The sequence below is a fragment of the Trichoplusia ni genome, chromosome 4 (assembly GCF_003590095.1).
Source record: "Trichoplusia ni isolate ovarian cell line Hi5 chromosome 4, tn1, whole genome shotgun sequence".
Lineage (NCBI taxonomy): Eukaryota > Metazoa > Arthropoda > Insecta > Lepidoptera > Noctuidae > Trichoplusia > Trichoplusia ni.
This window is the reverse complement of record NC_039481.1, coordinates 5,001,628-5,109,769: the sequence shown is the minus strand read 5'-3', so window position 1 is coordinate 5,109,769 and position 108,142 is coordinate 5,001,628. Positions and strand designations below refer to the sequence as shown.

General features: G+C 34.9%; 5 protein-coding genes, 1 long non-coding RNA gene and 1 pseudogene across 12 annotated transcripts; 3 read left to right on the top strand and 4 right to left on the bottom strand.

The window, feature by feature from the left end:
- Positions 1–285: 285 nt before the first annotated feature.
- Positions 286–2,336, bottom strand: LOC113492672 (annotated as a pseudogene).
- A 1,642-nt stretch (positions 2,337–3,978) lies between these two features.
- On the bottom strand, positions 3,979–9,995 carry LOC113492670 (very-long-chain (3R)-3-hydroxyacyl-CoA dehydratase hpo-8-like). The gene is made up of 4 exons (XM_026870267.1): positions 9,677–9,995; positions 9,040–9,157; positions 4,726–4,955; positions 3,979–4,594 (listed from the first exon to the last, which is right to left on the bottom strand). The coding sequence occupies exons 1-4, from the start codon at positions 9,769–9,771 to the stop codon at positions 4,246–4,248; spliced, it is 792 nt and encodes a 263-aa protein (XP_026726068.1). The 5' UTR covers positions 9,772–9,995; the 3' UTR covers positions 3,979–4,245.
- A 630-nt stretch (positions 9,996–10,625) lies between these two features.
- LOC113492671 (60S ribosomal protein L30) lies at positions 10,626–12,544 on the top strand. Its single transcript, XM_026870268.1, has 4 exons — positions 10,626–10,696; positions 10,810–10,857; positions 11,258–11,403; positions 12,338–12,544. The coding sequence occupies exons 2-4, from the start codon at positions 10,837–10,839 to the stop codon at positions 12,510–12,512; spliced, it is 342 nt and encodes a 113-aa protein (XP_026726069.1). The 5' UTR covers positions 10,626–10,696; positions 10,810–10,836; the 3' UTR covers positions 12,513–12,544.
- A 9,631-nt stretch (positions 12,545–22,175) lies between these two features.
- On the top strand, positions 22,176–23,452 carry LOC113492669. Its single transcript, XR_003400516.1, has 2 exons — positions 22,176–22,310; positions 23,317–23,452. It is a non-coding gene; the product is annotated as an uncharacterized LOC113492669 (long non-coding RNA).
- LOC113492668 (glycine-rich cell wall structural protein 1.8-like) lies at positions 23,453–30,116 on the bottom strand. 2 transcript variants are annotated; one of them, XR_003400515.1, is made up of 10 exons: positions 29,808–30,116; positions 29,479–29,678; positions 29,228–29,347; positions 28,774–28,978; positions 28,575–28,682; positions 28,312–28,383; positions 27,863–27,997; positions 27,617–27,762; positions 23,964–24,069; positions 23,453–23,528 (listed from the first exon to the last, which is right to left on the bottom strand). XR_003400515.1 is itself a non-coding variant. In XM_026870264.1 (9 exons), exons 1-9 carry the CDS (start codon positions 29,906–29,908, stop codon positions 26,314–26,316), a joined length of 1,098 nt encoding a protein of 365 aa, XP_026726065.1. In that variant the 5' UTR covers positions 29,909–30,115; the 3' UTR covers positions 25,869–26,313. The 2 variants fall into 2 exon arrangements, 1 of the variants encoding a protein (XP_026726065.1); XM_026870264.1 differs by lacking the exons at positions 23,453–23,528; positions 23,964–24,069 and adding an exon at positions 25,869–26,324 and having other exon boundaries at positions 29,808–30,115.
- Positions 30,117–32,948: 2,832 nt separating this feature from the next.
- Positions 32,949–44,871, bottom strand: LOC113492667 (serine/threonine-protein kinase mig-15). Of its 4 annotated transcripts, none has more exons than XM_026870260.1 (22): positions 44,578–44,871; positions 44,317–44,382; positions 43,031–43,238; positions 42,752–42,928; positions 42,350–42,581; positions 42,127–42,255; positions 41,808–42,041; positions 41,656–41,726; positions 41,488–41,572; positions 41,121–41,247; positions 40,815–40,835; positions 40,629–40,725; positions 40,407–40,536; positions 40,102–40,228; positions 38,632–39,573; positions 37,455–37,577; positions 35,609–36,002; positions 35,312–35,532; positions 35,040–35,230; positions 34,352–34,478; positions 34,131–34,265; positions 32,949–34,065 (listed from the first exon to the last, which is right to left on the bottom strand). In XM_026870260.1, the coding sequence occupies exons 1-22, from the start codon at positions 44,641–44,643 to the stop codon at positions 33,805–33,807; spliced, it is 4,164 nt and encodes a 1,387-aa protein (XP_026726061.1). In that variant the 5' UTR covers positions 44,644–44,871; the 3' UTR covers positions 32,949–33,804. The 4 variants fall into 4 exon arrangements, with proteins under 4 accessions (XP_026726061.1, XP_026726062.1, XP_026726063.1 ...); XM_026870261.1 differs by having other exon boundaries at positions 32,949–34,053; XM_026870262.1 differs by having other exon boundaries at positions 35,609–35,819.
- Positions 44,872–49,453: 4,582 nt separating this feature from the next.
- Positions 49,454–106,516, top strand: LOC113492666 (transcriptional activator/repressor GIS1). 3 transcript variants are annotated; one of them, XM_026870257.1, is made up of 3 exons: positions 49,454–50,275; positions 75,186–75,220; positions 102,314–106,516. In XM_026870257.1, exon 3 carries the CDS (start codon positions 102,747–102,749, stop codon positions 104,442–104,444), a length of 1,698 nt encoding a protein of 565 aa, XP_026726058.1. In that variant the 5' UTR covers positions 49,454–50,275; positions 75,186–75,220; positions 102,314–102,746; the 3' UTR covers positions 104,445–106,516. The 3 variants fall into 3 exon arrangements, with proteins under 3 accessions (XP_026726058.1, XP_026726059.1, XP_026726060.1); XM_026870258.1 differs by lacking the exons at positions 49,454–50,275; positions 75,186–75,220 and adding an exon at positions 84,037–84,092; XM_026870259.1 differs by lacking the exons at positions 49,454–50,275; positions 75,186–75,220 and adding an exon at positions 84,044–84,104.
- The last annotated feature ends 1,626 nt before the right edge of the window (positions 106,517–108,142 follow it).

Genomic DNA, 108,142 nt, shown 5'->3' with positions numbered 1-108,142 from the left:
GAAGTTACAAAAGTGATAAAACGTTTTGTTTTTATTATCAACACAAATAAAAAAAGATACCCGTACAGTTTTGCGCTGGAGTAGTGGCAGCCTTAGATGTAAGTAGGTAAGTACTTGACAATAGCAAGTTTGAGATCATAATAAGTATGATGACCTCTTTTGCTGGACACAACCTATTAAATTGGCGGGCGGGCAATGACCCTCAATTATAAAAATTCTCATTTCAAATGTCTCAGACATCACTATCACTTACTATTCATATTATTAAGCAATTATAATAAGTAACTAACCAATGTCGGTAAGCCTGAACTGCTGCAGTTGGATTTCGTCGTTGTTGAAGTCTAGCAGCAGATCACGATGACCACGAAACGGTGAGCGAGGCAATGATACCACCGGTGGGTCCCAAATTCATGACTTTCACCAAGTACTTGTAAATGAACTGAAAAAGACAAGGAAAAAATCTGTAAGCATTTCTTTTTTGTTTAAGTGGTTGTTATCCTTTCCACACGCTTTAAAAATGACTTTCAATCCTAAAATTTAGTTAGCGAAAGAAATTTAAACCACACAAAATTTACGGAAATTTAAGTTATACTATAATCTTTCTCTATCAATCGTGCAAGTCGTAGACACTAGAAATAGTGAGAACTTATAAATTCATACCTGAAGGTTAGTGAACTGCAGCTGCACACGCACACGCAGCATCTTAGCGAAGTAGTGGACATCCTGGTTACCGGAGCGAGAGACGTTCACCAGACCAGTCATGTAACCATCGTGGATCTTCAGCCAAGCGCTGTATGTGATCAACAGGGGCCTCTGAAAGTATCATCACGAAGTATTAAGAGCTGTTTAATTTAATAGGTAGGTTGAGGTGTTGAGAGTAAACGTTAAAACTTTTATTATTGGCTTAGGTTATTTTTCTTTAGATACTGTAAAATCTTTATACATATGTCTAGTTAGATAAAATCGACGTGACGTCAAGACACCTCAATACCTAATCGGCAACCCTGGTTTTGCCTCTGTACCAGTACTAATTAATAAGCAAGAAAATTAAACAAAGGAAAATTACTTCTAAAAGGATTAGACGATTTTGTACGCTACTACAATCGTGATAAGAGTGATTAGATTACTATTATAATGTAATTATTATTTAAAACAAATCTGTTTTTGTTTTTCAAATTATCGTTTTATCAGATGAAACAGATCAAGACACAGATGTATTGAAATACTTCATGATATCAGGGAACATTCAGATACTGTAATAGTAGACAGTATTTTTGTTTATCTCTAAGTGATGTAGAAATCTTTTGAAAGATTTTTAGATTTTAGAAAGATTTTGGTAACAACACCCTCCTAAGCCATTCTACGCGACGTTTTTTATTGTGTAAGTTCTTTGCGTACCTATTTGTAGATATCGTTTGAAATATTACATGAGCGTGAAAATACCAAACACGAATAGCACATTCACGATCACAATTTAATTCAGTCCAAATCGAAAGTCCAGTGTAGGTATACGTATCCGTATCTACTTACAACTTCGAAACCTTCGACGACATCAGGCAGATCCATGGGTCCAACCATGCTTCTGGATGAAGGGCACAATCATTTCAATAGTATTGTCCACATATTCGTTGACCGTGGCTGATTGACCAAGGTCACCCCAATTTTTGCTGAAACAAGAGGTTATCCATGACTATGTGCCTATTGGCCTACTTAAACTTTGATCCTATTCAGATTTATTCGAATCTATAACAGATAGGACGTCACTACTTCATTTACCTACATGATGTGACTAAATTTTTCTAGATAATCCAAACACCTTCACCTACCATCAAGAATGCGTTAGAATTATTTGAGTACAACTTAATTAAATAGACAATGGATGACCCAAAACAGGCCTGGCGAGTGATATCTAAGTGGTAAAGAATATTGGTGGTAGTTACTTTCCTCAGTAATGAGAAAAGTAGTGTCCTACTACCAAGAAGAATAACAAAGAAAAAAACAGATGCCTGATTCATTATATGTTGATTATTATTTGGACGGTCAAAGTGTTTGTATTTTACACAGAAATTGGTACTTAGGGATTGCTAATGCCGTGTGACGGAATTAGGTAGATAGGTTCCTACACCTATTGTGTGAGCATTTAAATAAATAAAAAATACATTTTACAACAAGAAGTTTAGTGATACCAGGTAACAAAAGCCTATGAAGGGCCAGAAAAATAAAGTAACTTATGCTTACCTTTGCTCCAACAAACGCGATGTTGGAACAGACTTAACATTGATAGAGTTAGCTTCTGCCGCCACCACCAAGAAGCTAACAACAAAGCTGTATATTTCTTATCCATATTGACGACACGACTTATTAGCTGTGATTTCAGCAGTAATCTGAATTCGTTTAATATAATTAAGACTATTGGCACCCTTGGTTGCAGATATGAATAGTCCCAAAATGCTTTATCATGCGCTTATTACAAATCAATGCCGATTAAAGAGCCGATATGGATCATAATTGATGAGTTTCACGCAAATAATCTGTTTATGTCGATATTATCAATAACATCGGCCAATCTATTAAGTTTTTGTCATATCGTACATAGATGAAGGTGGAATTTTACTAGGTATTTAATAAGTAAGTATTTTAATTACTTACAATTCGTACGGCATTTGCTTGTATTGTAAATAAAATATGCTTGTCCGTTTATATCAAAGTAATAACTGGTACAATCCATATCTTGATCAGTTATTTGCACTAGTAACTGACCTCCTCAACCCGGACACCTGACTCCACGATATCCCTTAGACTGTGTTACTGACGGACCTAACCTCGAACATTTGATGATCCAAGGGTGATAGCTCACTCAGATGGTCGCTTTTTACACTGAACACAAAGCATCATCATGCCAAAGATAGCAGCAGTTGAGCAACATAATTAAAAAAAATGCTCCAGAGACAGGAGATTCCGGATCAAGAGCCTAAGCAACGAGACAACAATGAGAGGAGGAGGAGTAGGTAGGTAAATGTATTCATCTTTATCATCTTTATTTTTAGCCTGGAATCTTTATTTTTCATACTGCTCTGTCTTTGCCCTTTTTTTTATCGTGTATATCCAAGATATGCATTTCTGTTAACCTTGATAAAAGTCGTCACCATAAATATTTTGCAAGTGGCAACTCTCAAATAATCACATAATTTGTCTAAAGATTCAAAGTTATTACTTTCATAATCGTATTCATATTTATATTCTTCATTCGTAATCGTACCTAGTCATATTCCTGCCTTTAGTTAGGTAGGATATCTTTAATATCTATTCATGACAAAGCTTATTCTAATAACCCGATTGAGACAATCTGTCTGAATGTTTCTTTAAGTCCATTGGACCGACGAAACTTCGGTTTTCTTAACAAGCCAAGATCAGCGGAGATCACATTTCCCGTATGTCCATTTATACGCAAACGAACACAGTAGGTATACATAAGTCCGGTGAGATTATGTATATTTAAAATAAGGTACTTCAAATTATTTAAAACCTGAATAATCCATTCCAGGGACAGGCGCCGATCCAGCCTTCAAAAAAGGTTGTGAGCACAGCAGAAAATAAGGCCACACAGGACGGATTTTGAATTTACTCATGAACAATCATGACCCTTGAGGAGTAACTATTTAGTAATCTGTGCTTGTGGTTTTTCTGTGTATCAGGACTTTGACATTAGGGATGGAATACTTATCGATATACTATCTATTGAACTCGTCGAATTTTAAAATGTGACGTCAGAAGTAAATTCGTGTTTTGCCCACCGTGCCTACGACGGTGGATCTGCGCCTGCCCAGGGACCTACTTTTCAGTATCGGTGTACAGGACAAACAAAATACTGGTTGTTCTTGCAGGAGTCAAACCGCGAAGTGACTGACCGCGAAGTGACTGACCGCGAAGTATATATATTTACATCCGTAATGACAGTATAAAAATAAAACAAAGGAATAGGAAATTAATTAAAATATATTTATTTCTATGTCATTGCCCATAACCCATACAACCAAGAATAAATTAATTAACAATGAACCAACCCACAGTTACAACTATTATAATGTACTTAATGTTAAACACCAAACCATTTACAATAATGTATGCAAAGTATTCGATCGCAGTGCGACAGTGAGTATTATACTGCTTATTGATGAACATGATGTGACCCTTGCGTGGTAACAATAAGCAAAATAATTTTATTCATGATTACCATTAAAGTTCTTAACGCACCAATACTCTAAATGCTGTAATTGTAGAGATTCTATAACATTTATAACTCATCAATGTGATAAGTGAGGTAGATATATATTCATAATTATTTGGTTTCTTTGCATCCTTGCCGAGCATTTTCCTTCTCTGCGCCAACATATGGCCGTATAGGAACGGAAAGATGGGGATGTACAAGAACATGTAGAACACGAGGAAGTAATAGTAGTTGAATGCTACATTCCACGCGTTCGGCATAGAAATCGTAAATAATTGCTTCTCTGCGATCTCATCGAGAGAGTGGTACATGCACAACAACTCGCCGGTTATTCCGATCGGGTACAGTATCAAGAACGTGGAATATCTGAAACAGTGAACAAAAATAAAATTAAAACTAACATCACGGAGTTAGATAATTAAACCGACATTAAAGTTTCTTAATACGTTACGGTAGTTACTTCATTATAAATTCTCATAACATAAAAAAATGATCACCTGAAAAACAGCAGTGTTTGCGGAACAGCGTTAATTAAATTAAGTGTGTAATAAGCATATCTTATTATTTCAGTGATGGACCAAGCCAAAATGCACAGTGGAAGACCCGGACTAATTGTTGCCGAGTGTGTAGCTAACAGACATCCACATACTAGGAACACACGAGAGTACACTTGTGGCAATACTACCATCACTCCTGAAGGTACCAGGCCTATTACGGCGTGTATAACCTGTAAAGAAATAAATATTTATAAACCTTTAACTTCTATACACAGTTGGCTCTAAGATCAGTTAACGGCCCTTATTATTTTGATTCCTTCCCCAGATGATATCTAACCAAAGCGATAAGAGATGAGCTAAAAAAATGAGCGCCGTGAGAGTTTGAAACCAGTTAGTTTTGTCAACGAAAGAAGAAATCCTGTCGTTACAAAAGTTATATCTTGATTTGCTGGGAGGAATTCGGCCAAGTTTAAAGTCAGTGTCCCTTAGGGACTCGAGTCGTCCCACTTGCACACTCGCGGTATTAAATTCTACCCAAAATCTCCGGCTTGATCCATTTCCAATTTTGCATCGAAAGTAAGCGAATAGAGTGAAAGAACTAATCCTATTGGTTTATCCAATAACATCGTCTTTTCCTTAAGGCTGGGCCTTTACTCTAACTAATTCGATCAATGCATTATTTCTATATTCTAATTAGGTAAGACATTTTATATCTCTTCCACCTTCGTAACTGGCTATAGCGTATGATACCTACTTACTACGAGCACAGTCATAATACATCGATAACGTCCATCATAAACAAGAATTATCTATCAGAAAAATAGATCCGTACTATATTATAAATACCTTGTAGTAGTCACGTATACAATTGCGATTTTATTTAGATAAAGTAATTAAACGATCGTAGATCGTACGTAAAATCTTGTTTCAAAATACGATCGCATTTATTTTGTGTTTATGAGTGCTGATACCGTTTTTGCGCTCAGCAATCGACGCAACCGGCAAAGGAGGTTGTAAAATATACTATTTTGTTTTCTTTTTATGCTTAAATACCTATAAAAATTACGCGCTAGCTAAGCCGAGCCGATTTTAGCAACGTTATAATGTGTTGAAATAAAAATATAGCATTTTATATTGTGGTCGCTGTATAACATTTTAAGCAGCCGACTAAGTGAACTCGTGAACGTGTGCGCTCTAGGGTTAACATATGCACATATTATTCTTGGATATGAGTTTATTTGCCTGCCGCGTATGTATATGTATGCCTATATGTCGATTACGAGCCTATTCATTTAGATATATTAAGTGACGTCCACATACGTCTCAATAGGGGACTCAAGTAACGATATTCATCAGATCTACCTGTTTTATTACCGATACCCTTACACATTATTTTCATCTACTAACTCAAACAAGTTTCCAGTAAATGTGTTAGCACTTTAATAAAGTAAATAAATGACGCAGGTACTGTTATATCATTACGGATATTGCGGCACAAATATGATTTAATAAAAGAGAAGTGGCTGGTTCTTGTATTTTCCATCTTAATAATTACTAGCTGTTGCCCGCGACTTCGTCTGCGTGGTTAGAATAGTTATGACTTTTTCTTCGCTCCTATTGGTCGCAGCGTGATGATATATAGCCTAAAACCTTCCTCGATGAATGGTCTATTCAACACAAAAATATTTTTTCAATTTGAACCAGTGTTCCTGAGATTAGCGCGTTCAAACAAACAAACAAACAAACTCTTCAGCTTTATATATTAGTATATATAGATGCCAACGATATCTTCGCTACGTTTCATCGATTTTTAATTCTCGCGCGGAGATTTTAATATTACGATAACTCATTACCTATTAACTTTTTTGGTGTAGTGTAAATGGCAATTTTGTTCTATATTACATGCATAATATATTTAACTTATTTATTTGGATAAGGATTAATACTGTATTGTTAAAAATAGGTTCGTAAATAACCCATAATTTTACTGTATTAAGAAAACACATAAAAATGGTTATTGTGGGTTATCCTTGGAAGATAGACGTATACCACCGCAGACTTTTTTGTAGATCTATTAAAGAGGTACAAACCCGCCATACATTGTTTTGTTGTAACTCAAAAGGTTTTGGCAGCGTTCTCGAGGAAAGCTCTCGAATGGCTTAATTTTTTCCGACATGTTTAACTAATATCGTTGTAATATCGTCAGTTTACACAAAACCTAAACTTATTATACACTAAAACCTTCCTCAAGAATTGCTCTATCTATTGTTGAAAACCGCATAAAAATCCGTTCAGTACTTTTCTAGTTTATCGCGAACAGACAGACAGACAGACGCGGCGGGGGACTTTGTTTTATAATATGTATATATATATAAGGATACATGCAATTAACTGAATTAACACATGCGGTGTTAGCATTTAAAAAGTAATTGTTATACTTCTCAACATACACAGCAAGGTAAACGCATAAACTATAACTGTCAACGGCATATAAATTGTATTTGTGATTCTTTTTCAACTCCTTAATCAATTTCGATGTAGCTATTCCATACGTAGTACATAAATAAATGTACAAATGACAAGTAATTTTATACGCTAGTAGTAGGCGTAGGCATAGTAAACGCGAATTTAGCTTACCTTGACCGGTGACAAAAGATCCCGAAATGAATACATTTAGTACTTGTATAGGTACTTAATTGATAAGTGAAGGTTAAGAGGCGATACAAGTTAACATTGAATACAAGATTTTTATAGTGTTCATGAAGGACTTAAATTATATTTGGTGAAATACAGCGTTATTGTAAAGAAAAAAATTGTCGTGACCAAATGGTCGAGCTTAGTTGATAAGTTAGAAATTTCCTATTACTTGCGGTCATTTAAATTGATATGTTCAAATTTTATACAATAAACAATGCCTGCGTAAATTTTACAACCATATCACTTCAAATTACAATGATATTTTTATTTATTCTTCGTGTTTTTTAGAAGTCATGGCATTTTCTCATAGATTTTATTGTTAATAAATTTAATCATGGTTTTCCATAAACGACGCAAAACGATATTTTACTAAATACCTATTTTACTCGTCAAATGTCAGTCTTATTCAGCACAATGAGCCTTACAACATACCCTTACAACATAATTGTTTCCAAATTTTATCTTTACCACCACTTGTACCTACATTATGGATTGCAATAAACGATTTTGATTTGATTTAAAACAGTAGAAGAAAGCAAGATCGATTAGAGTCGTCACCTAGCAACATCTAATGTTTTCTTTTTCAAGACCGACAATTCAAAAACTTAGACTTATAACAAAGAGAGATTCATAACAGAGACTCAAACGATTGTTATTAGTCGCTTACCTAGCTACCCTAGCTTGGTGGCTTATACACATTTACACTGTATGCAGATACTGTACATAAGCATATGACACAAGCTCTACTTAGTAGAATAATTTAGAAAACATAAACAAAAGACAACATTGCAGATCAAATTAAACTGCCTGATTGCAGAAACGACCATGAGACAGGTAAAACAAAAAAGATCTTTTCCGCATTACGTCAAAAAGTGCATAATAAAGTCGTTTCATTCGTCGTTTTTTGATTTGTTGCAGACTCACAACAAGCATTCATGGGTTACACAAACGCTTTTCCTAGGAGGGTATTGAACTCGCGTCACGTAGCACAGTTCGTCTAGCGAAAAATGAATTGATTTGTTTAATTGTTGTACAATAATGTACATGCTTAATTCTTTAAAAAAAACTATTCGAAACTACATAATTATTAGGAATAGTTTGCACAATAGATGGTTCTGTAAGGTTTTACAGGCTTACTGAAGCTTCTGTTATTTATGATATAATAGAATCTCTTCATTAATTTCATCTTACATAGATTTCCATTGATTAAATCATTGTATTGCCTCTTAAATTCATATCCCGCAATACTCATAGTAATACAAGAGCATAGCCGAGTCTCATATAGTATTATACTCAGGCACTAGAACCATAAAATAAGTCAAGTCTTAAGTGACATGTCTTCTGTTTCTATTATATTTAAAACATCAGAGACAGCATATACCTATGTTACTGTAAAACCCCGAATATCGTTAAATCTTTAGGTTCACCTAGTTCACAAGATGGTAATGGTATCTGAAATGGGAATTATTTTATTTGGTTAACGTCAATTGATGTCAAGGCAACCTACGACTTGCCAATGGCACTTAATAAATCCTTGGTTTCACTAGAATATCTTAAGATTTGCTGCAATTCTGGTTTTTAAAGTAGTATATACATAAAATAATACCATTCATTTACCTCAAGTACTGCAGCATTTTGGAAAATGACAACAGTTGGTTTAATTAAAGGCCAAAATGTTTCCAATGATCCACGGTCTAAGAAGTGTGTTAATGTTTGTAGGAGCATGTATGACCATCTGAAACAATACAGGCACATTATTATTATAGAGAGTAGCCTAATTTTTATAATCACAAATATATATAGCTAGGCAGCTTTATTCATAGCTTTTTTTGGGGTTCAAGCTTATGTATTTAAAGAATATTGGTTTTTTTTTATTCATATTACAATATTTCTATTTAGATATTACTGATCATTCTGTTACCTTATAAATTAAAACGTCAAGTTTACAGATTTAGTAATACACTAAAATACAGTATGTGTATAAAAACCAACACAAGTGAGTTGAATAATACTATCAATTTTGGAAAATTTCCCTTCACTAACAAAACTTAGGTGCCAAGTTGATATGATTTACTTTTAAATTTTATATTAGTTTTCCAGAGTTAATACAATAATAGATAATGCAAAAATAATGTATTATAAAGCTTTCACTTTCACTTGAATTCACTATTAGGTACCAATACATATTTTAAAACTCCAAAAACTATAGTTAGTCACATGAGTGTTTCTGGCCGGTATTTAAGCTTTAACTTACCCTAAAGTTTGTATACCGTTATATGCTAAAAGGTATAATTTTGCAATTCCCGAAGGACCCGATTTTTTAGCTTTACTAGCACTTTTTTCAGCCATCGTAAAGTTTGATTTCAATAATATTTTTATGCAATGCAATTGTCTGTCTATATATTATATGTATCTATATAAGCTCAGCTGTGAAAAATTAAGAACTCTAAGTTTCTTTACTGCAAAATTAAGTTAATTTTTATAACAAATCTAGCAATATAATAGCACTACACTGTACGCCAGCTCCACACTTCATCAGTAGCCGATCGCTGACGTTTTCTGGATGACGTTGTCAGTTGTAGAACTTGTCACCGCAAAGTCAAATATTTACAAATTCATAGACTTGACGGAATTTGCCGGCTACTTAGACGTAATAGAGAAAATATGTCGTAATAAAGAGAACGTAATAGAGATGTATGTAAGCTTCGACGTCTTTAGGAAAATAAAATTAATTATAAATAGCTATGAAAACTAATATGAACGAAAGTAGTACTCCTTTAGTATCCCTTTTCATGTACACAAGATAAAGATTTTGTTGCAGTAATTTAAAGCGAGGCTTTAACGACGTGTTGAATGAAAGGACTAAATATTAATATAATATTTCCGTTTAGGTTGCAATAGTGAACTGTAGTGAACTGTATACTTGCACAGACTTTCTTCAGACTGACTTTAGACTGTAATATTTTGAGTAATATAATGTCGTAAAAGTAGTCTCCATCACACCTAACATCAACATGTATGTAAGTCCTTTCAACCAAACCTTTAACTATCGTAGCGTAATGTACCTAATAAAGGTCTGTGCTTATACTTTTTTAATTTTATGCTAAGGATTCCATCCATATATTTCGTGTAGTCGTGCACATAGACAATTAGTAACATTACAATTCATTCATTCTTTATTTCTGAATGATCTTCGGTCTTCGGTAGGTGAGTGAACTTGAGCGATTGATACCGACTGAACTTCCTTTTCTTTTCCAACGTGTTCCTACGGAAGGTGTGTAACGTTCTGAATACTTTGCTTTTTATTTTCTAACTTAACAAATCTCGTTGGTGTTCTTGCGAAAAATAAACTTTAACAGTTAATTAACTTTGGCATTTCAATTTCAGTAATTCGTGGTAAAATCAACCTCCACAATGGTTGCCGCCAAGAAACAGGTTAGTGTTCGTTCGTACACGTGTTGTATTATTTTATTTGGACTAAGAAGGGTTATTTAATTCTTAATTATTAAATAATCTTAATTATCTAAAGTCCAAAATTATGTGATACAAGATAGGCTTGCTTATTCCGTAATTTGTAAGGTTGAGAAAGTATCAAACATTTAGGTTATGCTCATCGGTAATTTGTCTACAAACTCGAGCAATTTTGACAAAAGCTTGCTCATAGTGTGGCGTGATATATGTGATCCTCAACATTACATATTCTTGCATCAGTCGTGAACTGGTCTATGTTTAAATTAAGTGAGTCTCGGTCGCTAGGCTTGAATGCCAATATGAACTAGTAATTGTTTTTTTTTTTATAAACAATTTTATTTATTTTTGTTTGTTCTGGTTTCAGAAAAAGACTATTGAGTCTATCAACTCGCGTCTTGCCTTGGTTATGAAATCAGGCAAATACTGTCTAGGATACAAACAGACATTGAAGACCCTTCGTCAGGGCAAAGCTAAGCTGGTCATCATTGCCAAGAATGCTCCTCCTCTAAGGTGAGACTACTGAGAAGTAGAGTTTCCCAATATATTTGTCAAAGGGATGCATATGGAGTCTTAGGACAAAGAAGTATGGATTCCCTCACTGTGTTTCATGAAACAGTCCTGTATATCAATTATAAATGAAAATAATGATTGGACATTAACATTAGAAGCCAAAATGAAGGTCTGGAAGAAAACTTTTTTTTCTAGTTTTCCTGTTTTGCGTTTGATTTAATTTTCCTGAGTCCTATTAGAGAAATTAAAATATCATGGCTGATATTCATGTTGCACATGGGAAACCTATGGAGTAGTCTTAATCCATTTGCTGAACTTTGATGGGTAAGTGAATTACATGTCTAATTCTGAAGTTTGTCATATTTACGGTCAATCAAGATATCAATTTACATAAATCTTAATTCTACAAAATTAAACTTAACCCATATTTTAATGATAAACATTAATTATCAGTACCTCTCTGTATTGTACACCTACTGGCTCTTGACGCTAGAGGAAGGGGACATTTTGCTACCTGTAGTCATTTTGCAAATGAGCTACATACATAGACGTAGATTCAACACTAGCATTGATGGACCACACAAACTCTGGTCTTACATGGGATCGACACGCATCGTACAGTGGGTTTGACCCAATGACTTCAACCACAGCTATTTATATTTTAATCGCTATTTGATTCTCATTCGAGCGGGTCGTGCCCGTGTTGGGGCACGGTTTTAGTCTGTTACATATTTTCACAGTGCATTATCCGTGTCCCGTCCGGGCCCCCTCGAACTAATGCTACTTTTGTTGCACGATCTCGGCTCGTCCACGCCCCGGCCTTGGCAAGGCCCGCTGTAATGAGAATCATCCTTAATAGTTTTTATGCAGTAACATTTTACGTAATGTTTTTAAATTGCTTTAAGCTAATAATAATTTTATTTAAATTTTACAGGAAATCTGAGATTGAGTACTACGCGTTACTGGCCAAAACCGGAGTCCACCATTACAGTGGAAACAACATTGAGTTGGGCACGGCTTGCGGAAAGTACTACAGGGTATGCACACTCGCCATCACCGACCCTGGTGACTCGGATATCATCACCACCCTGCCTGAGGCGCAGGCTTAGACTTATGTTTAATATAATATAAAAAAAATCTATTTTCTTGTTTTATTTTACCGTATAAATAATCAATGTATCAGTATTTACATGTCCGTTGTACAAGTACTACAGGTCAAGTAAGCTGTATCGTCTTAAACCTGCAACCGTATACAGATTCATATGTTTTCCCTGCTAATATTATAAACGTTAAATATGAGGATTATAATACGAATGGAAATGTCCATGCTGTTCATATAATAATTGTGTTTAAGCATTTCTGTTTTACGCGGTTTCACCCTAGTAGCCTAGTACTTGATTCTTTGTTAATTTTTCTCCGTAAGAGACATCGAATCATCGTTTAAGTGAAAGATTTCTGACAGCCATCAAAGATGTCAAAAAAGATGTCCGTATGGATTGAGGAGCCACTTTCGATTTAAAAAGGAAGCTCGCCCCCTTATTTAGTAGGAAAGTAAATAATTTTGTAGACCGAATTCTGAAATTTGTAGTATAATATGTCTAAAGTTATGTAACTGTGAATGTGGCTCCTCAATCCAAACATCTGAATTGAGGAGCCACCTGAAACACGGAAAGTATTCCATGTATATTTTTGAAAATTTTGTATCATTTAGTAGCAATTGTGTATAGTGTCTACTAAAAATTTGAGCCCAGTACTGTTTGTATTCAAGAATATACAATACTTTTAATGTGGCTCCTCGATCTATACACAAGAGCATGAATTGCCATGAAAGTTATTGGTCAATTTATATTCCACTCTAAAGACATTTAGTAGTAAGTGTGTTCGAATTTGTAGTATATGGACAAAGTAGTAGACTGAGCGAATTTAATAAATAAATGCATTTCATTTGGCTCCTCAATCGTGACGTCTGCATAATAAATAATTGACTGTACCTGCCTGAGATCAAAACGGAATAAAATACCAGAGACACTAACATTTAGTATAAACGGTCTACTAAATACATATGCACAGATCAACATTGTATATGTTCGGTATCTGAAAAACAAATCACTTCTAAATATTCCTTACGAATTCGCTATTTAGGGTGACCATGTTATATGAATTAAACTAGGATGATTCATTTTTGAAATTAAATTTTTCGACAATATTCGGTACAAAGATTATTCCTAAGTTAATCCAATTTAATTTATTTATCTCATTTGAGGGTAACTGAAAATTATTGTCGAAAGTATCTACCCTCATATTTATTTAGTAATCTGACATTCATTAACGACGGAGCTCACTTGTTTGCGCACATATTTAAGTTTAATTTCTGTTCCTAAACTATATTAATATTCATCACGTCATAATTGTTGACTTGTGAGGATACTATTTGCTGCTGCAATAGTGCATAATAAGTGACTGATAACTTCACTTTGATTTCCTGTTGGGAATATTGTACCTATATTCTATCAATTATTATTAGTTAACTTTATAAATAATAGTATAAGTTATGTTAGGAATGTCATTGTTTCAGAACTATTATGCCGAAAGGTCGTAAATCAAAGGTAGATCTTGAAGATCAAAAACAAGTTTTTACTAAATATGCTGAGATACTACAAAATTCCAACATTAAAAGTAGTGATCGAATTTTCTTAACCATCTCTAAAGAACTTAATTTTAAAATGTCCCCATTAGCTTTGTTTATATCATTGAAACGCAACCGTCACATTTTTTTTCAAAATCACGATTCACTTCTTGTGAAACAGACAACTGGTGAAAGCCATACTATTAATAGTGCTAGTAATAGCAGTTGTCTAACAAACGCATCATTTGAAGATAACGATTTTGATTTAGAGAACAGTAAACAAAAAGAAACAAAAACATTTTCATATGAAATGGACTTGTATGACTGGAAAAAAATTCAGCCTCTATATGCATACCAGAGAAGAACAGGCACTAACACCTATAAGAAATACAGGACAATGCCAAAGTTCAAATGGAGTAATTTGTTGAAGGAAAACATTTATAAATATACAAAGTTACCTTGCACTTGGACCTTAAAGCGCGAAAAGGTTGTTAAAAATAAAATCTTTGTGAAAGGTAATTGTTCCCAGTGTACGGTATGCGTTCAGATAAAAAGTTATGCAACTACAGACAAAATACACACAATTTCTGTAAAATTACCAATATAGATAAAAATATCAAACATAACCCAAAAAAGAAATTTAAATTAACGCCCTATAAAAGACAACAATTAGCAAAAATATTAAAGTACAAATCTGCAATAGTAGTTCATAATGAGTTAGCCTCAACGATCATAGGCGATAAAAAAGATGAAAATGAGGTTTCAAGTACACCAGCGTTGCCTTCTCTTGCTGCTTTACGTCAAATAAAATCTGAGGTCCGGAAAGGACAGTGGTTTGATTCTAATCCGATTATATCTTTATTGGCTATGGCGAAAAGTACACATTAAAATATAATCCGCAGTCTTAGCGTACACCCTGACTTCTTTGTTTATTATTGGAGCGAAGAACAAATTGATTATTATAACCAGTATCTACGGAAATTTGAAAGAGTTACTCTTACAATCGACGCTACTGGCTCATTTTTTCAAACTATGCGCCTCGCTGATGGAACAAAGATCACCAAAAGACTATTTCTGTATGCAGGTCTTATAACAGGAAATCTTAAATTAAAATCTGTGCCCGTATTACAAATGGTCACCGATGCACACGGCAAGCAATCTATATTATATTGGCTAAATCAATGGAAACGTTCAATTCATAGAACACCTCACGAAATTATTTCTGACGATTCTTCTGCCCTGGTTGCCGCTAGTACTGAAGCTTTTACGGTGTTTAGCAGTACAAAAGAGTATATAAAGAACCTATTTTCAATTTTAGAAGGAGAGACTTCAGACGTCCCCTCTACTTTTATCAGACTGGACTCTAGTCATTTCATAAAAACTTTGCACAACCTAAAATGTTTTAATGATGTAGATCCACGCATAAAATATTTTTATATTCGCTGCATTATGTTTTTAAAAAACTGTGAAGATTTTGAAATCGCAAAAGAAGTCATCTTGGATATGATTAGGGTTTGCCTTTGTCAATACGATGATGATTTGACTACCAGTACATGTTCCGATTGTCAAACCTCCTTAAGCAGGCTTATGGCGCGATTGAAAAATATTGACTTAGATCATACGGTGAAACTCAGCTGTATGGATAACGACCAATTAATTTACAAAACTGAAGAATATCATACTGCGGATATTGATTTTTTTGTTTGGTTGGATGATAAAATAGCTCAGTTGCGACAAAAATCAATGAGTATTAAAGAAATCAATAAAAATGTATATTTTTATCCACCATTTATACCTGAATTTAGAAGAATTCTTGGGAAACTTCCATTGTGGTCTAATCTGCTATGTCCATTTTTCAAAATTGATAATACTGCTCCATCATCGTCAGGAATTGAGAGCTACTTCAAAACTTTGAAACAATTGCTTTTCAAAACAAAATTTATAAAGTACCGAATTGATGAATTTGTAAAAATACATTCTAATTACTTGAATACAGAAATTGCACTTGCTACAAGTGATCTTGTTAATGATACACAGAATAAAGATACTAAACGCCCTCGAAAAAGGAAGCATTCACTTACAAAATCTCAAACGGAGGTGAAAAAAAGAAAAATATCAAAGTCTTTGAGATCAAAGAAAATTAATCGGTCATTTACTACTGAATCAATATTTTCTGATCGTCCTTCCTTCGTCGAAAATTGGAGAGGTGAAGCAGAAACTAATGTGATATCAACAAAATTAAAAATCAAATTTGTAAAAAATGGCAATTTATGCGATGCTGTAACTATCGGCAAAAGTTCCACTACAGTGGGTTTGCAAAACACGTGTTGCTTTGATTCAGTCATGCATTTTTTAGGTGTGGCATATATTCAAAGTAGAAATTTTCATAGTGGTTTCTTAGGTTTACGCGAATGTTAGACATTGAAATGAAACTACTTTTACGGATTTTATCGCGGTTTTAATTTTAGATTTTAGTTCCCGACGTTTCGAAACCTTTGCAGGTATCATGGTCACGGGCAGACTGAGATGGTGTTCGTCTTGACAGAAGATGTTGCTCGTTCTACCTTCATATTTTAATTAATTATTTGTGGTCCGACCTACGCAGTATGAGCTCACTGTGTCTTGATGTCTTGCAGCGCTGCTCTTGGGTTTGGCCTTGAGTTTATTTATTATTGGATCCCAAGTAGGTGATATCTTCCAGTTTTTTTTGCTTTCGAGATATTTGGTGTTTTCGCGCTTGTTTAGTTTTTCGAAGCATGTATTAAAATCGAAAGTTGATAAAACTGTTTTCAAATCATTAGTCACGATCTCAACGGTTTTGTTTAAATTTTGTAGGTCGGAACGAGTTTCATGAATTTTTAGGACGAGTAACTTTTTGCTTGCCTGATGGAGGATCTTGGCGCTCCCTCGTATGTCTTTCTTAGGTGATATCTTGAGACACGTTGGGATGAGATTGTGGTCACGGCATCTCTTCAAGAATGCTAAAGATGTTGTATATCTTGCGCGCTTAGTCTTGAGATCTTCCAACCGGCGTATTTTGTTTGCTATGTCCAGTCCGTACTGGGTTACATAGTGGTTTCTTAGGTTTACGCGAATGTTAGACATTGAAATGAAACTACTTTTACGGATTTTATCGCGGTTTTAATTTTAGATTTTAGTTCCCGACGTTTCGAAACCTTTGCAGGTATCATGGTCACGGGCAGACTGAGATGGTGTTCGTCTTGACAGAAGATGTTGCTCGTTCTACCTTCATATTTTAATTAATTATTTATAATAAATAATAAATAAACTCAAGGCCAAACCCAAGAGCAGCGCTGCAAGACATCAAGACACAGTGAGCTCATACTGCGTAGGTCGGACCACAAATAATTAATTAAAATATGAAGGTAGAACGAGCAACATCTTCTGTCAAGACGAACACCATCTCAGTCTGCCCGTGACCATGATACCTGCAAAGGTTTCGAAACGTCGGGAACTAAAATCTAAAATTAAAACCGCGATAAAATCCGTAAAAGTAGTTTCATTTCAATAGAAATTTTCAAGCAATAATAAACACATATTCTGACGATTTAATTCCTCAATATATTAAACTTTTATCAGATCCTGGTTCTAGTGACTTTGATATATACAGAATGAGATCGGAAATCGGCGTGCTGTATTTTGATAGAAGAGACAGCCGCTGTGAATTTGCTTGCAATGTGTCCTTCATTTTTGAACATATAGCTTTGAAGTATTGTTTTAGTGCAATTTGGAATAAGAAGTGTACTAATGATTCATGCGAATTTACCCCAATATCTAGACAGATCGCTTTTTTGCCTTTAAATCTGAATATAATTTCTGTTTTTGGAATCCAAAGTTTAGAAGATGCAATTTGTATTGTAGAAGAAAATAACGTTTGCACATCTTGTAACCACCAAACAGTGTGTAAATATACTGTATCAAAAACAGTGTCATTTGAACTAAATGTTTCTACGAGGTTTAGAGTAAACGAGGTACCAGAAACTATAATGATTTCAAGTAGCTTATATACTTTAATAGGCGTTATAGAATTTATCCCTGCGATTAGCGAAGCTGGAATGGGTCACTATAAATGTCACTACCCAGCGAATGATGAGACGTTTTGTTATGATGACTATGATACTGTAAAATCATAGATAATACATATAATACTGGTATAGATGAGACACTGACAGATCAGTTCTTTTTTTCACTACTTGCCCTGTAAACTAGATGGCGATAGCGTCTGTGAAGCGATCTATAGCTATATGTATGTATGCACTCATCTACATAATATCTATAGGTTGCTATAGGTAGTTACGCATAGTACAGCATTTTTGCCGTGTATAAAATGTACTAAAGAGAAAAAAGAATGCAACAAAAATATAAAGATTTTTCTTTATTTATAAATACGGATAATTTATACAATTTATTAATTAACGTCTACAACGTATTGAAATTAAACCACTTTTACTTTGACACATTTTTACTATTATAATTTACTAAGTAATATGATTTTCTGTAGAAAAATTATTCTGTAATAAAATCGTAATATGGTTTAATTTCATTGGCTAACATTCATAATACACTTATGGTTTATTACAATCACCAATTAATTCACATTAATAGAAACCATTTTTAAATTATTAAGGGTATAATTGAGAACCTTCTATTTTATTTATCGATGTAAATAAAGTAGATGGTTGGAAATGGCCACCCATCAAAAATCACATGATTTAAATCAATCAAATCATTTAATTAACAATAAGGTTTTAAATATCATTCACATTATTTCCTTTTTTTATGAATTTTATAGAAATTGTATGCTTGTAATTTAAGTATCGTTATTATCAAAATCAGCAATTTTTCCTGTTAAAATTCTATTTACACCCGTACACCAACTATTTACAATTAAGTTGATGAACAAATTAATTAAATAATTCGTTAAAATCAATTTATGTTCATCGCATTGAATAATTGAAAAATCACATCTGCAATTTATAAAAAACACAATTATTATTTTTTTAAGTTTATTATTTCGGGCGATCAAGTCTCAATCATAAAATATATTTCATTAAGTAATTTAATAAATGAATCACATGTGATTTTTTTGTATAATCAATCATGTAATTAAATGCATTAGGATCAATTTCTTGTTGAAGTAAATCAACAATACAATTACAATTTTTAAATATATTAGATTTAGTTTTTTATTATATATCCAGGGTACATATTTCTTCGCTTCCGAATGCAAAATCAAATTACTAAAAATAATTTGACTCATTGTTGAAATTAAGGAATCAACTGCAAAATCAGAATCTAAATCATCAGATTTTATAAATCATCATATTTAACTGTTTGAGACCCATCTTGACTTTTTACAATTTTTTCAAATTCTATTGATTTAAAAACAGGTTTAATTTCTGCCCAGAATGGGAAATGTGGTGATTTGTTTTTAAGACATCCCTTGAGTATTTTTGCTGTATCACGGTGTGAGTGGCCATTAAATGAATCAAATAATTTATCAAAAATCAGCAATAAATCTACAGTTTCTTCACACTCAGCTAGTAATATGTTGCATTCTGAAACAAAAAAATATATATATACATCATTAATGTTTGTGGTTATTTATGTTCCTATGCAAAATATATATATAATCAATTTCAAAATATATATATGATGTATTCACAAGAAAAAGTATATATGTATGATTTATATGGATAAAAAATACTTATAATCAAAACATTTAACTGATTTTCATTATGAGTTGCAACATACCTTCTACAAATGTTTGCTCCATGTCCTTTTCCTTATCCTCCAACATTGAAACTGAAGCGACTGGTTCAACTGATACTTCTGCAACTGCAGATGAGCTGGTGGTATCTAGAAAGTAGCAATAATCTTGTTAGAAAAGACTTAGCACATACTTTAAAACCTATTAATATAATTGTGCAATTCTACAAAAGACTACTTAGAAGTATTTTAACATAATTATAACATTTCACAACTATCAAACAATGTTGTCTCGTCCCAAGCTAAGCAGAACTTGTGTTATGGATACTAGACAGCTGATAAACATACTTTCTAAATATAGAAATAATTTACACCCAGACACAGAACAAAATGATGATGCTCATCACACAAATATTTCTCCTGATTGGGAATCAAACCAAAAACCTCTGGCATAGCACTAAAAGACACTAGCCACTAGACCAACAGGACAGTTAATACACTTCATTTGCGATGATTAGGTGACAGAAAATAAAATTGAAACAGCACTTGTTGGTCTGTGGTTCATCTTAGGGGCAGATTTCACAGTTATTTCATACATTTAATAGACATCTGCCAAAATGTTAATTGCATATTTGTTTACATGTAAATTGGATGTTATAATATGCAAATATATTTATTTACCTGATGGGATAAGGCTGGTGTAAAAGGTTGGCACTGCATTTCTCGTTAATACCGTTCCTTTACCTATGTAGTATTTCTCAAAATGTTTATAGTCTTATTTGGTTGTAGATGTATGTATCTCCTTTCATTATAATATCATCGTCTAAAACTTGTTTCCAGATCTCAAACCTTTCTTTATAACAGTCTGGCTTAGGAAAATGATGTAATGTACCTGAAATTAGAAAGAATGAGTTAATTGCAGGTTGTGAAATTTATGTTTTAAAAATATAGTGATATATAATAGTACAAACTTAGATCGGATCGTTCCTACAATAAGATCACTTATTCTATCATCAATAATCATCTTACCTCCTTCTTCACATCCAAAATAGCAATGAGTGCGAGAGTATTTCGGTAATCTCGCCATCGTAATCCGTAAAAAACGCAGCCAAATTTTTAAATCAAGTAATGTAAACACACGTCGTAGTCCATTAAACGATGCCAGGGTCAAGAGAAATAAATATATTCGTCGGTATCTGTTCACGAGAAGCCAAGTAAATACGTAGGAAGCAGTTTCGAGGTCCAGAAAACACGTGATGGTCAATAATAGGCAAATAAGTCGAAAATAAAACTTGGTAAACTCACGGCACAAGAAACGAACGTTGAGTGAAAAGTTTTCAAAACATATCAGTGCTGTCATGTCATTAGCAAAATAAAAATTGCGTATAAGATTAATTGAAGACCGAAAAGGCGATTCAGTTTTTTTTTAATTTTTTTTAGTTTACTTTTTATTAAATAATATTTATTAAATTATTAAAAGAATAACATTTTGAAGAAAGCAGTTACTGTAGCGGCATCTAGTAATATTTAAGGGAATATTATACCTTAGTTGACTTGCCCTGTGGCATAGATGGCACCACTTTCCATACATTTTGTTTTCTTGTCCTCAAAGTACTGTACTGTCACCCCCATGTGTAAAATTCATAAAAGCACCGACCAACCAATATTAATTCATTCTTTAACTTATGTCGAAATTGACTAGATACTAAATATCCTAAACCTATGAAGAATCTTTGTACCGAATATTGTCGAAAAATTTAATTTCAAAAATGAATCATCCTAGTTTAATTCATATAACATGGTCACCCTAAATAGCGAATTCGTAAGGAATATTTAGAAGTGATTTGTTTTTCAGATACCGAACATATACAATGTTGATCTGTGCATATGTATTTAGTAGACCGTTTATACTAAATGTTAGTGTCTCTGGTATTTTATTCCGTTTTGATCTCAGGTAGGTACAGTCAATTATTTATTATGCAGACGTCACGATTGAGGAGCCAAATGAAATGCATTTATTTATTAAATTCGCTCAGTCTACTACTTTGTCCATATACTACAAATTCGAACACACTTACTACTAAATGTCTTTAGAGTGGAATATAAATTGACCAATAACTTTCATGGCAATTCATGCTCTTGTGTATAGATCGAGGAGCCACATTAAAAGTATTGTATATTCTTGAATACAAACAGTACTGGGCTCAAATTTTTAGTAGACACTATACACAATTGCTACTAAATGATACAAAATTTTCAAAAATATACATGGAATACTTTCCGTGTTTCAGGTGGCTCCTCAATTCAGATGTTTGGATTGAGGAGCCACATTCACAGTTACATAACTTTAGACATATTATACTACAAATTTCAGAATTCGGTCTACAAAATTATTTACTTTCCTACTAAATAAGGGGGCGAGCTTCCTTTTTAAATCGAAAGTGGCTCCTCAATCCATACGGACATCAAAAAAGAAGTCTTGAATCTTCTATAGATCTTCTGACTCGAAAAAATCTGACAGTGTAAGAGGAAGGATTTTTGTTAGACACGAGTAAGTTGGCTTCGAAACTACTTGACCGATTTAAAAAATCCTTTCACTTTTGAGAAGAGCATCTACATTATCCCCGGTGAATATAGGCTATAATTGTTTTTCAAATATTAGGGTTCCGTAAGAAAAGGGCGATTTCTAACACAAGGTGTCAAATCGAAAACCTATTTCTACGTATAATATTACACGCTGCTAAAACTACTGCCAATAGAACAAATTGAAGTATTACGGGTGTGTAGGTCTCTTTAATATCTTGTCCGCGAGGGTACATATCTAACCACTTGTACCAACATTTAGTCATAATTTGTAATCTTTAATTATTTTATTCTTTGGTATTAATTCTTATGAAAAAAAAATGACTTCGTATTTTAGACTGCTTCAATACCATTATTGAACTTTTTAAAATGATAATTTGGACATTGAAATAAAAAGACATCACGTGTTTTGAAAATCATTGCGTGGTCGGCGTTTACACCGTCCGGCGTCCGCGTCATCGGCACCGAAGGATAAAGAGTAGATTGTTAACAGAGTGCAGTACATGGAGTAAAAGTAACAGAGTGGAGTGTAGAGTAAGAGTAAAAACAAGAACTAGGTACTGGTAGATTTGAAAAATGATGTCAGTGTTAAATAGTATCATTGCTTTGAGGATAGTAGAATTGCTATAGGATATTATATATCTACCATTATTCTGTGAATAATAGGAGCAAAGCAGTAACGAAATATACTAAAAATACGGGTAGAAATTTCGTAAAGAACTAAACTGATGTTTATATTTTCTAACCACGTGGACGAGGTCACGGGTCACTGCTAGTATAAAATAATTTTAGGACATTTTAATATAATAATTAGTATATTCCTCCTCTCCTAATTTTGCTGTGCCCATTAGGGTCCATAATGAGATGAGAATTTACTTTAATTGACCACCTCTGTAAAATGGTTTTTCATGTTTATGTGATAATTTTAAAGCTTGAATATTTCAATTTGATTTGATACAATTAAACTGTTTCAGAAAGTTGACTGCTAAGGATGGTTTATAATTAACACTTGCATTATACATAAAAATACTTCACTTACACAGCAAGCATGGGTGTGAGGAAAGCGGGATAGGATTTTTGAATTAATAACTACAAATAAACTTTAGAGGATATATTTTCTTTTTTATTTGCTCCTTGCAGTCATCTTCATTGCTCTTTTTTCCCACGTCACAAATCACAACCAGATCTGTAAATAACAAAAAAAAAATGATTTATTATTGTACTAATTAAATGGGTAGTACCTAATCCGTAAATAAATATTCCAGGAATCTGTTAACATACTTGTTGACATTATTTAAAAGACGATGCTGTATAAAAGGCATTTTAAGGAACACACAAAGTTCAAAAATGTATGAGTCTTCATTGTTTCCATAAATAGACTATCAAAACTGAAATAAGTTTTTTTTTTTATAGTAACTGTCGTGAGAATGATTCATTATTAAATGATGTAACGGTTTACTCACGCGTATTTATCGGGGTAGCCCGACGTCGATCAGTCCCTCAATCCCGCCGCGTCTGCTCATGATTAAGGACTCCGGTTGGGTCCGAAACTAGTCGGGCTACCCCGATAAATACGCGTGAGTAAACCGTTACATCATTTAATAAGGTTTTTTTATATTACCTGTGGATATCTTGTCTCCAGTGCATCCATTTTGCATATCCAAAGCTGTATAGTTATTATCAATGATATCACATTGTTAGCAAGCAGAATATTTTTTATCCCATTTCTGAAAAACGATAAATGTAGATTAATATATTATGTATTTAGACATTTATTTTAATAACTGCTAGAGAATTCAAACAAGATCTACATAATTTGCCTAATTCTCAAACAATTGATTACTTGTATGTAACTGATTTTTTCTATTAAGCTAGTACATGAGACAACATGTTTATTTTACTTTATTCTGTGCTAAAGCAGAATTTTCCTATTTTGTACTTTTGGTTCATTTTGTCATTCTTATCTTACTAACTATTCTATTTACATAAATTATAAATATTATGTTACGTTACCAGATAATAGAACCATGTACTCATTATTATTCTTTTGCTTCACATATGGGTATGTAACCACTCCGAAAGTCATTATGCCTGTCATAGGAACTCCTAAAATTTTCAACATTATCATAAAATTCTGTATTCAGAACTCGCCATGACTTTCGTTATTAGACATTGGACCTTTCACATTGGTACTTCATTTAGGTTTGCGTTGTGATATGCGATGTTAATGCTTATACTTAAATACATTATGAATTCAATTTATAAATATAGAATAAGGACCAGACGGTCTACAAAAAACTTGCTCTTAATATATTCTTAAAATTATTGTTTTAATGTGGCATTTAAATATATACATACTTATTAATATTGCAGCTAAAATGAAAGTGCTTTAATCATGTCAGCGAATTATACTTACACTTAATGTTTTCTATAAAAAAATAGTGTATAAACACAAGTTAACTAGCATTTAATCGTAATTTGTTATATTAATAAAAATATGTTACCTGTATGCAAATTTCATATTATAAAAATGAATCTTCAAAGCAGGGAGACAAAAGCAAGCAGAGGCATGTCTCTAAATTTCAGATGCTGCAGACGAGATACCTTGTTTTTGTAAACTTGTTCATAATTAAATATTTATCAAGTTACTTATTATATCTTTTTGCCAATGTGCAAAGACCTTCCTTACAGTATCAGTATACCACTGACTATAATAATTTGGCGCAGTTAACGCATAATTTTAAGTACATTTGACGTAAATTATTTTATTTCTTACCTAAGCCCTTGATATTTATGTCCATGACTTTTTGACATTATGTTATATTACATATTTTAATTTCATTTTTCTATGCCTGAAGATTTGGTGTGTGATGTTGAATTATTGTAGTTATTCATTTCTTTAAAGAATATCATTAATTGTATTTAAAAAAGGAAACATTGTAAAAAAAACCTTTTACCTAATAAAACATATAACGTTTTACAATTAGCAAGAGATAAATTTTCAGTTATTAAAGTTCTGTATATGTCTAGAAAAACATTTTTAAATGTTGACAAGCAATGTAGACTTAAGGTTACAAAGAAAAGCCTGCCTAGATAAAATACAGTATTCACTATACAACTTAAGAGCCATGGTTCTTGGTATATGTGTATTCTTAAAATCTATATAATTATCAAACCTGCTAAAGTATTAAACTTCATCAAACATTATAAATGCAGGTTACCTGTGGCAATTCTATTAAACACCAAATGTTTTTTCTCATGTATGTGTTCATTACTAATTTAAAAATTTAGAAGTTAACCTAATAGACAAATACTTTATTGTTTAAATAGCGACTTCATCAGCACATTGAGAAAAATATAATTTCCTCAAAATGATCATTCTAAAATTTCAATGCCCTGTGAAACATTATTTTAATGTAGCTATTGTTTAATTATTGTGTCTATTGGCAAGATTTTGTGACTTATTTCCTACACCTGGTGCAATCAAGCATAAACAGCTTGATTATATTGAAATAAAGCATACACATTATGTAATATTTTATGTTTTTATTGTGAATTGAGTCCTTAAATCTAAAACATCATGGTACTTTTACCATTTTTACAAAAAAATGAGCCAAAGTAGAAGTTACTACAATTAAATGTTTGGTGAATGAGGAATATTATAATTCATTACTTTATTTATGGTCATGGTAAAATTATAACTTACATTTTAATCATCTAAATTACTATTTCATTAAGTTAAAAAAACATAATCTATCTTTATTATTGTCACTTCTCAATGGTCTCATTCAGTCATTTACATTATATTTATCTTTCTTTCCAAACTCTCACCTAACAGAATCGTGATGTATATACATCGCAAACTGCATTTGTATATGGGTTTATCCGATAGCTTCATAAATTTGATCCAGATACTTTATTTTGAATGTGTACCATAAAGACGTAAATGATATTCTGTATAGTCAAACAGATCACCAACTGCCTGTAATGCAAACATATATAATAGACACTTAAGACGTCAAAACTTAGACTTATCATAATGAAATGCAGCTGCCAGAGTTTCACTGGAACTATATTTAAATGGTTTTTAGACTAATCCTCATTTGCCTACTTAATTATTTGCTTTTTATCGTTTATTCATATTGGATTGATATGGTTGTTTCTTATAACATAAGAATTTCACAGACCACAATAATTGTGTGACATTTCCAATGACAATTTTAAATTTTTTATATCCATCACTAAGGGACAACTATGAATTATAAAAATATTCTTTTGTGATTAATTGTAGTACATAGATTTTGTTTTAATAATTATTCCATTTTGTGAGTACTTTTTGCTAAGACCTATTTTTTATGATTTCATTGAACATGTACTTCATTTTTCACTTTATGCAAGTCTAAAAAAAAGAAGCTACATTATTGCCACACAAGTCAGTTTCCGACAAAACAATTGTTAGCGATGGCACTAATTTACTTGTTTCTTACTAGTACTACTCATACATCTTAATTGTCATAATGTTCTCATTTTGGACTGGTCACTTCACAGTTAAGAATATATTTTAGAATGAAAATTGAAGGAAAAAATTTCAAACAATGGTTTAGAATTTCATAGAAAGTTTGTTGATTCTTAAATGTGAAAAGACATAACATAAGATTTTTTTAAAATTTGCTAATTGGTACTATAAACGATTATAATTTATTTTGTGTTACAGTGCCATCACTAAACACAACTTGTTCATTTCTTTTTAGCAGAATATCCTAATGTCGGTTTTCAACTACATCTACACCAAACCATAATACTGTTTTGCGGAAGTGCCCCCACTTCTGTATAAGTTCATGGCTACATTCTTGCACTAAATAACTAGAAATTATACTCGCAATCTTTACCTTTTATTTCCTACATTTGATCTACAAGCCTACCAACCAATTGCCACTATGCATGTGGCAGTCTTTGATGGTCTCACATACTTATTTTGTTAACTTATTTCGAACAATAAATAATTTGAAAAATCGTAATACAAGTAACCTCTAAAAATTGTACTAACCTCTCTCCTTGATGAGCTCAAAATGTAAGACAATTATAGAAAACTCTTAGCTGTATTTATTTGAAATATCACATTCACTAGAATATGATAAACATACATAAATAAAATAAACTTCATACTTCCATTATAGCCACATTCAAGCTCACCAAAGATGATAGGTACAAAATAATATTTGTAATTAGACTAGAGACTTAGGTCCACTCAGATTCAATATTCCGTATACTTACCATAGTTATTGTTATACTGGGGCTGTGGCTGCTGGTATGAGTTGTACGACGGCTGTGAGTACGAGTCATAGGTAGGCGCCGCTCCCCCGTAAGCGGGCTCAGCGCCGCCATAGCCGGCGTCGCCAGCGCCGCCAGCGCCGCCACCGCTACGAAATCGTTACAGTAAATAGCCAGTCGACACTTGATGAAGATTTATGCAACATTTTTTTTATAATGCTTGATATCAAATTAAAATTGCTTACTAACCTGTATCCTTCATTTTCGTAACCTCCTTGGCCACCTGTTGAATAACCATATCCAGAGCCACCATAGTTGCCAGAATTGTAACCAGAGCTTGTTTGGGCTGGAGCTGGAGTTGAGTAGCTATTGCCTTGATATGAGCTGCAAAAACATGGGGTACTTAGGTCATGGTAATGTTTATCATAAATAGTTTCCAGTTGAGATATGTTTTTATTCCTCAGAAATCTATGGTATCTGCATTTGTGTGTCAGACGGCAATTCCTATCTGATAGATTTTTCATCACTGATAACTTACTAGTATATTAAGGGCCGATTTTTCAATCGCCAGATAACTTTTATCTGACGAATAAGTTTCACGTTTTGACAGCTTTTGTATAGAAAATATGTCAAATGGCCATATTTATTCCTCAGATAAAAGTTATCTGATGATAGAAAAAAAAAAAAAAACTATTTACCTGGGTGTGTTGTATGATGGTTGGATATATGGATCTCCTGCAGGAGGTTCATAAGGTTGATATCCAGTGTGTCTGCAAACAAATATTTGAACTGAGAAAATTGTTATATTATATTTTTTATTCATTTTCAAAAAAAAAACATTATAATCAGTTAAAAGAAAATCGTCATTTGTGTTTCAGACGGCACATTCCTATCGTTTTCTGGTTCATCATTTAGTTACAAGTATTCCTAATCAAAATAACGAAAAACTTTTAGAACATACGATGGTCCATAGCCATTTGCTTGCTGTGGTGTGTTGTGTTGAGGGGCTGCTTGTTGATAACCACCAGTTGGAGGAAGCCTTCCACCACCACCACGAGGACCATCAAATCTAGAAAAAAATATATTGATATACCACTTTTGTCACATGCAGTTTATATCAGTTTTAATAGCCTCATGAAAACAGAATTCAAATGAAATACCTTGGCCTCTTTGGTGGTCCTCCAGCATTGCTGTGTTGTGGGCCACCACCTCTTTTGAATGAAGGTTGAGATTGGGTCTGTACAGGAGGTGCAGATGACGCAGCATGAGATGGTGGTGGTCGGTTTCCAGTTGGGCCTGCACCTGGGTGCATACCTCCGGGAGGACCATTTGGGGGCATTCCATGGCCGCCGCGACCGCCACGTCCTGGAAAGACGAAGGCTTTATTAATATCTATGCATGTTAGAAGTTTGATAAAACTAAGATTTAAATTATAACTTTAAAAAAAAATCTTAATAGTTGTTGCCGGTGTAGTGTGATAAAAACATTAACAATTGATACTTAGAACATTTATCATTATTTTTAAGGTGAAAAAATATTGATAGATGATTTATTTAGTGGTACATCCTACCTAACACAATTTCAGTATTTTCAGTGAAATTCACAATGGATTACCTCTCATGGGCATGCCACCGCGGCCGCCTCCTCTATCCCCACGCTGACCAAAGTCTCCTCTTCCTCTGCCACCCCGACCCCTCATGGCACCAGGTCCACCTCGATTGTTGAATGCACCACCTAAATGCAAAAGAATATTACTTCAAGTTGATATATAATTATTAACCTCAGAAAAAGTGCAAGACACGTTTGCAAAACTTAGCTTGATATCTCAGTTCACAAAATGTGTAACAAAACAATAATAAACTTACGTTGAGGTGGTGCTCCACGAGATTCTATTGTGGGCACTGGATGGGGTCCAGGACCCTGAGGTCCAGGGGGAAAACTGCGTCCTCCCCTGTCACCGCCTCCACCTCTCATAGGGACGCCACGAAATCCACGAGGCCCACCGCGCATATAAGGCATACCACCGCGTGGTGGGCCGCCCCTACCTCTCATGCCTGGTCCTCCGCTAAAACCATAGCCAGATTAAGTAAAACAGGTCAAATATAACCTATAAAATTACTCCTAACCTATACACTATAATGTTCAATATCAAGCAATAATTAAAAACAAAACTGTTACCTATCTATTTACTCACCGTCCACGCATGTCAAATCCTCCTCTTCCTCTTCTCATATGCGGGCCTGGAGGACCTCCACGACCACCACCAAGAAATCCACGATTTGGCGGTCCATCCATGATTGTGTAGATTGGCGCTTAACACGCTAATCTGATTATGTAATAACACCCGCTCTAATAAATAAATATAATACAGTTTGTAAATATAGTGAAAACCGACGCCGCGTCAAATTTAACACCGATTGATAAAAAAGATTTTATCAGGCTATAGCGTCGGTACCGGCCGCCATTAACCGGAGAATTACGAAATCAAAATGGCGGATGAGATGACGGAGAGATTCCGTAATATTCCGCGTACCGGAAAGAGTAACCGTTACTTCATTCGTTCCTCCATTTACGACCGAGGAAAAGCAATTCCATAGATAGCGCAAAAACTATTTTAGTCGATTGTTCAATATTAAGTCTCTGCTGAACCTAGTTAATATTTTTAATAGACGATGCAGAAGAGCTGCGTTACAAAATTTGATAAAAATCGATTGAGCCCTTTAATAGTTATGGGGGGTGAAAGTGGAGAAGAATAACCGCAATATACCCGAGTGAGGTCTCAAATGAAAGCGCACAGATAAAATATGCCTGATGCCTTCATTGAGATTGTTGTAAACATAATTTGATGAAAAAAAGAACTGGTACAGAACTTGTGTAGTATGTAAAAAAACAATACTATAATTAGGCAATTTATTATAAATCATAATATTGACGGTACTTTAATAATATTAACAGAATCATTATGACCGCGCTGAAGTTGATTTGTTTACTTTATTGACGCTTATGCTACGCACCAAAACGCAAAGTGAGATTTCCATCAATTTGATGCCAAAACAAGTGGCAAAAATAGAAAATTACTTTACAGTTTACATTGAATCAGCACCTGTATAGCGTACTGCCGTCAACGGTGAACGGCGTCCGTCACTAAACACTAAAGTCAACTTCAATTTGACAACTTATCAAAAAGTCTAACTTAGCACTGGTAAACTATTCAAAAATAAATTGTTATTAGAAATTGAAAGCTTCATTGTCGAAACTAGAAATAACTAAAAGCGGTTTAATATAACATTCAACCAAATTTATATCAAAGCTGTTAAATCTAATCTAATTGACTAGTGCTAAAGTTGTGGTCAAAAAAGTTTCACCCAGCAAACAGGACTATCACAGCGATAATAAATAAGTTGCAGTAAGCTGTAATATATTGATTTAGATTGTAAATTCAAAAAATAGTAAAATTAATTAATCTTATGAAAAAGTAGGCATGATGCAAGATCAAGAAAAGGTGCTAAAGTATTTGGTGTCAGTTGAAAAGTTAGCTGAAGAAATATTATCAGACAAACGTGAAATTATAATGTTAGACAAAAGGAGAAATCATAACCGTGAAGCATTGCGTGATCTTTTAAAGTCCTCGCAACAGAAGTGTTGGGTAACTGTAGGATCTGTTTTAATTAAACATAATCTGGAGGCAACTAAGTCCCTATTAGAAGCAGATCAAAAACAGTTGAACATAGACATTAACAAATTGCGAAGTGACCTCAGGGTAAAAGTGAACAACTTGAGGGATTTGGAAATGCAACCTCCTGTACAGGGGTTAATGTTAGTTCCTATGTCACGAGAAGAAACACAAGGATTATCAACATCAAATTTAATACCTTCATAGTACTCAATAATAAATAAGTTAACATTTTCAGTTGTATTTCATTTATTTAAAAGTTCTTTTCCCTTCGTCAATTCAAAATGGTTTCTGTTGGGAAGGAGTGATATGTAAGTACTAGTACCAGAAATGGATGTGATGTTACAATTGATGAATATAAGATAGAGACATTGTATGTATACTAAATATTAGGATTGAAAATCACATTTGGTTATAATGATAATCAATACCGCTGAAATTATCCATTTATCAAATTACAGTATTGTAGATATATTGAATATTGTAGCTTCTAAAATATATCAACATTTTGACTGAGCTTTATGTTACCCAACTAGCTGTAGCCCATTTGGCTATAATATAATATAGAAAAGGAATTTTCATATTAATCCACTGGTTTCATAACAATTCTTACTATTTTGCTGTGGAGTTATTTTAAACTTATTCCCTGAAATAAAATGCTGTCAATGCTAATTTTGTTCCAAATTAAGGCTAAACACATTTATTTTCATAAAAGTCGTTATATTGGGGATCCCTTAAGAGATAGATATAGTTATCCTGTTGCGGACTTTTATACACACTTATATAGCATCAATATGGTGTTGGCGTTGAAACAGCGCACGCACAGATGCCGTAGTTTCTAATTTTGTAACATTTCTCATGGCTGCTGTACTCCTATTGATGACACCGTATACCTAGTATGGCTGTAATATTGTGATCAAACAATCAAATCCCATCAAAAACAATACTTGTCAAAAAAACCAAGTCTCGCAACTCAGTTGTTCTGCGGTAAAAAGTCATGAGATCCATGAAAAACAAAAAGATCCAGAATTTATCTATAATATGTATGTATTTAGGAATATATAAGTAAGTTTATCAGTTGTCTGGTTACCATAACACAAGCTCTGCTTAGCTTGGGATCAGATAAACGTGTGTGAGTAGTCAATAAAATAATAATTTGCGGTCTTTTCTAGATTTTTTAATTTTTCATTGATTCATACACCAAACACTACTTATATTCCAAATTTGAAGCTTCTAGGTCTGCTAGAAGTGTCTTAGACTTTTGATGATCGGTGAGTCAGTTAGTGAGTGACAAAATTAAGAAATTTGACCTGTTATAATTCTTAAAAACTGGTTCAAATTGATTGAAATTTGAAATATACGTGTCTTTACAATGCCTGCATGGTTACTGAATTTCAGTCTTCTGGTTTTATCCACAACGAAGTTACAGGGGGTCGAAAATGGTCTGAATTGCTTCGAGAAAAGGATGGTACGGCCGTGACGCTTTTTTTATTAATGCAAAAAGGCTAAAACTATAGAACTTCGAGACCATAACAAACCTGGCAAACTTTCAAGCTATCGTGGATCACTAGATACAGTCTGGTAACAGACCGAAGGAATGGTTAACCCTTAGGGTAGGGGACTCCTATTAGTATAATATAAGAAGTAATAAAAAGGACAAAATAATTTTATGATTTTATTGGGCTAAGGTATTTCAAATAAAAAGTCATCAAATATATATTTTCAATATGCACAGTTATATCTTTATACATGTAAATCATATAGTACATAACAAATAAATAATAAATATTACCAAATTTTTAGGATTTATCCATTAATAAAAATGTAGTTTGGTGTGATAATTATAATACAAAGTGACTTGACTAAATGCCAATTTGTTAAGTGAATTAACCTTATAAATGTAAATTGAAGAATAATTTTACATTATTTCTAATTGTGTTTTGTTGAATGTTTGTCAATAATTATTTATAACCTGTCAAACATGGCATTCTCTTTGTCATTAACATAAAATAATTATGTAACCAATTAATAATAATCATCACCCAACTAGCTTAACATTATAAACAATATGGCATATATGAATTATTGATTTCAATTACATTTTCTTTTAGAAATAATCAATTGCAACATAATATAAAACCTAAGCACATTAACTTACTTATGCGTAATTGTCAATATCAAAACATTTATCCTAAAGGTTATTGCTTAATAATATATATTCCTTAATAGATTGTAATGAAAATTATCTCCATCAGTACAAAATGCCACATTTACTAAGAAGGTCCTCGAATACTTGAATGTAATAATATTAATTTGTGGATTGTCTTTTGAGCACATATACTAATTCTGTCACTATCACAAGTCTTTGAATTTCGAGTGGCCAAAGCACATGGTTTTTTTTTATATTGACTAATCTACTGGCATTATCTTGTACAGTACGGGCATGCACTTAAAAAGGGACGCCGTGCGGTTACAATCACAGAAGAGCGGCGCGCTCGATGCCTGCTGCGCACTGGCACTACCAGTTGGCCATGCCGGGTTTGTTGAGCGTCATGAAATATATCTGACATGAAGATCCACCCTTTGCGGAGGAGAAGAAAACTTTGTCATTACGCTCACATAAAAATTTAAGTCGTTGTGCTTTCTTGTGCATAAATACACCGTCGAGGTGACCAGTTTCCACTGAACGAATTTCGATTGCTTTATTGCCCCATCCCATTATCTGTCCTGTGCCTATGTAGGCTACTGAAGTTGGCATTTCACCCCACTGGAAGAAAACCAATGTACATGAATTAATTTTATAAAATATCTGTCTTAAACAGCGAACGAATTGAAAATACAAACCTGGAGAACTATATTCTTGCTGACGCGTCCGTAAGTGTTAACATAAACGCCTTCGTTATCATAGCATAACAACAACTGAACACCATTAGAGTTTGGCAGGGGCACAATGCAATGTGGCACAATTGCTCCTTGTGTCTAGAAACATAAAAAAGTATGTAGGTAAGTACTAAAATCGAAATTACTTTTTAAGTGTTACTAATGTTCTGAAATATTGTTCTTACATGCTTTGGAATATAAATATCATAGACAGTGGCAGTGTCTAAGTCAACGGCATGGAAGCCATCTGCGGATCCATAAATTACTTTCAGTCTTGTACTGTCTTCAATAGTCAAATCTACTAGAAGAGGCCTGCAAAAAAAGGTATTAAATAATCAAAACTTGTTCCCATGGTCAGCAATATATTCTTTGAATATGTACACATCCAAAAGTCTTAGCAACACATTTACAAAATCTGCGAACAGTTCCCAGACACATTGGCTAGCTAGGTGTTAAAAGGCGTGCCATCTGTCGTCTTTGGCAAGGTCACAATTAAAATAGGGAATCCATCATCTAGGAAGTGGTTCCTTACAACTGCTCGATAGATACCTATACATACAACTGATATTACGAGGTCAGTCAAACTTAACCGCTAGGTTTTAAGCTACAATTCTGATGAAGAGGTGTTGTTGTCAGTTTATGTGTTTTATACTACACTATGGGTGTCAAATTAGAAGGCGAGTAGGGATTTAAGAAGGTAGAGCATATTTAGTGCTTATAAAAGTAAGTTAATTTTCCATTACTTAGTTGATTTACGCAGGGGATTTTGTTTAATTCATTAAAAGTCGATACTCCGTGATAACTATGTAACACAATAAATAATTTACTACCTGTTTGTCGATAACAATACTCAGAAAAGTTTATAAGACATACCTATGTTGCAGTTCACCGAAGTTTTTGAAGGCCATAAATTTGTGATATGGTTTAGGCGCCCACGCGTATATCTCGATCGAGTCTTTCAAGGCGATAACCAGAAACTTAATCCTTTCATATTTCACGATACGGAAATGAACCGCACCTTGAAGTTCGCCAACATTTATCCAACCATTCCTTCTCTCGGCTTGCTGCAATTTTAATGTAGTTAAGAAACAGATAGAATTCATAATGTTAGGTATTTTCAGCTAAGTAAATCCGCTATAACTTACGTCGCTGAGTCCGTCAGTACGTAGGATTTTGGACTTCAGCCAGCTAAGATAGTATACTCGTACACGATTCTTCTTTCCAGATACCGTGACGAGGATATTCTGGCCTTCTAACACTTCCATCTGTTGGAAGCGGCGACGTGAGATCAATTGGTACACTTTTCCTTGACCCGAACGATCCAGTAACATCAATCCATTCTCAGTGCCAATAAGCAAATTAACTCCTGTAATAAGAAAGAATATGACAAATAATAAAATATTAATTATGTCGTGGACATTCACAGACGTTATTTTACTTACCCCATAATGCTGCGCAAAGGATTTCAGAGTTAAACCTCTTTTTATATTTACGTATTTCGGGCGTATCAGAGGACAGGTCGTGCCCCGTGGGAGTAACATTAACATTGACATGGCTCTCGCGGCGGGAAGCGTTTCCGCCGGAGCCGCCGGTGCCGCCGCCGCTGCCGGTCGAGCCGGCGCCGAACCCGAACGTGAGGAATGAACGCTGCTTCTGTTGTAAGGAAAGGAATTGTTGCTGGGATCCAACGGACGAATTTGAAGGTGAATGCTGTAGAGGGTGGGGAGATGCGGCGCCCGACACGAAAGACTTGGACGGTGTGGACTGCACCGAGGAGGGGGCGGGGTGGTGGTGGTGGTGGGATAGGGGAGTGCCTCCGGCAATAGCTTGCCGATACTGGAACAGATAAAACAACAAATATTACTCTTACTATTCTTATATTAAGTGTAATATAACATCAAAACCATATATTTTAGCAGCTAATTTGGCCGCAGCATCAACCATTTGAATTAATAAGTGAATGTTAGTCAAATAAGGCCACCTCCCGTGGATTAGTTGTCAATTCAAATATAATTGGAAAGTTATTAGCTTAATGGCTTTTATCTACATTCATGACCATAACATTAAATGTGATAATGGTACGTTAAAAATCAGGCATGAACTTCATTTGTGCACATTCATAAATATGAATTCGACGCAATAGGTGATACTGACATTATAACATTTTATAATTCTGTGTCGCCCAATTTTATCAAATAAATGTTTTATTATGATCAATGTTAATATTGCCTTCCGTTTATTGCCACTTAAACATTATTTTATTCCTTTCAGTAACATGTTGCCGTTATGTAAACAATATAATTAGTGACCACTTTGTAGAAGAAAATTCCGACAGCCGAGTTGGTAAAATAATAGCAATATTAATGACCCGTAAGACCTCTGCTGTAGTTATAACTGTTATTTAGAAGCCCTTCAGTAAACTGGACTACTTTAGAAAGCTTCAAGAAACAATATCGATCTGCATTCGGTGATCAACAAAATATTTTCATACATGATGAAAGCGTTTGAGAGCCTAGAAAATGCATAAATACAAGGAAGATGTAAGATACAGATCTAACTTTCAACAAACAACAATCTATGAGAACCTTAAAGCGTTTCGTCTTGCATCAATTCGTTTCGTACTTACGCAGTGTTAACAGGTGTCTGCAAACCGGTCGCGCAGTGGCTCCAGGATGTTTGCATGATTGACAACCATTATCACATTAATAGGATAAACCAAAAGCTTGAGACACCACACAGTCATGATCCGTATCAGGAGCTTCCAACGGTCCAGCTTCATTGACTTGTACAAATAGTTATCATGATACAAGTGGCTATTATTTGATGTTTTCATGGTTTACCTGACTTTGCAATAATGGTTTCACTTACTTGGCAATCTAAAAGTACTGGGTATATGTTGGGCATGTCAAGCGGCTAGCGTTGGAAGCACCTTGGTTATTTTAATTATGAAATCATCATGGCATGTTACGAGAGATCCCATTGTAAATTAACCCTTTAAGCACGTGTACGATGAAAATGTCACGCATCATAAAAGTAATAATTTATTAGAATTGGCATCATTACTATGCGGTGAGCTAAGTCTATTATGTATGGCGTATGATGACAATGCCACCAGTGGAACACACTAAAAGCAAGTCGGGGCTACTTGGCCAACTTGAATAGTGGATTGCTAATATGCGTACATTGAATCGCATCAATTATGTTATAATGTTATAGATGTGTCCAAAATAATGTATGGGTAGGTCTACGCATTGTAGAGATTACTGTGAAACAAACGTAATGACTTACCTCTTCGCTAGTTGACTTGTCATGTCGCGGCGGCGTGGTGGGCTGGCCGGCCTGGCTCAGGAGGTCGGGTAGCACAGAGCTAGTGCGAGATCCGCTGCCTTCGTTGGCACCACTCGACCGAACCTACATTCAATATCATACTATTACACGTTATTAAGTCAACACCCGTATAATGCTTTTATCTCACAAACAATACAAACAAAATCATTATTTAACAATACAAAATAGACAAAATGTTCTTAAAATTTTGATCAACTAATTACCAGGCTTTTATAAAATATTACGAAATATATACTTAAAATGCGTTATTTATAGTATAATAACACTAACTTTACAAATAATTATATTACATTATTGTATAAATACCAAGTAAACTTATGTTACTTTTTACTTATTTCAAACTTAAAACAAACTTGTGTAAATGTATAGCAGTATTAATAAATTGGACAATAACAGAGCTCGACATACAGCGACAGCCAAACATGCAGTAGTAAAACACATTCACAAATTGATGATTGTTTCTTGCCAGCTTCTGTGACATGGCGTTAGGCAGCATTCCTAAATTGGTTAATTTTCGAGTGTTGATGTGGATATCGTATAAATTTTGCATTTGTTCATTTCTTGGCAGGAAGACGGTATTCGCGTGTAGACAATGAAGTTTTAGACTTGGTTAGTTTATGAGTTGCGTGACACATGTTAGGTGATGAAGCTGTTAAGAGAAAATAATATGAAATCTATGGTTTTAATTTGTCCACTACTTAGTTAAGTGCTTATGCTCTACCTATCCGTACCATTTGTCTTCCCATACAATAAGCGTACTAAAACTATATTCAGTCTAATAACTAGATAGAATCTTATCACGCCAAAATGTAAGACGTATGAGCAATATAGAAACACAAAACCCTTCTCATTTCATAAATACACGAGCTAGGTAATTTTAGTAGTATATTTAATAAAATACAAGAGCCGTACACCATTCCCATACAATTAGATAAATATTGTTATTTTAAGAACCAAAACCACTACAATCTACATACAGATCCAAGTTCCTTTTTAAAAAAGCGTCCATTTCATACATACGTAGATGTTAGTACGAACCATGTTAAAAAACCAAACCCTCATACCAAATGTAAGTATAAAATATTAATCAAACTATCCTGAGCAGGGAGCAATTTACCTGGTCCTGAGCGAGTACCGCTTCCTGCCCACAACTTGTCACAAGCTCTGTATGCCGATTATACTGAGAATTTCTGCGGAATACAATATCGGATTCAGTCTTTTCTCTGCGAGGCTTCACCATGCTTGGCTCATTTGCATTATCCTTGTTCTCCAAAGTATTGGCAGTCAAGTCCGGTGTCCCAGCTTTTTCAAACGAAGTACTGCTGGTAAAGCAAATGCTCGTTGCTGGCGAGTCACTGTTTACGCTGCTTTGTCGACTAGGTCCGTTACTCTCACTGTCTTGCCTGATAAGTGCAGCAACGTTTTTGAGGGCATCAATAGGATTCGTTACAATTTTTCGCTCTGGAGTTCGTCTTTCTGCCTTCTTTGCGTTCCCTTGAGCAGACATTTTCAAACTATCATTGGTCTTAATAAAATCCGTTAATATAGGTTCTCCAATCGACGGTTTAATAACTTGTTTCCGAGAGTTATTGAAAATGCCACTCGATCTGAGTTGTTTAGTGGCTCCTGCTGGACTTTCATGCTTCGGAAAGTATATAGCGGAGTGACGTGTACTGGGCAGCGGGAATAGATCTGAATTCTCCCTTCGAAACCCTCGGAAGAAACGGTTTGGAGAATTGGCATCAGATTCTGGTTCTTTCTTAAATTTTAAAATATCAGTTAACTTGTCCTGCGTAGACTTTTCGCTGGGCTTTTGAAACAACTGTTTATGTCGAGAAGGGGGAGTGGCGATAGCTTTGTATTTCGACCACGCATCTTCCATTTCTAACCGCGACTGTCGTTGTAGCTGAGCTCGCTTTTGTTCCGACTCTTTTGAGTTGTCCTGTTTTTCTTCTTTCTCAGTATTCTTCGACGGGAAAAATCGAGCAAAGTCCCAATCCTTGAGTAAGACTGCTTCGTCAACGTCAGACTGCCTTTTATCGCTTTCAGTATTCTCTCTCTGATGAGTGTCAAACATGTCCGATACAAAAAGTGCATATAAATAATAAGAATAGGTTTAAAAATAAAACGATTAGCATTAATGCTCACTAATCTTACATTGGCGTGAAAACCATTCAATAAAATAAAATTTCAAATTTATCACATTTCAAAACTATCACATAGGGAGCCCATTCTTCGCTATTTTGATTAAGCAACACACACAACAGCACATATGCCACGCCCAATTGGTATAAAACAGCTGATAAATCATATTATGTTTTGCCAAAACACGAAAAACGATGTTATTAATAACATAATGTAACTAGCTGCCGTTTTATTGCATCGGGTATTTCGTAGACACAAATGTGATGACAAGAATTATTATGTTACAGATGTAGCTGAAGATATTTAAAAATATTAATTAGAAAAGGGCTGCATTTGACCTGAATCCATGTAAAGTATTGTAATGGAACTCGAAGTAGGCTTTTATGATCGGATGGTGTTGTGTTAAGACTGGCGTATGTGAGGTTGGCACCGTGTGACTTACCCTCTTCATGACGAGCGTGCGGTCGGCGTGCGTGTCGTCGTCGTCGGGCGTGGGCGGCAGCGGCCGCGTGGGCGCGCCGCCACCTGCGCCGCCGCCGCCGTCCTCTGACACCGCGCTCAGGCCCGGCCTGTAACAGAACTCGGGACTGCCAGGCCAAACAAAACCGAAAGGATGGGGAGGTTCAAACCAAATAGGACAAAATAAAAGTAAATGCAAAAAAATATAGAAAAAACGGGTTCATTATTAGTATGTTGTCTGATAGGTATAAATGCATCGTCAATACTTGTTAATGATTCAGCACTTACAGTGGCTTCGGCGGGTCGCTAGCTAGCAGTGTGCCGTCATTGCGCACTCGTCCTCCACTTTCTTCGGCGTCGGAATCGCTATCGGTGTCTTCTAAAGCTGGTTCAGGTTGATTCCTTTCTACTGGTGGTCCTAAGTTATGAAAAGGGTTAAATTTTTAGATGTTACTATACTGTTCAGAACGGTAGAAACTTATATGGTCTTAGTTCTATAAAAATAAATACCTTGTCCATTAGTAGGTGCACGTGGTGGTCGATTAGGTGGTTCGTTACCCGATACAACGCCGAGTTCGTTAAGTTGCGCAGCCAACTTGTCCAAATCCTAAAAATAATAAATATGTTTTATGTATCTTGTGACCGACGTAACTACATAATACATAAAAAATAAATGCAAATCATATATAAACCTACCTCAGGCCTCCTCATTGGAATCTGCGGTTGCAGTTTAAAGTTGTGCAAAGAAAGATAACAGCGTGACATGAAAATAAAAAGAAAAAGCCAATAAAATAAAGGTAAAAAACCACACTTATATTCAATTTAGCAGAATATTGTCATAGTCAGGATATGTGATGGTATCGCAATCTTTGTCACAAATATTTGTATCCTGTGAAGATAATAATGATAACACACCAAACTTAAAACTTGAATTCGTGAAATTTCAAGTTTATGAGACTGGAAATTTCCTGACTTAACTATCTTATTTGCGTACACACATACCATAGGTTTGAACATATTGTGATGTGATCCACGTTGCGGAGGCTGAGGCCCGCTGGCCGGAGGAGTTCCGTTGTTAGACCCAGAACTATTGGAAGAACCCGAAGACTTTGGTGTTGGTGGAAGAGGCCTATAATAAGTAAGGAAATTCAAATCATTCAAAATCAGCTAATGAACAACGAAAACATGGACGTTTGTTTTTCTTTTTCAGCTCATAAATTATGGATTTGTTGTTATGCCTTTATATTTGATTTTATTTTTCTAGTTTTTGTTTATAGTTAGAAGGATTAATAGAATTGCTATTGAGTTAGAACATTTAGGGTACAAAACATGGCTATGAATTACGACATCAAGCACAGAACATATTTACCTATATCTATTAGGCTGTTGTGCCTGTGGGTCCGGTACAACGATCAGTCTTTGCGGAATAGAAGGCCTTGCCGGCGGGCCAGGCTCTGGAGTGGCAGCAAACAATACAAAGTTAATTAACGTCACAAAGTTAATGAAGAGAGCGCCTTAAGTTAGCTTGTTATTTTACCTGGGATTTCCTCACGCTCATCGCGCTTGTTACGTTTCGGCGGGGGTTGAGGCTGCGGAGCTTCGGCGGGTCTGGATTATTACACAAATTATAAAGTTATAGTCTAGTCAATATGTTATACAATGAGATATGTGAGTGGCAATAGCACCAACCTGGGACCTTCCTGTATCTGCTGGAAGTTACGTCGCAGGGTGTCCCCACCCTGGTGTGCGGCTGCGTTGTGTACGATGGACGAGGGCTCTCCCGCGACAGCATTCTCTTCTTCCTCTCCCTCTGAGCCAGAATACTTGTAGTCTTCTCGCACAGAGTTGTCCTGCTTTCGTTTCTTACACCTGTCTATATGATCTTTCAGTTGTATCCTTACTTGTCTCTCAGTAGGCTGATCTCTATAGCAAAAATAACAAGTTTATCATTACCCATCCATGATTCTATATTTATTATGATTACAGAAAATAACAATAACCAATTTACCTTATAAATGCATGTTTTAGAAGCTGTTCAGTGTATGGCCGTTGATGGTAATCTTTCACTAAAACAGTTTCGATGAAACTATGAAATTTTTTAGCCCATTTCTTAGACTTTAGACGCGGCGGCGGGTTTCTGCAATAACAAGTAATTCATCATTTAAGTAAGTTATTATGTTGCTCATATTAGTTGACTCATTTTTATATTAAATGCTGTATGTGATAGGCACCTTGGAATGAGGAAGAGAGCTCTCATAGGATGAAGATCACAAAGGGGCGGTTGACTTTCCGCCATTTCAAGAGCGGTGATACCGAGCGACCAAAGGTCAGAACGATTATCGTATGTTGCATCAGGGTTTTCATCGCACGCAATTACTTCGGGCGCCATCCAGTAAGGAGTTCCGATAAATGTGTTTCGTCTACCTATAGTCCTATCCAGTTGTGCAGACACTCCAAAATCCACTACAAATTACAAAAAGAGAGTAAATAATATGTTTAGTAGGTCATCAGTATAAGGAAATAGAGAACATTAGATAGCAAGAACAATGGCTGCAATCTTACATATTCAACATTCAACAAATGTTGAAGTAAATATTACAATGTTTTATCAAGAAGATGTTTGTAATACATACCAAGTTTAACTTCAGCATTGTCTGTAAGCAAGACATTTTGTCCTTTGATGTCACGATGAATAACTTTATTGGAGTGTAAGTAACTGAGACCTCTGAGAATTTCTCTACAAATGTAAGAAATCCACTCTTCTTTTAATGACTGCCCTTTTGTGGACTTCACTAAATCTGTCACAGATCCTAAAAAAACAACATAGATAAAATAAAGGAATGTAGTAAGCTATCCATAATTTGTTCTACACATGAAATTTCAAGTAAAATGATTAAAGTAGTGACTCATACCTGCACCACAGTACTCCATGACCAACCACAGTTGGTCATCCTTCCCTGGCGGGCTCTTTTTGATAAAAGCTCCATAATATGTGGCAATATTGCGGTGATTAGAGTACTTTTTCAGCACATTTATCTCAAGCTTTATCTCTTCCTCCTCATCTTGTGTGACATCCATAACTTTGATGGCGGCAAGTTGGCCTGTTTTTGTGTGACGCCCCTTAAATCATAGCATTGTTATTATAGCTGAGTAAACAATAAAGTTATTCTTGTTAGTTTGTTTAAGATGCAACAGATCTGACATGTATGTTTAACATTTGTTTTGCATTAAGATTTGTTGTAATGTATGCCATTAATTATACACATAAGCATGTTGAGGGTTATCCTTATTATTCATCTACTGAGTTATATTAAGTCTACCAGTTTATTTTCTTAATTATACATGAATTATCTTTCTCTATGAGTAAAATTCATTATTACTTATACTTTTAAAGTAATTTTTCTACTTTAGTTAGTCAAAATATTATTATAAAAAAATAATAAAACTAAAATAAAACAAAATATTGTTATTGAATACCTATGAAATTAAAATTTTATACTTTTTTACATTTTCTAAGCCCCCTCTGTGAAATGGTTTGGAATATATGACATTGACTTATATGCCATAAACTAAAATTATTAAAGATAGAAACAGATGCTTTAGATGTCTAGCATATTGGAATGTTTTAATACTCATTAAGCCTTCATAGTAGATATTTCTTGCAATCCTAATATTCATTGAATAATATATATAAAAGAAAATATTATATTCATATAAAATTTATTTCAGGTGGAATTTGTTAATTTTCTACCTTCATTTCTGATAATAACAAATTCTTACAGTCTAATTATTTTCATTTCATATTAATCTACAGCATAATTTATTAAAACCTTGAGATATGTTAATGATAACATTAATTAATTAGTTACCTACCAAACAGAATATAAATGCAGAAAACAAATGTCAAAAGATAACATAAAAATGTTTGTATAACTATAAGTAGGTACTTCTATGATATTGAAAGCTCTGATGGATACTAATGAAGTTCATTGACATTAATAGACAGTACTCTTTAATTGTAATGCTTTCATTGGAGCCTATTAAGTTAATTTTTATTAACACCATGACATGAGTTGCACAGTGAGTCTAGAGCAAAAGGATGAACGATCTATTTAATTAATGATATATCAATGCATGTACATATAGGTTTCTACAAGGTAGTTTATTATTGAACTCCTTATTTTAATGTAGTACATACCTTGTACACTTGTCCATATGTGCCATTTCCGACTACTTCTATGAGTTCAAAAATACCGGCAGGATCCTGAAACGACACTAAGTATAAATAAAATAGCATAAAAAGGATAATATGCCATTTCAAAGTAAACCTTCACTTATGAATCACGCCCTGTGAGATCATTGCCCTTTGATTACTTTTTTTCTGAAAGTTGTGGGTGCCCCTGCGTTTTGGACATTCAGGATGGCTTTATAATATGAATAGAATAGCTTTAAAGTTTACCTTTAGTGCGCTGAGGTCAATGTCGTCCAATGAACAATTTACAGACGGTGCTAGTTGATGCGCCATTTTGAGTATATTGTCACACACGAAGACAAAGCACGGGAACCTCACATCAATATAAAAAGCGTATAAAACACCTAAATTATGACATTGGCAATGAGATTAGAAAATTTACTATATCACACGATTATACAATTCGTAAAACTCATTGTTTACACTTAAAATTAAGTAAATTACAGATACACAATTCGTACGTCGCTCACACACCCGGCAGGGATGCCAGAGTAATAAAAAAGTAAAGACAGATTATAACAAAAACAAATTTTGACACACATAAATAAACGTCATTGTTGCCATAAAACAACAGTTTTTTTCGATATTCAATGTTTTGACTATTATTTGTACATTTTATCACCATAAAATTAAACGAAATTAGAATTCAGAAATTATGCATAAAACATCTGAAATCAAATGGTTTAAATGGAACAATAGCGACATCTATGTGCCATATCTGAAACAAGAATACATGTTCTGGCAGAACATGTATTCTTGTAGAACAGTTCTGCGGTTTAGGAGGTGCTAGTGCGCTATAGCTGCCTAGCACGTACAAGTTGTAAACCTAGGGAGGAATCACCTTAGTAGTAGTTAGTAGTTAACTAAGCAAAAGCTTTCTTCACATGGATAAATAAAAAAATACATCAATTTATCAGTGTTGCTAATTTACTGTTAACACTGTTACTACATTTTATTCTACCCACATCTTAGTGTTTTATAGACATGAAATATATTACACATATACCTACTTACATCGTAACGAACACTAAAAGTTGTTACACACTTGCCTATGTTGCACGTACTGATTTACAGAGTCATTTATCAAATATGCATGTTGTGATTTTGCATACAAACTTGACTTTTAGCACTACGATGATCATACATGCAAATTTCGATATTTTACATGCTTTCTCTAGTAACTTGTCCGAAGCGTGATAAATCTTTATGCAATATTCATTACCTATACGACAACAAGACATAAAATCAATGTAAGATAGTAATAACTTATTTCAAATATGTATTTTTTTTAACAAAATTTGTATACAGCCTAGTATCATTAAAGATAGCTCTAGCAGATACTTAAATGCAACAGACTTCATTGTACCGACAGTGATTATTCTGCCCCGTGCTCAATTTCCAATTATCGTGTTGGCAAAATGCTTTGAAGAATACGAATAGTGTCATTTTAATCCAATATCCATTAATTCATCGGCAATTGTAATAGCGGAATTAGGGCCCTGAAATACTGTCTACTGGAGAACGGTTATTTAAAGCAGGTGCTTATATTTTTATAAATTAAGTGTTAACCTGGGGGATATAGGTCTAGACTGTTTTACTGAGCTAATATAAGCTCATATTTACGACCTACCTACAGTACCTATACTCGTCGGGTTTGGAAATACTTCATATACGAGAATCTAGAAACATAAATTTAATAGTAAAAATACATTTTTGGCGTCATTGGCGTAAGTTGCGACCCAAGTCTTGTTAAGCTTAGCTTATTCGAAATTATTATTTAGTGCAACTTAAATGGACATATATGTATAAATACTCCTAAGTACACGACATAGTACATTTTAAAGATGATAATGTTTTTTATTGTTGGTTTCTCTTAAATTTCGACGGTATGTGTTACACGTTCCGTTTGTCTTCATATCGCCTAAACGGAAGGATCGAAAATGATGAATATAAAGCTACTGAGGTGGAACGAATCTATAAAACAATCAAGAAATGGTTTCAATGAATTTTCAAGAACTATTTCAGTAGTCAAATAGGTATACAATGCTTAATCAACTTTGAAAATGGTTCAAAAACTAACGAAGCAGTATTAAGATTTGGCTGGTTTTGAGAACACACCTACACAGCTTCCTTTTACATACTGAGATCGCAATCACTCTTTGTCTGAAACCTACACGTCAAAATTATCTTTTTTATCAAAGATTTAAACCGCGAGTGCTACAGTTTTAAAGGGTTTTGAACATAAACTCTGCCATATAACGTACAAAAATAGGTAGGTACTTTGCACAGCCAGCGACAAATAAAAAGATTAAACATTTATTGTAGGCGGGCGTTGGTACGCTAGATTAGGTCGAGTGATTTAAAATATCACGTTGCTACGTTCTTGGCATTTATTCGTGGTATGAAGTAAGTAAATATCTGTGTTGTTTTAATTCAGGTGTCTACATTGACACCTAAATTCTATGAGATTAAGCAATTTCAAATGACGTGTAAGTAAATATTAGTTTTAATGGTTTTTTGAGATCATATTATTCACACCTTCGCAACTGTGGTTTGTTTTCCTCATCGGTTATGTTGCCTCAGATATTCAGCTTATTTAAAAAACAACCTAAACCTTCTTATAAACATGTAAAAGTAATTTGGGCTACATTCATATTTTCGACCTACTAATTTAATTCGAAATCCAGCGTTTTTGTCTTTTATTGATGTAAATGGGATACTGAACATTGCATAACACATTTAGTTAGATAAAGTATATTGATAACTAGCTGTTGCTCGCGACTTCGTCCGCGTGGTTAGAAAAAGTATAAGTTAGGAATTTTTGAACTGAAGCCCTCGAAGATAAATAACTTTCCGTTTTTTTCCACATTTTACATTGTATCTTCGCTCCTATTAGTCGCAGCGTGATGGTATATAGCCTAAAACCTTCCTCGATGAATGGTCTATTCAACACATTTTTTTTCAATTTGAACCAGTAGTTCCTGAGATTAGTGCGTTCAAACAAACAAACAAACTCTTCAGCTTTATATATTAGTATAGAGTATACATGTATAAAATTGTATGTTATTTATCGTGTGTCGTTGGGTATGGGATGTCTCCTTGCAAATTATCGTGATTAGTTTTTGGATCTTGTCGTTAACCATGCCAAAAACCAACCCTACATATCTTACCTAGGGTTGGTATCATCTCTCTTAAAGTTAAAAGTAAGTCTGTTGCAGGTGTGGAAGCGAGACGGGACTCTAAACGGCAAAGAGTGACGTCTTGCGTTCACAACTGCGAAGGTTTTAATTTCAGACGTGGATAAAGTCACCGACATTTAATTATTTAAATATTTGTAATACGGAAATAAAAGAAAGAGCTTGGTCAATAAATGTGTTAATAATATGATTAAAATGCTCACTATTTGTAATTTTTTGTTTGTTTTGAATGTGATTAAATTTCATCAATTTCTGGGACTGAAAATAACTTTGTGGGTACAATGTTTTCTCGATAAGGGCATTCCCATAGCAGAGTTAGGAGGTCTCATCGTTTAGTACATCTCCCTATTACGCCAATTTTTCTTGTAGGATGTTAACTTGTTTGGTTGTGCCCATGCCTGCCATGTCGTTTGTTACTAATCCAATTTATAATTATTTATATTTTTATATTCTGAGCTCACGAGTATTGGGTTCAGTTAAAAGTTTCTACTTAGTAAGCTGTAAGTACATATTTTAACAATGTTGAAAGTTGTTTTTTATAAACCTATCATCGGTGACTTGATTACGATATGTGGTTTGCCTAATTATATTTAGGCAAACCAAGAACAACGTATTAGTGGATCCAAAATGATAAAACTTTTACCTTTCACCTTTAATCTTTAAAATCACTTTTTGCTGATGCATTTGTGATTACTTCGTAAAACCACATCCTGGTACATTGTAATTAAATAGTTAGAACTATGCGAAATATGGGCACTTATTGTACGTTTACAATAATCCATTTGAAGTGCTTGTGGTATTGATTTACTAACATACATTAGCATGATAAGTGCAGTGCCCGGATCTGCTCACGAGGCAGTTACACTATTAACGATTGATCTACATCAATTTTTATTTATAGTTCGATGAATCACACAAAACCAAAGTATGGAATCGCTCGACGACTCCCTTTTTCAACAGCAATAATATTAACTTCGTTTTGTAGAGGTAGGCCTTTTGGTTTAATGCACATGAAAAACCATCACGTAATTAATATAGAGTTCATAAAACATAAAAACACTGAGAAGTTATTGCAAGTATTTTGATCCATGCAGAACTCGAACTATATTATTACAATTGATATTATGTTCGATAGAGCAAGTACTTAATAGTGCTGAAAGTTCGGAGAAGAAAGGTATTTTAAATAACTAGTGTATCTTCTTTAGTTAATAAACAAATGAATAAATAAATGCGGACAACTAAATGGTCGCTTAAACAAGAAGTGTACATTCTTTTTAAACGTTAATTAGTCGTAGACTGTTTGAGGTACCCACCAAGTATATCCAACCGAAGAGAAAAATGTAGCTTAGACATCGTCTATAGGGATGAAAGGAGATTAAATTTCTTATTTTTGAGGGATCCATATTCTCATAGTTGCCATTATTGTGCTTTAAATTTTACTCCACTTTTTTATTTGCCTGTTTTCGTTTATTTTTTTAACATACGCAATCTCAACGCAGAACCTTAGTGCGAGTGGAAATTCCCAAGATAAAGTTTGAAAAAAGTAAGGCAATATTTTGTTTGTTTAGGCAGTGTTACAATGTTAAGTTGTGAAATGAAATGGAAAATATCAACTGGAACATTCCAGACCAGGTCATTTCATAACACAAAACATTGAATGTACGACGGACAAAGTCAAATATTCTGCCGATTCGAAATGTTCCATACAATAGTCAATGGACAAGATTATAATTCATTCATTAGTGTAATCGTGATACATCATGTTTTTATTAAACACGCTATTTCTACGAAAATAAAACCTGTAAGCTTGACGTGTCAGATTTATGGCTACTGTGTTAATTTAACTATTATTTTATACACTGTTTACAGTAATAATATTTGAACAGTTTCTTTTTTCTATAAGGCTGTGTTCAATTAGTCAATCAACTAAAACTTCAATTTGACAAACCTGACACGTGAAAGATGCATGTTTTTAATTGAATAGCTTTGATAGATTATGAGTTTATAATGATTACGTAAAAATAAGTATTTCCAAAGTGAAGATACTTATGGCCGTGTATACCGGTTACTAGCCTAGATAGTTGGCTCGACACGACGTGTGGTGTTGCACAAACCCAAACTAAAATTATTGACTAGATATTATAGAAGTAAAGTATAGCCGCGGTGCTACGTGCGCCCGCGCGGCCGTGCATACCGAATCGTAAGATCAAAGCACGCATAGGTAGTTACTTTACCTACTCCAACACCCACACAGGCGCAGGCGGCGTCACGTAGCGGCGTGTCTTGCGCGCACACACACTCAGAGTACGCGAACACTAATAAAAGTATAATAAATGTTAGCGAGACACAAGCGCGGCGTACGGTACTATTTGTTCGGGAGGGAGGTTGGAGGCACTCATACAAGCGAGGGAGAGGCTGTGTCGGCGCGGCCAGCCAGTTTACCGTTGCGAGGCGCGTAGTGCGGCCGGACGCTGGACCGCCACCCGCGCGCCGCCGGCACCGAAGCTCTCGACCCCGCCTGGACGCGGCTCGCCCGCGGGACTCCCAGCCCCAGACGTCCCAGTGCCCCCACACCTGTTCACGAACTCTATGCTCTACGCTGCTCTTGTTTACATACTTACAGACTAAGTGCTACTACTCGTGCTTATTTCACTGGAGTGTTAATCCGATTTCAGAATATTTATTGGATCGCTTCATCACAGGCGAAGGTGAGTTTTAGTTTTCTTTATTTTCCTTAACTTCTAACAACAATACAGTTACACTACAGACAACAACAATTAAGTTTGAGTAACTGTTTTTTTAGATATTATCAGTTAAGTATATAGAGCCTTGATTTTAATAATGATTATCGTCACATTCAACTTCTGACTGAACTAGTATAGCAGTTACGATGGAAATTTGTGAATTAACACACTTGTTAAGGGATTGTAACATCTTTAAAAAGAATACTGACGTTTATGAACGCGGACAAAGTAAAAAGTTTGTAATGTTTTAATGAAACTGCTGTAGAGATAACTGTGGGCGGTGAGGCAATCGTTGTATAGCTTACCTTATAAGTTGCATTGATTATTATGTCTTGAGCTTACCATAATAAGAATATAATATGTACTTTTAAAAGGTGTAATTTTGTTATCGTACTTGTGTATTCAAAAACAGATCTAGTTTGAGTCTATAGACATTATTTTGTCATGTATGAACTCTATTATAACACTAAGTTTACAAGAATGCTAGTATTGTATATGTTCCATGAATGAGTAAATATTACAAGCGCGTATTACCACAATACAGGTTGAATCCCACTGTGTTCCGTGGCATGTCACTTTGTGTTAAAAAGATATCAACGCGCCAGCAGCACCTATTGAACTCGTGCGAATATTGCGCACTATATACATTATACACACAACATGACATACAGTTAGTATCTATACGTTAGATTTTCTCTATATTTTTCTCACGATGGACCATACATAATGTAGGTAACGGACACATGCATGGATTTCGTGAGAGAAGTCAAATAAAGCCTGCTGGCAATTATTAGAATGAGGAAAATTTATAAAATAACTGACAATCATAGATGGAAATGCAATGCGATTCTGTGCCACGCGGAATGTTGAGTAAAAGCGTTGATGGCAGTAGTTAAATAAAGATTTTCCAAGATTATACATTGTAGTCATCACGACAGATAAATAATCAAACAGTATTTATACGAGTGGGTTCATTTAGTTTGCTGGAATCGTGTAGGACTCTTATTAGATTTTGGCTCTCGAACTACAGGTTCGTGCTTCTACAGTCATAAAACCGTTTAAGCTAAATTATAATTCAAGTATGAACGGAAGAAAAACTTGACGTCATATAAAACCGGGGTTTGTGCAACCAAGTACCCATGTTTTATAAGTATAGTTATCTATATCCGGTTAAGAATTATCTTTATGGGTTATTAGTACAGATTATAATGAACACTTGTTGCGTGTCTGAGACACTTATTATATACAAAAAACTAACACGATACTAAGTGGAATTTAACAGGATTCATGACATAATTATATTCCTTCCGTTAATGTAGAAATTGGATTTACTTCATGTATGTTTAATATGAGAATCCGCTTAGAGAATATGAAAAAAATCACTCACTAGTGATCTTGAAAGCATATTGTTTGCAATTACAGCCTTTACGATACTAAAGACAATTGTTTTAGTATCTTAAGCATTTTATAGCGGGCCGCGGTTACCTTCAGAGTAGTATTGAATTGGACAAAGGATATGACGTCACAGTACGAATTAGCCCGTGGCGATAGTACAATGAGATGGCATGAAGGTGATGGAGCTTGTTAGCCGGCAAGGGGAGCGCGTATTGTTCGCGAAAACCGAACTCCGCGGAACAAATGAATGTCGGCTTATGTTATGTTGAAGATAACTTGGTACTCAGTGCTTACTATTGAGATGCTTCTCTTAAAAATTTAAAATATTTGTTTTAAATGTATGAATGCTGTCAAGAAGGTCTACTATTTTGTCTAAATTAAACTTATCGTTTCCGAGATTTATATATCTAGGTACTAATCCTACTTACAAATCATAGTCAAAATATAGTGTATATAGTGTAAACACAATAAACTTGATTGAGTATTCTAAAATGAATATTTTACATGGAACCTTTGCAGTCAAAACCTATAACTTACATAAAAGATATAACACTGCACTTGTTTGAAAATGCCAACGTTTTTAAGAAACCTTTACATGTTTATTGCATATAAAATAATATTTCGTATGCCTTACACAGAATCGTAAATATACAATAAACATCAAAGAAATGTTTACAAGTATTTTGAAATAAGAATTGTTAAGTTAAAGTTTTTCTTATTTCTTTATACGTGTAGCCTCCACTGAGAAAAATAGGCTTATAGAAATCAGCAAGAATACTTGAGTGTTTGTTTGATAGAACTTAGGTATTGATTTTTCATCTGCGGATGAATGCGATCTAATCCGCATACGTCTATTGTCTATACTTTGACAGGTACATATAGAAATTTATTTGATATGAACTTCTCTTTAAATGTATCAATTCTACTTTTATTATAAAGTTTGTGAAGAGATGCGGATGTTAGTTACTCTCTTTTACTCAAAATTTGGCAAAGTGATAGATTTTTGCTTGTGCTTACAGAAAGAGTACTTTTAATTTCCAATTAAAAAGTTGCCACAGATTACTGTGAGTTGCAGATATTTTAGTAACAACTTTAAACACAGCATGATTTAAATTTGTATTAATTCTTGTCTGTAATTGAAAATTTAAATAAATATGTACAGTAACGGTTACTCTATAGGCGATCAATCAGTTTCGGATCAGTAATGATCTATTCAAACTATTTGGATGTTGCAACTGAAAAAAGCAGGACATTAACATTATTATGATGAATGTTGCTTTGTTGTTCTTATCGAGAATCAGAAAGAAAACATAATGCGTAATGTTCCTTCACTTCAAACAGTTTAGACACATTTTTGTAACAAGTTTTATGAAAGTGAAAGAACCGTTGCTTAGCTACATAAATAGAGGTAATTACGGGAAATCCTACAGGTTTAACTTAATGCTCATCGCAAGTAACAAATGTTTAAGTTTTAAAGAATTTCATTTTCCTGGAACAGTCCAAGTTTTGCATAACACGTGACATTACACGGTTAAAATTAGTTTTAATAGGTTTATACTTTATTGACATATTGATTTATTCTTAATAGCCGTATTTAGAAAATCTTTATGTCACTGCCACATGGTCACAAATGGGAAGTCAACATATTGTAATTTTGGCATATTCCTTTTTTGTTTTTATTAACATAAATTAATAGATTTATCAACAGTATATTACCATATATTACGCTTGGGCCTAATCAGATATTCATCATTTTTAACTGCACGGATAGCCGAGTGTTATAGGTCAACGTGCCAAACCCACTGCGCGATATGTCACGGGTTAGACCCCGCGTAGTAGAAGATGTTTTGAGTCTGGTTTTGTGAGTCTTGTGCGGAGCAATTTTTAATTTCTTAATGCGGGGGTCATTTTATTGTACTTTATATTATCTAAACTGTAAGGCATTAAAACATAGGGTATTTTTTTTCTTATAAAAAATATTTCATAGACATTAAATTTATCGACGCAGGCTTTTTATACTTGTAACAAAACGGTTCGACTAATTTGAAGGGGAAAAACCACAGTTCTCAGATACTTAATAACGAAGTGGTTCGTCTTTTGTTTTGTCAGCACAAGCGGTGTCAGAGTAGGTGCAACTTAATGTTCAAACTATAAAATTTAATACATCTATACTCTACAAGGTTTTATATAGGAGTAGTGATATATCAAGTCTTTTCAGACACAATAATACCACTGATTCGCATTTTATGTTATCAAAATTTGATCACCAAAACTCGCTGAGGCACAACCACTTTCTTCAAAATTACCCTCGTTGTATTTTTCATTACATTGCTGTTAGAATTTCTTCTGTTTCTCCTAAAACAAATAAACAACCAACATTTACGGTCAATATAACTAAAGAATATTCAAGTATGTTAATGCGAGTATGCAGTATTATAAAGGACAGAAACGCCTGCACCGATTCTTCAACTTTAATGTACGTTCATTAGTTATTTGTATGTTACTAAATGTATTGTTAAGAGCAGTGAATAGAAATAGCTCCGTGGATGCTGAGCATGAGCGGGGTTGTCGTGGCTCGTCGGCGCATGATCGTGTTACGCAATCCGAATGCTCCACACGACGGCATCGCGCCACCACAGATATTCTATTACTATAGGTACCTTATAATGCGTCACGATTTGTCCTTTTAATTGTGTTCCAATTTCAGACATTTCAAATCGCAGTGTCTAGCCGATCTCGTTTAAAAGACAATATAAAGCATTATTATAGTCTGCTCACACCTCGTCATCTTTTTCTATTCTGGGTTGCCTACGTCTCAATTAGACAAACATATTTTTAGTGCAGCGATATGTTTGCCGCTACAAAAATCACACCTGCGTTGATAATGATACGAAATTAAACTTGAATAATGCAGAATTCTTGTGTATTGTAAGGTTTATATGGCTACTGGGGCTAATAAAATTTTATGGGCCTATCATTACGTATAAGAATGTGCTATACTTAGACCATATCCGTATGTACTAGCTCTAGCTCTACCTTTTTGTTTCGGTAGCCTGTTTTAGTGAAACGTAGCGTGTCGGGCAGCTGCCGATTATATCTGCTTTAAGCGTAACTAACTTTAAAGTATATACCTATTTGACGTTTTCCCACCAATACTTAGTTGTTTTAACACTACACCTGAATTTAATATTCAAATAGGTCCTTAAAAGGCCTATAGATACATTGTATCTCGTACTTCGTGCTTTTAAAACAAAGTATTTTTTTCCAGATTTTTTATTATATTAGAGAAATAAAAATATTCTCCATTTGATTGTAAAATAATGTTACCAAACCCAGTTTGTAGTCCTTGCCCAAATTCAATCACTTAGTGTACAATTTAAAACAATAACTTAAGACGAGTTCAGTGATGAAATTGAATGGTAGTAATTAGTATTCTTTTTTTAGTCTCCATATTTGAACATAGTACTTAGTACTCTATTGGTCTCACGAACGGAACCGTAATAACTTAGGGTAGTGTGCTGGTTAAGATAAGAACAATAGGATATCTAGCCGCCGAGAGCATATGAATAACGCCGTAGATATCTATGTCCGCGCGTCGTATACAAACTAGAAAACCATTGGAAAGTGAATACTTAATAGTCTGTTTGATAATTACAAATACGTTTATTTAGTTGTAATATATATGTATGGATTCGAACATTATTAAGTACCATAAAACGATTAAGTCGCGTCTGCAGATGTTCGTTTTGTAGTACACGTTACTAAATGTGAATAAAATATCTATTCATTACGTGCTGCGAACACAGTAATTGATTAATTAGAGAGCCTTGCGAATGAACATAGCTGGACGAAGTTCTGTTTGCTGGTTGCTTGAACAATAGCATTCTTAAGGCTGTGTACGACGTAATGTGAAAACGGTAACCTTTCTGTGGAATAAGCCAGCCTAACGTAATGTTTGATATCGTTTGTCGGGAATCAACACCGTTCTGGGCTATTGCTTATTTAATCGCTTTATGTTGCTAAACAAAGCCCATGTCTTCGATTTCTATAAATGTTTCTTATTCACTTATCTCTGCCATAATGTCTGAACTCTGTCGATGAAAATTGTTTTATAGAGTTTGAACGGTTAACTTATCTATGTTCTTCGTCAAGACACATAGGAATTGTTCTTTTGTTTGCCTTTTCTTTAGTTATGCTTGATTTAAGATCCCGTTTAATTAAGTTTAATCGCATACCGGCAATTTACTTCATTGAATGACTCTACTATCTAACAATAAGGAAATGCAGAAAAAACAATCGTAAATTACAGGGTAAGGCTCACGTTATAAGGTATATTTTCGGGACATAAACGGCTCTTATCCAAGAACAGTTTGAGTATTTATTACCAAAACCAGTTTGCATCAGCAGATTGAGTTCATCAAAAAAATACAAAATGAATTTCCATAAGTAACAATCATAACCGTGGGACAATGGCCACTTAGCCTAATGTTGTAGGTCCCTAGCTTAATAATAACAATCTATAACTCTCGCCGATTCAGAGGTGTTAAGTATTGTGCAGTAAAATGACTCCGCCTGTCCGGCTGCTATGATTTTCGGAGAAAGTGCGATAATGACGGTGTACAGAACTCTCTCAGATAATTGTTTTTTTTATGTAATTAATTATAATACACGAACTTTTATTGAAAACATTGATTGTTAAGTTTGATGTGCGTTTGATTTCGATAATTACCTTAATGCGGCGTGCCGCCTACGCTTGAGTAATTAACTTTAAAGTTATTTGGATTACTCAAAGTTATGGAAAAATAATTAATATATACAAGTGCTATAAACTTTTCCATAGCTAATGTAATCACTTACTCAGGTTTTGTATCAACTTTTTTCCTGACTAAATAATAAAATCCTTCTCAAGCGTTGATGACGATTAAAAGAAGTCATGTTATACAACTAAAACTTAATGACTTAAGATTTTGATTTACAATACATATATACTTAATAGATAAATGAATTGTACAAAATCTATCAAGATAAATCATTTGAAAAAATACTAACACAACTCCAATTACGTTTCCATTATAGCACAATTGCAAAGCTAGTTGTTTCATGTTTTCTAAGCTCGTACCACCTTGACAACTATTAAAAGGCCATAAAACGTTATGCAAATTAGTAATTAAAATGTTAATTAATGAAAAACTATTTAGTTGAGTAAATTAGAGCAAAATGGGCAGTGGATGGAGCCTTGACCTCTCGCGTGTGGAGCGCGGGCGCGGCGCGACGCGGAAGGTTGGTGCGCGGCCGACCGCGACGCACTCCTGCGCAGAAAGTGTTTGTCCTTGCCGCACAACGCATAACCTTTGCCCCTGAAACATAAACGGATGATTAGTTCACTAAAGTTTCGCTAATTGATACATTTGGTACGCAATGAGGAAAACATTGTATGCCAATAAGAGAGTAATTGACACAATAACACTGTTAGCCAATAAGAAATGTTACGCAATTACTGATTGAGAATTTGTGTTTTATGAATTGCGTTTACACATTTATAATAAGAAGTGTATAGTGCAAATAAGTATGCCACTTGTAACTAAGGGCTGAAATTAAATAAATTATCTAGAATCTTGATATCACCAACAAAACATTGTTTTATGAGGATATCGATCGATAGATACCGTAAAAAGACCTTATTATTGTGATTTGCGGTTTCAAATTGATAAACCAATTATTAATTATCTTTTTTCACGTCTACTCCGTAATAAGTTAATTAAGTGTACTTATTTGATGTTATCTCTTAAAACATTTCGAACACTAATTAAATTACTTAATAGCTGATGTATATCGGTTCCAAATAAAATTGTGTCACTTGTAGATAAAATATTATAATAACACTTAGGTAACTTTGATCGAGACAAAACATATTTTGAAACAAAATGCAACACTTTGTAATACAAAATTGGTTGGAAACGTAAAAATATTACAAACTTTGGCTTCACGCTGACTTTTTACCTTTTTACTGCCTTTGCACTTTTGGAGCTTATTTTTTCTAACAACTAGATGCCTGCTATTAAGTTAGCATGTTTGTAGTGTAACTCACTGTAATCGGATATTTTATTCACACTTCTTTAAAAACGTTATTTATAAATTATAAGCGACGTCGCATATCTCCTTCGCGGTGCGCATGTATTATTATTTCAATCAAATATATTTTCACTAAAATTTGTAATTTTCGGTGTTTCTACTAACAAGTAGAGTTAGTAGAAAATAACTCCTTGCTACACCGTCGAATTCAAAACTTTCCCCTTAAAGCTTTATGCCTCGTTAGCCTAAAACTTAATGGTTAACGTTTATTATAATAATAAATTTATTTTATTACCTACGGTTGCATTATAAACGTCATAGAGCATCTATTGCTTTTATCCTTTTACCCTAGGTTAAATACAACCACTTCATGATGGATCAAAACATTTATGTTATGGAAAAGCCTAAGAGGTAAACGATATAGGGATAGCCCGAGACCGGGACAAATAAAGAGCTTTGGAGGAGGCCATAACCTAAGCCCTAAATTAGAAAAATATAAATTTATAGGAAGTTATTTTTTGGAAATTTAAGGCTCTCTTCATATTTCTTTGGATGTTATCTTTAATTACTGAGGTAGTAGAAGTCCGACGAAAAAATTTAAAAAGTTCTCTACAAGTAGATGCCTACATAAATAAATTTGCATGACACTCTTCTAGGTTAAACCAAATAGGTTTAATTATTTAAAGCTATTATTAACAAGTGACAAGCGCAATACATGCATACAACAATACAAAAAAAAAAGCATAAAACGTTTCTGTTTCTTCTAAATAATCATGATACGTGGACTCGTATTTTTAAAGGCCGTAGCGTGACTAATCTTCACATTAAGCTTTATATGTCGAAATATTCTCAAATCAAACATACATATGAAGTATTTCGTGGTAGTGCATAAACACAGGCACACATATACACTGGACGGTTGTTTTTGTCGAATATTAGAGTCGAAGAAACCGCCGAATACCGCTAGCAGTGCCGTCGGTTATTGCTCTCGGATTCCGCAACAAATTAACATGTATTCGGTACGACTACATTTTATACCTAGTAATTTTACTTTAAATACGTTTTTTAATGGACACATGTATAAGAAATCTTGGAAATATCTGAAGATGATACTAAAAATACATTTTGGCTAACTTGTATACATTATATGAGTTACTCTGATCAATGACTAAACAGCCGCCATTATTTTTTGTATGTGTGTCAACAACCAGGTTGCCGAGTGTTAGTGGGAGGTGAATGAGGCCGGTCCGTTTAGCATTTTGCACTAACTTACTTTTGTTTGTTTGGCTATTCCGAAGTGGGTCCTTATATTAGTATTATAGTGAGGACATGCACGTGTAAGCTGTTTGTTTTCAAAAACATTTTCCTGTTCTTACGACTTTTACTGTTACAAGTCATCTAGTCGAGAACATTACGGCGCGTGATTGAAATCTACTGTTTATCATTATTGTTCATCGCTTCCGTTACCGATACATAGCAAATGTATTAAAAGTATCTATTCTAATTGGGCTATTTTAATTCATTATATTCTATAGCAGAAGCTCTTAGTGTTAGATTCTCATAAAACCTAAATGTGAAGATTTTTCTCACGAATTCGTAAGACATAAACATGTGGATTTTAATTTTCTAAACTATAATTTATGAAACAAGTTAGTTATTATAATGAAAGCCGAATAAAATTCGATTAGTTTATAGTTCGATAAGCTAATTAATATGCAGCTAAAAATATTGTAAAGACTAGCTAAAAATCTAACTAAATAAACTGGTTTGTCGTTAGTATATTCGATTATAGAGTGCAAGTGAAAGTCATAATCGACGGACATACATATAAACAGTTCCGGTTTATCTTATTTTATGATTAATTAGACACTCGCGTATAACAGAAAAGCCATAATGTCTAATTGATCTCAAGCCCTCGTCTGTTGTTCTAGCCAACGCCACCGTCTAGAGATTATTGCCACAGACTTAGCTTCCGACTACAAAACATCACTTTCTTCCTAATGGTTGTATAAAAAGTAGCAAACGTCAAAAAGTTATAACAAGACTTTCAGAGGTTAAATACAAATGATCTCTTAAACTATTCGCGTATACAAAGATAGTACGTACCTTGTTTTTTTATTTGAATTTATTATAACTCCATTGAAAACATTATGAATCATCTATCGTTCTGCTCGTGACACAAATCGATCCTATTAAAAATATAGTAATAAGAGTACAAAAGCCCGCGCCGATTGAGATAATGACATTTCAAACGTCCTTCAGTGACACTTGGACGCGGAAATTAAACAAGCTAAATGACTACCTACATTCAAGTGCAGAAACATTGTGCTACAATAGTACAATACATCGGCAGGTAATGCACATTATACGATTGCCAAACACTCTACGTTACGTTTTAATTTGTAGACAAAACCTCAGCTTGTCTCGCTTGTCTAGTCATGAGATCAAGTCTATTTTTGTTTTACCAGTTTCCGAGTTTTTTTCAGGGGCCTAGCTGTACGTGTTACGAATTAGATATTAGGAAGTATTCAATCATGCAAGCAGCATCTCAGACGTCCTTGCGAGTTATTTCCTGTATAATAATTTTACGAAAATGTGTGCGAAATTCGCGTAAAGCTCCGTGAGTTAAGGAACTCTGAGCTATGATTTAATTGAATGCATTTTGTAGTCACGTAGTTACGAACATTGCTCGGCGGTATTGTTGTTGTCGCGGTGCCGCGCGGTGCGTGTACAGTGTACCGTGTACTACGTATTGCCGGCGTGTCTAGTACCTCAGAGTACATGACCATGTTTCACCAGCACTGTTCAACAAAAACTCTATTAATGTCATTTAATCGAGCTCTCGAGCGTGGGATTAAGAGCGTAGTTTTAGGTATAAATTAAAATTTAATTCGTATTGTACTTTTCCAGCGATTCGGTTGACCTTCAAGTTCTGAACGATAAAACCGGAGCGTTAGTCAAGGAAGTTTACATAAATAAACCTTTTTCTTAAAACTGACGTCGGGTTCAAATTACGAGCAGATAATGTAAACTGTTCGTACTTAACTTTTTATTCACTCTACAAAGAATATTAAACAGTTTTTACAATAGCTAAGTAAACAGCCGAGTCTCTTGCTTTTGTTTATACGTTTACTATTTATTTGTTAGGGCTTCATGCAATAAATATGCGGCTAGTTCCAATTTGTGTTTAAAGTTTATTCTGTTGAATTTTATATAATCTGAAATTGCAATTAACATGTAAGATACGTTATGTATAAAACGGTAGTTGTTAACAATTTGTTCGTTCACGGTAGTGGGAACAGAAGTTTTATCTGCTTTTGTCATTATTACAATACTAAATATGCGTCCCAGATGAATCTGCAAAATGAATAAAACCGCAACTGTGGTATCCAATTAAGTGGATTGCTAATAAAAGTGAAATCGAAGCGAGTGCAGTGGCCGCGCGGCGGCGCGGGCGGCGGCGCGGCGCTCGGCACCGCCGCGGCTCCGACCACCGCAGAATACACACTTATCGCACTGTCTGTGAATTCGTTCTCAATCTCAATGCACTTTTGTTCTTTGTCTACGCTAAGATGTATTCCGCTGTGCTCCACATTCCAAAACTATCACTTAAAACCATTCAATCTGATAACACTTTCATGTTCACTTGTTTAAAATACTTTTATTACAACAAATGTTTATCTATTATTTGTGTTCGCGTGGGAAGAGCTATTGGCCGACTATTTAATCCTATCATATTGATATTAGATTTCGATTTTTTTATGATGGAAAAGTTTAGGTAGAATAACGTCTTGTGACTCTTTTCTATTGTGTTCGCCAAAATATTTGCATTAGGAGAATTTAGATGACGTTATTGTATGGAAATAAAAATATTTTTACGGATTATTAATTCGTTTGTTATATTATTCATATATGCATGAAATCTTGATTTTACTCTTTGCAGATTACGGAATAAATTAACAATTAGGTGGATTATGTTTCCTAGACTTCCTTTGTAGCGGCGTCTTTGAGACGCTTTAATTGCTTACATGCCCACAGCAGTATACCAAATGTGAATTTCTTATTACAATTTAAGAACTAATTATATGGTTTATAGAAGGATACTTTCTCGGTGTTGCCAAATAGTAAGCGTGACAACGAATAAAATTGATATTTACGTACCGTATTGGATTGAAAACTGTGCATGAAAAAGTTTCGAAAGTCTAATAATATTCTACGTAAAACAAAATCTGTAGATATAGACGGGATATGCCTGTTATATTGTTCGTTTTTTTTCAAACTGTCAAGATTAAGCACGGTTACGACCAAGATTTTACCTCGATATATCAATATTTTTTCTTTTTTCGATTCCGGTCAAGTTCATAACTTTTTTGTTTTATTGTACAGTACAAGTTCCTCTGAAATAAACTTGTAAATATGATACAGAACTACATAGTTGTATGACGACATAAGCTAACATGGTCGGCACATGTGGCGCTACACAGCTTTATAATATCTGCATAAATGCATATATAATTCATATGTTGAAATTGCCAAGCCTACTTCAGACACAAATTACGAAGTTGTCGATAAATAATGTAGTTAAGCCATCCTGAATAAATTGGATTAGTTTAGCTTTTAATAAGGTATTTGCTTTGCTGTCAACTTGCAATGTAGAGTAGATAGTCATGCACTCCCGCCCCAAACCTCGGAATTATGTCAGGTATTTCTTTTATTTATAAGACAAGTCTTGACGTATACGATCAATACATTAGAGTTTGGTTAAAATATCTGTCTAATCAAAGTTTTTTAAGAGCCCGCTATGGTCGTACTGTGTTAGCAGTCTGCGGGACGAAGTGCGAGACTCGCGCGCAACATGATTTATCGCGAGCTTAGATCCGGTTCGCGCAGCCACCACCGCTGCCCACGCCTTGTATTGCTCTATTATCACGCCGAAATGATCACTCGGTGCTCGGTACAATTATATTTACTAGCTCATGTTCATTTCCATGCAACGAGATTTTTAATAGCTAATTTCAAAGAAGTCAAACTTACGCTTTCGTTTGCGAGAGCACTGTTTATTTGGACAATATGATTTTTCACAATATTTAACTTACTAATACAGTCTCAAGTTGAACTATGATTCGTAAAAAAATAAACTGTCATTTGAAATTTATAATACTGAGACAGGTAGGTACTTTAACATTTGAGTCTGGCAATAATTCGTAAACGGCATAAAACCACAAATGTTGGTCAAGTATCTCTCGAGGTACTTTCTTCAAATAAATAGCTGTGAATTGATGTATTAGTTGAAATGTAAATAACTGTAGATGTTCTTCACATCATACATAATGTGTTTGATAGCTAGTCTATGTTATGTTCGACAGGAAAATGAGAGGCGAGACCAGTTTGTTATACAAAACGAAAGTTTGGAAGATTTCCTTCTATTTTTGCCGAAATAAACAATATTGCAATAAGATATTTGATTTGTCAATTTCTGAAATAAGCACCTACTAAGAGCATACTTTCTATTTTCATTCAGTTGAAAATAGAAGTGCCTATAGTGTAATATATTGACTTTCAGGTTAAAGGTACAGTGTATTACTTGTTTCTTGTAATATGCAAAATTTAAGTAAACGACACACCACTTTTTGATTCGATATTAACCTAGAAATAGGTAAAGGTCGAATACGTATTGAATTATTTTTTGCATTGTCCCCAACTATAAGGAGTTTGTAACTGGCTGGTTTTGATTTCAACCTTTTTACATCAATGACATAAGAACTTCTTTTTATATAGAAGCTTACCATTTTCTGCTTGTAAGTGGCCAGTAAACAAATTTATCTATGATTTTTAGTGGTGTGTATTCCAGCCAGTTAGTGGATATGATTAGGTGAGCATGGTGTCTCGCGCGGCGGCTGTCGGCGACATACCGTCACGCCACGCTGCCGCGTGTTGTAACACTACGTCTTTGGTCGGGTTTACGTAAAGTTGCTGCTCGGTTTTATTTAGTGTGAGAATACTGAAGCTTCAGGTAATAATCCAATATGTACACAATTTTAATTTTGTAAAAGTGATATGATTAGGGAAAATCGAATGAATAAATAATTCGTATAACTCGTAAGTGGGGATAATTCATGCGCAAATTTCGCTTTTCAAAATTATTAAAAATTCTTTGATACGTATGAAAATAAGTTTTACATTTTGCGATGTAGAAAAATGCTAAAAGACTTGGTTTTGAAAAAGAAAGTCTTAAATCTCAAACGTTCAAAATAACTCTCAGTTGCTTATGTTAAGACAGATTAAACTGCTTGTCTTATCTAGACAAATCATGATGTGTTTGATGCGATTCTCACGCCAGTGGCAGTGGAATCTGTAATGAGTCAGTGTAGAGGTGACGTGGCGCGAGTGTGGAGCGCGCGTGGCGTGGGCGTGGCGTGCGTGCAGCGTGCGCGGCGCGCATGCGCGTGACACCGCTCATGCTGGCTTGCATCACACGCAGCGCGGACGATGACGCCGAAAGAGACAACGAAGGAAAGTCGTCATGAAAATCTTACATTAGAATCCACATTATAACTTACTTCAATCAAAGTTTTATTACAGAAAAGTTAATTGTGCAACACTTAAATTATTATATCAGGAGTTCATTAACAAAGAAAGTTGTATGCATTATGTAGCATCGTCGTTTTGTGCGGCGAGGTAGTCGCCGCCTGCGCACGCCGCACACTTTGCGCCTGTCATGGTTATTGATTGACCAATTGAATTCAACCGTCTCATTATATGTTTGAATTTCGTTGTTGAAATAGAGATAATTGCTAGACGTGTTGCTAAAATTTTATTTTGTTATGGAGGACAAAGATATTTTTTAGGAAGGAGTATTCAATGAAAACATTGTGATTTTTGGAGCCTGAAATTCAATATCGTGTGAAGGATGTAATTGTCGTTTTCCATTATATTCTATACTCGAAGATAGCTCAACTGTTCCGTATTGTCATAGAATATCACTTGGTCATTTGACCAAGTAAAAAATAGTTCCGGAGTGATTCTACGCGACTCGTGTGAAACTGTTATTCAATCAAACATTATACCAGCTAACATGTTAAATTAGTACCTATGTATGTATGGGTTTTTCAAAGTTACAAATTCATGAATCGAACTTTCCTGGTATGCGCAAGTCTTTTATTGTTATCTATTTATAAACAGTCAAACTTATCTCAAAATACTGACATATCAAGAAACCATAGCTAATTAAATCTAAGTTGTATTTAAACGGCTAATCAAGCACTTGAAGCACAATAGAACATAAACACCTGTTCTGAATGGGTTTCGAGTGCTATTCATATTTTAATTAACAAAACTGAGTGTAAACACTCATAATAAGGTAGTCAATCATTACGCTGTATGAACTTGTAACGCGTTTGTAAGAGGTGAGCATTCTTCATCAATGCGAGTGGGCCTACAATAGTGACGGTGAAGCACCGCAATACAACAACCTATTGACCTTCTATTAGGAACACGAGACTATGGAACACGTGTATCATTCTGCTTTAATATAAAGTACGAGGAATTATGAGAGAAACTATTTAATTTCACCATCTTCCTTATACTTCTGCTTGTTGCTAAGTATGCTAAGAAGTTTGCAAGTTTCGCACTGAACATTAAACTTTTAAGTTTAGTAAATGTAGAGATAGTCCTAAAGAAAACAAAATGTCGGACTTATTGTAATGTTTGGTCCAAAGCAGTATCGTTGAATATCGTTATTTGTGCGTTGACATTGACGCGCTGAGGATAAAACAAACGAACTGAAAGGACCGCTACGCATATACATACATGTCATATAATCAACTCATGCGATAATGACTAAACCTTTATTATAGGCACCTAGTGCATGTCATTACCGCATCTTTAGTAAATATAATGACAACCAGATGTAATAATATTATATGAGTTACGTATATGTCAGGTTAATATAAAATAAACAACATAAGGCTATATTCATAAAATTTTATCGTTTTTGCGTTAACACTAGAAACATGTATAGTCTTTACGATGAATACCATTAAATTATGGAAAATAATAATAGAAAATTAATTTTGAATTACCTTTGTGATTCTCATTAAACTAACTTTCTAAGTGTTAAGCTCTAGACTTAACTAACGATCAATATAATCATAATTTCGAACATGTGTAATTAAGCCCAAAATTCTCATTAACGCGGCGGTAACTAATTGCCAGGCGTTTTGTACGAGATGTACAAGAATGGTGGCGAGGGAAGGAGGCCGCGCGGCCCCGGCACGGGAGCGTTTGCTCTAATGTATACTTAAATTATTTCGCCGAAAAGAAAAAGTGTACCAATTGAGCTGTGTAAGAGCTAGACGTAAATCAAATTGAAGATGCCCGATAAAGTGGATAATAATTAGTGGAAGACGTGAAAGTGTTGGGAGAAAAATTCGTGAGAGTTTGTGTTAGTGTGATTGTGCATTTGGTGAGGGACATCCGGTTGCGGCGCGCGTCGCGAGCGCCCGCTCTGTGATCTTACAAACTAACACCAGCAAACGGTACCGAGTAATGGCAGCCCACTAACGTAATAGAAATAATTAACTATAAAAGTACAGAAATAATTTCATTTTGTTTTTATCGTTAAAGTACGTTTTTTTTTTAATTTATCAAATAACTAGCGAGACATAAATTAGCGTGACACACCGCATTATACCTTCATGCAATTGTATTTATAAGGAGACAAAGTGCCTTGGTGTGCCATGATACAGATTCTAATTGATTGGCCGATGACTTTACGAGCAGACGAACAAAAATTCCTAAAACGGTGTTACTTGGCTGTTTAAGGGCTTGTACAAGCTTCTGCAACCCACCAACGATGGTCGATAGTTCGTACAAGGAGATAGACACTTAATTGGGAACGATTCACCATTTGCGAATATATTCAAGCAATCGGTTTCAATGCTTAATTAGCGACAGACGATCTTATAACAAGTACGACTCCATCACATCTATCGAGGTGCGTCGTCATTGGTCAGACGTCATCAGGGAAAATTCAAATTTAAAATTAGAAACTTGTCAATAAAACAAGTGATCAGATCAAAACGTAAGTGGCAGTAAGTATTAAAGTTTGTGTGTCATGATATTTCCTATTTGCAAGACAGTAATGTTCAGAATTATAGCCGTCGTTATACACGTTATAGTAATAGTAAATTCTACAGTTGCAGACATAACGACGATATTTATTTACGAATATAAATTTTATAATTATAGTTTTATAGCGTTTATTTGGTTTTGATGTAAATGGATTCCTAATCACAACATAGAATAATATATTATTTATCTATTTATAGTTGCTCTATAATTTGGCTTATGTTTTGTTCAAAAAAAAAGTATTGTCAGTTGTTATAAATAATGTAATAAATTAAAACCTAAATTTTTTCATGTAATTTATTAAGGGACCTTGCGTATTTATTTTGTTTCTATAATAACATTTTAAATTGGTCATCAATACGAGTACTAGCGCAATAGTTTTTGGGTTTTCTCCTATTCAAACTTAAATGGTAAAAACATTCAAATGTCCCAAAAATTCAGTATCCACGCGCTACAAGAACCTTTTTGACACGGCAACGATACAAATACTTTTTTTAATGTTGATTGTTTTCCATCATAAAAATAAATAAAATATATTACTAAGATGGACTTTTACTATAATTTGATTCTTCTCATTTATTCCTCGTCGCCGGAATCACATGCAAACAGAGGATGCTAATTAAGTAATTATTACTTCCGTATGTCCGTAGCATTTTCCGAAGGTAGTTAACGTTCGATTTTCCGACTATGCAATTAGTCAAAGCTATCATAGAGTAGAAGTACCTAATTAATTTTATAACTTAAGAAACATAACTTTTTGATAGTTAGTGAAACTTCTCTTGTCGCTGAATTGAATAATTACTGTTCCTCAATTCTGTTTTATTCTTTTAAAATTAACTATAAATACGAAAGTGCTTAACAAAGTCATTGTTATTAAGTACTTATTTTTCTTCTTCTAAAAGTTGCACGTTCAAACGTTGAAAGTAACGTTATTAACAGATACAATCTTTGAAGCCCACTTTTATAAGGAAAACATTCTAGAAGAAGGTAAACCTTTACAAAGTAATAAATAATGTTCGTTGTTTTAAATTACGTAAACATCTTTGTCACCTTTCAATACACGACATGGATATAGCTGAACAACCATTTAGTATTTATGCTTTTTATAATGACTTCTAATCGTTAATAAATCTATATTTAGAATGTTTATTAGGTATTGCCTATTAGGTGCTGTACTTAACTTTACTGTAATGGATATACTACTCCATAATACAATACTAGTCCGTTTTATGTCACGTTTTAGTAACCAAGAAACATACGATCGTTTTCTTAGAAAAGTTTACGTAGACGCACAAACATAGATGTACTTCTTGAGAAGTTAATAACGTGGTAAAACCTAGAACAATTCTTTTGAAATTCATCGATGTATCCGATTTTCTAACTTCAACATTGCAAACTTAGTTCCTAGTCAAATATAAAAGCGTAACCTAAACAAAGTAACGTACGTTGGGGCTGTCCGATGGCACTTGTACCTACTTATATGGCGAAAAAGCACTAAATATACTTTAAAATGACATGGAACACTCAATGTTATCGACGTATAGATTGTTATTCTAGTCGGCGCGGCTGTAATGTAATAATAATGGCTCACTCTCACTTATAGTGGAACTTGCCATTCCGATTCACCGAGATGTTATGTCGGTGGAGCGGCCGAGCCACCCACAGCGGCCTTCCATGTATGTAGATGATCGTGATCGCCGATTTAAAAAGCTCTTACAACTCTACAAGATTAGGATAAAATTGCTGGCCGTAACTTAGACAAGTACCGTTATTCTAGCTCAATCAATAAATGCTATGAACTAAAGTAGATCAATCAAGTTACGTTTGAACTAATTGCATTTTGGAGTTTCATAAGACAAGTGTGGCAAATTATTTCAAGCGACATTAATATTACCTACATTATTTTTGTGATAATATAAACTTGTAATTGAAAAGTACATTAAAATAAATGTATATTAAAGATAATCATTTCTACTCCTGCTTTCTTCTGACCAAGTGGAATGTGTTGGAGTCAGAGGGCAAGGTATAAATACAAATAGATTTCATTAATGGATTTATTAACAAGTATTATCTCCGGGCGAGCCTTCTACGATTTACCAGTATCGATAGTAAAACCTGATATTTGTTTTAACTAGAATTCCCCTATAAATTAACGAAGGTACTAAATTGGTACGTAGAGTACGTACTCATTTTCATACGGCATACTAAACCTTAATTGAGCAAGGGCTTAATTAGCTTCGACGTTAATAGAGCCCTAAACTTTATGCCCGTAGCGTTGATTACGTTCACAGTGGAGCGCTCTGCTTGCGGTCTCGACCTTTTAGCTGTAGTAATTATTGTTTAATATTACGGCGGTAGCTAGGCGACGTAACTCCCGCGCTGTGACAGGTAGTACCTAGCTACCGGTGAATATTATGCAACCAGCCGGACGCAACACAATGTTAAGTACATTATATCTAAATGATACAGAGCGCTTCGTGACTACCTCGATCCTGATCGCGAGCGATGGCGGATGTATCCGCAATGTCATGATATATCTATGACATATAAAAATATGTTGGTATTCATAGCGGCCATTTATATCGTTCGCGGTAAAGACGGTATATTGCAGACATTACTGTGCTAGGAGGTGTCTTGATAGCTTTGACAATAATACAGTGGAGAGTACGAGGAAGACATCAGCCGGGCCCGGAGGCGGCTCGTCGTAATGTGAGCACTCATCACGGTTCGCACGTACTCATCACGTCATCACTAACTAACATTGCGCTCGGGTCAAAGGTATATTATTAATAAACAATTTCGGTTAGTACTAAAGATCAAGGCTTCTTCTAGACTACTTAGTACATGGTGTAACATTTTTGACAGTTGGTTGGCTTTATTGGTAAACTAGTAGCGTTAGTAAACAAATTATGACAGTCAATTAATTTCAGTCTCAAGTTATCCGAATTGTTGTAATTTATTTATATTGGTCAGTAAACTTGATGAGATGTAGATGCTTAATATAACTTAGAGCATAAGATATATGTAGCTCTTAATCCGAACTTTGAAATAGCGACTATAACTTTGTAATTTGATCATGTTCTTGATCAATAACTATTCAATTTATTAAAAACTATATGAGAAATATAAATACTTCAAAGAAATTAATGTTTTTTTATTTATATGTCAAATTTAATTTTACATAAAGTCACTAAAGTCATTAGGATAGCTCAATAAAATACTTTTTAATTTTTACTTTACAATACAATATTTAAAATTACAATTAAATACCTAATTCAAAATAATTAACAGAGTATATTCTCATGAAATTCAACTGCATTTAATAAATAAATGTATTTGAACAATGTCGGCTGGTCAGATCTAATTTAAATAATTATATTTTGTGTGTCAAGAACTCTTTCGTATAACCACGAGTAGATAATAAAGTTGGGTACAGACCAATGCAAGCAGCTCAAGCGTAATGTGACATGTTACAAAGCCAGCAATCACAGTCAATGCGCATTGACTAGTGAACTGACTTTAAGATTGCTCGCTTTGTAACATGTTACATATCGGCCCCAACGCCGGTCAACACCCACCTTAACACCCGGCTTCACGAACTATCTGAACAGTATTTAAATAAACACGACTGGAATATTGTTAGATTTTTTAATTACTTCTATGAAGTTCTCCAGTCATTGTTATGAATGTACAATAAATTTTCTTATTTTATGTAGACGGACGGCAGTGTCAGCTAAGTTGACATTTAATTCAAATAAAATGTCAATGGTAATTTTATGTGAACTAACTTTTTGAAGGTCAAACTCGGTGTAAGTTCAAAAGAGTCTGTAGTTATGATATTTTATCTAAAATCTATTAAACCATAATAATTACGCTAGAGCCGCACTTCGAGTTAAAACAGTTATTAATTCAGTGCTCCAGTTAGTTACGTGCTTCGGTTAAAGTAATGTCGGTACGTTACTGGAGTAATCAATTACTCAGCAGATTTCCCATTTTATACTGGGGACTTAGAGTTTTGTAATCAAGAGATATGACTAATGAAGTGGACGGTACAATATACTTAATTATCGCTTAAACAATAGTCCAGCAGAAGCAATTAACGTATGAAGGAGAAAACTCAATTTGTTAATAATGATTTTCTTGTTTGGCTGATTTGTTTTATTTGTTTTTGCTTTCTTTGACAATAATGATGGGAAGGGAATGTAAATATGAAAGCGGTCATAGCGTGGCGCCAAATAGTAGACATTAACCTATGTGGTCAATAATTTAACTTATAATTAGATGATTATTAGCCAACGATAAGATGCTAATGTATTCCAACTTAATTAACTATTATAAATTTCTACACATTGTTGCAGACGGCCTTGTTACGCAATATATGCAACATAACACGCATATTATCTACAATATTAACATGCCGAGCGTTTCTCTTTCATAGGTATCACTCGTGGCTCTCAAAACATCAGCTTGCTGAGCGCATGCGCGGTCAGCTTTTCTTTTATCTTCTAGAAATGTTGTGTGATTCATTTGTGACACAATTGTGCTCAGACTAGATAATACCACGAAATAATGACGGTCTGTCTCTTGCCCGTCTAGGAAAAATGTTACAGAAACGTGTTCGGAATATTTGCTCAACGTAAACATTTATTTAAAGTAGGTTAAAATAAATAGCTTTTTGAACTGTGTAATAATGCCGTTTAATCAGTGGTTTTGATATAATAAAAAATAAGTACGCAATATTGCGGATAAGGCATATGTTACCCAATCCGGCCGGGGTTCTCACGCTGTTTACCATTTACTTAATTTATGGCTTAATAATAGTTTAATGGGGAGTTTTCAAGTTTGTTTTACACGGAATCGGGACCTTAACGCCAATCAATGCCACCATCAATTTGTTTTTCTTCTTTTATATTTTATGTTATTCAAGCATGTATCGTAGTGTTTAACACTTGTTTATCGAGTCTTGGAATTAACGAAAGAGTTAGACAGATGGTGACAGCTAAATAATAAAGTTAGTTTATTGTTATAATTTTGGTATTTCATCCACATTTCATAAGCATGTGACATGTTTGCGAAAGTTGTACAGGTTTAAAGGTCTGCTTTAATTAGAAGTTAGGTTTAGAACTAATTGAGCCATTCGCTAGATCCAATATAGATAATGTCTACACGAGTACACGAGAGCCGAGTTTATTTATATGTTCCTATCCTTTATGCACTTAATGTATATATCATGTTAATTATAATAAATCCTTTTACATTTATTGCTGTCAATAAAACGATTTTCCAAAATATAATTGACAGAAATGAGATCTCAGTCCGATACAATTTTTATTGGCCATTACAGTATAAGTGGCTGCAAGTCAGTAAATCATAAAATTTATTCATACTTAAAAGCTAGAAAGGATTCGACTGCGCTTTCACAACTGACTTCAGACATTTGTTAATTTCGAGCGCATAATTGACATGTACTGCTCTGAAAATATCAGTCAGGTAAAGGCGATTAACTCCAACATTAATAAAGAAAATCGTACGAGAAAATACCATTAAGTAATGACAGCCGTCAGTACGCAGAGCGGGCAGCGCCGGCGTGCTTGGACGAGGAATGCTAAACGAGAGCACTTGCCCACACAGACCTGCGTAAGGTTTTTGCAATCGATATTTTTGTTAATTAAACTGGAACTCGCTCAAGTCAATAGATGTAATGTAAAATGAGAAACCATTAATATTTTGTCGGGCAGCGGAATGTCGTGTATGGTGTTATTTACATAGCGAATACGGGTGCGGATAACGTGACTCGTGACTGTGATTATAGAGCTGCATTATATCGTGCGCTTATTGCAACGCCAGGCTGCGTAATGTTCACACAATGGCTCGCTCTTATAGTGAAAACAATCACAGTAATGCGGAAAAGAAATGCATAAGTTCTTTAACAAAAGGACGTTTTCAGCGGTGCTGTCGGGCTTGCTTTTTGAGGCGTTTAGTGTAGCACAATGTGTGCAATGTTAAATCAGACTAGGTATTGACGTATGAAAGTAAACGCGCAGGAGGCTGCGGAGCGCGTGTGTCGGAGGCTATTGCGGTCGGTTTCACCTCGCACTTGTATCTTGTGATCTCGTCGCAGAGGCGTTTCGCGCGCCTTTTTTGGAATAACTCGAGCAAATTTCGTCGGAAACTTTTATTTCACTTCGCGCGAGTTGCACTCAAAAATCGGATTTTTATTTTAATGAGCCAGTTTCACGGCGACGTCTCGCTCGCACCCGCTGCTGCACTGAATAAATAAATGAGTTGCTCTACTTTCTATGAGATCGTTTCTTTGGGCGGTCCGATGAGACTCGCCTGTTACGCAGCGCTGCTTTGTGCGCGCGGCGGCGCTCGTGCCGCGCTCAGCCGCCGCCGTGCCTGCCCTCGACAACATTGTTCTTTTACTCTTTACACAATAACAATTCTATTTGTGATGCGTTTCAGTCACGATTTGTATAGCTAGTAACCGATTTCTGTAACAAAATGTCAGTTGCTAGAACGATAGACAGTAGATATACCATGTCAAAATGAGAACTGGATTTCTTTTCAAATCTTAGTGCTACGACCTAAACCTAAACGGGAGGTCTCAAACTAAATCTATGAACAAGTTTATTCACAAATCAACGCACTGTTCGTTGTATCGCGTTTTTACTTACGGTCATATATAAAGCTATCTGTGTAATAGATCTCCGCATGAATGCGGCAACCATGTATGTTTGTATAATCGCAGACAGCGATATGATCGCAGCCTAGTGATTTCATGAAAAGCAACATATTTGCAACACTTAATGTCATAGCTATAAACATGCAAGGTTACTCTTTAGAATTAATTATTACGTTTGAACTCGAAGACATTATTAGACATTGACTTATTGTATTTAAATTTATAGAGAAAGTGTTTTACTTTAAAAAAATATTAAATTCTTTGCTTAATGTACGTGGTGTATTTCTATCTGTTCAACGTTAGGCAAAACAAAATCCAGCCTGTTGGTTTTCCAATATTCAATGATAGATATGTAACTTAATAAAAAATTATAAAATCAAAACACTACTTGTGCTTTAAAAGAATATGTTTTGTTAAAACATTGTAGTGAAACTGTCGAATCGAATCTGCAATAACAATTATTTCAGTCTGTCGATTATTACCAGCACACATATACTTGGATTAAGTTCAAGTCATTTCTCTATAATTGAAATGTTTTAATCTAGATATAAAATAAGGAAATACAGAGCTAAGATATTGAAATATAAATTAAAACAACATGTAGCACGATTGAGCACGGACTATTATGTAAGTCATTTTACCATCGATAAAGCTTTATGCAAGATAGTAGTATAGATATCATGTGGTAGAGCACCTATTTGTAGAGTACGGAGCTTGTTGCCTACCGGACGTGGAAAGGACTTGCTCTGTATTATTAGTGCAATGCACTTGCATGCGTCACTATGCGAAGGACACGCTTTGTCTGGATCAGGTGGTCGCGCAGCAGGTGAGGGGGCGCGGGGCGCGGGGGCGCGGGCCGGGGGCGCGGGAGGGGCGGCTCGAGGTCGCTTCCTGTCGCAGGACTGGTTCTGCGGTTTGCACCACTTTTGTTTTGCACCAGTTTCCAACTAAACAAACAACCTTTTAACATTTAATGCACCCATTTATGCACGTACGCACATTAAGCTCGTATATAAACTCGGTACCTTAATAGTTAACTACTAGTGAATAATTTCCTTTATTGTCAAACATACATTATTTATTTACCTATACAAATGTATGTGGGTTACAGTGAAATTATTCATAATGTTTAAATAGCAAAATTCATTCCAAAGCTCCACAAAGCTCGGTATATAGAGCAGGGCATTAAGTACAGTCGTGTAGAAAGCTGACGGCCTGAACCTCCCTTGAAACTCGTTGATGCTTTTCGGCAATAAAAAACAAATCAAAGTTTTATGTTATACAAATACTGCTCGAAACTACAATAAAGACCAATTTAAGAAATATTATTTAGTTTCATGTAATCTCGTATTCGTTTTTTATTATGCTCAATGTTTAAAATCAGCGTTATGATATAGAGGTATTCTTTCATTTAATTTTATACGTGTTTCATATGTCTCACCTTTCAGATAAAGCACATACAGTATACATGCCAAAACCCTTACAGTTCCTGTAAAGGATTATCATTTAATATTTTCTTAGAATATTTTATACGGCTTTGATTCACACGTTGCTGCTGAGACTATTATTAACAGTCACCTCTTTTTATTGCAGATATAAACTCGTCAGGTGTCGCATCAAACTGAAAGGTGAGCATTATACATACTATATTTATGTTTATTCAGAAAAACAAGTTATATTTTGTTCAACCGCCAAGGTCCCGTAAGGAATGAGAATGACGTGAGACTTAGATGACAACGAAGGTGAAAGTCATTCGTAAGTCATCTCGTCTGTATGCACCTCCACCGCCGCTGGTGCTCATTGAATCTGCAACGAACTGAATTAATGAATAGACTTTTATTGATCGCGAACAATAAATATATCACGCTATACTTACTCGATGGGCTGTCATCGCTGTCAAGTACAACAGTAATGTCTGACAGGTTCGGCTTAAAATTATTTATTGAGGCTCCAGGTACTTTGTTTTTTATCAAACACACAGAGTTCCTGTTGCCTGCGATCAGCCATACTACAAGATATTATGTTAATATTATGAACAAGTGGACCGACCTAGCCACTCGGTTGACATCGCATTTCTTCAAGTATGGCTTGCGTGCTATTTATTAAGGCTTCGCGGTTTTTATTTCAACAAAAAAACGACATAAATTGGGTCGATTTATGGTTGTTAATTTCCACATCACTTCTTATACGAAACCGCTTTGTTAAATCAATTCATAAAAGTTAATTTTATCCTTTGTTAAAGTTGTTTATGGTAGTGTTGTTTGGGTACTGCCAAAAATGTCGGAATATTATCTCAGTTTAAGCTGACGTAGTGTCTGTAACCGCAAACGCGTTCGAGGATGATAAAGTCGTTGTTCTGGCCATGGTTTGATGCCGTTAACATAGGGCAAGAGTCAAGGGCAGGGTGCCGGCGCGACGTCGGCAGTGCGGCGGTAGTGCGGGCGCGCTGTGGCGCATGCTGCCTGCTCAGCCGGCTGCGAGCAGACAGACAACCTGTGTTAACCTTTGCATCATACACCGATTACGTTTATTTAGATGTACTGAACCAACGATATAATTATTATGTAGCGGTTTTATACCCATCGTTCTTTTTTGGACTTTTGTTTTGTTAGCTTCCCTGAATTATTTAGCATCTAATTATTTAAAAGTCTCTAAATAATTTAATGCTGAATAAATACATATTGAAAATCACATAAAATTTTCCGGTTAATTAACATTCAGATATCCAGTTCGAATAAATTAATGCTTTTTTTTCATCGACACATCATTGGATTTCGAATTATCGCGGCTATATTGATGTTGCTTCACATTATGCCTATGAATATAATGTCAGTCAATCAAACAAGAAGAAGTTTATATATGTAGTCTACAACCCTTATTCTCACTTATTCAATGTTTTGGAAGTATGGCCTACATTTATAGTTCTATAATTCACAGTTAATTTAAGGTTCTTTATGTTGAACAAACATTAACATCGCTCCCTTATTTTATTAAGATAGCACAAGTTGGTGTAAAACAGTTAAGCTCAGGATTAATAAAAGTCAGAATGGCTTCGTATATATTAGGCGTCCTAAAATACAAAACTTGTTACAAAAAAGTCATATAGCCATGGCTAGAAACACGTTTGCTTTCAAAAGTTGTTGCTAGCTTTCGCCATAGTTGGTAATTGTATTATACATTTTTGATCTTATTGAAATGGCAATAAGATTGATATTTCGATCAATCATATTTTTTGTAAAAGATAATGATGATGATGCTTTAAGTCCACTTCTACTCAAAATGGAAATGGCAAGTATGTGTATCCGTATATTGTTGAATTAATTTTATACAATCCAACTTGATTCGCTTCAGTTACAGTTGTTGAGACCGTTTTATCTAAGATAATGTTTATGCAACCAAAGATGCAACTCTGGACTACACTGTGTAAAGAAACGCTCTCAAATAATTTTATCTTTTATGTTGATTAAAACAAATCCTAGTTTACGTTTAAACTAAATATTTAATATCGAAACTTTTGAAAAGAAAGCTACTTTGGTGGGTGAGGTCAGTATTTTTATTGTAGTCTTACTCGTAAAATACAGCTTATTCCAATTTGAGAATACATATAATTTTAATGAGATGACGAGGTGAGCATTATCTCGCATACCTTGTGGAAGGGAAAACTGGATGCATAAAATTAAAATATTATTACCATACCTTCGTATAGTCATGCATACCTTAATAAAGTTGATCGTTCAAAAAGTTTTAGTTGTAAACTATTGTGTAAAAAGTTTGTATAGGTAGGTATATTTTTGGGACTTTTTGGGCCAGGTAATTGCTCAAATTTAAAACTAGATTATATTATCATTGCTCATTCTTATAGTGAAGCAATCTGATACAAAGCTTCTTCAACTTTGCCAGACTTTTCTTGTTTAGGTTTTTTCTTGCGAGGCGCGGCCCATAGTATCTATACCCGTTAGATGGCTCTAACAAAAACATTGACAAAGAAGTAGGAGTTTGCTTTAAGCTTTTAAGTTTTTTGGCTCTCTTGCTTCTTATTACGATTATGACGTCGACTACTGACACAATCCAAAACTTTTTTCTTTATTTAACTCCGTGTAGCAGTATCACTGTAAACATTTTTGTGTTAATTAATTTTTACTCTCTTAAAACATAAAACTCGACACCACGTAAAAAGAACCAAGTTGAAAAAATACATATACAATGAGCAACGTTGTAATTCAATACGAAACCACCTTTGGAAAACTTTTAATCAAAATAACAAGCTGACAAAACGTTTACAGTAAAAATGTTTTTTATTAATTTTTACAGGTGAAAGAAATGTTTACTATCATAACTTACAAAAAGAAACGAATAATTTTACATCGTTCTTGTATTGTGTCATTGTGTATGTGTCATCTTTATTGATTGTGTGAATTAATCTTGCGCTGCCTGTATCTAAGATCATCAATTACTTTCATTATAAAAAAACAATATCGTAAATGTATGAACAAGTTTTTCGTGTAGGTGTACTAGGTTAAATAAATTTGGTTAATATAGTCCGTTATTATGTATCGTTTTATGTCTTCCGTGTTCTTAATAGTTCAAGACAATTTATGCTTTAGGTTTTTTCTTATATATCACCTCTTTTGTACCATGTTCAGAGATTTAGTATTTTTCGACACTCAAATTTTGAAGGTTCTTCTTAAAATACCAAGATTTCGTAAAAATATTCCAGAACTTTCGATTTGTAGCCATATTATAGTAGTCTGTCTTTGTTTTGACTTATGAATATTTATAGGTACATATAATTCGGTTGGTTTCTTGTATTTCTATTTCCCCATTTATTTGACCTAGTTGTTTTACAAGAGTACGCGGTTACAATTAGAACGAGCAAACATTGGTTGTAACTTATGTAGCTGGCGATGGTAATTTATTTATGTTCACCATTATATCTGCTTCATGGCCCTGATAGACAAGTGGTGCAAGTGACTACTCCAACCGTAGGGACCCCGGCTTTTGAAAACGTGCAGTTTCTAAATACAGACTCTCAGTGATTTGCCATGGCGTCATACCCTCGCGTGTGCCCGCGACAAGGGCTGTATTCTATTCAATAGGCTGTGAAGGTCAAAAAGTTTATTGTATCAATGAAAACCGTTCAAGTGCGAGTCGGATTCCCAAACAGGCTATAGATAAACAAACACTAACAAATTTTATGTTAGCAACAATCTTTAATGAACCTCAATCTTTATTTTTTGTACTAGAAATATGCCAAAATATCAGACTGCGGAGCTTTAGTGACAGAGTCCCGTTTTTATCCTTTGGGTACAGAACCGTAAAAAAGTGTCGTAAGCTCACATTAATATTAGTCTAAACCCAACATGTTAGCATGCGTTTAGCACAACTATTAATAACATTAATAAAAAAGAAATAAAACTTTGTGTGTGAATGTTAAAAAACTGAAGTTGGCATGTTGCAAAACCAGTTTTCAATTTTTATGAGGTGGTATTGCGCACAGTTAGTTACTATTTATATGTAGGTATTAAGTATCGCTAAATATCGTTCCGGCTAAACCTTGCTCTATACATTTATCTCTTACCTGATAACCTATTACGCGATTCAAATAACATTTTAAGACCATTCAAAGCAATACATTTTGTGATAGAGCCAGAAGATCTAGTTTATCCTTCAATTCATTAATAATCTCATTATAAGTACGCTTCCTTTTTTCATGATTCATATCGACGAATGAATGAAATATTTAAAAACTTGAATAATTAAAACTATTCAATCATGATTTTGTATAAATTAACAGCTGTCGTGCAATTAATTTGAAAATAGCTTTGACGTCATTAGATAAATAGCATAGCAAAATGGTATATTTAAGGCACGATCTACACTGGTTTGTATAATACATACCAGAGATATACAATATGCAGATGTGTACATGTGCTACATGATCTATTCACCTGAAATGCAACCGTATCGCGCGTTGATGTCTTTTCCATTGCACAGATTTTAATGGAATTTCATAAAATAGTCTTTTAAAGTGTGTTTATCCTTTGTGGCGTATTTAACTGGAATTCGTTTCAATAACGAAATATAATAATTGTGTTGTGTCTATGAATCGTTTTATGACTTTGAAACTTATTACACTACTAAACTTTTATGCCGTGCGCACTTTGGAGCAGTAATTGCTTACACAATTATACGTTTCAAATTTACTTGCGCAATTCCGATATTTACCTCATTTTGTAAGGGTTAGTGGCTTAAATGATAAAAGCTTAATTTTAACGAGAGCATTGGTATTTTAATTTAAGTTATAAAAACCAAGGTCGTCGTATATAGGGCGATCAAAAGTCGGGTGTATGTACTAGGTCGAATTGTTACTAAAACTTCGAAATCGAAATTCTTGCCTGATTGGTGCTCGGTATGCGGGAGCAATTAATGCGGAATGTTTTTATTTAAATTACTATAGCTATCATGAAGTACTACTTCCAATGATTTTTACTGTCGCTTTGTTTTACATCAATCCAATTGTAATGGTATGATAATGTTGCCTAATTATTGCTGTAGTACTTTGAGAAAAAAAACTTTTAAATGTATCGTTTACTTAAGGAGACAGTACGGAAGTGCTACGAAGGTATCTGTTATTCCAGTAACTGAGCAAGCGAGATCATAAAAAATAAGGACTCTAAAAAAAGCCTCGCTCGTATCGGAAACTCCATTGGAACAATAATAATATAGTGTCAGTGGTAAAGTGGAACAAGGAACTCTCGTAGTGGCGACTGGTACGTTGAACCTCCCAGGCGTCGCTGTATGTGTGCACGCACACAGCCAGCCGGCACACACACCGACACTGTGCACACGTCACCCGCTTGCCTCTGTATGCGTCTAACCAACGTGTGTAAGTATTTTAATCTGATTCATGGCGCGATACGTAGGTAAGCCGCATGATGTTTAGCAGCACGTGTTCCATATCATCATTTTGTAATTTACGACTATACACATAAAGTCCATATTACAATGGCTGGTCGGTAATCTAGTTCACGTATTCGTTTCATAGAAAACAAATTCTCGCATGATCTGTGGAGGAATGATTAAGTTGTTACAAATACGCGCGGTATTGGTATCGGAGTTAATGTTTATAAAGGGAGGAACGCTCCGCAGCGCAGGCCGCGCGGCGGTCGTGTCGCCGTACCGCGCCGCGCGCCCGAAGGCGCTCGCTTGTACTATGTCGACGTATAAAACAGATTTATGCTGCCGTAACTCTATGCTCGCATATTTATTAGAGGGAAGCGTGTTCTAACTTAGGCCTGCCATAATTTACTGTTATTAATACGACATTAGCGTATAAGAATAAGATACCTAACATAGTTAACGACTCAACCAATACCTTAGTTCAAACTTCCTTAATTTGTTTTCATTTATGACTCTTTGATTCAGTGCTTTGGGCTCGAGTTTATATTGTTATAAAATATTTTATGGTCGATAATAATAGTAATATTTCATCTCTGGTAGGCGTAATACATACTTTAGTAATTATAAACTTGATAGAACTTATAAATACTTCCTTGTCAAATGCCACGTGCGTGTTAAATAACGTGGTGGCAGATAACACGTCGATGGCATACTAAAGCCCGGTTCACAAGCACCTGACTCACTGCTGCCGGGAAACTTACTCGGACGATTAAAAATATCAAGCTGGATGCTCCTTATATTTAAAATAAATTGTGTTGTTAAGAACAATTAGTCTCTAGTTAATTTCAAATATAGAATGAACACAAAATAAACTTATTTCAGATGAAATGTTTACTGCTCAATTTAAATGGAAATATCTAAGTTACGCACAACAGTAATGTTAGTGGACATGCGACGCGAGGTAATCGAACGTCGAACGAAACAAGTGCCGAGAGCGGTACACTTGAGTCGGACTGGTAGTAATGCATGTTGATAGCAGAACTGTGCTGCGGCGATTGCGACAACCGCCGTACGATTAGCGGCGTGATCGTCCTTGCTCGTTGCTCAACGTCGATAAGTGCACAGCCTCATCGTATTAAAAGCTTTCGAGTACGAAAATAAAATCGGTAATAAGAACAAAAAGTAATTAAAGACGGCTGTAACTGTTTAAGTGTTCGGCGCCGCCATAACGCCTCTAGTTCGGTAGCGACCTTTATTGGTCCGAGTTGCGAAATGTGTACTACTAACGATTCTTAATATAGAAGCCGGCAATTAGGTAGGTAGGTAGGTATTTGGATTTTCTAAACGGCACTCCAGTCGGTGAGCTTTTATTTTTTTATTGTCGCTTTATGTTTCATTTTTTGATTGAGTCGTGGTACCTACTTCTAACAGCGACAGTTTTTAAATTAGTAATATGTAGGTATTTTTACTGTAAGTTTTCACGTCCGTGTGATCCATGTGTCTTGGCCTATAATTATTGCAATAATTATTTTCATATCAGTATTTCTTAATGTTTGACCCCGATTACCGTTTAGTATGGTCACCTTAAATGAAAAGTCTTTTGACACTCACACACATGTTTTTGCCACACAACTTTTTATCTAGTTTGAAAAAAAAAAACAATTGCCGGCTGAATCAGAGCTTGTAGTCGCATTTGTGTTGGAAAAACCCACTTGTAACAAGAACGCATCAAGTGGATGGAACAAGAAACAAAAAACAACCTTTTCCAATATCAAAATCCATTATAACCGTGACCATTGTGAATTTTCTCAGAATCTCTTTCATCTCTGGTTTTTTAAGAGCACAATCTAGGTCGCTCATACTAACTGTGCCATGTATAAGAATCAAGAAAGAACTCTGACTAACAAAGGATGTTGCGTAAGGCCACGTTGCAATTTATTGATAAATGTCATTAGTGACGTGATAAAAACAGATCGTAATCACACAATAGGTAGGACAAGAGGTCGCGCAGTTCACGCAATTAATACGCCTTTATTACCTAGACATAATAATATTTGACTGCTGACTAAAACGCGAGGTTCAAAATAGTCATAATAATAACTTTCAATTGTTGATGAAAATTTTATGTGTTTACTTTCGTTGAACACAAGAAAATAAAAACGATGGTGGAAAATTACCAGTCTCGCTATCCCTAATAGGATACAGATTAGACAGGCAGGCGTCGGTCATTGCTACTGCAGATACAGACATAACTAAACCTGAATGGTAATGGGCCCACATATTAAAGAATTTTAAATAAAATACGGAGCTCTAAATATAGAGTCAGTCAATATTGCTACTTCATATTTGAGGCATTTATCTAACAAATTCCGTAATATCCGTTAGGACTAATCTAATGCACGCACACACGTGAACAGTGCACGCATACACAGTTAGATTACCAACACAGGGAAGCACACGTGCACAGTGGTAGCAGCGCGGAACGAGTTCACACCGACCTGCTGCGCCCGCGCAAGAAAGAACTCAGCCAAGGACGCCGGCGTAACGGTCCGTATGCCGCATGAGAGGGGGGAGGGGGAGGGGCCCGGAGAAGGCAGCGGGAGGGGAGAGCAGGGGGGGGGGGTGCCCGATCCCGCTACGCGCACCTCGTGCCTGCGGGACGCATGGGACGCACGATGCACTGATTCATGCGAATCCTTGCGTGCGTCATTGCGTAATAACATTATAACTGTTTATAGACGCTTGCTATTCAGTGTTTAACAATAAAATATTCTAACGTAATTAGTTTGTAGGTACTTAGTTTTACTGGTCTAACCAAATAAATCTGCAAATAATACTAAAATTAAACTTCTGTTAATTCGATTTTTAATATAATCGCATACCAGTCCTCGCTGATTAATGCCCTTGCACATTGGCAAACATCAATAAACTTGCTGATTTTACTCACATTTGAGATTATGATAGACGTGTCCTAAATGAAGCATATTTCTTAAGAAAATCCAATTTTAAGTTCCTTTGCTCGGCCATCGACCCTAAGAACCTTATTTCCTATCTCACTCGCTCCCGTTGACTTCTATAGTTTTGTCTCACAGTCACGAAAACCGCTGTTCTGTCTTTATTTTGTACCATTACGGCCAAGAACAATGACTATTCGTCGATAGGAGTGCGTTCCTATATCTATTCTTTTCCAACGCGAGTGTTCGGCCGTTTGGAGAGCGAGACAACGAGCTTTTCGAAGCGCGGGGCCTCTGCTAAATGTTTCGAATTCCTATTGGGCCGTCGAGAGCTTAAAGATGGCCACTCGAAGACCGTTTTCTCGTTACGATAACCTAATTTTATTCCATTACGTCGGTAGTCGTTCTGCTTAAATTTCAATAAGGCAACTCCATTAAGTTCGAATGTCAGGAGGTAATGCGAGTAAAAAGACTGCGACCTCGCAGGCGTATGTTCGCACGCAGACCCCCCCCCGCTCTCCTCCCCGCCCGCGTGCCCGCAGCCTCCGCGACCCGCCGGCTCCCGCGCGGGTGATTCAACTGTGTTTGTTCGGAAATGTCGAAGGTTTGCCGGACGTCGACAGACACGGAACTACCTTCAACTCGAGTGAGTTTCCAGGTATTGATTTAATTTTATCTATGTAGAGCACTGAGAACGTCGAGAAAAAGTGCTCCTTTTATACTGATAATAAAACTTAAGTTAGGTGTAGAAACCGTCATCAATTAAAAAATATATTTATTGCTGTTGATACCAACACATATATCTGAATACCTATAATACAAAGTGTTTTAAACTGGCGTTAAATACTGTCCAATGTTCATTCCCTTTTTTGCAGTACAAAAGACATCAACGCGAAACTGATCGTAGAATAAATTTCCTTAAAATGGGACTGATAAAAAATAAATGAGGTTTAAAGTAACAAACGAGTCAACATTTATATGCAAAATATACTGACTACATTAGTCACATCTGACGACAAAACCCAGACGATTATTTGGGTCTCGGCGGGCGTTTATTTATTGGTAATAAAAATGAAAACAGATACGGCTGGACGTATCACGTAGTGTTATTATCAATTAAGAACGCCTTTATTAACACACCATAGTGGGTTACACACAATTATTTTATAATTTTATAGTATCTAGTAAAACAGTCCGAAAATTATTATTTACATAGTAAGCTTTTAACAATTCCAAATAACATGTTTGTTTCAGTCATATTTATACATTCAATATTTACATTTGCATGTTTAAATTAAACGTTTACATCAAACAATAAAATACACTGGTTAAAACAAACAAAAGACGAACATTAACACGCGCATGCGCCGCTGTCAAGATGACAGATTTAGTGAGCTTTTTACACGTGGTCACGAAAGGCACGAGCTTTGTCATTGACATTTTCCGTATCAATCATGCGGATTATATACATATGTACTAGAAATCCTGTTTCGAGTTTTTTGTTCATCACTGACCTACTAGTTTGACCGCTATCGAGGCACGATACAATACGCGATAACCATGTAGATAGCCATGCCACGTGTCTCGTAGAAGGCTAAAAATAAACTCTATTAATACGTAGCTTGTGCTCATCATTATTATATGTCAACACATTTTAAAAAGGTTTAATCATAAACAATAATGGGCAGAATAATCTAAAAATTAAACGATTTATTATCAGTTCGCATTAAATGTAAAATAATGAGTTTATACTTATTAAAATAGCAGTTCGTGTGTAGATTAAAACTATAATAATATCGATAATAATTCTTTATTAATGTATGCAACATTTAACGTAGTAAATATCTCAGTAAAGGGACAACATACTGAGTTGAAAATGAAGCCCTAAACGGAAATATGGAAATTTATTTTATGAAGTTGCCCCATTACTTTTTCTGAATAAGTAAATCGAATTTAATTTACTGTAGACATGCCTAGGTATACAGTAAACCATATTTATACATAATATAGAACAACAAGATCGTAAACCAAAACTTGTAAAAAAAGTACAAATCGAGCCGGTTCCACGAATATTATTTAAAAATAACTATTATTATAAAAATATGTAAAATAATATGAAGTGTTTTGCAACAAAATGAGTGAGACTGTTCTTTTAATTGGTTGGCTACTGAATTAGTTTTTGTTTAGCAATAAATGAAGCGATGCGCACGCGACGCGTGTTGAGACAAATTACGTTTTATCTATGCAAATCTATAATGAAAGAAATGCTTGATGATCTGTATGTTATATCACGATTACTGTTGATTGTTTCATTAATTGTTTATTAACCTTTTTCATGATAACTCTTTTCATTTCGAAACTTTTAATGAGCATGTTATCTGTTCACATTTGGGAAATACTTAATGCAATTATTTGAATTTTATTTATAAACATTTGTAGTTCTAGGGACTGATAACGTTTAGTTTTTCTATTATTTTTCGTTTATTACTCAAAGTCTTGTTTAGACAAGCTTGGACGAAACTCGTTAAATACAACTAAGCTTCAACTGGCAGTTTCTCTTTTATGAAATAAAGTAATGACTACTCGTATTAATTCAAGTCACAGACCACAAATAACATTCAAAATGAAATATAGAAACGAAACGGTAACACGACCTAACACCCGATTATAAATCAACCTCTGATTAGTATGTAACAACACTAACACACACGACACTCCGATCCATCAAACACAAGAACATGAGTAAGCACTAAAGCATTCACATTAATAAAGCCGTAACTTAAAGCTCTATACAAGCGAAATCCAGTGCAAGCGAGAACAAATCAAGTGTTCTCATTTGCATCATAAATACGTGTTTTCATACGATTTAAATGCAAAAACAGCCGCGTGCTCGATGAAACTGAGAGCAATCATATCAAGCCTCTTTAATTACTTACTCGCTATCCGATAGAGTCCAATTTCTATTTTTTAGATCAATTATAACATTACGAGGAAAACCATCACCATTTGTAGGTATTTGTAGGCCAGTTTTTATGTTTGTAATCGGCTACCGTGTCAGATGAAATGACGAGTCCAATTAAAATATAAAAATGATTTGCGGTTAAATGAAAATAAATATAACCTCATTACGCTCGCTATAACGAAATAGTTTTATAACTTAGCACTATTTGAATTGGTTTTGGTGTCTAACGATTTCCAAATTATATTTACCATCATTCTAATATATAATGTGTATACAGATGTCCGTTACTATGTATTTATTTGTAATGATAATTTTGGAAACCATACAGTTAGCTATCAAAGGCCTATTTTATCTTCACCGACGTTCAAAATTTAAATTACAAATAAGCGAAAACATCAATACTGCATGAGCTCGGCATTAGGACTTAAGAAGTATCGTTAAATAAAGCTCACTTAATGTTGGTCCATCGATTCATTGCATGTGAAAGCGAATATAACTGAAATGATTTACAAATAATTACGGATAATTAACGGTCTAGCAAAAGTTTCATATACTTAAAGAACTTGAGGTTAGTAATTAAGACTCATCCAATTTTAATAAATTGACAAACAATTCCACTTATATTATATTTCTTTTGTTAAATGGCTTTGTTTTATTACCTTTAAAAAGTTATACTGCAAGACTAGAAAGGCGAGTGAATATGCAGATGTGTACGACACTTAAAAATGTATATAAAACGGTGCCACGTGGACAACACTAGTACGTTCGCAATGTATTTATATTAATACATGTATTTTATTGTTACGTGAAAGACTGAATAGACTATAAGAGTAGTGTAGAGTCACCGTTACAGTCTTCGTTGGAAGTCTTTTATAGTTCAACTTTCAGACGTTTAGTGCGTATTTAATAAAAACAGATAGCATCAGCTAGCCCTAATAGCTTAATGGACTCCTATCCAGGTTAAGTGGGGCGTGTTTTCAATTTCTCGCATCTCTTGGGTCGAGGTCAGTTGATCAGCCGCACGTTTTACACCACACTAGTTGTTGAACCAATTTGTTTCCGAGCACTTTAGCGGGATGATCACGACTAGTACGGCAATCAAAATGAATGTGTCAATGTTTTGTTAATATACATATAGCAGTATTAGAAAGTTGTGCAATGTACTGACTTGCCCTTATTTTGAAACTTAGATAACAATCGTACATATTGTTTTTGAATAGAAATCGAACAGCTAATGGTATATTACTTATGCAAATATTGTCAATAAGACTGAATTACTATGACTGAGTAACAATAAGTGTGTGAAGCAACTGTTTGCTTATATAAATAGAATGTGCACAAAAAAGCTTCAAAGTTACGGTATCTCTATACGCTTCGAGGAAAATGAAACTAAAAATGCATAGGATGAAATTATTGCGTATACGTAAGAGTTATTAGACTGCGGTTTGAATGATGGGGCTTTAGAATTTAAACGCCAGTTTTTACTGCAACGATGGCTACCTTTCTGAACAAGAATTCACGTCGAAAACGAGATGAGAACGCGGTGAAAGCTCCATTAAAATTAGTTTGATGTTCTTGTTAATAATGGCAGGAACGCAACATCCTTGATGATGTCACCCTTGGTTTTTATTTTGAACACCGGTTTTATTTACAATAATAATGTTTTTCTTATTTTGTATTCCATACACTCACCGGGTAAAACCTATGACAATATTTTGCAGTTTCGGTTTATCGTAGTTGATTTAATTGTTGGAAAAAGGGGAAACCCATTGTCATCAAATTACGTTACAAAAAGCAACCTTTTTATCAGGCCTGCTTACAATAAACTGGTACCACGAATCATGACCGATATCGGCCAGTTCAAAAATACAAATCACGTACGATGTCTTTTATATTAAATACCTACTTTATCTCATTGTACATTTAGAAAACGAAATAAAAGTCTGTCCATTATCGGCAATAGTGGCAATTTATATGAGTGAAAAAGCAGCAAAGGTCTAAGCGCAAGTAAACAAAAAACAAACAGCATTTGATTAGTGGACGTGACTCGGCCAATACAAATATCCACCGTGACCGGCGGTGGACCCACAAAACAACGCGGTGCGCTCTTAGACACAAATGTACCATCACTTCCATTGAGCGCCATAAGCACCTACTAAGGGATTATAAATTAAAGTGGAAAGTAGCGACCAATTGTATACTAATAACGTAATTATTATGTTGTGCTTATGACATTATTATTCGAAGAATGCGGCTTGTAGGGAAAGTGCTAGAGCACGATTTTTTTTATATTTGAGATATTTGAACAGTATGGAGATCAGTGAACCAAATCAAGCGTACCATTGAACCAGAGGCCTAAACTATTCTCGTGTTTAAACTAGAATGAAGTATGTTGCGCTGGTATTTGAATAGAGAGCGTTCAACTGACGTCGGCGTTCAATCTTTGTCATTATTGTAGCAAATTAATCATAAGTGAAATTCCGCTTACAGTCTTATTTGCGAACGACTATCTTGCGTTTTAATCGTTTTTTTTTCCTAACCGAGAAATAGACATGACGAAATATCTTTTAATGATAGAGTAATTTAAAAATTTGGGTTGATTTTTAGTCCATTTATTATAATTTCTACTGAAACAAATTGCATTTGCATGTTTTGTTGTATTCATTGGGCTATGTTTGTATTATGTTGATTACATTCATAGTCACGAACTTAGCTGCCAAGTGTTTGAATAGTAATAAGAAATCCAGTAAAGCTTTTATCAGCATTCATCAGAAGTAACTAACATACTAATAACAATTTATTACTTAAAAAAAATATGTATTCAATGTTCAGTTTAATGTAGGCATTTACAACAATATAGATTTTTTTATAAATGTCACGATAAATGTCATAATTACTAAGTAATTTCCAAAATCTCACAAGTTCTGACATATGACAAAAAAATAAACACGTGACGTGTTTTATGCACAAGTGAAAGTCAATAGATCAATAACACGAAATGAGATGCAACCAATGTGGCAAAATTAATTTGAAACCTCATTCACAAGTCAAAGTAATTAAATGATTGCGATCTGATTGGACTTTTAATCGATCTCTGTATTTAAATCAGCACTGGTCTCGTGTTCTGCATAAAGCTTTGTGTGATCAAATTAGAAATCCTTCAATACCTTAAATATTACTTAAAATACTAGCATTTAAATACCATAATCATACTTGAATCAATTCACAATCATAACAGGTGTTTCCTTATACTCTATAGATATGAAAAGCGGTTCATTTAAAGACTTAATGAAACGCATGGACATGTCAACACTAAAGTCAAAGCATACGTGGCCATAGTTTGCGAAGTAAACCTTCAACAATTTACGAGGAAACGAGCATTTCGCAAAACTGATTGCGACCCGTCGAGATTGGTTCTCGAGTGTGGCGTATCTAATTTATCACAAATGTGCATCAGTGTAAACGAGGCGGGATCGCGGCGTGAATCGTACGGCGTACCACCGGGTTGCAGGTGTCAATCCTGTCGCATAAATAATGTGGATTAACTTCCCGCTTTCCACTGAATTATGTCTCGTACACGTCGTAAATACTCACGCACATTTGTAATTCAAAATTTTTAGGTTTCAACATAGCGCAGAAACGTTGATGTTGTATAGATTGGCCTGTTTTGTGTCGATTCTGAAACAAGATTAAGAACTTCCTAACACAATAACATATTTACGTTTTACTATTTGTTTATACATATTCTACGAATTCGCAAAATATTCAGAGGTATATAAACAATGCATTAGGCGAATATTATTATTTTAATAGTTTGTTCGAAACAAAATACAGTCGGGATTGGTTTTAAACACCTTAAAAGACCCTTTGTATTGGTGTTTCATAGAACTTAACTTTCTATGGAGCAGAATAGCCAATAAATCATAAAATTTCAAGTTTTCACAATTGAAATGGCCTCACTAAGCAATAAGTTACGCCCCGAACACTGTATTAATTTGTATTTGTTGAAAGTGTAGAGGCTTCTAGGGAATATAAGGTATCAGTAAGAAAATATTAACGAAATTTCCTAACACCAAGATGTGTTTATGCTTGTAGGATAACGTTATTGTACAAAAATCCTACCTACCTACTTTAGTTTTCATTTGAAACTGATACTTATCAAAAAATGTTTGTAACTTATAAATAGTAGTGATATTGTAATTTAATATACATACTTTGACTAAATTAACTTCACGTTCGATTTTAAAACCTTCTTCGAACTGCACGTTCTAAACCGTTCCATGAAAAAAAATTAATCGTTGTTACACAGATGCCAAACCTACGATAAAAAATGTTAATATGTTCGTCAGTTAATAAAGAGAAAATTGTGTATACATGAATTTCTCATAAAAGGTAAAATAAAACAACTGATAATCGAATCGCGTACTCTCCGTTTTTTTATAGTCAGGAAAAAAATAAATGCAGTCGTGTAATGGAATTATTAATAGAACATTTGTAGCGAAACGTGAGTTCTTTTAAACAAAATTTTTAAATTACAAGTTCTACAACATTACCTAACTCGTTATTAAAACTCACACTTAACTGCTGAAAATATACGATCACCCTAAAATTTCAACAAAATATCGCTTGCTGTAAACGAATATGTACAATATACAGGCGACAAAACAATAGTAAAGTGTTGTTTTAAAAAGGACTTTTACCTTGCCATTTGTTTTTGCCATTCATTGTAGTCTACCATACAAATGCGATCGGATCTCTCGTCGCAGCCTAATTTTCAGTCCTTGATATCTTTATCCAGTACTTTACATGCAGCAAATTACAATAAATCATTTGCAGTCAATGTTGTCATATTCCGGCAAAAGTGAAGGTGCCATAATAAATCTGTGTTGTGTTATAATAAATCTAGTCGTTATCCGTGTAGTGTGTCGTTTCGGTTTACAAATATTTTCGCTAAGGAACGAAGCGAGTACGAGTACAAGAGTTGTACGTACAATCTGCTCGACTCCTGGACAACACTCAGAAAGTGTTTTAAACGGGGAGAATAGACATACCGGGAAAAATAAATGAAAATGTTCGTAAGGAAATGCAATGTATTCAACAAATCGTCTAATTTTGTATCCCCCATTCTACAACGGTGTTTAAAAAAAAGAAAACAGCGAATGAATCTAACCAAAACGTGTTTCTGAGTGAATAATTTCATATGCGTGACTAAATAATAACGACATGCCATCTTTCGTTTTAAGTATTGTTCTTAAAACGATAAGTATATAAAACTAAAATAACTTAATATTTAATGTAAAGATTGAAATAGTTGTATAAACCTATTTATTTGCATTAACCTGATGATTTGACCCAAAAGCTATAAATGGCTTAAATTTGAAAGGAATTTTAACTGCTATTAAAAGCTTCTAGGTAAACAGGAAGTATGAAACGAATCCAAATATTTGTAGCAACAAGGTACACAAAATACTTCAAGGTTCGCACGAAAGACCCTCAGAAACGAACTGACTCGACCCGAACTATATAGTAACGTTTAGCAGCCAATAAGAATAATAAAAGTCAGCCTGAAAAATCCGTACACTTGGTCTAAATAAAAAAAAAACGGTTATGTGACAATTAAAATTGCGGGTTTCATACAAATGTGTATACTAAGTAAAAACTGGTTTATGTGAAAACATACGGTTTTCGTTATTTTGCTTTTATCTGCCCTATGGGACGATGCTTTATGGGAGTTGCTATACGAGTTCATGGGAGGATCTCTGACGGTTTTAGACCCACTTTATTCACAGTTTTAAGGGATCTAGGTATCTGATATTTTGAACGCACAGCAGAGTCAACTTGGGTTCCGTGTTTTGTTTTAAAGGTGCGGATCCCTAAAACTGACGTCACTTACACGCACTATAAAGGCGCCGCTTAAAATAAAATTTTATATTTTTTTTATGCCGGCAGCGTCGTTCTTAAAGAACGAATTACTCCTAAATGATTAAATAGATCATTTCAGATAACAAAACTCGATTTAAATATTACAACTGATTCGTTAAAACGTAGTAATAATACCCGATTTTGTAATAAGTTATTCAACATTGCGGTTCACAGTTCTTTATCGAAATGTCAATATGTAGAGCACTTTAAGAAAGAATATAAAATATGTTTTCACTTAAAACCTGCTGCAATTACCTTGATAAACAGCCACGAAGTATGAACCCTTCAATTAAAAGTACAATTCAGGTTTTGCAGCCGCACTGGGTGCATGTTTTTACTTGCGAATTGTAATTTGGCTATATTCATTACGAAAGTTCCATTGTAAAGTGTCACGGGCGAATAACAATTGACATACCATTTTTTACGTCAGTTTATGAGAAGACGAACCAGGAATCCGTACAAGGATGCATTTATGTGGAAGACGACAAGTAATTAAACTATAGATTCAAGGAAGTGATATTTTAAGGTTTTAATGTTGGCACTAAGGCAATTTAATGTAACTTATTCCAGTGAACTACATTTATGGATAAACTTACAGTCATTTAATTTAATCATGAATGGGTTTTATTGTGGAGTTATAGGTTTTAATATTATTTCTTAATGAAATACAATTTTAATTAAAATGGTTTAGGAACGGTTTACTCACACCTATTTATTCGCAATATACGCTGCTTCGGGGTCGAAATGAATCTACCTCACAAAACTTATTATAAAAATTGAGTTAATTAGTTTTATTTATCAAATCCACATCTGCACACGAACATCGAAATGAAACGTGTTTGTTTCAATTTATTGTAAAATGAAACTTCAGAACAGGAAAGTATATGAAATATTCCAAGTGAAACAGCAACTGCGGATGTTAAATACCATTAGACAACACCTACTTTCTTTGTTAGAGAACATTAAAGAGCAACATAATAACCGCAAATTATAGTGTACGAAATTCGATTAGTAATGCCGGAATATTATAATGTGGTGCATCCATTGTTAATGCAGACTCTTCCTCGCTGAAAATATATCCATGTGACCTCTGGCATCAAACATGCCATCAGAGTCATCACAGGGACGCTAGTACTGAGAAAAATCATCGAACCCAATTAAGAAAAGCTATTAAGAAAGAAAATTACGGTCTTATATTCATTGCTTTAAATTGCAAAAGTAGTTACTCGTCCCGTCTCGTTGCGGCGTGGCGTAGCGTTGCGCACCGGCTTCTTCGCTGGGAGCCTTAATTGGCGGACATGTCCGGTATTTTTCGTCATCGATTCGGATGGCCTGGGACCGGCCTAACATTTGCTAACCTAATTCACCAGAAGCAACATATCGTAAATGCGAGAAGTCGAACACAATAGTGAGGTCTATAAATGTTGATAGTCAGTGCGCACTAAATCTTTTAGTACCGATCTATGTTAATCGATAGGACATTAACAACGGTGCGTCGGTAATGGTCAGTCCTGGGACACGCTGTGCTCAAGGCTGTGCGGTGAAAGGATTCGTCGCGATCTGGATCATCCCGACATCCGCGACTCGTACTGCTGCCTACGCGGCGCGCTGCGCACGAATCTGCCACTTGTCATCGCTCCATTACTCGTTCTACCTATTTATAATAAACATTCAAACTGTTGTTATACTCACATTATATATGTATATTAATATCAATCAAAAAATAAATGACTTCTAAGCAGCGGAAGCATCTATGAATTTGTAATCCATCGTTTCTTCCTGCCAAGATACTAGTACTAGGTCAATAATCCGGTAAATTGGAGACACACCTTTGTACAAATGATTCCTTCCATTCATTTTCGAAGTTCTTCAATACTGTTGGGCAATACAGTATCTCACAAAAGTACAACAAACAATTCCGTCGTAAGTTATCGACCGAAATATGTCTCACTAGAAATACATAAAGCCTGTAAATTGTAATTATTAGTGTTCGCTCGATGTACAGCGCGGGACCACATCGACACCGGCGCGGAATATGCAAATGATGTTAAACTGCAGCTTACGAAACTGCGGCCGATAGACGTGATAATACCTATAAATAAGGACAAACTATTAATGGTGAAATAAATTGATGTGAGATCACGATTTGAAAATTATTAACCTGAAGTCATTTACACCGTGGAAAGCGATCGGAGCCGTGTTCTATGCATACTTACGTACCTAGGCGACACGACTACTGTTTCTGTTTGCGCCTAGAAGGACTTATAAGTCGTCTATTAGTATTTGGGTGTAAAATACGATTATTCTTTTAAATATTATACATCTATAAAAGCTAAATACTTACATACTTATTTAATGTTTTAAGTTGTATTGTATTGATGTCAAAGATTGGATTGGGCGGAACTAGACGGAGTACCGCCCAGCAAATATTAATGTCACCAAAATCATAACTATATCTTTAAAATTTTACATTGAAACATCTACAAAGATATTTAAAATAAATTATTAGTTGGCGTGCGAACAAAATTAAAAAAAAGAATTGATTGATTACCCATTGGTTATCATTGCAAGTAGTTGTTGGTTATGAACTAACCTCGAATGATTGCAGTAACACAGATGAGCTTTATTAAGATTCTGCGTTAGACATATTGCTAGGCGCGATATGAGATATTACTGCTCGTTAGTAATTGCGAACCAAGATACAACTTATTACTCGACCGTTCTCGACTAATAGACCATATATTCCGATTGTATATGAAATGAGTATGTTTTGTTTATTAATGTGAAAGAAGAATCGATAAATATGAAAGATCGATTGTAGATTGCTTTCTGAACTCTCTATTCTATAACTTTATTTAAATAATGGGGATTCAGATTATTTTAGTAGTACAAATATATTTAGTTAATGTTACAAGAATTTGTTTGTAATTTGATACGTAAACCTTTTTTTAAACTTATCATTGTAATCTAAGTTATTTTAGATCATATAATGCTATAGTGATTCAAAGTAAACCTAAGTGTATGATATTGTAATTTTATTCTAGTTACATTAAATGTGTATGTTCGTATAAACATTAGTGTTTATGCACGCTATAATTTTACTTCCCGAATGGCAAGTAACGAGTTGCAACAACTCGTTATTTATACCGAGATCAATACGTGAACGAATAATTACATTGACTTTTGCTCTCAGTTACTTTATAATAACAAAATCCGGAATGGGTTTTTGCACGGTGCGATATTAAAGCTACGCAAACATTCCTAGCCTCACAACTGTTGTTTTAAATTAAAACAACATTTTTCTATTGAGTCATTCAATTGCTTACGGACCGGTCATCTTATTTCGAAATATTTTTTTTTTGTAAATACCAGCACAAAATAATTAAATCGGATATGTTAGTTATAAGGTAGCACAATAGTTTAAGGTGGAAGCCGATGGTATAAAACTAACAAAAATAGAAAACCGGTTGATATCCGGTACAGTAGTAGTTCAACACTTTCGATTAATTACTTTGCGTGTAATATCGAATCTCTTCATACTCTTAAATGAGGAAAAAAATAATACTCAGCGACGTGCGAAAAGTAATAAAGTGAACCGTGACATCCAAGCCTCTGTGGGTAATTCAATATTCGTAAGACTATCTCGAAAAAAATAACAAAAGCGAATCTACACCAGGTGCTACTTTCGTTTCCCAACCACGCACTGACCCTCTGTCAAAAGTTTAATGCCAATTTGCCTCCGTATTATATTAGCACATTTCGCATATAATCGAACGTGCATGTGCGCACCAATTAGTCAATACCTTTTTATTTTTTTTACGACAAGGAGTTAACTGTCAAAAGCTAACTGGCTGTTTTGTGTGGACGTCAAACATTTATGTCTCGACCTTAATATTTCACTTTTTTTGTTCGAAATTAAACTATATTGTGGGCGACGGTACATCATTTCTATAGTAATTGTTTAGAAATTCAAGGAGTTCAATCAGATTTTATCTTCATAAAGTAAAGAATACAGTATATTATTGGTTGAATTACGTAATTCATATATGAATAATATAATACATACTCTTCGAAACAGCACGCACTTAGCGTTCTTTTAATATGACAGACAATCTATTGTTAAAGTACATGACGTTTCGTGTTTGCTGCAAGAGCTCGGACCCCACTAAGATTCAAACTTATTGCATTCCAAAGTGATTTGCGGAGAGGAAGCTTAAACTGAACGGATGCATTTTTGTTTTATTTACTTAACAGAAAAGATTTTTACTTCGACAATGTCTATAAAGTACTCTGTAAATAACTGTGATTAAAACACCATAAGAGAGTGAAGGCAGGTTCGCACGAAACCAGATCGAACCGGATCCAAATCGGAGGGAGCGTTTTCTGTAACTGGAGCAGGCGGCCGTCTCGAATATCGCCCCTTATGTCGATAATAAGATTTTCTTTCGTGCGCCGCAATACTGCAGTTTCTCTTTTTTGTGAGTGCACCTGCGATGTAGGTCAATCATGGCTTATTCCAACACGAACTCGTGATTGACGCTTATCCCACGCGTATTGTCCTATGCAGATAAATTAACTACAGCCGTACTTTTAGCTCGACTCTAGATACTTGATGACTCTTAATTACATTATACATCAATATTTACTGTTATTTGAAATATTGCAACCACTTTATTGCAAACAAACATACTGCATGTTTGTTTTATTACTTCAAACTTATGATTTTTTTTCTCAGACTGATTTGCAACTTACGATTAGAAATGATTAATTGAGTGTGCTCATTTCTTTTTAATATCATAATTATATGTTCACTAAGATATGTTATTTAAATAATAAATATTTAGTTACCATATCTAGAAACCAATCTAAGTAAATGACAGAGTACTAATTTTCGAAATCTGTTTATATGTTTACGATCTAAAAACAGATGAGTAAATTAATTTTTAGAATCGAATTCACGAATTCAGCTGGATTACGTAATTCTGACTAATGATTCGTCCAATTAGCTTGGTTCACTAAGCTCTTCTGTAGGACAAAACGGTCATCGCAGTATAATTTTAGCTCCTAAATCGAGCTAAACCTGAACGACAGGTCGACACACCCGATCATAGAATACAGAATCTAACCAACTAATTTATTACACCTACCTGTTATACACATCAATAAAACATCTCCTATTTGGAAGGACATCAATAAAATATTGAGAAGAAAGCGAAGCCATTTAATAAAGCCCCGTTTATACACCAAAGAATTGTTCGTAACAAACAATGTATAAAGACTGAAATAGATTTATGTTTTCAATAAATTAGCATATATAGGCTTACGAGAAATGAACAGTTCTACACTGCTACTGGTATCACTGACTAGATTCCTTGACTATAACTCATGTTGCTGACATCAGAATGAATTAAATATTCAAACTCATTGAAATCTATCTTTACAACATTTTCATGTGTCCGATCGTTTGAGAGCCGGTGTCGGGTGCAGTATTCGCGCCGCGTGGGAACTCGAGCAACCACTATCCGATGTAAATACTAACCATATTTTACGTCAGAATTCGACGCACTCTAGTTGCGCGTAAGCAAGTAATCTCCGCCATTAATGTCACGACTAGATTGTGCATCCTTGCGTAGCCACCGGTCTCCCCGTTGCCATAAATCAGCATGTAAACCGCAATCGACCCATATTGGCATTTATAACAGCACTATAGGTAGCCCCACGCGTTTATTATCTACCAAATTAATTATTTAACTAGATTTCGTACGTATTAGCACCTACCTGTGTAATGGAATTTCTAAATTATTCCATTAATTCTTGCTTGCGTAAGGCATTTAACAGTGAACATGTAAAAAGTTTAATAAAGATTTGATGATTGATAGTTCATATAGGTGTATACAGAACCTTGTGGAAGTTGAGAATCTTCGGAACTTAGAAGCACACTCGTAGCCGAGCCCTTTAATTGCATGAACTGCAATTAACCGCGTGTCATTCGAGCTTATAGTAACGCCCGCCAACAGATATGCAGCGCAACGTTAATTTCACTTTTACTGGTAACCGACTCGTTATAATAATCTGGCATAAAATTGCAACATTATGAAAGATCAAAGGCTGTACGTAGCAAGCGGTCATCTTCTGTCCAAATGTCAGAGGTCGTGCGGCGGCGAGCGACGCGCGCTCTGGTATGCGAACGACCAGCCAACTCCCATTTACGGCTGACTACTAATACCTGTAGATATGAAACAGAGCGGCATTTATACTGCTTGTAAACTGTTTCTATAATTATTGATCAATAGATACTTACATGTTATATCTTCTCCACAAATATTGATTACTTGAAGCATTCAGTTTTTTGTACTAAATACTAGTCGCTTCAAAGTTATAAGTAGTGAAAATATCTAGTTTTAAGTTATTAAAGTCTACCGATTATCTTGCCCAGCCATTGCAGGAATTGTTGCTATTAAAGAAGAGCAACGTTGACCTACAAAACTAAATTACCTAAGTCGTAGCGCACCTGTATATTCAGAGTTTTTATAAAGCTACACCGATTATCGAATAAAAATATCCAAAATAATTGGTAGTCACCGAGTATCATAACATCGTGCTGCACGTTGCCTTGAGCCGCACAGAATTACCAGCAGCATGTTGTGTTCAGGTTTATTTCGAATCAATTCTATGTAAAACGTCCAATTAAAACCGTCACATTGTGGTCGCGGCGTATCGCGATCCGCATCTGAGTCGGTCGCGGCCCTCGCTCCGCGTAACACTTGGATCAGCTCTGACTAGCCATTATCGCCACATCGGAACTTCACAGTTAATTGTCCGCTTATTTTTGTTGTAAATACGACGCAATTTGTAGACATCGTTCGATAGCGCTCAGAGATAAAGTCGACCATTGTAGTTACGATATCGAGGCCGCTTATTCGTGTTAATTAAAGATATCGAACTAGATCAGCACTATCGATATCGGAAGTGTTCTATATAATAAAATGACCATATTTTCATATATAACACTTCGTTCGAACAATAGCGGACTTACTCCAAACTCGACGAGCAACTGCTATTGTAACAGAGAACTCGTAAATTACGTATCTTTAAAGCTACATCTTATTACAGCAATGTCTATGGCGTTGAAATTTTATTCTTCAATTAATTTAAGAATGCTATTAATAGATACCGATACATAAATCTTTAAGAGACATTAATTACTTGCCTCAGATGGCATGGAGTTAGAAATAATACTAATGGATATAAAATGTAATGAGTATTCGCGCTAACGAACAGTGCAATTTTAGATTACTTGATATAGACCTTAGAGACAAAATTTTCTCTATTCTTCGCCTTAATATTCATTTTATTTTGAGAAAAAAAACCAAAACCATTTTAATATAATCGAAGACGCTTCAGAAAATCACACATTTTTGTGACAGTGCAAGCCAAGGCATATGTAACTTAAACAGGATTTTCTAAGATCTGACCGCATATAGGTACATTTAGAACAAATCATTCGAATTTAAAATTATTTTAAATTTATATAAATTTGATCAAAATATCAACAATGCGTTATGTAACGTATGTGTAGCCGCTAATGTAAAGCCAGCGGTCGGTCGGTGTCGGCGCGGGCGCAGCGTCCGTGGCGCAACCGCGCTCGTTAACCCACATGCGCCGCGCCGCCGCCGCCGCTGCACAGCCGCCGCCAGATACCACTTCTCAATACAAAGTCATCAAAATCTCATCCTTACTTATCGATTATTACTATTTATGACTAATTACTTAAGTCAGGGTTTGAATTAAACTTATGTATTTTCGAATTTACCACATACCATTAAATAATATATAACGATTAAATTACCTCACTACAGGATTGAAACTATGATTCAGGACTCGCTTGTTAGAATAAAATATAACTGCAATAAATATTTGCTACCGAAACATACGAGAATTTACAGTATTTATTTGAAGTAGTGAGAGCAACAACTAATTATCCACCTGTTTTAATTTATCAATTAAAGCTAAATTTTTGTAAGTAATTATAAAAAAAACGCATGCCTACAATCATTCGCTTAAACTATTTTGTTGCCGTGTTGTGAATACAGACCCGAACCAATTGCAATAATCGACGCTTATCGGTTAAGTTAATAGCTTACGAAGCTATTACGAGAACAGATTCTCAGAAACCACTGCGGCGACCTTAGTGCAGGCTTTAATGGTCGCCTGCATCTCTAGCAAGCTCCGGCACGGGATTACCCGCTACCAAGCGTAAACGCAGACATTGCAGCCAATTTGACCCAATATTTTTACCTTCATGATAGATACTTATGTCTCAAGAACCATCAACAATGTTATAGCAACCAATCTAAACTAAATATACCGCTTCGATCGTTCAATGATTGTGAAATAGAGTTTAAGTAATGTCAAAAGCACTACTTTTAACAGACTTCGTTGCAAAACAATTTCGCATGTTAACTTAGTGTTTCGTTCATAGTAGATGACGACAGGTTATATACAATTTTATTAAACTATGAACGATAATATAAGCTTTGTGTGGTAAAAGCGTGGAGTACTGTCAGTACTGATCAGCTTTTTTTTATAAACGACTCCCGTACTGAGGAATTAAATCCTTATGCCGGAGGGTTTCAGAAACATACAATTGGCATGCACAAAGACACCCAAGGCAAGATATAGACGCCGTTACGGGTTCGACCAACGTCTAGGTCATGTGACTTGAATATTTGTGAAACCCACTGCGACACAAGCTGAAATAAGTTAGTGCGGCAGTCTTAAATTAAAATAAATCATTAAGTTATTGGAAAACAACTCTAAAAGTATCCACGTCTGCATCCTAGTTTGTTTGTTTTACATGACAGTCTTTGTATCTTTACTGACGATGTAGTCAAACATCGCATCAACAATTCATAATTCAATGCTTAACTAAATTAAGAACATGAATCCCGAAAGCCAAAGACGTTGAAAAAATAACGTCGTTGTTTTTAATTAACGATTCGTTCCAAAATGTTTTATTGCTATAAAGTATTACATTCCATTTTCAACTTAACTACAGTTATAACACACAAAATTATTGATGATATTCTATTGGTTTAATGTTAGTCCCTGCTATTTATTTTGAAACTTCGAGACAGATCATCCCTCTATATAGCCTTTTAGCAAGCTTGCAATTTAGATAATTCCAACTTGGTTAATTAAGTTGAGAATCTAACGAACAGATTCACGCCTTCGTATGAATATTATTGGTGTCTGTAAAGGATACAGCAAGTAAATAATATTTCGTCAAATATCAACGAGTTACCATTGTATCAGCTGTCAGATGAAACATAATATCGAGTGTTTCGGTCCCTCGCGCTTGCTCCAATTCATCGTGTCGTTTGACAGACCTTTCTCATTTTACGACATGTACGTATATTGAACACGCCTCATATAAACCTCCCGCTTTAAATGTTACAGAACATAATTTCTACATTTATTTCACGAAGAGTAAATCTTTACGAGCAACTGAAATCATTAAGAAGGATGTGGAAATGAGAACTTACTTATGATAATGTAGAAAGTAAAATATTTAGGCGACCGCTAGAACTACGTACCGTGTGATGATCTTGTTTCTGCTTTCGTTTTAATGAAACGTAATGTTCAGTTTATTAAAGTACTTGCGCTGAAAGCCGGCTCGAAAAGCACTGGCGCGGCCGCGCGGTCTCTGCGCGGGCGCAGCGCGCAAGCGCTACGTGATGCCTGATAGGCACGACGCGTGACTCGCTCGCCCTGGTTTTGTACAGGATCTAAAGACTCGGAGCGAGCTTATTAATTAAACATTCTGATACGGATATATTCTGCCTTAAACTACGCCAACAAACGCAATACAGTTCTGATAAAATCATATAATTTTAACAACATTTATTGGCTTTTATGAGAGAGATAGAGATAAAATCAGAGATCTGAATATCTTAAATAACATTATCTTTTCTTTATTTCAGATTGACTTCACGTTACTACGAGAACCTACTTCGAGGACCTTCATAACATCATGGAATATATGGTCGAGTTCAGTTACCTTGCAAAAGAAGGTGTATACTGAGATCTCGACCAGCAAGGAATAGGGTTGGGGTGAATAATGGGAAAAAGTAACGTACGGATCAAGTTTGCACACTCGATTGGTCCGCCGATTGACTCGAGCACGTTGGGCACGTCCGAGTAGCACCCCAGCCCGCGCCCCTCTCCACACTATCAGTTACCGACGCTCTAGCGACTGCCAATAAAGTACAAGTCATACCGGGTTATTCACTTATTTAAATTTAGATATATTTATTGTAGTACAAAGATTAACACAAACTCTGCGAGCTTGATGTAGCAAACCTGATAAGAGTACGAACCGAGTTGTCGTCCTCGGTTGTAAATGAAACGGTAGTCATGACGGCCACTGCCCCAGAACTGTCAAAGTCGGATTTCTTTGACTTCGTGACGTCTAACGAGGTTACTGATGCCCAGTACAAACAACAGATGCGTTCTGTCAATGTGTTCATGGAATCACCCGACTCAAGATCTAACCCTTTGCTCTCAGAGGAACCCAAGGAACAGAACAATAATAGTTTGCTTAGTGTGAGTGGTACGCCAGTCAACGCTAACAGTGGTATGGCCACCGCCACATCCTCCACGACACTGCAGAGTTTCGACTCTATCTGGAACGTGGACCGCGAACGAAGTAGCTTGGATAATACAATGTTGGAAGATCTCAACAAATTCTACTGGAACCAGGAAACTGACATAAATGGCACGCATCCCTGCACGGACACGGCAATTTCTAATAAATTAATTAATAACACGGATGGACAAATATACACGTTAACCGTACTTAATCACGATATGACGGAAACAAACTCAAATCGGTACTGGGCTAAAGAAGAGGACGTATCCATGTCTAGTCCAACCGATATCGAGACCCACAACTCATTAGATCTCGAATCCATCTTAAACATGAACGGATTCCCAAATGACTTCAATCAAGACTTACCAAAAGTAGAAGGTTTTACCTATGAAGACGGTGACTCAGAGAGTCAGCATCCCGACTTAAGTACTAGTGATTTAGTAAAGGTAGAGCCCTACAGTTATGAAGAACCCGAGTTTCAAGACAAAAAAGATGATTCTCATAGCCCGTCTTTGCTCGGAACACCGACCTTATTAGAAAATCAAGTAGAATTTAATAACAATAACAACGACTGGAAAATAACAGATCAAAATACGGAGTCGAATGAGTCTTTACTCAGAAGCGCGTTGCAAGGAAAAGCCTTTATTAGATATAGTACCATACAAAAAAATCCAGCGAAAGTTGAAGTTAGCAATGAATTAAAAAGAGTCATCCCGACAAATAATAACAAACCTGATGTACCATCCATGTACCAGGACGACATATATACCGTAATGTCAAATACATCACCCAGTCGTTTCAACATTTCGATATTACTAGAAGATCCAACCACCACCGTTGTCTCAAACGGTGAAAATCCTTCTTCGACGCAAAGCGTGGATGATATTTTACTATCACGGCTAGATACAAATTATCCGGATGATTACGAAAAATTAAAGAGGATAGCGACAGAACTTGGTGAGTCGATGCAACCATTCTGTACCGTAGAACCAATCGACCCGACGCGGAGTGTGTATAACATACACCACGTTAACGGTGAACTAGTGACTATGATACCCGCTGGAGAAGTCCAACTCAACCAGCATTTACAAATAGTGACAGCGTCGCCGACGGTGACCAGCACAAAGCCTGGAAATAGGCGATACAAGAAACCGCAAAGTAAAAACCCGGCCCCGACGGCGCAAGCGCAGTCGGGCACGGCCATACAAGCGGCCACCTCCACGTCCAATGGAGTTAGGAAGGAGAGATCACTTCACTACTGCTCCATATGTTCGAAAGGTTTCAAGGATAAGTACTCAGTGAACGTGCACGTGCGGACGCATACAGGGGAAAAACCGTTCACGTGTTCCTTGTGTGGCAAAAGCTTCAGGCAGAAGGCGCACTTAGCCAAGCACTACCAGACGCACATCGCGCAGAAGAGCGCCGCCGCCAACGGAGCCGTCAAGCCCAACAAGGCGAGGTAACACGCCCCCGCGCCCCGCACACCGCTCACACCCCATTGATAGTCAATTGAACTTTATCGTGGTGATATCATAACGAATGTATTTTCTTATAATCGATACTTAAAGGCTGAAAATATCACAGATGAATTTGGTAAGGTGCTAATAAAGTAATAATTTATAGAGAAATAAGACAGTTACGAAAGAGAGATGTGAAGGTTCTCGGCCGTTAATCGTATTTGTTAATTTGTATGTAATTCCGCCCGTTACCGTATACATTTTAGCTTTAGCTAAGAAAATATACTTTTAAGTGTTTTACAAGATTATAAACTCGACTTACATTCCATATTTATTAGTCATAAATACTAGTTTACGTTAGAAGTCATGTATTTGTAAACATTTTATGCAATTTGGTACAAGTAGGTTGATAATCTGACACCGATTCCTAAGAATTAAGCTCACGGTAATACTCAATATTGATGGTTAGGCAAGGATTTGCCGATGTGTCTCAAAGTATCGGATGAATAGTGAACAATGATGAGCAGCGCTGATGTTACCGGTCGCCGCGGCGCTATAGTAATTTCTCTTGCGGCGCGGACGCCTGAACTTTCTAAAATAAAATTAAAAAAAATACAGTAAAAGAACGAGTATTCAGAACCCAGCATCTTTCACTGCTCGACTATCGCATCTGTACTCTGTGTTCCACTCGATTCTAGCAGCGACGTTTATTTTTTCGTGTATTTCGGCACCATTACTTTTCGACATTTCTATTTACTTAGAGTAACTTTGCGATGTGTAGATAAGCTTTGTACAAAAAAAAAGCGAATTCTCTTGCTATTATTATAATGCTTTAGATTTGGAACGTAATCGCTTGTTGGGGACGGGCACATTCGAGTGTCCATATCGGACGTCGATGCGACGAGGAGAGCGGTTTCTCATTCCTAACATTACATCTTTCGCCTTATACTGGGAGAGGCCTGATTGCCCTCAGATTGCTATAAATTATAAATACAAGTGGTGTTTCAATCGCGGTCTTTAAAATTGTGCTCCCTTTCTCGTCTAACAAATTGGCCTTTCTTTGTTCCGTCCGTGTGTTTATAACACGGGCCTCGCCCTGTCATTATTTATGTACGTACCTGGATAGTTTCTTAGATATTGTTTACCGTCGGACACCTATGTAAGTAATCATTTTATGTCTTCCGATTATTACTTACCAGTTATTAGCCATGAAACGGTAATCTTGAGGATGAAAGTGCATGAAAGTACTGTGCATGCTTGCCTTCTACTTAGTGAAAGTAATTACCTAATATAGACATAACTCTAATTTGTTTCACTGACATTTTCAGATGTACACCTACAACATAATACAAGCAGGTGGAATGTGTCGGACTAGCTTGTTATTACAGTAATGAATACGATAACATTTCAACATACATGTCTATCTAGCTACGATTTTGCGCTTACCGCTTGTTTTTGTAATCTAGACTGTACAACGTTTTAATCAGCCGCTCAAAATCTTGTAGGATAGGAAGTTATTGGATATAGATAACGTTATTCGTCCAAAACAATTGTGATATAAAAAAATGATTTTTTTTTAAATCGGCTATCGACAGGACGCTTAGTAAGTTAATATTTTTTAAAGTTTCATTACGATACTTGCCTTTGTTAATAGACTATCAGGCAGTGTCTATTACAATTGTTCAATTATATTCCGTGATTGAAATTAAACCACCGGAATTAAGGTCAAGTCGTAATATTTCGGCCTCCGCACGTCAAATGCGCGGTATCACACAATGTCACTGCGGCGCGACCTAGCCATTTTTCTATTAAAGTATTCCATTAGTTGTATTCTAAAAGCAATTACATAAATTATTATCAAAAGAACGTTTGTATTGTTTGTATTACGTGATAAATAAAAAATAAACTGACAGGCTACGGACACCGATACTACTCTCACGTCATGCGTACATCGTCGAGCCTATTATATAAAAACTATAGGATCTGTTTTGAATATCCACCTACTTTCGTACCAATATGTTAATTTAGATACAGTGTTTACCGATCTTATCTTTAGCTACCGCAAGTTATACTAACTTTGATACTACGAAATAAAATAGAAACAATAACTAATCATTTTAAATTTAATAAAGAATGAAACGTATCCGTTTGTCTAAAAGCCGTTGAAAGATTTATGTTAAGGTACCAATAATTATTGATTGGTATCAAACATTTAAGTTTACTGTATCATAAATTATTTCATAAAATAAACTTATTTAAGTATCCACCAGTTGTGTTGATCTAAATAATGATAACTGTTGCGACATCTCTCATACTGCGCTTGGCAGCAGCTAGCGTCTAAGCGCCTGTCTTCTGATTTGTTTGTACTAGTTGATATAATATGCATCTTGCCAGTAGCGACACTGATATACAATGCTCAGTATTTACCTATTTGTGAACGAACACTGCCTCCTTGACGCTCCTGTGTGACTGTGAGACTTTAGTTCCCCGAGGGCTGCACTAGTGAGTCTCAACCCTTTAAGTATTTCGGTTTACGTTTGCAATAATTTTGTATGAACGCTTTATAGTTGATGTAAATGCATAAAGATGAATAGTACTACGCTCTAACCGAAAGTTTGTATTCTCCTTCATGCTCTAAATACTACTGTTGTTTACAAAATCAAATATTTGGAATTGTATGCATGCCTAGCCGTATGCTATTATCAGACTGAAGTTCGTGTACTATGAAGCTTTATATTGAAATTGTCGTAAATTAAATATGTTTTAAAGTATAGTTATAAAGCCAGAGGAAACTCTTTTAACAATACTCATTATCTTGTAAATATGTATCATGAATGAATTTTATAGAAAAGTTGACTTTCGAAGTAAATTTTATACTCTACCACTTGTATCTCATTAGATGGTATTTGAATTACTAGCGAATTTATAGTTTTAATAAGTACCTAAATAAGAAACATTGAGAGATTTACCAGATTACTTTAAGATACTATGGCTACCTTCATAAATTATGTGAGTGCATAAATGGTTGTTGATATATTCGTGTAATATATTAAATTATGTTGGTTTTTGAGTACATTTTTTGAAAAGGTTTATTATTGAAAAGGATTATATCGATCGATTTTTATTGCATTTGTTCCTGAGTTGATTATTAGATTTTATTAATAATTATGTCTTGTTTGTAAGGATCTTTAAGTAATAATTGCATGAATAATTTAATTTTATGTAGTATCGGAATTGTTGTAAGGGATGCGTGGAAGACTTGATATCGACGAGCACTTGTTACGCGGTCGCTTTGTAAATACTGTTTATTTATTAAAGGTCACCCGAGACGCACGAGGGCGTCGCTATCATTTCTCATTTCATTAAAATATTCTTTATTATGTCATTTTTATTAATTACTTCAAGCTTCATTAATTTAATTGTAATTGGTCATACTTAAATTTCAATTCTCAGTAGGCATAAGTAACAAGTGTTGGTCGTAGTTCGAGATATTATGAACATTGAGCACTCGTCCACGTCGCCCTTAAACTGAGCCGTCCTGTACAATACTTCATTATTTATTTTTAGAATTATATTTTAAGTTGAAGAAAATATGAAAACAAAAACATAATTGTATTTTGATTAACCGGAGCTGTGATTTTTTGCTTATCTGTATATCTATATGACAGTGAGAGTGTGTGTGTGTCCATGCACACAGCGCCGCG

Coding starts and splice junctions, on each gene's coding strand:
- LOC113492671 (XM_026870268.1), top strand. CDS start 10,837: ATGGTTGCCGCCAAGAAACAG. Junction 10,858..11,257: donor TGGTTGCCGCCAAGAAACAG/GTTAGTGTTCGT, acceptor TTCTGGTTTCAG/AAAAAGACTATTGAGTCTAT. Junction 11,404..12,337: donor AAGAATGCTCCTCCTCTAAG/GTGAGACTACTG, acceptor TAAATTTTACAG/GAAATCTGAGATTGAGTACT.
- LOC113492670 (XM_026870267.1), bottom strand. CDS start 9,771: ATGGCTGAAAAAAGTGCTAGTAAAGCTAAAAAATCGGGTCCTTCGGGA. Junction 4,956..9,039: donor AAAATGCTGCAGTACTTGAG/GTAAATGAATGG, acceptor ATTTCTTTACAG/GTTATACACGCCGTAATAGG. Junction 4,595..4,725: donor CAAACACTGCTGTTTTTCAG/GTGATCATTTTT, acceptor TCACTGTTTCAG/ATATTCCACGTTCTTGATAC.
- LOC113492667 (XM_026870260.1), bottom strand. CDS start 44,643: ATGGCGCATCAACTAGCACCGTCTGTAAATTGTTCATTGGACGACATT. Junction 42,042..42,126: donor CTAAAACATGCATTTATAAG/GTAAATTGGTTA, acceptor TTTTTGCTATAG/AGATCAGCCTACTGAGAGAC. Junction 40,229..40,406: donor AGCGACCCGCCGAAGCCACT/GTAAGTGCTGAA, acceptor GTTCTGTTACAG/GCCGGGCCTGAGCGCGGTGT.
- LOC113492668 (XM_026870264.1), bottom strand. CDS start 29,908: ATGGATGGACCGCCAAATCGTGGATTTCTTGGTGGTGGTCGTGGAGGT. Junction 29,679..29,807: donor GGATTTGACATGCGTGGACG/GTGAGTAAATAG, acceptor CTATGGTTTTAG/CGGAGGACCAGGCATGAGAG. Junction 29,348..29,478: donor TCGTGGAGCACCACCTCAAC/GTAAGTTTATTA, acceptor TTTTGCATTTAG/GTGGTGCATTCAACAATCGA.
- LOC113492666 (XM_026870257.1), top strand. CDS start 102,747: ATGACGGCCACTGCCCCAGAACTGTCAAAGTCGGATTTCTTTGACTTC.